Raw genomic sequence first — 144,179 nt, forward strand, 5'->3', positions numbered from 1 at the left:
CTCTGGGGGTACTGGTTAGTTCATATTGTTGTTCCTCCTATAGGGCTGTACCCTCCTCTTAGGGTAATTTCTCTAGCTCCTTCATTGGGGACCCTGTGCTCCATCCAATAGCTGACTGTGAGCATTCACTTCTGTATTTGTCAGGCACTGGCATAGCCTCAGAAGAGAGAGCTATATCAGGATCTTGTCAGCAAAATCTTGCTAGCAAATGCAATAGTGTCTAAGTTTGCTGGTTGTTTATGGGATGGATCCCTGGGAGGAACGGTTTCTGGATGGTCCTTCCTTCTGTCTCAGCTCTGAACTTTGTGTAATTCCTTCCATGGGTATTTTGTTCCCCATTCTAAGAAGGAATGAAGTATCCCCACTTTGGTCTTCCTTTTTCTTGAGTTTCATATTTTTTTGCAAATTGTATCTTGGGTATTGGTTTTCTGGTCTAATATTCGCTTATCAGTGAGTGCATATCATGTGTGTTCTTTTGTGATTGGGTTACTTCACTCAGGATGATGTCCTCCAGATCCATCTCTTTGCCTAAGAATTTCATAAATTCATTGTTTTAAATTGCTGAGTAGTACTCCACTGTGTAAATGTACCACATTTTCTGTATCCACTCCTCTGTTAAGGGACATTTGGTGTCTTTCCAGCTTTTGTCTATTATAAATAGGGCTGCTATGAACATGGTGGAGCATGTGTCCTTATTACAAGTTGGAATATTTTCTGGGAATATACCCAGGAGAGGTATTGTGGGATCCTCTGGTAGTACTATGTCCAAATTTCTAAGGAACTGCCAGACTGATTGCCAGAGTTGTACAAGCTTGCAATCTCACCAGCAATGGAGAAGTGTTCCTCTTTCTCCACATCCTCACCAGCATCTGCTCTCATGTGAATTTTTGATCTTAACTATTCTGACTGGTATGAGGTAGAATCTCAAGGTTGTTTTGATTTGAATTTCCCTGATAATTAAGAAAGTTGAACATTTTTTCAGGTGCTTCTCAGCCATTCAGTATTCCTCATTTGAGAATTCTTTGTTTAGCTTGTACCCCATTTTTTAATAGGGTTGTTTAGTTTTCTGGAGTCCAGCTTCTTGATTTCTTTGTATATATTGGATATTAGTCCCCTATCGTGTTTAGGATAAAAGATCATTTGTCAATCTGTTGGTGGCCTTTTTGTCTTATTGACAGCGTTTTATGTCTTACAGAAGCTTGCAGTTTTATGCGGTCCCATTAGTCGATTCTCGATCTTACAGCACAAGCCATTGCTGTTCTGTTCAGGAATTTTTCCCCTGTGCCCATCTTCTAGGCTTTTACCCACTTTCTCCTCTATAAATTTCAGTGTCTCTGGTTTTATGTGGAGTTCCTTGATCCCTTTGGACTTTAGTTTCCTAAAAGGAGATAAGAATGGATCAATTTGCATTCTTCTACATGATAACTGCCAGTTGTGTCAGCACCATTTGTTAAAACTGCTGTCTTTTATCTACTGGATGGTTTTAGCTCCCTTTTCAAAGATCAAGTGACCATAGGTGTATGGGTTCATTTCTGGTCTTCACTTGTATTCCATTGATCTACCTGCCTTTCTCAGTACCAGTACCATGCAGTTTTTATGAAAATTGCTCTCTTGTATAGCTTGAGGTCAGGCATGGTGATTCCACCAGAGGTTCTTTTATTCTTGAGAATAGTTTTTACTATCCTACATTTTTTGTTATTCCAGATGAATTTGCAAATTGACCTTTCTAACTCTGTGAAGAATTAGTTGGAATTTTGATGGGGATTGCATTGAATCTGTAGATTGCTTTTGGTATGGTAGCCTTTTTTACTATATTAATTCTGCCAATCTATGAGCATGGGAGATCTTTCCATTTTCTGATATCTTCTTCAATTTCTTTCTTCAGAGACTTGAAGTTCTTATCATAAAGACCTTTCCCTCCCTTAGTTAGAGTCACACCAAGGTATTGTATATTACTTGTGACTATTGTAAAGGGTGTTTTTTCCCTAATTTCTTTCTCATCCTGTTTATCCTTTGTGTAGAGAAATGCTACTGATTTGTTTGAGTTAATTTTATATCCAGCTACTTCACTGAAGCTGTTTATCAGGTTTAGGAGATTTCTGGTGGAATTTCAGGGTCATTTATATATACTATCATATCATCTCTAAATAGTGATATATTGACTTCTTCCTTTTCAATTTGTATCCCCTTGATGTTCTTTGTTATAAAATTGCTGTGGGTAGGACTTTGAGTACTATATTGAATAGGTAGATAGAACGTGGGCAGCCTTGTCTAGTTCCTGATTTTAGTGAGATTGCTTCAAGCTTCTCTCATTTAGCTTGATGTTGGCTACTGGTTTTCTGTAGATTGCTTTTATTTTGTTGAGTTATGGGCCTTGAATTCCTGATATTTCCAAGACTTTTTATCATGAATGGGTGTTGGATTTTGTCAAATGCTTTCTCACCATCTAACGAGATGATCCTGTGGTTTTTGTCTTTGAGTTTGTTTATATAGTGGATTGCATTGATGGATTTCCATATATTAAACCATCCCTGCATCCCTGGGATGAAGCCTACTTGATCATGATGGACGGTTATTTTGATGTGTTCTTTGAATAAGTTTGCTAGAATTTTATTGAATATTTTTGCATTGATACTTGCAGGAAGCTGTGCGGCCGCAGGCCCCGTGAAACCCACTTGTTTACTGCCTTGCCCGAGCATGCGCAGTGAGGCTGCATGTGTGGGCTGCCCGCCAGGTTGGACAGTTCCGCCTGATCCAGACCTGACAGCCTATCTGTGAACGAACTAAGCTCATGACTGGAGTGTGTGTGAATTCTGATTGGATGAGGTGGGGTGGAGCTAGAAGGAAGTGAGTAGGAGTGAGTAGTAGTTGTTGTTTAGCCCTTGCCCTAGGAAGAAGCCAGAAGTAGAATAGGAGTAGTTTAGCCCTTGCCCTAAGAAGAAGCTGCTGGGGAAGAGAGCTGTAAAAGAAAAAGCCCAAAGTAAAGTTGCTGCATGAACCTGACCCATGTCTGTGTCATTCGTGTCGCCGCCCACCCAGGGATGCCAACGACAGATATTCATAAGAGAAATTGGTTTGAAGTTCTCTTTATTTGTTGGGTCTTTGTGTGGTTTAGGTATCAGAGTAATTGTGGCTTCATTGGGTAGAGTACCTTCCGTTTCTATTTTGTGGAATACTTTGAGGAGAAATGGAATTAGGTTTTCTTTGAAAGTCTGATAGAACTCTGCACTAAACCCATGTGGTCTTGGGCTTTTTTTGGTTTGGAGACTTTTATGACTGCTTCTATTTCTTTAGGAGATGTGGGAGTGTTAAATCATTAATCTGATCCTATTTAACTTTGGTACCTGGTATCTGTCTATAAGATTGTGCATTTCATCCAGGTTTTCCAGTTTTGTTGAGCATAACATTTTGTATTAGGATCTGATGATGTTTTGGATTTCCTCTGTTATGTCTGTTGTTATGTCTCCCTTTTCTTTTCTTATTTTGTTAATTAGGATACTGTCCCTGTGCCCTCTAGTTAGCTTGGCTAAGTATTTATCTATCTTGTTGATTTTCTCAAAGAACCTGCTCCTGGTTTGGTTGATTCTTTGAATAGTTCTTTGGTTTCCACTTGGTTGATTTCAGCCCCGAGTTTAATTATTTCCTGGCATGTATTTCTCTTGGGTGAATTTGCTTCCTTTTGTTCTAGAACTTCTAGGTGTGCTGTGAAGTTGCTAGTATATGCTCTGTCTAGTTTCTTTTTGGCATCCCTCAGAGCCATGAGTTTTTCTCTTAGAACTGCTTTCATGTGTCCCATAAGTTTGGGTATGTTATGGCTTCCTTTTCATTAAACTCTAAAAAGTCTTTAATTGCTTTTTTGTTTGTTTTTTTCTTTCTTGACCAATGTATTATTGAGGAGAGAGTTGTTCAACTTCCAAGTAAATATTGGCTTTGTATTATTTATGTTATTATTGAAGATCAGCCTTAGTCTGTGGTAATCTGATAGGATGCATGGGATAATTTCAATATTTTTGTATCTGTTGAGGCCTGTTTTGTGAGCAACTAAATGGTCAATTTTGGAGAAGGTACCATGAGGTGCTGAGAAGAAGGTATATCCTTTCCTTTTAGAATAAAATGTTCTGTAGATATCTGTTAAATCCATTTATTTCATAACTTCTGTTGGTTTCAATGTGTCCCTCTTTAGTTTTTGTTTCTATGATCTGTCCATTGATGAGAGTTGAAATCTCCCACTATTACTGTGTGAGGTGCAATGTGTTTTTTGAACTTCACTATAGTTTCTTTAATGAATGTGGATGCCCTTGCATTTGGAACATAGATATTCAGAATTTGAGTTCATCTTGGAAGATTTTACTTTTTATGAGTATTAAGTGCCCCTCCTTGTCTTTTTTGATAACTTTGGGTTGGAAGTTGATTTTGTTTGATATTAAATGGCTACTCTAGCTTGTTTCTTTGGACCATTTGCTGGGAAATTTGTTTCCCTGCCTTTGGCTCTGAGGTAGTATCCGTCCTTTTCCCTGAGGTGGGTTTCCTGTAAGGAGCAAAAATGTTGAATCCTGTTTGTGTAGTCTATGTCTTTTTATTGGGGAATTGAGTCCATTGATATTAAGAGACATTAAGGAAAAGTAATTGTTGCTTCCCGTTATTTTTGTTAGAGTTGGGATTCTGTTATTGCCGCTATCTTCTTTTAGATTTGTTGAAGGATTACTTTCTTGCTTTTACTAGGGCATCATTTCCCTCCTTGTGTTGGTGTTTTCCCTTGATTATCCTTTGAAGGGCTGGATTCATGGAAAGCTATTGTGTGTATTTGATTATGTCATGGAATACTTTGGTTTTTCCATCTATGTTCATTGAGAGTTTTGCTGGGTGTGGCATTTGTGTTCTTTTAGGGTGTGTATAGCATCTGTCTAGGATCTTCTGGCTTTCATAGTCTCTGGTGAGAAGTCTGGTGTAATTCTAGTAGGTCTGCCTCCTTATGTTATTTGACCTCTTTCCCTTACTGCTTTTAATATTCTGTCTTTATTTAATGCATTTGTTGTTCAGATTACTATGTATCAGGAGAAATTTCTTTTCTGGTCCTGTCTATTTGGAGTTCTGTAGGCTTCTTGTATGTTCATGGACATCTCTTTATTTAGGTTGGGGAAGTTTTCTTCTATAACTTTGTTGAAGATATTTACTGGCCCTTTAAGTTGAAAATCTTCATTCTCATCTACTCCTATTATCCATAGGTTTTGTCTTCTCATTGTGTCCTGGATTTCCTGGATATTTTGAGTTAGGATCTTTTTGCATTTTCCATTTTCTTTGATTGATGTGCTGATGTTCTCTAGGGAATCTTTTGCATCTGAGATTCACTCTTCCATCTCTTGTATTCGGTTGCTGATGCTTGCATCTATGGTTCCTGATTTCTTTCCTAGCATTTCTGTTTCCAGAGTTTTCTCCTTTTGGGTTTTATTGTTTCTACTTCAATTTTTAGATCTTGGATGGTTTTGTTTAATTCCATCACCTGTTTGGTTGTGTTTTCCTGTAATTCTTTAAGTGGATTTTGTGTTTCTTCTTTAAGGACTTTTACCTATTTAGCAGTATTTTCCTGTAATTCTTTAAGGACTTCTACCTGTTTAGCAGTGTTCTCCTGTTTTTCTTTAAGTTAGTTATTAATGCCCTTCTGAAAATCCTCTACCAGCATCATGAGATATGATTTTTAAATCTGAATCTTGATTTTTTGGGGTGTAATGGGATATCCAGGACTCACTGTTGGGAGTACTGGTTTCTGATGATGCTGAGTGGTCTTGGTTTCTGTTAGTAAGTTTCTTACATTTGCCTTTCACCATTTGGTAATCTCTGGTGTTAGTTGTTCTAGCTGTCTCTGGCTAGAGCTTGTTCCTCCTGTGATTCTGTTAGCCTCTGTCAGCACTCCTGGTAGTCCAACTCTCTCCTGAGTCTCAGTGGTCAGAACACTCTCTACAGGCAAACTCTCTTCTTGCAGAGAAGGTGCACAGAGGTCTGGGTCTCAGCTCTGTTTCCTGACTGAGTCTCAGGGTCAGAGCCCTCCCTGGAGGCTGATTCTCTTCTGGCAGGGAAGGTGCCCCGAGGTGTGGGTCTCAGCTCTGCCTCCTGGCTGAGGATGAAGGCCAGAAAGGACTTGATAAAAGAAACTCTGTTGCTTCTGTGGCCCATGTGCTCTCCCAAGAGGACTTCTTTCTGAGAGACCCAGGATACAAGATGGCACTCTCACCTGGTCCCGTGGTCAGAGCCCTCCCTGGAGGCCAACTCTCCTCTGGTGGGGAAGGTGCTCAGAGGTCTGGCTCACTTCAAATTCTTATTGTTTGTTGATTACTATGTTTTTTGTATGTTTGGGATAGATGTTCATTATCAGGTATATGTATCTTTTCTTTTTTATATGTTATTTTCTACAAATCAATTCTTAGCTCAATTCTAGATTATCTCTTTTAGCATTCAAATGATGTTAATTGTCCCCATTTGACATTGAAAACTTTATGTGATGAGTATGTACATATGAGCATATTCAGCAACAAATGTCACTGGAAAAATGAAAGGAAGTCACTAAGCTTCTATTAGTTCAGCTAAAATCCAAAGAACTGAACATATCAAATGCTAGTGAGTTCACAGAAACACAGAAACTTTCAGTTGTGTTGGTATGGAAATGACCTTTTGAAGGTGATTCATATTGTCAGGGCTATTTATTTATTTGCTTGCCTATTTTGATTAAGCTTCACAATATCTGTGCATATGACTTCCTCTTGCCTGAGAGTAATTTTGTACCAGCCAAGACCAGCTTTGACCTTGAGGCAATCCTCTTCTTTCATCCTTCCCATTGCTGTGAATATAGGCATGTGCTGACACATCAAGTTGTTTTTATTTCAGCATAATTTTCCATGATTTCTAAGGCTAAATATGCTTTTTTAATACAATACAAAACATCTGTTGGTATTGACTTAAAGACTTTTATTCATGCAAATCCTGCACATTGTATTAATCTGCGTTTCTGCCTGTGAATGTTTATTCATAGCTACCAACATTTAGAAGCAACTAATATTTCTTTAAGTACATGAAAAAATAATCTGTGGCATTTCCAGAAAATTGAATATTATATAACTCAAAGAAAAAATGAGTGGATTGTCATAGCAAAAAGGCACAGAGAGTTCGCAGAATGTGAAGCAGACAACTCTGTCCTACCTTGCTGTCCTTTGGTGTTCGAACTCACTTCATTGCTGGATTTCTGCAGTATGTACCTCAGCCCATCCTGGAGGATTTGATTTCCCAGAACTTCATCTGCCAGTGCTCACCTGTCTACATACATCCAGGCCAAACCTGAGCCACACAGCCTGTGTGCCAATTCATCCTGGTGTGTGACGGAAGCCAACACACATGGATTATATATTTTGTGATTTCAGTTCCAAAACAATCTAAAAAATTATAAGCATGCAGATAGCTACCATGTTGGTAGTTGCTAGGGAATCTAGTAGAAGGAGTAAAGATGAAGAGGTAAAACCAAGAGTTTACTGCAATAAAACTTTTTTTATACAACCCTGAGATTCCACTTCACACCAGATCAAAAACTCAGGTGACAGCAGATGCTGGCAAGGATGTGGAGAAAGCAGAACACTCCTCCATTGCTGGTGGGATTTCAAGCTGGTACAAACACTCTGGCAATCAGTCTGGCGGTTCTTCAGAAATGTGGACATAGTACTACCAGAAGATCCAGCAATACCACTCCTGGGCATACAACCAGAAAATGTTCCAACTTGTAATAAGGACACATACTCCATTATGTTCATAGCAGCCTTATTTATAATAGCCAGAAGCTGGAAAGTACCCAGATGTCCTTCAATAGAGGAATGGGTACAAAAAATGTGGTACATTTACACGATGGAGTACTACTCAGCAATTAAAAACAAGGAATTCATAAAATTCTTAGACAAATGGATGGGCCTGGAGGATATCATCCTAAGTGAGGTATCACAAAAGAACACACATGATATTCACTCACTGATAAGTGGATATTAGCCTAGAAGCTCAAAATACCCAAGATACAATTTGCAAAACACATGAAACTCAAGAAGAACAAAGACCAAACTGTGAATGCTTTGATCTTTCTTAAAAGGAGGGAACAAATACCCATGAATGGAGTTACAGAGACAAAGTTCAGAGCAGGGACTGAAGGAAGAACCATCCAGAGACTGCCCCACCTGGGGATCCATCCCATAAACAACCACCAAACTTAGACAGTATTGCATATGCAAACAAGAGCTTGCTGACAGGAGCCTGATATAGCTATCTACTGTGAAGCTATGCCAGTGCCTGACAAATACAGAAGTTCACGCACACAGTCATCTATTGAATGGAACACAGGGCCCCCAATGGAGAAGCTAGAGAAAGTACCCAAGGAGCTAAAGGGGTCTGAAACCCTATAGGTGGAAGAACAATATGAACTAACCAGTACCCCCGCCCCCGAGCTTGTGTCTGTAGTTGCATATGTAGCAGAGGATGGCCTGGTAGGCCATCATTGGGAGGAAAGACCCTTGTTCTTGCAAAAATTATATGCTTCAGTACAAGAGAATGCCAGGGCCAGGAAGTGGGAGTGGGTGGGTTGGGGAGCAGAGTCAGGGAGGGTATAGGGGATTTTCGGGATAGTATGAAATGTAAATGAAGAAAATATCTAAGAAAAGAAAAAAAATTTAAAAAAAATACAGACTGGAAATCAATGACAAAAATAAGATAGTATAATATTAATTTAATTTAATTAACTGGCTAGGCTTTGTGTGACTTGTATTTAGTGTGTGTGTGTGTGTATGTGTGTTTGTGTGTGTGTTTGTGTGTGTGTGTTTGTGTGTGTGTGTGTTTGTGTGTGTGTGTTTGTGTGTGTGTGTTTGTGTATGTATGTGTGTGGGTGTTAGTGTGTGCTTGTGTGTGTGCAGGACACTAGGTGTTTACTACTGCTCTTCACTTTCTATCTTAAGGATTGTTGGTAGGCTCTCTCAGCTGAAATCTCTAGGATTCAGTGTATGGCTTGAAAGATCTTAAGATCCCTTATTTCTACTCTTCAATGCTGGTGCTATAGGCTTTCCCAGCCACCCCTGGATTTTTATATGAGGTCAAACTCAGGTTCTTATGCTTGCTGAACAAGCTTCCTTGTTCACAAGGAACCATCACTTTCCACCCTAGGAGTCATAGTTTTTAAATTAAAGGTATTTGAAGAGTTAATACTATTTATAAACTCATCATCAGACTCTTCATGATGGTGAAAGCAGAATAGGTAGATATTAAATTGGTCATAAAAGATTCTGTAAGCATCATGCCTACTGATTGTTGTGGCAATTCTTAAACACATTTGTTGTTGTTGTTGTTATTGAGACAGAGGCCAGGTCCAAAAAACTCTGACACAGACAGCACTTGTGCCAATCTTGTTGATAGGTAAAGCTGATCGATGGCTACAGTAAACAAAGTTTCTCTGAATTTTATGAATAATGGGGACTTGGTATAGAGAACTTTCTAGGTTGATATAAACATGATTCTAGAGTTATGTAAAAATAATCTTTTGTGTTATGAAGCCATTTTCTTATTGAAGTATTAACCCCCCCCCCGAAAACTTAAGATTTGCATTTTATGCAAATTTTATCTCAACTGAAAGAAAGGGTTACTTAGTGCTTCACTTTTTACTATTATTTATAAGTTGCACATGTAGTTGCTAGTAACATTTTGTACTCTGCTTTTCTACCAGTTTTTCTCAGTTATGGTTGATGTTTGTCAGTGTGAGAGAGTATGTGTATACAGTTGCCTATTTGTGTGTTGAACAGGTTTAAAACTGAGATTAAAGTATAAGGAATATATTGAGTTTAAAAGACTCAAGATTGTGTTAATATTTCTTGGGTTTATACAATTTGGTTTAACACAATATGTAGAGAGTTAGCAAGAATATTTCAAATGAGTACTAATATTTTAAAACATTTTGGTGTTTGGTTTCATCACACCCCTTGAATTTCTGATTTCTTTCATAGAATTATCTAGCATTGCCCTAATATTAGATAGCCTTACCAAAAAACGTAAAACTAATTAGTGCATATATACATACACATCTAGCGTTCTAGTTAAATATTATTATTATTATTATTATTATTATTATTATTCAATAATTACAGAAGAAATAGAAAAAATACCCAGGCTCTTGCCATTCATAATTGCAAAGGTCCTGTTTTCCTTTGTAAATGGTAATGATCTGCTGAGCTGAATGACTGGTGTTCTCATTTCCCCCACAACTGGCAGAAGATATAGAAAGATAGTTATAATACCTTATGCATTGCGCAAAGCAAGGGGAAAGTTACTAGTTTGATGATGTAATCAGTGATCGATACTAATGTGAGATTCACCAATGTACTTCCATATACAAACTACCATAAAAGGATCTTTAAAATGAGTCCAGCACTCTTATTTCCATCCAGATATATTAAGTAATAATATCCCACAGTAATTTTTATCCCCAATACTGAAACTGTCAAACACTCTCTGCTGCAAATACTATTGAAATGTTATTGGAAACATCAAGGCACTAAGGAGATCAACCTCAAGGAAAGGTGTAGCCCTATTTTAAGTTATTATATCCTCTGACAAAGTGATATAGCTATGCACATACTAATGATCAGGAGTGGAATTTTTCTACTCCCCTTTTACCTTTCCTAGTTAATTCCACTTTTTCATGTCTCAGACCCATGCAAACAATGACATGCCTTCCACTCCCACTGGTTATGACCTTATTAACTCCTTTGCAATATTTTTTAAATTATTTTGATATGGTATGATCCATTTCCACAGAAGATAACACATGGTTGTATATGAGTGGTAATTTGACTAATGTATTTATATATTTTATGTGTTTAAGCATTTATCTACATGCATGCGAGTCTGAAACTAGAGTTACAAATAATTGTGAAGAAGCTTGTGGGTACTTCACTAAGCAAACTTGGGTCCTTGTCAAGAATAGCAAGGATCTTTTAGCTGCTGAGACAACTCTCTAGCTACTAAACAACCTATTATTCAAACAATTGCCTAGGATAGTCACACACAACTTTATTCCCAGTACTTGGAAAGCCAGAGACAGGTAAACTGCTCTATGAAAGACAGAAATGGGTACACAGTGAGACCCTATCTTAGGAGAGCACAAATGAATCAATTTACAATTGACAGTGGTCAGAGCCTGTGTTCATTACTCTCTCACAGTGTTGGGACACCATCTGCCATGAACCTGTACAGGTCTTATGTTTGTTGCCAGTCTCTGTGAGTTTTTATATATGCCTTCCTGCTTTGTATGAAATACACTATTCCTTAGAGCCTTTATTCCCTCTATCTCTTATTCTTTCATATAGATCCATGAATTTTGGGAGGGGTTTAATGACAACATGCCATTTAATAATGAATGCTCCAAAGTCAATATCTGCTCATTGTTCAATTGTGAGTCTCTAGGTTAGCTCCCATCTCTTACAAGAGGAAGCTTCTCTGGTGATGCCTGAGTGAGGTACAGATCTATGCATACATTAATAGTCATTTTATTGCTGTGCTTCATTATCAGAATATGGTTGAGTAAGAATAACTAACTCTTATAAGTTTATACATTTGGATGCTTAATCTTTGAAGAGTGGTGCTATTTGAGAAGGATAAGAAGGCCCAGAAGGTGTGGCCTTTTTGGAATAGATGTGACCTTGTTAGAGTTAGTGTGGAACTGGGGGTGGGCTTCAAAGTTTCAAAAGTACATAGTAGGCCTCTCTTTTCCCCTGCTTATGCTTTAGAATGTAGTTCTCAACTACTGCTCCAGAGCCTGACTGCAGGCAGTCATGCTCTCTGCCAAGATAATAATGACTGCTCCACTGAGATCCTTCTTTTAAATGCTCCCTCTTATAAATGTTCTCTTGGTCATCACATCTTTTTACAGCAATAAAAACGTTACTAAGATAGAGAATTTCTTAGTTAGGGTTTCCATTGCTGCAAAGAAACACCACAACCAAGGCAACTTTTATAAAGGACAGCATTTAATTTTGGGCTGACTTGTTTCAGTTTCAGAGTTTCAGTCCATTATCTTCATGAGAGGAAGCATAACAGCATCCTGGCAGACACAGTGTTAGAGAAGAATCTGAGAGTTCTTCATCTTGGTCCAATAGCCAGAACCATATTCTCCAGCAAGCTAGGAACAGATTGAAATCCCACACTGGGCAGAGCCTGAACATAGGACCCCAGTATCCTGGGAGCCTAGGAGCCTAGGAGCACAGGAGCATAGGAGCATAGGAGGCTTCCTATGCTCCTCCAATACAGCCATACTTTCTTTTTTTTTTCTTTTTTTTTTAATATTTTTATTAGGTATTTTTCTCAATTACATTTCCAATGCTATCCCAAAAGTCCCCCATACCCTACCCCTGAATCCCCTATCCACCCACTCCCACCTTTTGGCCCTGGCGTTCCCCTGTACTGGGGCATATAAAGTTTGCGTGTCCAATGGGCCTCTCTTTCCAGTGATGGCCGACTAGGCCATCTTTTGATACATATGCAGCTAGAGTCAAGAGCTCCGGGGTACTGGTTAGTTCATAATGTTGTTCCACCTATAGGGTTGCAGATCCCTTTAGCTCCTTGGGTACTTTCTCTAGCTCCTCCATTGGGGGCCCTGTGATCCATACTTTCTAATAGTCTCATTTTCCATGGGCCAAGTATATACAAACCATCATAGTTTACTCCCCACTGGCTCATTCAAGAACCTGAGTCTGTGAGAGCCATTCCTATCCAGAGAATAATGCAAAATGCATTTAATTACAACTTTAAAAGTCCTCGTAATCTATCACAACCTCAGCACTGTTTAAAAGTTCAAGGTCTCTTATAAGATTCATGCAATCTCTCTCTCTCTCTCTCTCTCTCTCTCTCTCTCTCTCTCTCTCTCTCTCTCTCTCTCTTTCTCTCTTTCTCTCTCTCTCTGTTGTTCATAAGGTTTTATTGAGTTTTAAAATGCTTTATCATTTTATAAAACATTTGTGTTTCTGAGATTTGGCTATCTCATTTAAAATAATGTTTTTGTTCAGTCCATTTCCTACAAACTTTATTTTTCTTTACAGTTGAATAAAATACTGTTGTGCATATGTATCACGTTTTCATTATCTATTAATAAGTTGGTAGGCAAATAGACTAATCCCATTCCTTAACTACTGTGGTAGAGCATCATTGAAATGTTAAATATAAATTTATGTAGATACAGTAATGAGAGTATATGTCCTAGAGTTATACAGCTGGACTGGGTAGTAACTGTATTTTTAGCTTCTTGAGAAATAACCATACTGATTTCCATAGTGGCTTCAACAGTTGATAATTCTACTAAATATATGAACATGTGTTTCTCTTTTTGCAGATTCTCACTGGCATGTGTTGTCTCTCCTTCCTGGACTCTCTCTCTCTCTCTCTCTCTCTCTCTCTCTCTCTCTCTCTCTCTCTCTCTCTCTCTTTAATGATGGTCATGTTCATTTCAATAATATTGATCAAAGCAGTTTTAATGTTCATGTCCTTTTCCTTGGTAGCAGAGGATGTTGAAAAATCTTAAAAATACTACTAGCCATTTGTAGTTTTCTTTTTGAGAACACTCCAGCTTCATGGCTTACATTTTAAATTGTTGCTTTTATTTTTGAAATATTTTTGAGTTATCTATTATTATAGTGATTAATCACTTATCCGATATTTATATAGAAATTCTTAGATATGCACAGCAACTCAAAATTCTCACAATACTCTAACCCGTATGAGGTCCAAAATTTTCTTAGGAAATAAATGAACCCACATTTATAGCTAAGGACAATAGTGTAATTTGGAAATAAGACCAACAGTGAATTAGACTCAACAGCTTTCATAAATAATAAAACTGTAAAAAGTCCACAAAAGTATTTCAAATGCCCCATCTGTTTAGACTCATTTTGCATAATTTTATCATAGTCTTAATATCTGGCATTAAGGTACACATAATTTACTACGTGATTTTTCTCCTAATATTATTTCAGATTTTAGAATAGGTATTATCCACAAACTATACATATTTGGACTTATTTTTATTTCTTCTGATTAAATGATCATATGTGTAGACATTATTTTCACACAGATACCCACACTCACATACACGCATAAATATACATCTATACATACAGACACACATACAACCATGTTTTTACTATTTACCAGTTGAGAAAAATTGGGAATTAAAAAAATAATGTTTGAGTTAAGGTGGGAATCACAAGTTAATGTCACCATCCAAGTGCTGGGGTTACCACAGCACACAAAACATGCCTGACTTTATTATACATTTCAAGTTTAATTTATAAATGTGTTTAGGAGCTTCTTAAGTATTAAATAATTGGTGATTTAAAATTTTATCCTATAAATATTTCAATTGCTTATATTTATTTTAATTAAATTTTAATAGTGTTCATGTTTGGCTATTTTATCTGACATTTCTTTTGAAACATGAAGTTAGAGAGTTTTAATATCTATAATTACTTATCCCCAAATAGTTTACTCATAAGTCACTCTTGTTAATTTAATCCCAGCCTGAGGGTACACAGGATAAATTTCTTGTTTCAGCTTAAATATAAAATGATACATGTCTTAATCTACTTGTCAGAATTCATCAAACTGTACATTAATGGTAATTATTGTGTATAACACTGTGTGCAATTTCTATTATCAGTAAAGTTGGTTTAAAATATACATAAGATTCTACTGCACACTCACAATGACTGAACATTCAAAATAATTGTTTGAAGTAATGGGTATTTTGGAAACCCTTAAAAATTGGCATAATTACAAGGGTATGTATCTTTGTTGAAACTCATTACCACTGTATTGAAGATGAAACCGTCCAATGAAATAGCATATATATCCCAGCACTATTGATTTTGATTTTTATACAACTTAATAGAACTTTTCTACTCTCTAATTATATTGTTTTCTTCTTCTAGTTTTCAGTTATCTTTTTTTCTAGTTACTTGTTATATAGGATATCATTTAATACCTTGGAGCTTAATATTCTTGTATTTCCTCTGTGTGTGTGTGTGTCTGTGTCTGTGTCTGTGTCTGTGTCTGTGTGTCTGTGTGTCTGCATCTGAGTGTGTGTCTATGTGTGTGTCTGTGTGCGTGTCTCTGTGTGTGTCTGTGTGTGCATGAACTATGAAAATGTGGTTTGATGATGTGTTTGTGTATGTCTGTGAATTTATGTGTGAATGTGGATGCACACATGCTTTGGTACACAGGTGGATAACAAAGGACAACAGTAGCTGTTAGGCATCATTTTCTACCTAGTTTGAGACAGGATGCTTATTGTTCTTTTCTTATTGCATTTATCAGGCTAGCTCACCCCCAAGCTTCTGGGGATTCTTGTTTCTACCCTCCATGTGTCCATAGATGTTCTGGAATTACAAGCACGTAATTATTTCTTTAACATTGATTCTAGAGATTTGAACTCAGATGCTCAATATGTGCCTGGCACTTTTACCTACTGACCTATATCTCAAGCTCAACTTTCAGATTCACATGGGTTTTCTAGTCTGATGCTCCTTGCAATGTTCTAGGGAAGCAGAGACAGGAAGATTCCTGGAACTCTGTCATTAGTAGGTAGGTGAATCAGTAATCTCCAGGTTGAGTGGAAGGCACTGTTGTTGACCTCTGATCTCCATATACAGGTGATGCATGCGCATGCATATGAACTTTAGGTCCATATAGCACAATGCAGATGCACACATATGAACTTCTAGATCCACATAGCACAATGCAAGTGCACACATGTGAACTTCTAGATCCACATAGCACAATGCATGTGCACACATATAACCTTCTAGATCCACATAGTACAATGCATGTGCACACATATAACCTTCTAGATCTACATAGCACAATGCAAGTGCACACGTATGAGCTTCTAGATCCACATAGCACAATGCAAGTGCACACATATGAACTTCTAGATCCACATAGCACAATGCATGTGCACACATATAACCTTCTAGATCCACATAGCACAATGCAGATGCACACATATGAACTTCTAGATCCACATAGCACAATGCAAGTGCACACATATGAACTTCTAAATCCACATAGCACAATGCAAGTGCACACATATGAACTTCTAAATCCACATAGCACAATGCAAGTGCACACATATGAGCTTCTAGATCCACATAGCACAATGCATGTGCACACATATGAACTTCTAAATCCACATAGCACAATGCATGTGCACACATATGAACTTCTAAATCCACATAGCACAATGCAAGTGCACACATATGAGCTTCTAGATCCACATAGCACAATGCATGTGCACACATATGAACTTCTAAATCCACATAGCACAATGCAAGTGCACACATATAACCTTCTAGATCCACATAGCACAATGCATGTGCACACATATAATCTCCTTGATCCACATATCACAATGCATGTGCACACATATAACCTCCTAGATCCACATAGCACAATGCAAGTGCACACGTATGAGCTTCTAGATCCACATAGCACAATGTATGTACACACATATGAACTTCCAGATCCACATAGCACAAAATAGTTGGATGAGTCTTGGCTGGTCAATAATAAGAGTAACACAGGTTTGTGGTCTCATGTAGCTAGACAGATTCTTTTCTTCTCCTCTATCACATAGTACCTTCCTGTGTGTGAGCTGATTCAAACCAGCTAGACAGAGTGGTGTGTGGGATTCTTCAGCATTTTGTTCTTTGAATTAGGCCAGTTACACCTGCTTCACTAATCTCTCACATTCATGCCCCCAACACAATTCAATCAGTCATATGATATATTTAACTATCATACAGGTTTGTGTTCCCTTGTCACAAATGTGATACTGAAAAAATTACTCTACCCTTTTCTTGATGTCATTTCGTTGTCAGGAAATCATTGTTCAGCTTCTGTATCTGTAGGTAAGCAAAAGGCATTGGCGAAACTCATCTGGATCTGATCCTCAAACCAATGAGTTCATCATGCTGCCATGATACAGGTATCCTGCCTACATACTGCTCTGTTATTTAGCCAAGTTATCACTGTTAATACCTCATTATGTAAAGTGTTTTACATGTAAAAGTTAAGGGAGAAAAACACAGCCCACTGATACAACAAGACCAAAACATCATAGTGTTCTAAGGATGGCGATATAAAAGTTAGTGTGTTTAAAACAACTGTGAATCTATCTTTGTGAAGTGGAGCTGTGTTTTAGTTCAGATTTAGATTCAAAATGTAGGGATGAAGAGCAAGCATTTCATCTCTGTAAATGACATAAAACCTGGGAGGAAGTGTGTGACTAAGGCAATTTTAGAGAGTTTACAGATGAAGGTTACTGAACACCGATGATTCAGACATTTGTAGCTAAATAATATGGAGGGACAGAAATGGAGCAGACTGAAGGAAAGGCCGTCTAGTGACCAGCCCTACTTGGAATCCATCCCATGCAAAAGCAGCAAACCCTGACACTATTACTGATAGTTAATATTGTGTTTGCAGACAGGAGCCTAGCATGGCTTTCCTCTGAGAGGCTCTACCAGCAGTTGGCTGAGACAGTTGAAGAACTCCTATGGAAGAAGAGACTGAAAGAAGGGTTGAAACAGCTGAAGGAGATGGTAACCCCATAGGAATACCAACAGTCTCAATTAACTCAGACGGCTGGGAGTTCCCAGGGACTAAGCTATTAACCAAAGAGCATAAATGGGCTGGTCTATTGCTCCTGGCACATCTGTAACAGAGAACTGCCTTGTCCAGCCTCAGTGGGAGAGGATGTACCTAATCCTGTAGAGACTTGATGCCCCAGGGGAGGGGGATGCCAGTGGAGAGGTTAAAGTGGGGGCTGGTGGTGAGTATCCACTAGGAGGCAAAGGGGGAAGGGAATGGGGAGAAAATCTCTTGGAGGGGGGACAGGGAAGGGAATAATATTTATATTGTAAATAAATGAATTTTTAAAAAGTATGTATTAACACACAAATTGCTTTAGTCATTTCATTTTTCAGTTATTGAAGTTATCATTGTCTAACATATTATTTTTCTCAAAGTAAAATATAATTGTACATAGCCCATAGGGTTTTTATCATGATTAAATGACTATATATGAAATCCATGTAAATTTGCTTTGCCTATAAAGGAGGCAAATGAATGAAAATACGAGTCCATGTAATGTTTGTTCCTAAGTTATTAACTATAAAACTTAGAATTACTGAAAAACAGTCTCTAGACATGCCTTCAGAACATATTTTTTTTGTCTAGCTAGAAACTGTTCGTTCTCTGAAGTAGTTGATTAAAGTTTCTAGTTATTGAGTTAAAACATTAAAAAATGTACTAGCTATGTTTTTCCTAATTTATTTCCATGGAATGTTCTTGAAGGAAACTAAAGACAGGCTAGTTTGGGGCATGTTTAATCTTTAGGTTTGGCGATGAGTAAGTAAAGCTTTGTTAAAATAATTAAGTCATTTGGTCTTTGGCAATTCATACTTTAATTAAATATATATCAATAAAGATAATACAGCATAAAATAATATTACAGTGGATTTAACGTTCACTCTCTCCTATGCTATTTAGATTAAAATAATTAAACTTGGCATATTTATTAAAGAAAAAACACATCAATTTAAGATTAGTCTTTAATGAATCCATTTGGTGGTAAAAATCTTTTGCATTAAAAATTTAAAACAGCTTATGAATATATTTTACTCCTGCAAATATACTAATGAATATTTAATACAAAACAAATGTTTAGTTTTAATTCTTCTTAAAGTGTATTTGTGTATGCGGTGTATGTAAATGTGTTAGAACATCATTTAAAACTGTCCTACTGTATGAAATATAATTAAATAAATTTATCCAAATGACTGGATGACATCAAGAGTTTTAAAACTTTTTCCATGTAGGTACAATATGAAATATCATATTCATAAAGTTAAAGAAAAAGTGGGGAAGGTATGAAAAGGTTCTCATATCTTTATGAGGTAAAAGACAGGGAACTTACATCTTCAAATACTCTGGCGTTTTTAGAGAGAAGCCCTTGTGCTATAAGTATTGAATCAGTCATAGAGAATCTTCATTTTTCTTAGATTAACCTAACCTCAAGTTTTAAAATTGCATCGACTTAAAGAGTCCTTAAAGTATTTAGCCAAAACGTAAAACAAAAACAAAAACAACAACAAAAAACACTCTTCAAGAAAACCATGAATGAATGTTTCTGAAAAACTGTTTACATAACATAGACTGGGCTTTCTTGTCTTGGCACACCTAGAAGACCACCCCTGCCCTGCCCCTGCAGGTGTCTGAAGTCTGATCTTCATCATAATCCTTTTCCATGATGGCATTGACTCTGCTTTTCCTCTCTTGTCCCTTGCTTTTGAGCCAAGTAGAGATTAATATATAATTTTCATTTCTATTAGTTATGTCAACACTATGTGAATTTCTTCTCAAATTGCATTTTTCTTTTCCCAGAAGAAAACTATTTCTTCCTTAACTAGGACTCAAAGTCTATTCTACTCACTAAAGATATTGAAAATAAAAAATTGCTCATGGTCACATGGCACACTTGGGATATCCCCAGGTACCCAATCTACTAATGTTTATATTTCTTGTTTTAATCAATCTCTGCCAATTTATCACCTGATAGCTTATTAAATCACACATCTTAATTCATTTTTGAAACTTAATTGTTTTATTTAGAAAATAGAACACCAGTATTTGCCTAGAGAATCACAAGACACTGTGTGTACATTTCCCATTCTATACTGATTCCTGCATAACTTTTGAAAATCTGTGACTTACCTGTTTTAGCAGGTGGAATTTTATAAAGCAAAGAATGAGGCTTCAGATAATGTATAGGCCATATTCTATATTCTGATACAAGAGAATCAATGGGTCCATCAGAGCACACACTTGGCCTTCACATTGACGATTCTTAGGGTTTACCAAAAGACCACATGGGCATTGGCAATAATTATTCACACAGATGTAACAAATACTTGTGTTTAGCCCTCTTTTCATTAACAAAATTAGTAATAAAAATGTACTTAGGTGGAAATAATCTGTATATTTCAGAGACTGTTAATTTGTTCTCTTCTTTTTAGCTGTATACTCCTTCTCTTAACAATTCTCTGAATAGATTTGGCCTTAAAAAACAATTTACAAGTGGGGCAGTCTCTGGATGGTTGTTTCTTCAGTCTCTACTCTGAACTTAGTCTCTGTAACTCCTTCCATGGGTGTTTTGTTCCCCTTCTAAGAAGGATTCTGAGCTTCTGGGCTAATATCCACTTATCAGTTAGTGCATATCATGTGTGTTCTTTTGTGATTGGATTACCTCACTCAAGATGATATCCTGTAGATACATCCATTTGCCTAATAATTTCATAAATTCATTGTTTTCAATAGCTGCATAGTACTCCATTTCGTAAATGTACCACATTTTCTGTATCTATTCCTCTGTTGAGGGACATCTGGGTTCTTTCCAGCTTCTGGCTATTATAAATAAGGCTGCTATGAGCATAGTGGAGCATGTATCCTTAATACCAGTTGGAACATCTTCCGGTAGTACTATGTCTAATTTTCTGAGGAACTGCCAGACTGATTTCCAGAGTGGTTGTACAAGCTTGCAATCTCATCATCAATGGAGGAGTGTTCCTTTTTCTCCACATCCTCATCAGCATCTGCTGTTACCTGAGTTTTTGATCTTAGTCATTCTGACTGGTGTGAGATGGAATCTCAGGGTTGTTTTGATTTGCATTTCCCTGATGATTAAGGAACCAGTACACCCAGAGCTTCTGTCTCTAGCTGTATATGTAGCAGAAGATGCCCTAGTCGTCTATCATTGGGAAGAGAGGGCCCTTGGTCTTGAAAACTTTATATTCCCCAGTACACGGAACTCCAGGTCCAAGAAGTGGGAGTGGATGGGTAGGGGAGCTGGATGGGTAGGGGAGCATGGTAGGGGGAGTATAGGGGACTTTCGGGATAGCATTTGAAATGTAAATGAAGAAAATATCTAATAGAAAATTGAAAAAACTCTTTTTCTCAGGAACTTTCAAACCTTTGCCCAGAAACTACCAACTCTCAACACAATACTTTCCCTGATCTTTACTTATCAGGGTACTATTACCTATTTTTCATTTTTTTCCTGAATACTCAACTTTATTAAGCATACAATCTAATGTTTATACAAATTTAACTAGTTTTTTGTAGTTAAGTATATGCCAGTGGCTTTTTATCCCATTTCTAGAACTTTCTCTCATTTTCTTCTCACCTCATTACTTCCTAGCCTTTGCAGAATAGGCAAGGTAAAAGGGTACTCTCCACACAGAGTTGTAAAACACTTTCTAACATATCAGATGTGGCAATCTTATAATTGTTTCAAGTTGTAATAAAACTATCCACTGAAACTTGCAATAAATGCTCAAAATACTTCTAAGTTTCTTTTTCTACTTTGCTTGATACTATCTCCCTGCCCTTATAAAAGTTATATTATACTACTATAAAAAACAAGCCATATGAATGAAAAATAATTCAAGTTAAATGCTCATTAGAATAAGTTTTCGTGTTTCACACACAGAAAAATACACACACATACATATATGTATACACAAAGCTAGAAATGTAAATAAAGACATTATATTGCTACTTTTCCTGGGGAGACAGGAACATTATCTATTCACCTCAGATATGATATCAGCAGTATCCAAAATAGTTTATTTACTAAGGTTTAGATGATGGGAGCACAGATCACTAAAGAGAGAGTTTCATAACTGCATTTGTATCTCTGGATGTCCCTAAGTAACCTGTAGGATTTCTTTTTCCTTGCTTGAGTTTTTCTTTTTAGGCAAATCATAAAACTTTAGGAGGGGCTGTGATTATCCTGTACAATTTAGGAACTTCCTGAGGCTCATACATTGTTTATTCCTGAATCTAACATATTTTATTTAAGTCCTACATCATAAGGAATAAAAGTGAATTTTTTATTTGGCAGAAATTACTACAAAGCATACTTTGTGCCAATGCTATTATATTTTGTTAAAAAAGAGGCTGATTAGGAAAAAAAAAGTAAAATCCAAGTCTTATATATCAGGCACTACTCTTTCTTTGCAGTAATTTACCTGTCCATGACCACTGTATAAAATATTACCATTATTCTTTTTTTTTTTTTTTTTTTAATATTTTTATTACATAATTTCCTCAATTACATTTCCAATACTATCCCAAAAGTCCCCCATAGCGCCCCCCACTTCCCTACCCACCCATTCCCATTCTTTTGGCCCTGGCATTCCCCTATATTGGGGCATATAAAGTTTGCAAGTCCAATGGGCCTCTCTTTCCATTGATGGCCGACTAGGCCATCTTTCGATACATATGCAGCTAGAGACAAGAGCTCCAGGGTTCCGGTTAGTACATCATGTTGTTCCAACAATAGGGTTGCAGATCCCTTTAGCTCCTTGGGTACTTTCTCTAGCTTCTCCATTGGGAGCCCTGTGATACATCCAATAGCTGACTGTGAACATCCACTCCTGTGTTTGCTAGGCCCCGGCATCGTCTCACAAGAGACAGCTATATTTGGGTCCTTTCAGCAAGATCTTGCTAGTGTATGCAATGGTGTCAGCGTTTAGAAGCTGATTATGGGACGGATCCCTGGATACAGCAGTCTCTAAATGGACCATCCTTTCATCACAGCTACGAACTTTGTCTCTGTAGCTCCTTCCCTGGGTGTTTTGTTCCCAATTCTAAGAAGGTGCACAGTGTCCACACTTTGGTCTTCATTCTTCTTGAGTTTCATGCGTTTAGCAAATTGTATCTTATATCTTGGGTATCCTAAGTTTTGGGCTAATATCCACTTATCAATGAATACATATTGTGTGAGTTCTTTTGTGATTGTGTTACTTCACTCAAGATGATGCCCTCCAGGTCCATCCATTTGGCTAGGAATTTCATAAATTCATTCTTTTTAATAGCTGAGTAGTACTCCATTGTGTAAATGTACCATAATTTCTGTATCCATTCCTCTGTTGAGGGACATCTGGGTTCTTTCCAGCTTCTGGCTATTATAAATAGGGCTGCTATGAACATAGTGGAGCATGTGTCCTTCTTACCGGTTGGGACATCTTCTGGATATATGCCCAGGAGAGGTATTGCTGGATCCTCCGGTAGTACTATGTCCAATTTTCTGAGGAACCGCCAGACTGATTTCCAGAGTGGTTGTACAAGCTTGCAATCCCACCAACAATGGAGGAGTGTTCCTCTTTCTCCACATCCTCGCCAGCATCTGCTGTCACCTGAGTTTTTGATCTTAGCCATTCTGACTGGTGTGAGGTGGAATCTCAGGGTTGTTTTGATTTGCATTTCCCTGATGATTAAGGATGTTGAACATTTTTTCAGGTGCTTCTCTGCCATTCGGTATTCCTCAGGTGAGAATTCTTTGTTCAGTTCTGAGCCCCATTTTTTAATGGGGTTATTTGACTTTCTGGAGTCCACCTTCTTGAGTTCTTTATATATATTGGATATTAGTCCCTTATCTGATTTAGGATAGGTGAAGATCCTTTCCCAATCTGTTGGTGGTTTTTTTGTCTTATTGATGGTGTCTTTAGCCTTGCAGAAGCTTTGTAGTTTCATGAGGTCCCACTTGTCAATTCTCGATCTTACAGCACAAGCCATTACTGTTCTATTCAGGAATTTTTCCCCTGTGCCCATATCTTCAAGGCTTTTCCCCACTTTCTCCTCTATAAGTTTCAGTGTCTCTGGTTTTATGTGAAGTTCCTTGATCCACTTAGACTTGACCTTAGTACAAGGAGATAGGAATGGATCGATTCGCATTCTTCTACATGTTAACAACCAGTTGTGCCAGCACCATTTGTTGAAAATGCTGTCTTTCTTCCACTGGATGTTTTTAGCTCCCTTGTCGAAGATCAAGTGACCGTAGGTGTGTGGGTTCATTTCTGGGTCTTCAATTCTATTCCATTGGTCTATTTGTCTGTCACTATACCAGTACCATGCAGTTTTTATCACAATTGCTCTGTAGTAGAGCTTTAGGTCCGGCATGGTGATTCCACCAGAGGTTCTTTTATCCTTGAGAAGAGTTTTTGCTATCCTAGGTTTTTTGTTATTCCAGATGAATTTGCAGATTGCACTTTCTAATTCGTTGAAGAATTGATTTGGAATTTTGATGGGGATTGCATTGAATCTGTAGATTGCTTTTGGCAAGATAGCCATTTTTACAATGTTGATCCTGCCAATCCATGAGCATGGGAGATCTTTCCATCTTCTGAGATCTTCTATAATTTCTTTCTTCAGAGACTTGAAGTTTTTATTATACAGATCTTTCACTTCCTTAGTTAGAGTCACGCCAAGATATTTTATATTATTTGTGACTATTGAGAAGGGTGTTGTTTCCCTAATTTCTTTCTCAGCCTGTTTATTCTTTGTGTAGAGAAAGGCCATTGATTTGTTTGAGTTAATTTTATATCCAGCTACTTCACCGAAGCTGTTTATCAGGCTTAGGAGTTCTCTGGTGGAATTTTTAGGGTCACTTATATATACTATCATATCATCTGCAAAAAGTGATATTTTGACTTCCTCTTTTCCAATTTGTATCCCTTTGATATCCTTTTGTTGTCGAATTGCTCTGGCTAGGACTTCAAGTACAATGTTGAATAGGTATGGAGAAAGTGGACAGCCTTGTCTAGTCCCTGATTTTAGAGGGATTGCTTCAAGCTTCTCACCATTTACTTTGATGTTGGCTACTGGTTTGCTGTAGATTGCTTTTATCATGTTTAGGTATGGGCCTTGAATTCCTGATCTTTCCAAGACTTTTATCATGAATGGGTGTTGGATCTTGTCAAATGCTTTTTCCGCATCTAAGGAGATGACCATGTGGTTTTTATCTTTGAGTTTGTTTATATACTGGATTACGTTGATGGATTTCCGTATATTGAACCATCCCTGCATCCCTGGGATGAAACCTACTTGGTCAGGATGGATGATTGTTTTGATGTGTTCTTGGATTCGGTTAGCAAGAACTTTATTGAGGATTTTTGCATCAATATTCATAAGGGATATTGGTCTGAAGTTTTCTATCTTTGTTGGGTCTTTTTGTGGTTTAGGTATCAGAGTAATTGTGGCTTCATAGAATGAGTTGGGTAGAGTACCTTCTGTTTCTATTTTGTGGAATAGTTTGTGAAGAACTGGGATTAGATCTTCTTTGAAGGTCTGATAGAACTCTGCACTAAACCCATCTGGTCCTGGGCTTTTTTTAGTTGGGAGACTATTAATGACTGCTTCTATTTCTTTGGGGGATATAGGGCTGTTTAGATCATTAACCTGATCTTGATTCAACTTTGGTACCTGGTATCTGTCTAGGAACTTGTCCATTTCATCCAGGTTCTCCAGTTTTGTTGAGTATAGCCTTTGGTAGAAGGATCTGATGGTGTTTTGGATGTCTTCAGGATCTGTTGTTATGTCTCCTTTTTCATTTCTGATTTTGTTAATAAGGATGCTTTCCCTGTGCCCTCTAGTGAGTCTGGCTAAGGGTTTATCTATCTTGTTGATTTTCTCAAAGAACCAGCTCCTTGATTGGTTGATTCTTTGAATAGTTTTTCTTGTTTCTACTTGGTTGATTTCACCCCTGAGTTTGATTATTTCCTGCCGTCTACTCCTCTTGGGTGAATTTGCTTCCTTTTGTTCTAGTGCTTTTAGGTGTGTTGTCAAGCTGCTAATGTGTGCTCTCTCTAGTTTCCTTTTGGAGGCACTCAGAGCTATGAGTTTTCCTCTTAAAAATGCTTTCATTGCGTCCCATAAGTTTGGGTATGTTGTGGCTTCATTTTCATTGAACTCTAAAAAGTCCTTAATTTCTTTCTTTATTCCTTCCTTGACCAAGGTATCATTGAGAAGAGTGTTGTTCAGTTTCCACGTGAAGGTTGGCTTTCTATTATTTATTTTGTTATTGAAGATCAGCCTTAGTCCATGGTGATCTGATAGGATGCATGGGACAATTTCAATATTTTTATATCTGTTGAGGCCTGTTTTGTGACCAATTATGTGGTCAATTTTGGAGAAGGTACCATGAGGTGCTGAGAAGAAGGTATATCCTTTTGTTTTAGGATAGAATGTTCTGTAGATATCTGCCAGATCCATTTGATTCATAATTTCTCTTAGTTTCACTGTGTCCCTGTTTAGTTTCTGTTTCCATGATCTGTCCATTGGTGAAAGTGGTGTGTTGAAGTCTCCCACTATTATTGTATGAGGTGCAATGTGTGCTTTGAGATTTACTAAAGTTTCTTTAATGAATGTGGCTGCCTTTGTATTTGGAGCATAGATATTCAGGATTGATAGTTCCTCTTGGAGGATTTTACCTTTGATGAGTATGAAGTGTCCCTCCCTGTCTTTTTTAATGACTTTGGGTTGGAAGTCAATCTTATCAGATATTAGAATGGCTACTCCAGCTTGTTTCTTCATGCCATTTGCTTGGAGAATTGTTTTCCAGCCTTTCATTCTGAGGTAGTGTCTATCCTTTTCTCTGAGATGAGTTTCCTGTAAGCAGCAAAATGTTGGGTCTTGTTTGTGTAGCCAGTTTGTTAGTCTATGTCTTTTTATCGGGGAGTTGAGTCCATTGATATTAAGAGATATTAAGGAAAAGAAATTGGTGTTTCCTGTTATTTTTGATGTTAAAGTTGGCATTTTGTTCTTGTGGCTGTCTTCTTTTAGGTTTGTTGAGGGATTACCTTCTTGTTGTTTCTAGGGCGTGGTTCCTGTCCTTGTATTGGTTTTTTTCTGTTATTATCCTTTGAAGGGCTGGATTCGTGGAGAGATAATGTGTGAATTTGGTTTTGTCGTGGAATACTTTGGTTTCTCCATCTATGTTAATTGAGAGTTTGGCTGGGTATAGTAGCCTGGGCTGGAATTTGTGTTCTTTTAGTGTCTGTATAACATCTGTCCAGGATCTTCTGGCTTTCATAGTCTCTGGTGAAAAATCTGGTGTAATTCTGATAGGCTTGCCTTTATATGTTACTTGGCCTTTTTCTCTTACTGCTTTTAGTATTCTATCTTTATTTAGAGCATTTGTTGCTCTGATTATTATGTGTCGGGAGGTATTTCTTTTCTGATCCAGTCTATTTGGAGTTCTGTAGGCTTCTTGTATGTTCATGGGCATCTCTTTCTTTAGATTTGGGAAGTTTTCTTCTATAATTTTGTTGAAGATGTTTGCTGGTCCTTTGAGTTGAAAATCTTCATTCTCATCCACTCCTATTATCCGTAGGTTTGGTCTTCTCATTATGTCCTGTATTTCTTGGATGTTTTGAGTTAGGATCTTTTTGCATTTTCCATTTTCCTTGATTGTTGTGCCGATGTTCTCTATGGAATCTTCTGCACCTGAGATTCTCTCTTCCATCTCTTGTATTCTGTTGCTGATGCTTGCATCTATGGTTCCAGATTTCTTTCCTAGGGTTTCTATCTCCAGTGTTGCCTCATTTTGGGTTTTCTTTATTGTGTCTACTTCCCTTTTTAGGTCTAGTATGGTTTTGTTCATTTCCATCATCTGTTTGGATGTGTTTTCCTGTTTTTCTGTAAGGACTTCTACCTGTTTGATTATGTTATCATGTTTTTCTTTAAGGATTTGTAACTCTTTAGCAGTGTTCTCCTGCAATTCTTTAAGGGATTTTTGTGCTTCCTCTTTATTGTCTTCTTCCTTTTTAGCAGTGTTCTCCTGCATTTCTTTAAGTGTGTTATTAACGTCCTTCTTGAAGTCCTCTATCATCATCAGGAGATATGCTTTTAAATCCGTGTCTAGCTTTTCCGGTGTGTTGGGGTGCCCTGGACTGGGTGAAGTGGGGGTGCTGGGTTCTGATGATGGTGAGTGGTCTTGGTTTCTGTTAGTAAGATTATTACGTTTACCTTTCGCCATCTGGTAATCTCTGGGGTTAGTTGTTATCGTTGTCACTATTTAAAGATTGGAGCAGAAGCTGTGTTCCACTCACCAGCAGTCCCAAAATCCTGCGGTGGGGGTCGTGGGTAGCTGGCGGGTGTCAGGCAACCCTGCGCTCCCGCTACCCTGGCGCTGATCCGGCCGGGTGAGGCCTGTGGCCCTACTCAGGCTGGTTTCTGCTTCCCTAACTAATGCAGTCTCAGGTCCCGCGCAATTGGATTGGAGCAGAAGCTGTGCTCCCCTCACCAGAAGTCTTAAGATCCTGTGGCGGGTGTTGTGGGCAGTTGGCGAGTGTCAGCAGACCCTGCGCCCCAGCTGCTCAGGTGCTTTTCTGACCGGAAGAGGCTTGTGGCCCTGTGTGGGCCGGATTTCTCTCTCCCCAACCAGAGCAGTCTCAGGTCCTGCGTGATTGGACTGGAGCAGAAGCTGTGTTCCACTCACCAGCAGTCCCAAAATCCTGCGGCGGGGGTCGTGGGTAGCTGGCGGGTGTCAGGCAACCCTGCGCTCCCGCTACCCTGGTGCTGATCCGGCCGGGTGAGGCCTGTGGCCCTACTCAGGCCGGTTTCTGCTTCCCTAACTAATGCAGTCTCAGGTCCTGCTCAATTGGATTGGAGCAGAAGCTGTGTTCCACTCACCAGCAGTCCCAAAATCCTGCGGCGGGGGTCGTGGGTAGCTGGCGGGTGTCAGGCAACCCTGCGCTCCCGCTACCCTGGCGCTGATCCAGCCGGATGAGGCCTGTGGTCCTACTCAGGCCGGTTTCTGCTTCCCTAACTAATGCAGTCTCAGGTCCCGCGCAATTGGATTGGAGCAGAAGCTGTGCTCCCCTCACCAGAAGTCTTAAGATCCTGTGGCGGGTGTTGTGGGCAGTTGGCGAGTGTCAGCAGACCCTGCGCCCCAGCTGCTCAGGTGCTTTTCTCTTACCATTATTCTTTTCTCAACAATAACATGAGTCTAATGTGAAGGAATTAAAATGAAAGTTTAAGTTTTACCTTGAAGGAAAGCAGACACAAATAAAATTTAAATAATGCAAACAACATTAAATTAAAGTTTGACTAAAATTGGAAATATTAATGGCAGTTGTATTTAGTGTGTTTATAAATTTCATACTTGGTTCTATGTTCTTGGTTATTCTTCATTTCTATGTTTAGAATTTAATAATTTAAACTTTGTTTAGTAAGTTTTTTTTATTGCAAAACTATATGAACTTTTCTGCTGTAATTTGTCTGTTGCAGATAGCCCTGATGCTAATTATATTAGATGTTAATTCTGTTCTTCTGTGAGGGGTTGTGAACTCAGGTGATTTCCTGTAAACCTGCTTCCCACCTTAATTTGTAAAATAAAGGAGAACTCATGATTGGGTGAAAGATAGGTGAAGGGGAAGGTGGAGCAGAAGGTAGAGGGAGAGAAGAAGGAGAAAATGGAAGAGGGAGAGGATGCAGAGGAGGAGGAAGAAGAAGGAAAGCAGAGCAGAAGCATGTGGCCTGGAGAAACTGCAAGTTCTAAGGGGTCTCATAGATGTGGGAGATGGTAGTGTAGCGGTAGATCTGCCCAGTCTAGGTGCACAGCATGTATTCACATTACCTGTGTTGTGTTTTCATTGCTGGGGCATATTTGGGTTGGAGAGTTTTACACAACATTTGTCCAAGTTTTGCTCATCAAATCTAAGTTTCTTTTTACCCAAAGATATTAACTAGAGGGTGATTGACAAATGACAATCCAGAAATTTAGTAAAATCTAAAATAAAAAGAAATAAAAACCTAGATAAACTTTAATGTGTTAATAATGGCTTCCTCAGTTTCTAAGCACACACCTGGGATAGAGAGATTGGCTGTTCTACCAGCTGGCCTGAGGTCTATTCCCAGAACCCACTTGGCAGATCACAACCATATATAACTCTAATTCCAGGGATCTGATGCATGCTTCTGGCCACCCTTATCCACCTGCTGTATGTGATGCACAGAGATATGTGCCACCACACTACCATACACACAAAATAAATAATATAATTAAAACACATACACAGGCAAAAGCCTAAATTACTTAGTAATGAAAAGCCAAGTCAAGCGATGTTGTGTTTGCCCTCATCTGCATGACATTGTTTGTTTGATTTCCAGGATTTAGAGATCATACTTTTCCACCTAAAACTGTTTGTGTTTGTTTCTCCTGTTTCCTTTTTTATACACTCTCTACTCCTCCCAATTACCAGAAAAAATGAAATTTCTGATCAAATTATCAAACTCTTCACAGTTTCTACTTCTGCTAGCTTCCTGTCACATTCTAGTGAATACGTGAAACAGGACACATTGTGACTTTTATGAAACTTACATACTATTGTCTCTGGGTTTCCTTCTGCAACAAAAATATTGATAGACGCTATCATGATTGCGTTGGGTTAGAATCAAATATATTACTTGCATAAATTTAAACATTTGATATAAAACTTTATTTTATCTTTGAATTTCAAAGAAATTAAAAGTTTCATGTAGTTTAAAAATTATTGTGTGCTTTGGGCATTCTACCTTCTGAATCGGACAGGACATATGATTTGGAAACCCTATTAGGACTCTCCATAGGCTTCAAACTCCTTTCCCACTGAGCCTCTTACTCATTATGCTTTAACTGCTGCTAGACTTTACAAACCTATGTTACATCCAGCGAAAGGGGCTTTGGAACAAAGATATCCTGTGTTTCTCTCTTTCCACAGGCGTCCATGAGCTTACTCTCTTCTCTCATTGCATTTCTGATGACTGTATGTTGTAGTATGGAATTTATCTGGATGGATCCAAAGTTTCTACCCCACTTTTGACCATATAGTTCCTGGATAAAAAACACACACAACTTATATTTTTTACAATAAGCCTTAATCATTACTACAGCTGGGCAGATATCTTCCCTCTATGTATTTAGAATCCACTTTCATATCAATAATCCCCAGTTATTACTATGTTTCATCTGGGCTGCAGTTAATTACAATTGGCTAGCCCTCAGGGCCATGCTTGCTCAATTCCTAATCCATGGCATCTTCCCCCCTTCTCCTCCTCCTCTTCCTCCTCCTCCTCCTTCCCCTCATCCTCTTCCTTCTTTTCTTCCTTCTTCTCCTTTACCTTCTACCTCTCCCTCGAGTTCTCCTCTGACTCCCAAGGCCAGAAACCCTAAACTCAGATGTCTTTATTGTCCAGCTATTCGCTGTCAGTATCCTTATTTACCAATGAAAATTAATTTTGGGGCAAAGTCACACAGCGTCTACTTGTAGACCTTCTCATCTCTGGGGCAACCAGTCTTGAGGAACCAGTATTAGCTTTAGAATGCAAGCAGCACCAGGCCAACCCATTACAACTTTACCTAACAGTTATCCTATCTGACCAGTGTCTCTACCAATGTCCCAAATCCCTAGTCTTTCAGAATTATTCTTCTATTGTCCAATTTTGTGAGTTCAATAATTTAGAGTTCGCATATGAGCAGGGCAGAAGGAATTTGCTTAGGAGTTTTGTGATCCAGTAGAACAATACAAGTAACGATAATGAATGATAGTATGTAGCAATTAAAAAGGATTTTGAATATATTTACCATAGAGAAATAGTACCACTGGATAGAGGAAGTGGAAGAGAAGGAGGAAGTGTTGGAAGGAAGGGGAAGGGAGGTGGAGGAGGGAGCTCCAGGAAAGCAAAGTGTATGTGAAAATACCATAGATACAGATACTAGTTTGTATACTAATTTTTAAAAAAAAGAGAAATATCAATGTTTAAGGTGTGGAATATATTTATGACTCTGATTTTACTGTCTAATTATTACATGAATCAAAATGTCATATTCTTGCTCATAAATAGGATATCTCCTTATATTAAACATAGATTTTCTACTTTCTTCTAAATACTGGTTTGAAATAGCTTCATAGCTTATATTAATTTCTTGAAAAATCCTGATGACTACAATAAGCTATTAGTGTTGGAAAACCAGGGATGATGTATTCAGTAGTATTCACCTCTTCTCCTGGGCTCACTACACCCTTATGTAGTCCCCTTCTTCAATTCACGGAAAATCAGGGATGCTCTAAGGTCGTAGGAAATCACTCTGATTTCTTTTATTTCCTTACTAGAAACAAAACTTTCCTTCTTCCTATTCAAACCACAGAGAAGTAATGGAGAGTAAAATAGATTAACTCCCTATGTGTCAAACAACCACAGGGCCATACTTCACCGCTCTCATAAAGACTGTTCTGGAAGAACCAGCTACAACATTCCAGGACTTCATCTACGACACTTTATTCTAGAAGAGTAAAACAGTAAATGGCCAAAATTATTCTAGAGGTAACATGTTCCCATTACCATTAGACGCCAATGAGTTGTGCTGGGACTTTACAGGATTTCTGATACGTTCAGCAAAGCTTAATCTCTTCTGTTTTGCCATAAAATTGTGTGCCTCCATTACAACATTTTTAAAACTTTTTAAATTTTATTTTAATTAGGTATTTTCTTCATTTACATTTCCAATGCTACCCCAAAAGTCCCCCATACCCTCCCACTCCCCTACCCACCCACTCCCACTTTTTGGTCCTGGCGTTCCCCTGTACTGAGGCATATAAAGTTTGCAAGACCGATAAGAGCAAATACACTATGTGAGTTTGAACAAAATTTGCTTTGGAGATGAGAAACCTGGGAAGCAAAAGGACTGAATTAGATGTAATAATCCAAACCAGTCTGGGTGTGGGAATGGCATCTGTAAGGAGACATGAGTTCTGCTGCACAAACTTGGAAGGTTTTGAGTTTGACTTCATGCACCAGACATCAGTGGAAGAGATGATTCTGTCTAAATTGGATGCACCGTGGAAGTAGGTTGACCTACTAGGAAACTAGTGAAATCACCTGGGCCAAAAATAGAAAGGGTCTGCATGAAGATATAGAAGACATGAAGATGGGTTGTGTTTTCCAGACTGAAGTACACACTCATTCTTTCTTACTTCAGGTGCCATGTTGGTGAGAGCCGACAAAGGTCACATTGAGTCGAGGTACATTGGCTTTCTCTTTTGCAGTCATGAAAGCCAGGAGCTTAATGGAGGGGCTCTAACTTTACTTGCTAAGTAATGATGAATAAGTAATCACATTGTTTAGAATATAACAAGTTACTTTATTTGTAAAGGTCTTACTTTTATTCATATATGTGTGTATATGTATATGGTTATGTATGTAGGTGCCTGTGGAGACCAGAAGAAGCCTCCTGGAGCTGAAATTACAGAGTCAGTAATTAGCAGCCTTATATAGCTTCTAGGAACAGAACTCCAGTCCTCTGGAAGAGCAGCAAGTGCTCTTAACTGTGAGACCATCTCTCTAGTCCCATAGTGTGAGTTTTTGTGAAACATTTATATCAAACATTTAATCTTACTTACTTTATAGTATAAGCAGGGTCTAAATAGGTTCTCATTAAACAGTGGGGATTTAAGGAGTTCTTATGAATAATTGAATAATAATGAAACATTTCCCCCCATTTTTAGATGTAATATTATACTAATCCATAGATTTGACATTAAAAAGGTCATAATACATTAAACCACTGCAAGTGAACATATCACACTGAAAACTTTATTGAAATGATTGTTTGTGATTCTTATTGTCCACATCCTGATCCCTGTATTAACTGCCCTCTGCACCCAGACATTTCCTTTGTTTTATGCATGGGAAGAAAGGCCAGGCTGAGCAGCACATATGTGCCTTAATGGATAGAGGAGGAGCCGCCTACCCTGGTGCCTGGGCACATGAGTGCCTTTTTTTCCCCTTTCCTCCTCGGGTCTTAATTAGCATTGGTGATTCAGGCTGGCTACATTTTTCATCCAAGTTTTTCTTTCAAGTTACGAATCAATAACTCGTTAATGAAGCCAGGAGAGAGAGAGAGAGAGAGAGAGAGAGAGAGAGAGAGAGAGAGAGAGAACGAAGCATTCTTAAACGTCTACTACCACTCCCAGAAGCAAACCAACAAGCCTGGAGCTTCAGAGAAATCATTCAGCTAGCAAAATTGTGTGTTTGCTGGGAGGGAGTGTAATTGATTTAGTGAGGAGGATTGTAAGACCTTTAAGTATTCAGTTCAACACATAGTATATCAAATGTTGCTTTCAGTAGTATTAATATTTGCATTATGATTTTCAATTTCATATTCATGAAATGTCATATAATACAGTCTTAATAAAATGTTTCTAAAGCTATCGTACATCAGAGGAGGCATTAATTCAACTTTCTCTAGATGAAGTTGTTTAGAAAAACATTACGCCTTAGACCTTCCGAAGAAGCTGAGTGGTGGTGGGGGGTGGGGAGGAGGCTGATCATTAGCATTCATGCAGATACCAGAGAAGGTCATTTGCACTTCTGTGCCAGACCTTTCAAAAATAAAGTAAAAAAAAAAAAAAAGGTCAGGTCTCAGCTCACAGTTCAGAGCACTGACCACTAGGTGGCAGAAGCGCTCCTTCTGCTAACTCAGCCTCTCCTGGTGTGGGCTGTAATTAGGTCAGTGTAAGTTAAAGTAGGGCTGAGAGATGAATAAAGTAGATTTTCTCCTCTAGAACACACTGCAGTTTAATTTCACTTCTTTCTACAGTGTGCGATGAAGGTGGACTTAACTTTTAAAGGCAAAGAGACAAACCACTGCCAGGATAAATGAGAAGACGCAGAGGGGGCAGCTGGCACCACACAGGAGAGGAAATGCTTTCTGGCTGGTTCCTAATTTTCATATCCGGGTTATCGTCAGAAATCATTTTCAGAGGTAAGGTAATGAATGCTTTATGTAAGGAAGAGGTGACTCCTGAAGCCCAAAGGGGTGGGCTTGCTGGTGTTCAAAAATCCATTCCCTTTATTGGTGATCCGTGCAATAAAGATATTTTATCTTTGATGATGTTTCATTTATTTATTTATTTTATTTTTCTAATTTTGTCAGCAGCCAGAAACATGTTAATCTGAGGAAAAGCTCCACACCCCTACACAGACTTCCCTTTCCTGCCGACTGACTGAGCCAAGGAGGAAGAGTTGCTGAAGGTGAAAGTTGAAACCTCCTGCTCTTGTCTTGGTGGCTCTGGGGAGGACAGAAAGATCTCAGCACAGGAATCTAGCTCTAGCATTAAAAATGCAGCAGGCCACCATGGAGTGGTGTCCCCCAAAAGCATCTTGCTGCTGTGGTCACTTACATGAGGAACAGCAGAAAATTTGAACAATCACAGGGAAAATTTATCCTTTACCCAGCCCCAGCCGCTGACCATAGCATTAAATGTGTGCAAGGTCGGTTTCTGTTCTTTGTTTTTGTCTTTGAGAAAATAGGGGGAAATAGGATTTAAGTTAGACATACTCTAGGTAGAAATATTTCCTGATTCTAGATTCTCTATAGTTTGAGAGTATCTAGCTGAATGCAGTGTTGTTCCTTTAAATTACAGAATGTGTCACAGGTAGTTCCAAACTCAAAGACAGAGGAAGGGCAGTTGGTGACATAATTAAAAGAAAAAAGAAAAAAAGAAAGAAAAAAGAAAAGGCACACAGTGTAATGGTCAAGGAGAAGATGAGGTGAGCACCACGATGTGTCTCTGACAGATTGAGATTCCCCAGATAATTTCTGGGTTTTCAGATATGATTCTAAGATAGAAGCCAGGTGCTTTTGTAAATTTCCCCAGCATTGTCAGTTGCTAGTGTCAGTGCTACCCCCAATTCTTCTGCCTATTTTTCAATACCTCATGTCTGTACACACTGCTATCTGTACTGCATGTCAGATGATGCCAGAATCTGTGTGCTGTTCTGTGTTCATATGTTTGTCTCCAGAATCACAAGACAGTCATATTAAATCTATATGCAATATGTTATATGACTGAATTCTCTGTTCTGTCAATGATGTCCTCTGCATGGCTCAATATTGTAAAAAAGAAAACAATGAAAGGAGACTGATGGAGAGTCGAGTAAGAAGCAAGTGATGAAAAGATCTGAGAGAAGCATCTTGAAGTGTGGTTTTAAGGTAGAATCAGAAAACTGTAGTTTTCTTTTCCAATTGATTATTCTAACAGTTCCATTTGTTGATAGATATGAGGTAGATATGAGACAAACAGATGTTCTGCTATTGAAGAGAGTAGAGGCAGAAAACAGTCAACAAATTATAATTTACAAAGACACTGGGCTGATGCTTGATCACATATCTCAGTGATCAGCTACAATCTTATCCTGAAATATCATCGCCAGCTAATCAGAGATGTGGACAGAGTGGCAGATAACCAAAGAGTAAAAACAGTTACATAGACAAGGTGAACTAAGGAAAAAATGTTTTATTAAAAACTATTATTTCTTTGTGAAAATGTATCATCTCTACATTTTCATTTTTTTGTTTTACAATGTAATGCCAAGTTGAATTTTAGAAAAGAAACATGTTGATCATTGAGAAGTGAATACTTCTTCAATGCTTTTAAAGCTCTGAGCACATTTTAAACAAGTCTGTGATGCAGAGCTAGAAACAGCATAGGCTGTCATTTTGGATGTAGGATACACAAGAGTTATTGACTTTTTAAGTGGGTTCAGAGATGTTTTGATGGTCTTCTGGTCTCCTAGCATCTTCTCTCTTTTTTTCTATTATCTTATAATATGGAGACTTTGTCCTTATTTCCCTCATGTTCCATTTGTATGCACAGGTCATATGAATGCCATTGTTGCTTATAACTGTAGCTTGCTCCTTGTGGATCCTGAAATGCATTATATTGAGTGATTCTTGCTGCACACTATTTTTTCAGTTTTTGAACTAATTTCAATTTGCTAAGACTAAGATCAGGGATGTTGTGAGCATTCTTTATAAGTGTTCCTTCTAAATTTTATATATATTCACATACAAAAACATCCTGAAGGGCATACTGAATAACATGTATGCTTTATGTTTTTATACATGAAAGTATGAATTGGATGCATAGGCTAACATTTTTAATAGTGTTGCATAAATATCACAATTGCTCTCTGGCCTTGTCATCCTTTAATAATTCTATCCTTTCCACTTTTAACCATTCCATTTTCCCTCCTTTTTTATAGAAATATGAACAGACCATTTAGATTTTCAATCAGATAATACAAATGGTAAACCTAGTTAGTTACTGCAAAATAGCTTACCTGTTTTCTTTTAAAGAATTGATCAGTTTTGTTTTGTCTTAATTTTTATGATGACCCCCTGGCTACAAGAGTATAATAAATTTTATGTTAAAAATTATAAAACTGAAATTGTCAAAGGACAGGCATGGTCTTGTATTCTAGTTTGATTTCCTATTGATTTGAAAAGGTATTCTAACTAAAATAAACTTGAGGAAGGGATTAATTTATTTCATTCATACTTTCAGGTCAAAAGTTATCATCAAGTGAATACCGAGCAAGAATTCCGAACAATAACTTATGTGGAGGTGATGTAAAAATGCTGCTTACTGGCTTGATCATTGACTTATGGTCAGCTAGTTTGCATCTATAGACCTGTCCTCCCTGCGAGGAAATAGTGCCACTCACAATGGAATGAACCCTCCCACATTAGTCATCACTCAACACAGTCTCTCATGAGCATGGCCACAGACACATCAGGTCTGGTAACCTCTCACTGAGAGTCTTTTAGATGACTCTATGGTATGCCAATTTAGCAGCTGAAGTTATCTAGGACTCTTCACAATATTTTGCTATATGAACATCATACTAACGGCCATCATTGGGAAGAGAGGCCCCTTGGTCTTGTAAACTTTATATGCCCCAGTACAGGGGAATGCCAGGGCTAAGAACTGGGAGTAGGTGGGTAGGGGAGCAGGGCGGGTGAGGGTATAGGGAACTTTTGGGATAGCATTTGAAATGTATATAAAGAAAATATCTAATAAAAAAAGGCAAAAGAAAATAGAGTTCACTATGCCTCTACCACTTGTACTAAGTTGGATACTACAAAACAAATGGATCTCATAGAGCAAGAAACTCATTTGTTTTCTTTGTATATCCATATTACATATTCTTTAGAAAGAGTTAAGGGGTATATAAACCGGAAATGTCTGTGCAAAGAAGTATATATTTGATATATATGTTGATTGTATGCATAGAATCATCACCTAATATGTGTACTAAATAATACATAAAGACAAAATCTTTGCCATTTAATCCTACCTTTTTCTGTAAAACTGAGAGTTACGTTGTAGAGTTAGCTATGTCGTTGTTAGTTCAACATAGTTGTCAGGTGTCTTCCATATGATCACTCATGTCTCTGGACAAAAGAGTATTAAGTAGACAAAGACATCACTTATTCTCATTGTAGGTGTCTTGGGACATGCCCATGCATTGGCAGGAAAAAATTACCAGAAAAAAGCATGTGCACTTAACAGTAGGGTGAATTTATTTATCTTTCTATGTCTCTGTACCAACTTATTCAAACTCTTAGAAGATATTAAAGAAAAGGAAAGCTAAATAATTAAAATTAAATTTCTAAGAGAAGTGTTTTGTAAAGTCACCATCAGAACTTGTACTCTCTTTCATGAAGATGATCATCCTAACCTCAAGAAATGCAGAATATTTAATCCAACTTCCTAAAACATCACAATTGAAATTTTGATGCTATAATTTAAAGTATTCTCTTTACTTAGTATTGTGATTAGTATTTCACATGATATTTTTTCTAAATATTCTGATATATAATTTTCATGTTTATTAAGACATTTATTATACTTGGAGTAACTTGATCCTGAATTACATTAGTTATAAATGACCTAAATTAATATTATCTCTTTTAATAACTCACATAGTTGATTGATAACATTTGGGTTTTTATACTATTAAAATAAATATGTAACAGACATGTGAAGGGTTCTAAAAATAAACTATTTGAAATTAAACACACATACATATATGTGGAGAAAAATGATGTTTTATAAAAAGTACATGAACATCTAAGTTGTTCTATTGTATGTTATGCAGAATTGATCAAACATGTGTTTGAGTAATTATTTCTCAAGTATTTTGTGTTTCATAATATCCTGTTTAGTAAGAAGTTATTGATTACTATATACAGTGTTGGCTATATAAGGCATGCACTCTACTGGACCATAACAACAACTACAAGGTATCTGGAATGCACCTGAAACAGTTGGCATCTTAGATGTCAAATAGTCCTTTGTCTACAAGAGAAAATTCAAATACATTGTCTAACTCTTTAAAATATTTAAATATCGAACAAACCGTTTTTATTCAGTTGTGTCATAATCCTTAAAGATTTGACATGTCATTGAAGATTCACAGATAGAGAATGCAGAACTAGAAAGGTGTACTTCAAAGCTATGGAAAAGGACATTATTCTTTTATGGCCTAGAATTCAATAAAGTTTCAAGTACAAGGTGGTATTTTATTAGCCCTTGTAGGTTTAATGAAGGAATCAACAGCAAGTGCTCAGCACAGGACATAGTAATTCAGTATTTTCCTTATTGCTATACCTCAACCCACCACTTAAAAATCATTTTAATATTAAAATTTTCTAAAATTAGATTTATAAAAACCTAATTGAAAATTAAGTAGCATATTGACTTCAAATATTCAAAATATATAAAGAGTGTAAGTGTTTTTACTTTTCTGCCCTTATTTCATTACAGTTTCTATCAGGAAACAAAAGTAATTGTTGCTGAGTGTGCATATTAATGGAAGTTATATAGAAAAAACTAAAATGTTTTAAGTGACAAGAAAGGCTTGACAACTTCTTATCCTTTAAATAGTGTGTGTGTGTGTCAGACATGCATGCACATATGTGTGAGAGAAGGAAGGTGAAAGTTTATGTAATGTTGTTTCTGGGCATAAAAAACAGCTTGTTCTTGAGTATGCTAATAGCTTTAGAAATAGCAACCGTTACCTGCAAGAAAAATATTTTGTTTTCTGCTTCTGTTATTCATTGTCTTTTATCTAATTACTTAGCATTTTCATAAGTAAGACATCACAGCTTAAAATTACTGGTTGAAGGAACATGCTATTGACAACTGGGATTTCCAGAATCTGATTCTCCAATTTTAATGAAATATGATCACTACAACAAACATGTTCTCACATGCAGCCTTCGGCATTCTCTGGAGATTAAAAGGAAGCTTTGACAGATAAACATCAAACTGAAATCTGATATCCAGGCAGTCTGAATCATGTTTGCCTTGTATTCCCATATGGTTATGATAATTGCTGTGGAATAAGGCCATTATTGTTTTACAACAAATGTTTTACTTACAGATGCATATTCAGTGCACCTATACATAGGTTTTATTTTAAACTCTTTACAAGTGACATTTTGCTGTTAGTATATTTTGAGCACTGCTTCTGTCATCAGCCATACCATAAATCTCTTTCTCCTGCTTATCTTCCATCTGCTGGCTCTTCTGCATCAGTAGTAAGTTTGTTGACCATCTCAGTCATTGTGCAAGGGAATGAGTCATGGGTCCATATGCTCTATGCCCTTTTGTTCTTAAAGTGACTAAAATTGTAAGTTTAAGAGTTCAACCCTTTTAATTCAGTATTGTGAAACATTGCTTTTTTTTTTTTAAATGAAAATAAATTTCATGAGGTGCAAAGAATATACAGTATATCTATGTGATGACAACACTTGTTGATATATGCTAATGTGAATGAGGGAACTATTACAGGGTCCCATCCATAGGTAAACTACAGGTAATCCATGAATGCTGAGAAAAATCAGCCTTCTTCATTGATAAGATTCTCTTAGGTTATTGAATTCCATGTAGTCAGTCTGTGTATGCAGATTCCTCTGTAAAAATGATAATTAGGAAGATGTCATTAAGAAAGGGAGGAGATAAAGGATGGGAGGTATAAGGGTGGGAAATATTACATATAATAGAAGTGTTTTAAATCCCCCAAAATAATTAACATTATTTTAAAAGATATTTATAATTTGGATGACAAAGAATACAAAGAGTATAAACAAACAAGGAAGACAAAATGTAATCATAAAATTCACAATGAAAACAGAAGTCAGGAAAACAAAATTGAAACAAATATGCCGAACAAAAACCAGCAAGCCAGCTGGCACATTTTGATCTATGTTCATAATTACTTTAGACGTAAACACATCAATTGGAAAATGGGACACAAAGCAAGACTGAAGTGTGTCCTGTCACAGGAGAGTAAAGATGCATGAAAGCAGAACACAATGTGGTATTTTGGATTCAATCCAGAAGCAGAAAAGAAATATTATTTGTTAAAAATTCTTGCTATCTGAAAAAAAATAATTACAAAATATTTCAGAGGGTTTTTCCTTTCCATTATTAATCTTAAGAGATTTCCATTATATATTCCATTCAAATACATAACTTTGCTTCAAAATTTAACAAATTTAGAAGAAGACTTCAGAAATAGTCTTAAAACTATTTCTCCAAATAGTTATAAAACTGAAAACTTCAATAACTAATAATCAATATACAGCCCTTGACATTGATCAGCAAAATGGAATATGGAGAAAGGTAAGCATCAACCCAGATACAAATTCTTCAGTCTTCAATGATGACCTGCATGCAAGATGTGTTGGTACAACAGTGGCATGAAGCTTATGGCAGAAACCAACCAATCTCTGACTCGTTTTAAGGCCCAATCCATGGGATAGAACCAGTACTTGACTCTGCTTGGGTGGTCAAGAACTGGAGACCAGATAGGCCAAGTAGTTAGAGGAAAGTCAAGTGCTACTAATTTTCTAAAAGAATGACACTTAATGGAACTCTACTATACTCATAAACCAGCCTCTTGCCCAGCCATTGTCAGAGATTCTTCCTCCTGCAGTAGATGGGAAGAAATACAGAGCTGACAGTTGGACAATGGGCAGAGAGTGAGAGAGCCTTGCTGTTCTATTCAGGAAGAAACTTAGAATACCCAATATATAAGATACAATTTGTGAAACACATGAAACTCAAGAAGAATGGCAATCAAAGTGTGGACACTTTGCCCCTTCTTAGAACAGGGAACAAAACACCCATGGAAGGAGTTACATAGACAAAGTTTGGAGCTGAGACAAAAGGATGGACCATCTAGAGACTGCCATATCCAGGGATCTATCTCATAATCAGCTTCCAAACGCTGACACCATTGCATACGCTAGTAAGATTTTGCAGAAAGGACCTTGATATAGCTGTCTCTTGTGAGACTATGCCGGGACCTAGCAAACAGAAGTGGATGCTCACAGTCAGCGATTGGATGTATCACAGGGCTCCCAATGGAGGGGCTAGAGAAACTACCCAAGGAGCTGAAGGGATCTGCAAGCCTATAGGTGGAACAACAATATGAACTAACCAGTACCCCCCGGAGCTCGTGTCTCTAGCTGCATATGTATCAGAAGGTGGACTATTCGGCCATCAGTGGAAAGAGAGGCCCATTGGTCGTGCAAACTTTATATGCCTCAGTACAGGGGAATGCCAGGGCCAAGAAGTGGGTGTGGGTGGGTGGTGGAGTTGGTGGGGGACTTTTGGGATAGCATTGGAAATGCAAATGAAATAAATACCTAATAAAAAAGAAAATATCTAATAAAAAATTGAAAAATAGTTATTTCCCAACTCATTTAGCTTCACAGACCACTTCCCTTTTCCCTTTAGATAGGCAAGTATTTTCCCATTTCTTCCTTTCTTTCTAGGCAGTTACGTCCTTTTTAGTCCCATTGTTCTTACTATATTGTTTTATATACAATTTATTCCCATTTAAATTTTCAACAATCACGAATGCACTTTAAATGTCAAGAAACGAGTTCATTGTATTTATTGAGACGATCATGCAAACATTCTTCTGATGTCTGTCAATGGGAAAACATCAAAGGTTTTGTGATTTACTGCAAGGTTACTTAAGGTAGTTCACAGTTCTGCGCTCTTTTCCTCTTCTACACCACTGGGACAGAGTCTCTCATGTGGGGTTCTCAATTATGTCTGTGAGCCCCTCATCTATGGTTTCCTTTCAGGTAAAATTCTTATGAAAGTACTTTCACTCATGTTACAGTTGGGGGTGGGGTTCATTTCTGCTTCTTTCTTTCTTGTCTTATAAGAAGTTTATTACTTTATTAATAAAGTACAACACCAATCTAAAAAAAAAAAAAAAACAGAAAAGAAATCAGAGGCTAGAGTAGAATTTACAGAGCATGTGTGGCTCTCAGCTAGATAGAGTGCCAGTGCAAAGGGGATACCAGACCCCATCCATAACCCAGATGCCATGTCCAGTTGATAACCATGTGTAAAGGAAAAACCAGTTTCGCCAACAGAGTCTCACTGGACTTACAAAACACTCCTAAGCACAGGCCTATGTCCAATTCAGATGGCTAATATAATGAATTCAATAGCATCACCAGAATTTCTTTGTCTTATAAGGTTTTGACAGGACTTTCTTTTCTTTCTTTCTTTCTTCCTTCCTTCCTTCCTTCCTTCCTTCCTTCCTTCCTTCCTTCCTTCCTTCCTTCCTTCCTTTCTTTCTTTCTTTCTTTCTTTCTTTCTTTCTTTCTTTCTTTTTTTCTTTTTTTCTTTCTTTCTTTCTAATAGTCTCTTTGCATTTACACTATAGCTTCTAGTTTTGTCTATTTGTGGGATTCCTGTGAGAACAAACATGGTCTATGCCTGGAAAAAAAATACTATTAAAATAAGTCTATGTTGAAAAAAAAAAGAGGAAATAGTAAATGTTTGGATGGACATTGTAGCTGTATGATGTAGTAAACTCACTATAAGATACAGTATTTTAGAAAATATTATTTATCTTTATGTGTGTGAATGTTCTGCCGACATGTATGTGTGCCCCATGCATGCCGGAGACCTGCAGATTCCAGAAATGGGTGGAAGATTCCCAAGAGCAGGAGCTACAGGTGGCTGTAATCACCTCCTAGGTGCAAGAATCTGTCCTACCTGGATGGTGGGAAATGAGTTTGTATAGATTCAATGTAGATTTTTGAGTGATTAATAAATGCAAAATTTCAAAGCTTATTTTATTGCATTTTCTATTTTCCTGATTGATTAATCTGTTATCAAGGTGTATTGCCGGTACATAGTACTTTCCCATACACATTTGGCATTTTCATCACCCCTTCATTCTGCAATATAAGCTGTATTTTGGCCTATGACGAATATCCCACTTCTGTCACTGGGGATTTGCAGATATATATTTCCCCCTAGCTAGAAATATATCCATGCTAAATACTTTGCATGTTTAACCATTCATTTTGCTATTCGAATTGCAAGTGAATATTTTTACAGGCTACTACAATAAGCTGATAATTTAGAATAAATGCATAATACTTTATTTAGCTAAAAAATGAGAACCCAAGACTCTTTTAGAATCACAGGGAACATTGTCAATCAGAGTGGCTAGAGACAGAGTTTTACTGAAAAGCCAATGGGAAACTGTCCTTCTAATGTTTGTCGAGAGAACTGCAATAAGTGGTGGTGTACTGCAATAGCTCTCAACACTTAGTAAGACTGCAAACAAGCTCTATTTTTTCTTTGAGCCAATAAAAAGCAATGTAAATAAACTAGTGACATGTGTTTGGAGAACCATATTTTGTGGTAGATTGATGGCTATGGACTTGCTGATTCCTGAGAGAAGAAACAAAATTTTCTTCTCTGAAAATGACTTGAACGCAAGCAGCTCACTGAAGGTGCAGTATAAGGATAGCTTCCAATGAATCCAGATTATTATTAACCATTTCAAATTTTTTCTTAACTTCAATGATATACTGTCTGGTGAAGCCTAGACAAGTTACAAATGAATAGTTATCTGCAGAATCACAACACAATATGGACAGAGGTTTTATATTTTCTAAACTCAGTTAAAATTGTTAGCTACTTAGTTATATGAATTATGAAGATGTATGGTTCTATTAATGAGAGTTTTATGATCAATCAAAATAATGAGACAATGTCTTGTAGTCTGGTAAAGGCTTTGTTAGTTCATGATTTTCATTTACTTTGTAGTGAGAAAACACACTTTCATATGCTAAAATAAAATGATAATGTCGATTTCCCATGGTGTGTGTTGTGTCTATGTGTATGTACGTATGTCTATGTATATGTTTTTGAGTGTGTATCTGTGTTTCCATGCATATACATTTGTGTTTGTGTTCATGTTTGTCTATATGTATGTGTTTTTGTGTTTCTATGTCAATGTGTATGTGTTTTGTGTGTCTATATGTATGTGTTTGTGTTTATGTGTGTGTATTATGCATGTCTTAGTGTGTGTGAGTTTATGTGTATTGTGTCTGTATCTATATGTGTCTTTGTGTATGTTTATGTGTGTCTATGTGTATCTGTACCTCTCTGTGTATGTATGTGTGTAGTATGTATGTCTTTGTGTGTGTGAGTTTATGTGTATTGTGTCTGTATCTATATGTGTCTTTGTGTATGTTTGTGTGTATCTATGTGTATCTGTACCTCTGTGTGTGTGTGTGTGTGTGTGTGCTGTGTGATATATACATGTCTCCACACAGGCTCGGGAGGAGAATGCTGGGATAGTATTTTTTACTCTCTATCTTATTCTCTGGAGAGATGGTCTCTCACTGACCCTTGTCCTCCTGTCCCTTGTCAGGCTGGCTTTCTAGAGGGCTTCTATGAATGTGTTTTCTCTGTTGCTTAATTTCCTCAGCATCAAAGCTACAGGTTCTTATGAACTATGTTGTTGTGGATCTGAACTTAGAATCTCAAGCTTTTCTCTCAGATATTCTCATCCATGAGACATCTCCCCATCTCCAGTGTTCAACGTCCAATATTTCAGCATAATTGCTTACTCGATTTAAAAAGCACGAAAATCATATTATTACCTATTTTTCCTCTTTTATTTATCCTGAAATTATACCATTGTAGAGAAAATAGTATCTTGAGGATTATAAATACATCTATACATATGTGGACAGGATCACATTAAATGAAAAATAGGCAAGTAATATTTAACTTTTTAGAAAACTCATTTATACATAGTTTACTGCTAACTGTATATTATTAATAAACCCATATTAGGAAGCTGAAAAAACGATGGACAAGGAAAGTCGAGAAAGAGGAAGACTTTAAGTGAGCGTCCTGTCCACACAGCTGCCAGGAAGGGTTTCATCATCTTCCTGGCACACAGGAGTAAGTGCCCAAGTCCTATCAGGAGCCATGTGAGTAGATGTCTTTAAAGAGCACATTGGATACAATCTGGCACCTCAGTGTCACGACTATAAAAGTATGACAAGTTTTTCAAAGCCATGATTTGTAATACTAGAATATTGTCTTACAGTGACACATGTAAGCATGCTTTAAAATGCAGACAAGCTTCAGTAAAGACCAAAGCTTTGCTCACACAATAGAAGAAGAGGTCTTACAGCCTGCCTCCACTGCCTTTTGTGTGTACCATGATCAAGTCTTTCTCTTTTTGGAAAATGTGCTCAACATAACTACATTTGCATCATTTAAGAGTGTATACGCTAAATATTTATAATGATTATTTTTAGTGGAAAATATAAACTTAATTTTGTTTCCTTACATTTATTTATAAAGGTAAAGGGACAATTTTCAAGATAGAGGCTTTTGAATACCGAATATAACTTACATTAGAAAATGACAGAATCAGGTTTTATTATTCTTTCCATAGACTTCTATATAGTTAAAAAGACATTGGTCTTCATTTGGATACTTGGTTTTCTTTTTTGACACTGTCTCATGCAGACCAGGTTGCATTCTAGCATACCAGACAGCCAAGAATGACTTTAAAATTCTGATCTATCTACTCTCCCACCTCCTGTGCACCCTCTCACCCAATTTATGCAGTGCTGAGGACAAAATCCAGGGTTTGTGTATGTCAGGAAGTTACTCCTTCAACTCAGCTACAGACACAATTTATTTATTTATTTATTTGTTTGTTAGTTTGTTTATTAATTTATTTAACTTTACATCCCAATGACAGCTGCCCACTCTTCCCAGTTCCATCCTTAAAAATCCCTCCCACCATCACCCACCCCATTCTCAGAAAAGAAGAGTCCCCCTTGGTACCACCCCTCTCTGGGGCATCTAGGCCCAGCATGACTAGGCATATCCTCTTCCACTGAGGCCAAACTGAGCAGTCCAGGTAGGGGAAGAGATTCTAATGGCACGGAACAGAGAATGAAACAGCCCCCACAACATTAATTAAAAATCAAATTAAATGGCAGACTATAGGGACTCTTATCTTATATCTGAATTTTCCTTATAAGTCATGTTCTATTTTGAGAAAGCATATGTCAATCTAGAGGGAAATTTTCAGTATACTGGCAATCAACAGTAACAAGATTCTGAGTAAACATTTTACTAATTATTCTTCAGTAGTTCTCTGACATGAAAGTTAATATGTCTTCCTGAATTATTATATATGAAATCAGTCAAGAGTTTTTTTACTATGCCTAAGCAAATTAAAATGAACAATCATTACACTTGGAGTCATAAAATGAAACTAGTATCTACTTAATACACAACACTGCATAAAATCCTTCTCATACCCACTCAAGTACATACCCACACACATGTGGAAACTAATACTTTGATGTCTTCTGAGAAATGTCTTTTCAACACTTTGTATTGTTGTTGTTGTTGTTGTTTGAGAATTGCATACAATTTAGTTTGCTCATATTCATCTTCTTTATGAACTACTCCCCAGTCCATTACCCTTCACATTGTCCTAATCATGTGTCAAAAAAAAAAAAAAAAAAAAACCTAAAACCTGTCAAGTGTAGTTGCTATTACTCATATACTTCTGGATGTTTGACCATCTACTTACAGAAAACTGAGTACACATCTCCTAGCAGCCATCATTTACCAATAACCCCCCCCCCCCAGGTAGAGGTAGAAGTTTGTGCCTAAACTTACTGGAGTCTCCATCCAGGAATTTCATCTAGTTTGGTTTTACAGAGCTCTTCTGTAGTATATTTGAACTGTCATTAATTCATGTGTGCAGCTGCCCTGCTGTATTCTGCAAACACAAGTTTCTTGTCCTCATCCACTGTTTCTGCCTCTTATGATACATCTGCCCACTCCTACCCAATCCACTGTCATCCTGTTTTACTCAAGACATGTCATACTAATTAAAAAATAGTATTGTAAGTGGTTTGGGGTCCATTTAAATTGGTATTATGTTAGAGTATAAACTCCACAATAGCAAAGGTTTGAAGTGATTTTGCTCACATGAATTTAGGACTGTGCTTGACATATATAGATATTTATAAAATACTTGTAAATTCATGCTAAACAATTAATTCTCAGTTAACAATATGTTTCATACAAAGAAGCAAATTCAGCTATAATGTTTAAATTTCTTCTCATATCTTATATTCTCACAAAAAGCATTTTAAAATTTCAGATTTGATTCAATTCATTATTTTCTCCAGCCAATTTTTTTTTAAGCAAGAATTTCACATAAATTCATTCATGGCAGTGTTGTGGTTTTGTTTTGGTTGTTAGGCTATAGTGGTAAATAAAGGTACTGCTAGTCTATATGCTTAAGAATCCAATGCTGGTATTATTGGTAGCATTGGAAATTGAAATTAATTATATGTAAACATTAAATACTGAATATTGGCATTTAAATGCCAAAGTCATATTAGCTCCAAAATCATCTAATAAAAGTTTTATAATAGCAATACAAAACATGTTACAAAACTCATATATTTGAACAAAGTTGTAAAACCAAATAAAAGACAATAAATTGCCTCATTTTCTCAGAAGAAGATAATTATTTATCGTGTGAGTGAGCATGTCTGAATGATGTGTAATAAATATGTTTCTTTTGGTTACATTACAGAAAAGATTAAGAATCTCTTAGTAGTGGGGACAAATACCACTTAAAAACTTGTAGATTCCATTTGTAACCAAATATTTTACAACACAAATTTCTGTATCACTCAATATAATGTAAGATAGATAGAACTTTGTGAAATTCTCATTTTCAACAGCTATGTTTCTGCTTGAAGCTCCAGACAGGACTAAGATCTACATGGACAACTTTAGACTTTTTAAGGCAAGAAAAATTTCTTCACTTATTTCAAAATATGTCATTATAACCGATATAAAAACAGTTCAAGCCCCGAAGCATGAAATTTGATTGCTAACTCATCTGCTTTCATTGCTCCCCACACAGCTTCACGATAATGTGTCTTCAGATTTTAGTGAGAGATTTATTTCCACTACAGATTAAAAACCAGTCATTCTCTCCAGAAAACACATTTGCCACTCTCCTTTTAGATTAGCAAGAACTTTGTTAATAGCATTTTATGTGTATGCATCTGGATACAAGTTTGTTTATGCATTTTGAAATCAGGACCACTACAGAAATCAGGACTTTCTGGCATTTGTAAAACCCCACAGAATCCAAAGCTGTTTGCAGAGATATGCGGCAACCAGAAGACACTTACGAATATCATATTATGCAACACAAACGGACTTACTGTATTATGTTTGCACAAGCAAATCTACTTGAGGCTCCACCTTTGAAATTTCAGCTTGAAAACTTGAAATTTGTGTCTTAGTGAACAAAACTCATAGCTGCTGCACAAGAAAAAGATATTTTAAGTATAAGAATAAAAGTACATGTGAATGGTGCACATACAGAGAATCCATAGTCACCCGAACTTATAAAGGAAGGGATTAATACAGACATAGAGGAAGAATTAAAGACTAGACATCTTAGCTCCTGGACAGAAACAACATGACTTTTTTTTTTTTTTTTTTAAGAACTCACTTGAAAATGAAACACTTTATAGGCAATGCATATTGAATGCAAAAAAGCAAAGTAAGAATTTTGAAAGAAATATACATTGAAATGTTGTTTTAGTCATCAAACCTGTATGCAAGAGTTTTATAAGTCTTTACTCTAGAAATGATTAACTGGAAAATACAATTAACTGAAAATAGCTCCATTTGTAACTGTAAAGTATAGGAAGTATTTATTTACAAGTCTGATAAAAATGTAAAATATTTTTGTTTAAAAATGACAAATATTATTCATCAAGTTAAAATAAATATGCGTAAAGGCAAAGTCATAGGATGAATATGAATTGGAATGTTCAGTATTATCAATGTATAAGCACTGAAATTTATTAATGATTTCAGTGGTAATTCCAAGGTCAGGGGGTGCTTTCCTTGTTTAAATTGGAAAGTTAATTTTAACTGTATTTGGAAACAAAAGTGACCCTCAAAGTGAAATTTGAAAAATAAAGTGGAAAGTATTATACTTTGTAAATGCAGAACAACTGTCAAACATTTTAAATAACTACAATTTTATATTAACCTAAAGGTTAATGACTAGATTACTTCAACATGTCTCTGTCCTAACATGTATCTACCTGGTGATCATTTTGTGTGGGCTTTGGGGATCTAGAATGAGGTCTGCTGGCTTGAATAACAATTGTTTCATGCACTGAGCTATTTATCTATTACCAAAAGCGGTTACTTTGAATATTTATTTATTTATCTTATTTACATTTATTTATTTATTTATTTATTTATTTATTTATTTATTTATTTATTTTTATGTTTATGATAGGTTCTAGCTCTGCAGGTCAGGTGGCCTAGAGTTCACTAGGTGAAATATTTGCTGAATCATACTGACTAGATTTTTATTGCCATGGTTTTCTCCAAAGACTTACAAGGCACCATGTTGAAAAACTTTTGTCATACTTGTTAGCGATTAGAAAGTCTATGAGGAAAAAGTAGTAAAATATAGATTAAACAGAATAAAAAGAAATTTGAACTTTGAAAGTGATCAGATGTAGCATGTGGCAGTGGATTCTGAATACTACCTACAAAATCAATTCTTTTTTTAAAGGTTTATTTATTTATCTTATGCATAGAAGTACATCACCATTGCTCTCTTCAGACACACCAGAAGTGGGCATCTTAGCCCACTACAGATGGTTGTGAGCCACCATGTGGTTGCTGGGAATTGATCTCAGGACCTCTGGAAGAGTAGTTGGTGCTCTTAACTGCTGAGCCATCTCTCCAGCCCCACAAAGTCAATTCTTAATTTGGACATGTTGAGGTTTGGTCTTTTGCTTAAACTTTAATACTAAATGCTGGCCCCCAAAGTTTGGTTGCCTCAAGGGAGGAAAGACTCTGCTAATACTTAAGTAATGTTCCCAAATGACACTATGAAACTGTGCCCCCCTCCCAAAGTTATTCCTGATTGGTGAATAAAGCTGCCTATAGCCAAGAGCTGGGTAGAAGAGAGGTGGGTAGAGTCTTGTGTTCCTGGGCTTGATGTCTGAGGCAACCTTGATGACTGGAAGAAGGTGAAAGAAAGGAGAAGGTGCCATAGGTAAGAATCTTAAAACACTGGCCATGTGGGTTTGCTAATTGGAGTTAAGAGAAGCCCAGAGGGAACATGGCAAATTATATAATGGGATTATTGGCTGGGAAATAGATATAATAGCATAGATGAAAGATATCAGATCTTTTGATGATTAAGACTTATTATAAATTTTAATATTGTGTGTGTCTTTTATCCAGGAATTTAATGGTCAAAGGCAGTGTAGAAACCCCAGATTGGGCTCAATATTCACAACATGTATACTTTGTACTTTAAAAAAAAATAATTTAAAAATTACACCAGCTTATAGGCTGCTGTTAAATTCTTGATAACGTTCATTACGATTGTGCTTTGGCACTTTGAGTAGTTGTTTTAGTTACATTCAAATATCAATTGCTGCGATAAAACATCATACCAATGTAAAATATAAAAGAAAGTGTTTCATTTGAGGTGTAGAGTTTCATAGGGCTAGAGTCCATGCCTACCTTTGTGAGAAGAATGGCAGCAGGCAGACAGGTATGTCAGTGGGACAGTAGCTGGGGCCTTATATCTTTACCCTAAACAAACAAACAAACAAACAAAGTTGAGAGAGATGACTGGAAATTACATGGGTTATTGAAAATCCCATGGCCACCCCTAGTGAGACACATCCTTTAAGAAGAACCTTTCTTCCTGAACAATAGTTCCACCATTCAAGTATATGAGCCTAAGAGAGCCATTCTCATTTAGGCCACTATGTCCTACTCCTTAATTGCCATAAATCTGTAGCAATATCATAACGGAAAATACATTTAGTTAAACTTCAAAAGTCCTCATAGTCTTTTGCAGTCTCAACACAGTTCCCAAGTCCTGTCTCTTCTGACACTCAAGAAAATCTCTGAGCTGCAACCTTTTGTCAAACAAAAGCAAAAGGCCAATTACATACTTCTAACATACAATGTTTCAAAATATACATTCCATTATAAATGCAGGAAAGGGGACACAGTAAGAAAATACTGGGCCCTAGCAAGACTGATTCCCAAGCAGGAAATTTTCTAAATACTGTAGTTCTATATTCAGTGCCAACGGGCGAACATGACTCTTCCCTTTCAGTTTTGCTAACTGCAACACACTTCTCTCTTTTGGGCTGGTTCCACTCTTCTCCATATGCAGCCCTCCTTGGCAGATATCCCATGACTCTGGCTTCCTCACCATCTTGGGACAGCCAGCAAAGCCCACACATTATTTTGCCAACTTCATGCAATGCCCTCCTTGGACCAGTATGCAGGGACTCCACTGCAACATGTTTGGCATCAGTAACTTTCCTGAGGTGAAGAAGAACTCTCCATGCCCATTTACTCCTGTATCCTTCCTGACTCAAAAGCCAGAATCATGTGAATGAAGCTGCCAGGTTTCCTGCCTGCTTGGGATAGAGCCTGGGCCATCCTTGAATTACATTTGCATAAACTGTGCTTTGCTGTAGCATTTAACTACCAGAAAATCCAACAGGTCTTTTCCATTCACAAGTTGCAGATTATCTGGGTAGGATCTTACCCTGAGGATTCCACTCTCTATTCCATTTTGCATCAGTTTTCTCCTTATCACTTTGAACTCTAGTTTTGACTCTGACACTTTAACAGTAAATATTCTGGTATTCTTTTCTTCTCAAACTGACTATATATATATATATATATATATATATATATATATATATATATATACATATATATATATATATGTGTGTGTGTGTGTATGTATATATATATACATATATACATATATATATACACATATATATATATATATATATATATGTGTGTGTGTGTGTGTGTGTGTGTGTGTGTGTAGGCTGTGTATATATATATTGCTCTGCTTTCTTGTTTTCATTTTAGAGTCCATAAAAGTTGTAGATAATAACCTAACACCTAACTACAGAGTCAAAAATAGACTGCCTTAAAATCTATACCAATGATATAAATCCCAAACTTTTTATTTAACCTCAGACAGATTTTTAGGACAAGGGCAAAAGCGGAGACATTCCCAGCCAAAATATCACAAGGATTGTCTCTAGCCAGTTGCACTATGTTTTCCACTATGAAGCCTCTTGAGGTAGGCCTCCATAATCTATATGGGTATCAGCAATACTGTCTTCTAATTTTCTACTGAGATATCCTATTCAACCCTGCTTTCAACATTCAACCATGTTTACAGTCTAAAGTCACAACATCTTCTATATTCCTTCAAAAAAGCAATGTAAGGTTTGCTGTAACAATAGTCAACTTCCTCATGACAAATTCTACCTTAGTTACTTTTCTATTGCTGTGAAAAAATACCATGGCAAAGGGAATTTATAGAAGAAAGAGTTTATTGAGGTTTAGAGTTTCAGAGAGAGAATCCATGACCATAATGTACCCAGCAGGCAGGTAGGTATTCTGCTAGGGCAGTATACAATTCTGAGAGTTTACAACTTGATTCCTATGTAGACACAGAGATGGGGGTGAAGACTGGGGCTTGTTGGAGCTTTTTAAATATCAGATCCTATTCTTAGTGACATATTTCTCCAATAAGACCCTGCCTCCTAGTCCTTCCCAAATAGTTCCACCAACTTGAAATCAAGCATTTAAAAGTATGCGCCCTTCAGAGCCATTCACATTCAAACTAGCACAGGTGGGGATACAGAAGCATGTAGGACCCTCATTATAAAAACATATTTTTCTCCTTTTCTGAGGTGAGTTCAAGGCACACTCAGAGATTTACTGTGTTAACATTATGGGTACAACCTTAGAAGACAGAGAAAAATGTATGTTAACTAAAGTAGGAAAAATTAGAATACTTTAAACTCCCTGCTGTTTAATAATAATAATAATAATAAATAATAATAATAATAATATGTGATTATGGTCTAAGAAAAGAATACTTTAGGATGAGAATTCCACAAATGGAAAGATGGGGTACATGATCTTCTCTCTATTCTTGCCATATACAGCTAAAATCTAAGCATATACTAAATCCTAGAAAAGAAAACATGGGAAGATATTCAAAAGGAAATGTTCATCAGCATTTCATGATGTAAGAATCAATGTACCAATGGACACCCTACATCATTATTTATAGATTGTATGTATTATAACAGTATTGGAGAAACCAGAGACCTAGAGATGCAAGTATTAGTAAGTTAGAAAAGCCTTTTAAAAAAATCTCAATACCTCCCCTATCACAATCCATTCCTCATTTTCCTTCAGAAAAGGGAAGGCCTGCCAGGATATCAACCAAACATGGTATATCAACTTGCTATAAGGCTAGGCACTTTGACTCATATTAAAGGTAGATGAGGCAACCTATTAAGAGGAGAAATATCCCAAAATCATGCAGAATAGTGAAGGACAGTATTGGGAGGAGAAGAGGGAAGAGAAATTGTGGTCAGGATGTAAAACATGAAGGTAATAAGTGAAAGAAGAATAAATTAAAAATGAATAAATTAATTAATTGATATAAAAAGCAATGGATTTATAGTTTACATGGCAGATACAAGCTTCTTTCCTGTAATCTAATAAAAATGGAAGCCAGGATAAGATATTTTCTATAATCTATTTCTAAAAAGGAAAAGATTTTGAAATTCAGAGGTGTGGCATGTGAAACAGTCGGAGGATGAACTGGGAGGGCAATAAAATCTGGAGTGTAAAAAGAAAAAAGATAAATAAATAAATAATAAAAAATAGAACACCTGAAATGTGCAGTATTCCCTCACCTATATTCTTGTACGCAACCCCGAAGAACTCATTGTCACACACACGCAAATGCACACACACATACATACACACAAATTATACTATGTTTACAAATTTAAAGACAACAATTTTGAAAATACTGATACTTTAAAAAATATTTTCCAGATAAATGCAGCAAAATACCCATGTAAATACTACAGTAATATCCTCTCTACCAGCCAAAGGTCAAGTGGGGAGTTTTCACTTCTACTCTTACAGGTGATGAAGTGAGACACACTGTTTTCAGAATGGTGCCAGAGAAGGAAAATTGTTAGACAGTGATTTCTTCCTCATGACTGTGTGTGACACAGTCTCCTCTGCACTGTGATTGGTACACCAAGCATGGAGTACAAATATCTAAACCCATCAAAAAGTAATCAGCAATTCCTTGTTATTCTCCCTGTCTTGTTTCTGAGTAGGTGTCATGGAGGACCAGCATGTTCATCACCTTTTGTGCATTGATGTCAATGTTGGCCACATGGAGAAAGACAGTGAGATATCCTTTACTCCCATGACACAGGCATACTAGTGAAGCCCTCATGGAATCTATGGGATTGATCACCAATACTGAGGCTCTCTTTACCGCAAAGCAACTATCAACTACAATCAGAGTTGCTAGATTCTGCGTTCCAGTGACCGTAACTAGATATTCTTGACCACTACACCTCAACAAGCCAATTAAAGAGATAAGGTTTTGAAAAGCAATGAAAATGTATTCAATATGCCTGCATTGGGAAGAGGAATGAGGAAGTCCTCATCTAGAGGTCCTGACATGCATTTTAGGATTAAATAGAAAGCAAAAGATATACATAACCAAGCAGTCCTGATCAAGATGTATTTCTCATCACCATTGACTTACCAACATAATGTCAGTTGTTTCTTTTCCAAGGTGCTCTTAACTATGGTAAATCTCTTTCCAGGAAATGTGCTATTTCACTGAGTAGTACCAGAGCTACAACTTTGCCCTCTTTTTGTTTGTTTTAGCATGGACCCATTGGAAAATTATAATTTTTTAAGTTCCATTGCTTCAGTATTCTCATAGTTAATGGGAAAAACATACATATCTAGAATATCTTTCTTCCTTCAAGAACACTTGCTAAAAGAATCCAAATAGCAAACCTGGCCAGAGAAATAATTTGACACCTCCCTTCTCTTGGGGTGGGGGGTAGGTACTGTCACATCACAAAGCCAAGATTCAAAGTCTCACCATAACTGACCTTATCTTCACTGCTTTTTCCTAGGCACTGGTTACATAATGTACCAGTCATATCTCAAATAACCAAGAGAATTAACAGATAATCAGCTGGAGACACAACCTCTGGGTAAGTGGGTTCAATGATAACCATCATAAATGCTTTGGTTTATATAGTTTACAATCAATAATTACAATATATAATACATAAAATATCAACAAAATGAAAAGGAGATGGAAGAATTATATGATAACTGTAACACTGAAAAAAAAAGTCAAAATAAGCCCCAGGGAATAAACTCCATAACAGAACTCAAAAACCATATTCCTGGTTAATTGCAGTAGTCCACCTGGCAGCAAAGGTCAAGGGATAGCTGCAATTTCCATATCATCAATGAACGGACGGTGAAATAGTAAGATGGAAATCCTACAGCCTACATGAGATCAGGATTCAGATTAGTCAGGTTCTTGTTTCAGTGTTTAAATGCCATAACAAAAACAAGTTAAACATGAAAAGATTTTCTATACCTCATAACCCAGGGATGAAGTTAATCATGGCAGGGAATTCATTGTGGGTAAGCTTAAAGCAGCTGGTCATGTGACATCCACAGTGGGAGTGAAGACTGGTGAGATCCAGTTCCCACTTTCCCCTTATTCAGTCCTGGATTCTAATCTTCAGAATGGTGTTAGCTACTGTGAAGGTGATGTAGCCAAGAACATACCTCTCAGGAATGCCAAGAAACTACCTTCTGGATGATGCTAGATTCTGGCAACTTAACCGTCAATATTCAGTATCTTAAGATTACAAATAACACACTGTGGATTTCCTTTTCATATTGATTTCTTAATTTACATGTGAAAGGTGAAGAAAAACAATAAACATATATGAATAGTCAAAAGGTACGCAACTGAAACATTTAAAAACAGAAACAATTCTTCTTTTAACTAAGGAGGGAAAATAAAGGAAAGATATTTTATTACATAAGTTAATAAATAATGAGAACAACAGACTGGTAAGTTTAGTTATATAATGCAATAGCCAAAGCTATTTCTATAAAATGTTATTTCTATAAAGAGCTACTCAGAAAGATATACTAAAATAATATCAGTAATTTATAAAAATTATAAAATGCATTCAATAAGGCCACATGAAGGTAAAAACATAATAGAACAATGAAATAAAAACGGAAGAAATAAAAAGCAAACACACACCACAGGAGATTTTATTCTGGGTCATAAAACAATATACTATATATTTACAGGATTTCAATCCTGTGGAAATGTTCTTTTACCACAACAGATTCAAACTATAAATCAATAACAGAGAGCTTACTTGAAATTCTTCAAACACCTGAAAAGACACTTGTAAATAATCTATGAGCAAAGAGGAAGTCTCCAAGGAAATAAAGAACACATTGTGTTGAATGAAAATGAAAATGTAACATCAAAATTTGTGGGTAGATAAAATAGTACCTTTGTGGAAATGTATAGTGTGAAATGCATATTTTAGTGAAGATTTAAAACAATTGTTCAAATTTGTATCTCATGAAAATAGAGATGGGAAAACAAGAGCAAACCCAAAGCATGCAAATGGAATAATATAGGGAAGGGAGGTGCAGCATGCATGAAACTAATAGGTAAAATCAGGGACTAAGCAGCAAATAAAATCCTTAGGTGGTTTATCCTGAAAATGTTCAAGGTGATTGCAAAATTTCTAGGGATAGAAAGAAAAACATGTAAAGAAATTGATAATCTCACAAGTAACATATAGTCATGACTAGAGACCTGTAACACATAAAATGTTAATAAAAGGGCTTTTAAGTATTCATAAATCTTTAATTTTATCAGTGAGATCAAATGGAAAAATTCTCAGAAGTAGAAAAACACAACTGACCTGCTAAGGAAAGGGGAAGTTATTCTGGGCAGAAGTCCATCATCATAGGCAGGCCTTCCTTTACATTATTTCTGTCATGTATTTTATTACACAACACCATGGGAACTGAGTGTTCTGGCCTTAGTGGTAACAGGACAAAGAGAATAATGGGAAGCATTATTACATCCTGCTTGAAGAACATAATAGAGAAGCATTGGGTCATAATTATATTTAGAATTATTATTGCAGTGGTAGTCAAATCTGTATCTGTGGTAGATTGACATAAAACTATACAGATGTCTCACAGAGAGAAACGGGTGCTGGCTTTCAACCAGCACTATGGGTTTCTCTGGGTCATCTCAAAACAGAGCTAAAGACATCCTCTATGAAATTTGATTTCTACAATTAACAATAATATAAACTCAAGGTTGCAAAGTTGATCAACTTCAAGTGTTTTTTATATTGTGAAATAGCAATGATATTCTACATACACTAACTTTGCAAATACTAAAATATAAAAGATTATAAACCATTTATATATTTTATTTCATTGGTATGTATTCGTCATCCAGGGGAAACATATCAAAATATTTCCAGTAAAATCAGCAAGGAGACAAGGATGTCCACTTTCTTTTATTGTGGAGTTTATAGTCTCAAAGCAGATGATAGGAGAAAGTAGCAAATGGCATACAAATAGGGAATGAAAATGTCACAGTAGCCCTCTTTGAAGATGATATGATTCTATACATAAGAGAGACTGGAGATTCCACCTGAAAACTCTAAAGCTGATGAGTATTTCCAGTAAAGGCAAAGACTTTTATTTATAGTGGTTGGTGGTTGGTAGCTCTTAATATCTTCCACACAATAATTTAATATAATTCTTGGAAGTCATCCTAAGCAGAATTTTGGTACATTTATTCACATATGTTGCTGCACATTTTACAGAAATGTGTGATTTCAGGTCCAAGGATTTCTAAATTCCCATCTTAAAATATATTTAAAATATACAATAAGTGAATGTTCTTAGAACAGAGCTTTAAAAGTTGTTCTTAAATTTACATGAAGACTTGCTACAAAACCAAATTTAAGAAATTTGGGAGTTAACTAATGGATTATTCACATACACATGCAAGTATACACATACACTTGTTTTATCTATTTTTGTGTTAAATTATTAAATTATATCAATTAAATTATATTATTTAATTAATATAATTAAATAATTATTATATTATTTAATACTTTTAAAATTTACTAATACCTTGAGTAATACATATGAGTCAACAGGTTTCCTCTTAAATGCCTTATGATTTTCCAATAATTGGATATATTAAACTTATTTAAGTACTCCACAGTTGGAAATCATTGGGTGTTTTTTGTTGTTGTTTGTTTGTTTGTTTGTTTTTTGCAATTTATATAACAGACTGTGGTGGTTAATATACTGGACCCAAAACCAATGAATACATGTTTCTGGGTGGGTCTATATGAGCTTTTCCTGGAAGGGTTAATTGAAGAAGGAAGTCTCTACCCCAGAATAGATGACACCTTCCTGTTACAACCAATAAGGAAGGTGGTCTGAGGGAAAAGTTATTGCTTTTTTGGCTACTTGATGGTACTTCTTGCTCCTGAGTGTGTCCACTCTGTTGCATGCTCTGTAAGTACTTCTGTTACAGTTGGTTTGTCCCTTTAGTGATACAAACTTATCTTTCTCAGGATGAACTGAGACCAAACGAGTCTCCATAATGTTATAAGCCTTCATCACTATACTGGGACTCCAGGGCCATCTGATCTTAATCACTTACTAGGTTCTTATTCTCTTTAATGTGAAAAAGTCATCATTAGACTACCAAGACTATATTTACTTAAGTCTCTTAAATTTCCTTTTAACATATATTCATTCTCTTTGAAGGGACTCTGGCTAGCTGGAACAAGGCAAGCATGGCTGCAGTAGGCCTTTCTCTCCCATACTCTCTGCTTTGATTAAAACAACAACAACAACAACAAAATCTATTACATTACAGTTCTGAAGCTATTCCTCAAGGCTTACTCCCTATTTGGTCACTTTGTCCCCCTGAGGTCAAGTATCAAGGTTCAGCTATCTACGTATTGAACTCCAGCAATCAAAAACCCCACTTGGCTCACCAAATTGGCATGCCCAATTGAAATGAAACACGTCATCATAACAGGATTTCCTCTTGCCCAGTTGTAAACCACCATTTTCCTATATGCCATGTCTGTCTCCTCTGTAGCCAGAGGTAGTCCTTTCTCCATCAGGGACAAATAACCCTGCTCCCTTCCATTTTCCCTTCTCCATCTCCCTTAAACCCTATCTCCTGCCTTTGTCTTTTATTCCCCATTTTCTGGAATTTTTCCTTTAGAATTCCCCATTCTAAAGGAAAAAAAAACTCTTTTGTGCTGGGAACTTGGTTTTGGGGTGCTGAGCTAATATTTTTTTTCACTATTGCTATAGAACCTTGACAAACACACTGCATGCTAATAAAATTCATACTATATTACCACTACTAATGTATTGTGGTGGAATCCTTAAAAGAGATCTTGAATTTTTATCTACTCAGATTTGCATGTATGAAAATCATAAAGTATCACTTCACAAATGTTATGTGAAAATATGTGAAGCTCACTACCATTTTAAAAACAATTTTGGAACATTTAAATTCAGAGAAAAATGGTATCTTGGGGTTGGGAATACCACAAGAAGACCTACAGAGTCAACGAACCTGGTCTCGTGGGGCCTCACAGGGACTGAACCACAAACCAAAGAGCATGCAGGGGTGGAGTTAGGCCTCCTACACATTTGCAGCTGATGTGCAGATTGGTCTTCTTGAGAGTCCTCTAATAATTGGAGTGGAGGTTGTTTCTGACTCTGTTGTCTGCAATTGGCTCCCTTCCCCTAGCTGGACTGTCTGATCAGACCTCATGGGGGAGGAAATGCGTAGTCCTGCTACAAATTGATGTCCTGGTACCCCAGGGGGCGGTGTCCCTTCTATGAGGAGAAGGGATGTGTGAGGCTGGGACTGGGAGGAAAGGAGGAGGACAACTGTGAATGAGCTGTGAAGAGAATAAATAAATAAACAAAGCCTCTAACAACTACTTTAGAAGAATTATCTCGTCTCATAGTGAATTTACATCAATATAAGAACAAAATATTTAGGTGAAAGGAGAATCCCAAGCATAATATTCATATTTACATAAAGTGTCTTGTGTCCAAAAATCTGTATTATATTTATAAATTATGGTTAAGTTATTTTCTTGGATTTTCAAAATTCTTTTTTACTATAGTGAAAAAGGAATTCCCTAAGGCTCAGGAAGCAAACAAAACATACAAGACCGGGAAGTTTAAGATGGTTATAGGATTCACAGGGCTTTTAAGATAAGCAGTAGGAATTGCTAGACAGAGGAGAGAAGTTGGGATCTCCTGGGATGTCAGCACATTGCTCAGGATGCTGTATGGGTACACATTTCATGTCATCCTTCTATGCTTTTGAATCACTGATGCTTCTGTAAGAAAGTCTTCATCATATAGCATACATGGTCTCACTTCCAGGTTTGAAAATCCAGCAAATTCTACCAATCCCTGAGCTTGAAATCCCATCCATTCATAGGCTTTCCAGGACTGAAATTCCTATCAATCTCCCCACTCTGGAAATCTCCATCCTGAAGAATATCTTCCCAAAGAAACCCTACCTAACTGTCCTACTCAGTTCTCTGTTGTTTCTTGTCTGCAGAAAGACAGGAATTCTCTTGTTTCTTTCCCAATAAATCTTATGTGTAAGGTTTGTTTTTCAGTGTTATATCTTAGTAATTCTGGGTTCCCATCAGCCAGGACACCGTTCCCTTCCAAGATGTGTAACACCTCTACTGAGGGAAATCTTTCCACTCACAGCCACAATATTTCCAATGGGGAAACCTTTCTTCCAAGAGCTGTAAACACCTACACACCCATATGACACTAAGTAACCCCAAAGAACTCACTCTTTCACAAAGCAAGACTTGGTTGAAATATTTTCTTTAGTCTATCTATTTGTGGTGGGTAGATCTTTGTTAACATCTCCTCATGAAAGGTTATAAAGCAATCAGTTCAATAATAAGATTCTACTTTTAGTCACTAGAACATTATGCAAATGTGTTGAGGTATGAGTCAATATCTAGCATTCCAATTTCAGGTATTATTTTCACATGTAAACTGGTAATCACATTAGTAATTTGGCGGATATGAAATGAAATGAATAATCTGTGGAAATGTGACTTTCTTCACACTAAGCCTAGGCATTAAATTAAGACTTGATAGCATTGGTTGTCTGTAAAGTATCCAATGTGATAGCTTGCTCTTACATGATTCACAGTGTAGAGGGCTACAGCAGGACGTATTCTTTGGCAGCTAACATTATGCTGATGTCTAACTTTATGTGTAAAAGTTTAAAATATCTGTGCTTAAGAACTATAAAGCAAAATTAGACCTCTAAAAGTTAATGGCTGTTAAAGCTTAATTTTTACTGCTGTTTCTGCTTCTGCAAATAAGCTTGTTTTGCACACAAGGACCTTCGGTTTGCACTAGAACAAATTATAACTTTGTATTCTTTGCCTTTATTAATCCCTGACTGAGATTGATGGACATGCATTTGGGAATCTGCTATAGATCTGAAAGACAAGTATCTGAATAAAAGCTTCTTCATTTTTTTTTTTGTTTTACTGAAAATAGATTCTTCTTTAATACGTACATCTGACCATAGTTTTTTTCTCCCTCCACACCTGCCTGTTGAGCCAACCCAATCCTCCTCATTCTCAGATACACTCCCCCTGATAATCCTTCAGAAAAGAGCAGCCCTTCAAAAATACAACAAGCAAATATATCAAACAAGACACAATAAGACAATAACCAGAGACTGGATAACCCAGAGACTAAGTATAGAACAAAACCAATTGACTAAAAATGGGGCGGCACTTAGTGAAATGATTACTAGGAATATTGTGCAAAAACCAGTGCCTTACCCACTCACCATCAAAGAGGCTTCTTCCAGAGTGGATAGGAGGGGTAGAGTGTGTGGGGGGGGGGGCGGGGAGGGCAAGGTCAGAGACCCATATCCAATCATTTTGTTTGAGAGAGCATCTCAATCAGTACCCATCGGTCCCCTTTCCTCAGAGATGGAGGATGCTTCAGATGAGGGGCTGGAAAGATTATAGGACTCAGAGAGGAATTAGGGCACCGGGAGAGCATGTACCACCAAAGCAAATAAGCACATAAGGCCTACAAGAGACTGAAGCTATAAGCATGGTATTCGCAGGGATCTGCCCAGGTACTCTGTTTATATATTATGGCTGTTAACCTGGTGGTTTTGTGCTACTGCTAACTCTAGGAAAAGGTGTATTTCTTATACACCTACTCTTGGGACTTTTCCCCCTCCTATTGGGTTGCCTTGCCCAACTATTGATAAAAAATTGATTAATGATCAGACTGCTGAATCTTTCAATGACAGCAGATCTGTAACAGTTCATTCTTAAAATATTCTGTAAAAGATGTGATAATTGAACTATGTTTCTGATAAACAAATACTAATTCTCATTAAATTACTTTTTCATAAGTTAGGTGAAGGGATAGAAAAATTGAAGAAATTTCAGTCTAGTTCAGGTCCTCCACAAGGAAGGAAACAGAGGGAGTGAGAAGAACAAAAACAGCCAAGCAAAAGACAGAGGGATGCTGTTCACACATCTCTCTAAGACAAATGTGATAATATCAACGAAAGTGGAAAATGGCAAAAATCATGTTAAAATGTTGATCATTTATCTGATGTTTCTCTACATCATTGGTTACCTCAGAGTCATGTGCACTGCAGAATTTTACTAGCTAGCAACAATGATTGACATTTCTATGATTTAACATTTATAAGTGGCAAAGGAATTCAAGTATTGCCCTGGATTAGCACCAAAACTATAAATTAAAAGCCATGAGGCATTTTTGTAAGCTCTCATTTGAATAAGTTCACCATTCATTATCTTGTTCACCTGAAAGAATATATTCTAGATATATCATTTTAAAATGGGTTCATTTACATTTATTTTTATCTATTTCATGAAAGTACAATGTTAAACAATAGAGAACAACTAGGGTTATATTAGTAAAGTAAAACATGACAATGGAACTATAATTCTGTGTGTCTGTGTCTCTACTGCTCTCTGTCTCTGTCTGTCTGTCTCTGTCTCTTGTTTCTCTGTCTCTGTTTCTCTGTGTCTGTCTCTATGTCTCTCTATCTCTCTGTCTCTCTCTCTCTCTCTGTCTCTCTCTCTCTCTCTCTCTCTCTCTTTCTTTCTTTCTTTCTTTCTTTCTTTCTTTCTTTCTTTCTTTCTTTCTTTCTTTCTTTCTTTCTTTTCTCTCTTTCTCTTTCTCTCTTTCTCTTTCTCTCTTTCTCTCTTTCTCTCTTTTTCTCTTTCTCTCTTGTTAATATCCACTTATTAATGAGTACATACCAAGCATGTCCTTTTGGGGCTGAGTTACCTATCTCAGGATGGTAGTTTCTAGTTCCATCCATTTGCCTGCAAAACTTGTTCTTAATAGCTGAGTAGTATTCCATTATGTAAATGAACCACATTTATCCATTTTCTGTCATGGGACATCTGGGTTGCTTCCAGCTTAATGAGCAGAAGTTTGTCTTGACAAAAGAGTAGAGAATTCTAGGGACTGTGGCTACTGCTGATGGCCTGCCAATATGACCATACGGCTATTCATTATTGGCAATTAATAAAAGTTCCATGAAAAACACATTGGCTGCACCCTCCCCCCAAGATCAAAGCCATTTATGAAAAGGTTTCTCTTTTTAAATACTTGTTGTGTTCTATACTATAAATATAAGTTTCCAAACATTTTTCTTCATAGCAACAGTAAAAATTTCCATTTTAATTTATAGCAGATGGCAGCAGTCTTTTACAGCCAACTTGAAAATGAATGATCACCCTGTAAATTATTGCTCATTTTTACTCAAAAAAATAAGAAGACAATCATATATACTGGGTTTTATATCAAGAGGAAAGATTATTGGTTTTAATAACAGTATGATGGCTACCCTGGGTTGTCACCTCAACTATGTCTTGAATCAACTAAAACTCAATCAGATGGGCACACATTATTCTTACTCTCAGTGACTCCTTCATTTCTGTTGCTGAGGCAGTCCGTTGATATTAGATACATTTTAGTCATAATTACAAACTAGAATCATGATCTTTTGAATTCCAACACCAGATTGGGACTAGAGACATTCAGTCTTATAGATTGAACACTTTCTGTAATTTTGGCATTTACATTAATGGGCTAGCAGACCACACCCCATAAGGTAAGAATTCCATATATCTACTTTGGTTCTGATTCTTTAGAGTAGCAGTTCTCAACCTGTGAGTTATGAATCCTTTTTTGGGGCAAGGGGGCCAAAGAACCTTTGCACAGGGGTCATATATTATATATCCTGCATAGCAGATATTTACAGTACAACTCACTACAGTAGCAAAATTATAGTTATGAAATAGAAATAGAAATAATTTTGTGGAAGGAGGACACCACAACATGAGGAAGGGTTGCAACAACTAGGAAGGTAAACACTATTGCTTTAAAGAAAACTAATATATAGTAATAATTTATAGGTTAATAGAAGAACAAATACTTTGTCATACTCTACTTATTAAAAAATTACCACTGATTTACATTTCTTGGTATTCCTTGCTTATGTTTGGCATTCTTATTCCTTCTAATCTAGTCTTCATGAAGGTAGTCTAGACACATTACCTTTTAAAAATTATTTATTTATTTATTTTTCTATTTTTATTTAATTAATTTATCTTTTACACTCCATATTTTATACACCCGCCCATGGTCCATACTCCAACTGTTCCACATCCCATACCTCCTCCCCACCACCTGTCTCCATGTGGATGTCCCCAACCCACCACTCCACCTGACCTCTAAAATTCCCTAGGGCCTCCAGTCTCTTGAGGGTTAGGTGTATTATCTCTGAATGAACACAGACCCAATAGTCCTTTAGTGCATGTGTGTTGGTGGCCTCATATCAGCTGGTGTATGCTGTCTGTTTGGTGGTCCAGTTTTGAGAGGTATCGGGAGTCCAGATTAATTGAGACTGCTGGCCCTCCTACAGGATCTCTCTTCTCAACTTCTTTCAGCCTTCCCGAAATCAACAACAGGGGTCAGCTACTTCTGTCCATTGGTTAGGTCTAAACATCTGCATCTGACTCTCAGCTGCTTGTTGGGTCTTTCAGATAGCAGTCATGGTAGATCCCTTTTGGTGAGTGCTCTGTAGCCTCAGTAATAGTGTCAGGCCTTGGGACCACCCCTTGAGCTGGACCCCACTTTGGTTCTGTCACTGGACATTCTTTTCCTCAGGCTCCTCTCCATTTTCATCTTTGTAGTTCTTTCAGACAGGAACAATTATGCGTCAGAATTTTGACTGTGGGATGCCAACTCCCTCCCTCATTTGATGCCCTGTCTTCCTGTTAGGGTTGAGCTCTATAAGTTCCCTTTCCCTACTATAGGGAATTTCATCTAAAGTCCCTCCCTTTGAACTCTGAGACACTTTCACCTCCCAGGTCTCTGGTGCATTCTGGGGGATTCCCCTCACCTCCTACCTCTAGAGGTTGCCTGTTTCCATTCTTTCTCCTGGCCCTTAAAGCTTCAGTCCTCCCCACTAATATCTGATCACCTTTCCCCTTCCCCTTCATGTCCTCTCTCTCTCCCAGGTCTCTTCCTCCCTCTCCCCACTTCAACTGCTATCTTTTCTCTCCCAAGTGGGATTGAGGCATCCTCATTTGGGTCCTTCAGCTATTTAGTAGATATTACCCCCAAAAGTACAGAATACCCAGGTCACAACCCACAGGACTCAAGATTAACATTGACTTGTTTTTAACAGCTGAAACTAGGCCAGTAAAAAAAGATGCTATTTTTTTCATATTAGACCTGTTGAGACTGTGCTGTTGATTTTACAATCATGTGCAATAGTCAGTGTGGAATTAAAATACTTGGCAAAAGACTTAGTGCATCCATTATCATGAAAATACACAGAGATTCCTAGGTCAAGTATGTCCTTGATGATAATTGTCTCCTTGAAATATCAGTCTGGAAAATGTGTTGAATTATCAACTATGACTGTCTTGATCTACATATTCTTTAATCTGTTTTTACCTTACATGATTTGATGATCTCTTGTTAGATACATAAACTTCTTATTTTTTACTAGATATTTTCTTCATTTACATTTCAAATGCTATCCCCTTTCCTAGTTTCCTCTCCAAATGTCCCCTATACCCTCCCCACACCCTGATCCCCAACCCACCCACTCCTGCTTCCTGGCCCTGGCATTCCCTTCTACTGGGTAGTATAATCACTGCAAGACCAAGGGCCTCTCCTCCCATTGATGGCCGGTACTGTTATATCCTTTTAGAAAGTTGATACTGGCTAAAGTTAGCTTTTTCAGAAGAAAGACTGGTCCCATCTTGATCTTGGATTTAGGTTGCCATCATAGTGTGACAATGAACTTGTGTGTTTTAAGACTTTTGGTGCTAGGTATTCATTACATGAGTTACAAGAAAAGAACTGTAGCCTTAAAGATATGTGCTAATATTGATAAATAAAATTTTAAATGATACTCATTTAACATTTCATCATTATTCCTACTTATAAGTTGATTTAGTATTGTCTTTCTAACTTTTAAACTTTGAAAGATTGTATTTCAAATTTATCATGACACTTGATACAGCCTAACTAAAAATTTCACACAAAACATGGTATCTAGTTTTTCTATATTAGTTTTCAAATGAGTTCCTTCTTTTAACTTTTAAAATGTATTATATCTTGGATATTTTGTGGTTGCTTTGCATATTGATCCTGTTAATAATCTTATTTTATATTTACTTTCACTGAAGAATGATCCATATGCAAATACTTCCAATTTTAAAATTTATTTTATTATATAACTATTTGATTATGGTTATATATTCTAATTTTATTCTTTTATTATGATTCAGTTTTTAATCCATGTGGGGTTTTTGTCATTTTCAATATTTTTTATTAATTGCACTGAGATTCTGTAGTGGATTCTTTTGCTAAATGTTTTTAGTCAAAGACTTAAAAAACAAATCAATGAAGATAGGCAAATCACAATCTACCATAAATCACAGTCAATATGTCTTTATCTAATTATTATTTTTAGACCAAATAGGGTTGAAAATTGGAGAAATTTTAGCTCTACAGATTAATACTGAATGAATGTCATGGCTGTCTAAATGCTGGTGTATATTTAACCAGAAAACATAAATACTTTTTCTGGATGTAGAGAAATAAAGACTAGCTTTAATTTTCATCTATATACAAAACATCATTTCAAAGGAGTCCATGTGTGTTTCTTTAATATCCTAGGGATTTTTCCCACAACAGTTTTCAAGATTCTCAAATAATCTCATTACCAAAAGGGTTTTTTAAATAGATTCCAAATTTTTGTAGATTTTTCACTGGATGAAATTTCTTGGTTAAAGATTAAACATGAAATGGGAAAGGAAATAGCAAAATAATATTGTAATTTATATGAGTTTCTCATTTGAAGAAAGTGGCTTTTTAATTTTAAAAACAATTTATTTCATTAAAAAACTGCATTTGCAAAATTTTGGAGTTTGATCCTAATGATAGAGTTGATGAATGCAAATTGGATTCTGAAGTAATTATACTTTCCAGTCCAATAATCATAAACAGCTTTAACAACTTTTCCCTTGCTCTGGATCAAAGTGAGCTATATTTAAGTCAGTTATTTAGGAAAAGCATGCATAAAGAATACATGTAAAGGAAAATAAAGTGGAAATTTTAATTATGAGGCCAAGACAGCTTGTTTCACATGGGCAAAATGTCCAGCTGTCAGGACATTTGTGAAGATATTCCTGTCCTTTTCCTTGATTTTCAATCAACATGCCCTAGAAATTGATTTTAAAGTTGCTACCTAAGTTTCAGGCTAAACACCACATGCTGTCAGCATCATGAAATTATACTACTGTGGGCAATTTCCCAAGATGAGCACCCCAGTAATTATTTCAATAACTGCTTTAAGGTAAATAAAATGGAACGTGTTCACAAATCACGAGCAGAATCCATTTAAATCCTTTATTGTGGTTCTTTCCAATTTAGAAAATAGTTGATACTGTGCCTCATTGGCTGTTAACCTGAGAGACTTTGATAGATTCAGATTGATGGTCCTGTCAACTCAGGATCATAAGAGACCTTCTAGCTATTCTAATGATAAAATATTCCCTCCTTGCTCTAGTTTGTACATATTTATAGAATTTTAAAAATGGTTTAGTCATTACCTTAACCATGCCCGCTTGTAATGAAAGCTGCCCACACAATTTTCCACTGAAAATTGCAAACTTTAATTATATTGAATTAGAATCTACATCATTTACTTTGAGGGCAATTACAGATGCATTTCAACATATGTATGATGCTTTTGCTTAGCTTTAAACATACGAATATTTGTGTTCATTTTAACTTTTTGAATCCCTTAAAGAATATATTAAATTTACAGTGAAAGAACCCATGCAAATACAAAATGCTGTTCAATTTGATTGGATGTAATTTTATGCATCTTGAAGTGAAACTGCTATATGTGTTTCACTAGTTGTTAATGTTATTTTGACATAAAACATACAGATGGAGGCTAATTTAGATTTTCCTTTACATTTGTCTCAGGGCTACTTATTCATAAATCTCTGTGCTCTTTTGTAGGCAATACTGGCATCTGGAGTATAGGAAATTATTTTTTCTCTAGTGAAAGGCACTGAATTCAGAACTTCCTGCACGCTGGTAGTTGGTGTGCTCTGATCCACTGAGCAGCATCCTTAGTGTGCTTAACAAACTCATTTACAGAAACATTAAGACAAATAAGATAAATTCCTTCAATAGTAAAATAAGTGCTATAAATTATGTATTCTAATAATTGGCTTTTTTTAAAAGAAGATAGTCTAAGTCTTCAATCGCAGCTTACATAGTTAGGAAAGTTAACTTAGGAAACTTATATATCAAGGATTATAATGTGAAGGCACTTTTCAATTGTATAAATTATAAAAGAACAAGAGGAAATTCCCATTACCCAAACACACAGCACAACCCTGAACCCTGAGAAGTAAAACTGGTGAAAGACTCCAGGATTCATTGGGAGGGAGATGGAGGTAGACAGAGTTACACACTTATTGAGTTTATTACATCAACACAAGTTCTTTAATTTAATGAGCAAGCTGCATCACTTTTCAAAATACTACGTTTTTGAATATATAAATATATCCTCTGTGTGTGTGTGTGTGTGTGATTTTATTTGTTTCTCTCCATTTAATATTTTTGAGTCATAAAATTCATGTAGGTAGCCATTTGAAGCCTTATCCCTACTGAGTAGCTTTCTTAATGCTGGATGGTGCAGTGTAGACTACCAGAAGAAGGCAGTACCAACCCTACCCAGCTCTGAATCCTGAAAAGTAACAACAAGAGCCAGTTTGTAAGACAGGCCCACTGGTGTAATAGTGGCACAAATTCTTGGTAGCTGCCAAAAACTTTAGGATTGAATTTAAGGCCTACATCACAAGTTGAAATTCATACCTGATACTGTTATCTGGACCAAGAACCTATTGCTAGACATGTCCTAGGTCTTGGGAGAGCATTGTAATACTACTATATTGTTAAATAAGAAAGATGTTAAACCAATTCCTAGTAACATTGTTCTGTTTATCAGCTAGTGCATCTCTTGACATCATAGAAAGCCCTTTTTTTTGTAGTTCGTGCAAAGTCAAATAGACACCCATAATTGGTAATAGTATAGAAAAATATTAGGTTATGAAATACTCAACCCTAGGTGATACAATTATAGCACAACATTTCCTCCCAAGGATCAGGGATCATTGTGTGAAAGAGTACAGAAGTATTATAGGAGCCAGAAGTATGAATGACCAAAGGTAAATGTGATAGCTGACACAGCAGGGCTGTTGCATATGTGAACTCAAAACTTGTGAGAGTACCTGTTCCATCTCAAGGCAGACAAAAATTTTAGAATGAGAGTGGGTATTGATACAAAGGACTACCGCTACTTCTGTAGCTATTGGCAATTGAGAGCTGCTGGGCAAGCCATCTAATAGTATGACAAAGTCAACCACATTCCAGTGGCAGACCACACAGACAAGTATATATAGTCTGCAAAAGTTGTACTTAATACATATATTTTAAGTAGAGGATAAAATGTCGATGATTAGCGAAATGAAGTGGGGTCTTCAAGTAGTTTGAAGAGAGGAAGGGATATGATCAAATATTTTATAAAAATGTCAAAGAACCAATAAAATTCAGAAAACCTAATATATTAGCTTAATAAGTCAAACATAATTTTTCAAAGCTCTCTTGGTAAGTGGGCATTTGACCTGTCCTTTAACAAACAGGGTTTTCCATCTATTCTACTGTCATAATATCTTTTGTTCAGAGGCAAACTACATAACAACTTTACGTTATAATTTTTAAGAAATTTATTCTTTCCATTAGATATTTGGTTAAATATTTTTATAATCTATAAAATTTATTCATGTTAATCCTAAACAGAAATAGTTCAAATATGGTTTTATATACTTTAATCACCCAAGTCTCCTCAGACATCTTTATTGAGCACAGGCTGGACCTAGGCCCCTGGCACATATATAACAGATGTGCAGCTTGGTCTTCATATCAGTTCCACAAAAGTGGAGCAGGAGCTGTCCCTAAACCTGTTGTTTGCCTACCTGCAGAACGTGTTCCCCTAACTGGGGAATCCTGTTTGGCTTCAGTGGAAGAGGATTCACCTAGTACTGGAGTGACCTGATGTGCTGTGGAGGTGGGGAGAGGAGTGTGGTGTGGGAACGGATTAGGAGAAAAGAATTGGGGAAGAATCTATGTCAGAGGGTATTGAGAGAAGAGAGGAACTGATATTGGGATGTAAAATGAATAAATAAAAACATAAATTAAAAAGGGTATATTATATGAAAAATATTTTCAAAAACAAAAAATAAAAATAATAAAAATATTCTTTACGGAAGGTTGATGTTAGGAAGTTTATCTTAACTGTTCATAAATCTTCATCTGTAAACTGCTAAAACAGTGTTACAGATAACCTAATAGTAAATCTCATAGAGGGTTACTAAGAGAAAAAGTCTTACGAAGAACAGCATGACCCATACGGATTTAGTTTTTTAAACTTATGGATAAAGTTTACCTGAAAATAAAATGGATGATATTGAAAAAAATATTACCCAATGAGTACAATTTTCACTTCCTGTATACTAATGGAATGGAAACATCCATTAGCACTTGCTAATCTACTAGATGCCCTCACTGAAGAAACTAATTCTTCATCCCTCAAAAGCTCATAACTGTTCCCCAGAAAGAGGAGTTAGGGCCCCGTCTCTTCTCTACACTAGAGTTTTGACTGGCTCAGCTTCTGAGTGTCTAGAGCTGGCAGGAGAAATTCTAGCACATTCAGAAGATATGGTTTCACTTGGAGTGTCCCTGACCTCTGGATTTAACAGCCTTTTTATTTCTCCTTGAATTATAATCCCTGATCTTTGGGGTGACAATGCGGTATAGATGTCTTATACAGCTATTGAATTTTAAACATTCTTTCTTTCCTACATAATAAATGTGTAACTTTTCTGTTGTAAGTACTTCTACATTAGTTGTTTATTTTGTGTTTTAACGTGTGCTTTAATTTTAATTATGCATATATGTGCTTGTCTGAGGGCTGTGCACATGATTTCAGATCCAGTGGAGGTCAGAGATGCTAGATGCCCCTAGAGAATCTCAGTGGTTGTGAACAACCTGGAATTCTGGGAACTAAACTCAGTGCTCTGCAAAATCACCAGTTTCTTAATCACTAGGAAACATTTTTCCAGGCCTTTGCTGCTTGTTTCATCAGGGAAATGCTAGTCAAAACAACCCTGAGATTCAACCTCACAAGGTTTCCAAGAGGGGAGGAAACCTGAAAAGGGGATAACATTTTAAATGTAAATAAAGAAAACATTAAAAAAACAAAACAAAACAAAACAAAAAACCCTCAGGTGACAGCAAATGTTGACAAGGATGTGGAGAAAGAGGAACACTCCTCCATTGGTGGTGGGATTGCAAGCTTGTACAACACCTCTGGAAATCAGTTTGGTGGCTCCTCAGAAAATTAGACATAGTACTACCTGAGGATCCCGCAATACCTCTCCTGGGCATATACCCAGAAGATGCTCCAACATGTAATAAAGACACATGTTCCACTATGTTCATAGCAGTCTTATTTATAATAGCCAGAAGCTGAAAAGAGCCCAGATGTTCCTCAACAGAGGAATAGATACAGAAAATGTGGTACATTTACACAATGGAGGACTACTCAGCTATCAAAAACATTGGCTTCATGAAATTCTTAGGCAAATGGAAGGAACTAGAAAATATCATCCTGAGTGAGGTAACCCAATCACAAAAGAATACATATGATATGCACTCACTGATAAGTGGATATTAGCCCAGAAGCTCAGAACACCCAAGATACAATTCATAGACCACATGAAGCTCGAGAAAAAGGAAGACCAAAGTATGAATAATTTGGTCCTTCTTAGAAGGTCAAACAAAATACCCATGGGAGGAGATACAGAGACAAAGTGTGGAGCAGAGACTGAAGGAAAGGCCATCCAGAGACTGCCCAACCTGGGGACCTATCCCATATAGAGTTACCAAACCCAGACACTCTTGTGGATGCCAACAGGTGCTTGCTGAGAGGAGCCTGATATAGCTATCTCCTGAGAGGCTCTGCCAATGCCTAACAAATACAGAGGTGGATGCTCTCAGTCAACCAATGAACTGAGCACAGGGTTCCCAATGGAGGAGCTAGAGAAAGGCCCCAAGGGGCTGATAGGGTTTGCAGCCCCATAGGAGGAACAACAATATGAACCAACCAGTACCCCCAGAGCTCCGGGACTAAATCAGCAACCAAAGAGTACACTTGTAGGGACCCATGGCTCCAGCCGCATCTATAGCAGAGGCTGGCCTTGTAGGACATCAATGGGAGGAGAGGCCCTTGTTCCTGTGAAGGCTTTATGTGCCAGTGTAGGGGAATGCCAGGACAGCGAAGAGGGGGAGGGAGGATGGGATAGGGTGTTTTTGGTGGGGAAACCAGGAAAGGGGATAACATTTGAAATGTAAATAGAGAATATATCTAATGAAAAAAAAGAAATATTTAGTTCTATGAAAAATGTCTTTTGTACAAATTAGTAAAAGAGGTTTTTGTTTGTTTTTTGTGTGTTTTGCTTTAAGTAAGACTGACAATGAATTTTTCCATAGTACTAATGAAAAATATGTACCCAATTAAGTATGTACATATTAATTGTAGTTAACAATAGTTCAAAGAGGATGCTAATATTATTGACATATGCTTTTCTGGGTTAAAAATGTATAGTAGTGCTTACTAGATACAATTAAATTAAAAATTAGTAATAATTTTCATTTCCTGGATTTTAACGTGCCATATCATATTAAAATAAATGGGTGTGAGAGAAAAATGAGGTGAGAGGTCAGGACTTGGAGGAGTGGAGAGAGGGGAACTGTGGTTGGGGTGTAGTGTATGAGAGAAAGAAATATGATACATACACTTATGATACAAGTAGAGCTTCAGGCTGTTCTCAGAATTTTAAAGTATTTTTATTCACATCATGAGAATTTGGCTTCAATAATTTTTTCCTATAAGATACTTTCAATGCTTAAGTTTTCCTTTGACCTTTTGTATTATCTTGTGTAATATTACACATGTCTTTCCATTACAAAGTGTATTTCTTTTTCTAGAGTGTTATATTTAATCGCTAATATTCAGACATGCAAAGTGTTTTATAATTAATTAATTAATTAATTAACTCCAGATTTTCTCAATCTACCCTTTGACTTATCCACATCCCATACCTTCTCCCTGTGCCCCTATCTCCATGAGGATGTCCCCATGCCCCACCCTTACCCCATCTGACTTCAAAACTCCCTGGGGCCTCCAGTCTCTTGAGAGTTAGGTGCATCTTCTCTGACTAAACCCACACCCAAAAGTCCTCTGCTGTATATGTGTTTGGGGGTTCATATGAGCTGGTGTATGCTGCCTGGTTGGTGTTCCATTATCTATGAGATCTCAGGGGTTCCAGGTTAATTGAGATTGCTGGTCCTCCAACAGGATCACCCTCCTCCTCAACTTCTTCCAACTTTTCCCTAATTCAACAACAGGGGTCAGCTTCTTCTGTCCATTGGTTGGGTGCAAATATGTACATCTGACTCTTTCAGCTTTTATGGGTCTTTCAGAGGGTGGTCATGATAGGTCCTTTTTGGTGAGTGCTCCATAGCCTCAGTAATAGTGTCAGGCCTTGGGGCCTCCCCTTGAGCTGGATCCCACTTTGGGCAAGTCACTGGATCTTCTTTCCCTCAGACTCCTCTCCATTTCCATCCCCACAGTTCTTTCAGAGAGGAACAATTATGGGTGAGAGTTTTGACTGTGGGGTGGCAACCCTACCCCTCACTTAATTCCCTGTCTTTCTGTTGGAGGTGGGCTCAAAGAGTTCCCTCTCCCCAATGTAGAGCATTTCATCTAAGTTCCCTCTGTTTGAATTCTGAGAGTGTCTCACCACCCAGGTCTCTGGTACATTCTCCTACCTCCTGTTTTCATTCTTTCTGCTGGCCCTTGGGGATTTCAGTCTTTTCCTCCCACCCAATATCAGATCATGTTCCCCTCTCTGCACCCCTCCATTCCCTTTTCCTCCTATGTCCCTCCCTTCCCCCTTGTGGTTGCTTTCTTCTTCCTCCTGAGTGGTACTGAGACATCCTCACTTGGGTCCTTCAGCTTGTTGACCTTTTGAGATTCAGTGGGCTGTATCTTGGGTATTTGGCACTTTATTATTATGATTTTTGCCTAATGTTCACTTATTTGTGAGTACATACCATACATGTCCTTTTGGGTCTGAGTTACCTCACTCAGGATTATATTTCTAGTTCCATCCATTTTCCTGCAAAATTCAGGATAGCCTCATTCTTAATAGCTGAGTAGTATTCAGCATCTGTATAGTATGTGTTTTGGTCAAATCTACTCTCCTTCATTTCCTTCAAATTTCTTTGTGATTCTACACCATATCATGCTTCCCTTGATACCTCCTGTACTCTCTCTTTTTAAAAATAAATCTAGAGAATTAATTAGTGTTGCTTGCATATAAATGACTGTGAGATCGTTAATGAGAGTATGGAGAGTCTCTCAGGGGCTCCATCTCTGTAGAGGACTGGCTTTCCCTCCCCCACTATGGATCACTTGTCAATAACTACTCAGTTCAGGGTGGGGCTTCATAAGCCTCTTGCCTGCTCATATTGGAATTTTGTATGGCTAAATTTTGTGCAGGTCTCGTGCATGTTGTCACAGCTGCTATGAGTATGCAAGCATTTGACATGTTACATCTACCAAATGTTGTTTTACTGAGGCCATCTATTATTCTCAGACTCTCAGTAATGTGTTTTGTTTTTTGATTTTCTTTCTTTCTTTCTTTCTCTCTTTCTTTCTCTCTCTCTTTCTTTCTTTCTTTCTTTCTTTCTTGCTTGCTTGCTTGCTTGCTTGCTTGCTTGCTTGCTTGCTTGCTTGTTTGCTTGCTTGCTTGCTTTCTATCTTTTTTTTTCAAACTGATAATCCGTCAGCCTATGGAACAGGGGAAGTAATACTGCTGTTTCATTTAGCACTGTTATCCACAGTCTTATGTGCTCTTCATGCTGACATCATTATTGTGTGGTGCACTGATTTATGAGCATGAAAATAATATAGTATAGATTTTCTATGTCCTATAGTCAAGCCAGCCAGAGGTATCTGGTCCAGGTAACAGTAGCAGGCATGGCTTCTATTTTGCCATATGTCCAGCAGTATATTAGGCTGGGTAGTTTCCATCTTTCCATATTAATCAATTTTGGATTTAAAAAGGAGTCGTTTTTCTTTATTTTATGAGTACATTTAAAAATATTTCCTGAAACAAAAATTATCTAAAAGTTGAATTGAATATTTTTTATCAGTGCTTCCTTAAGATGTTACATAATCTAAAGAGTATGTGAAGCATATTTCAAGGAGATCATGATACTTGGTTAAAATTAAATGTAACTCCAGTTCCCTACAAAGGTCCATTTCCAGTCAAATAGTAACTTATGTGTATTGTATTAATATTAGTCTATGAAGAATGGTTTCTCAGATACACATTTCATGTGATTAGATCATGTCTCCAAGGAGTTTGATGCTATTTTTCTCTTAATAGCCTTCAGAACAGAGTAGCCATAACTTCAGACTAAGTCTATGAGGCATTACAGTATAATCTTCTGGAACTGAAATTCATCTGGGACCTCAGGGTCACTAAAGCCACCATCTTGTTGCTAACATTGTGATGACACTGTTAAACAATCTACTTACTTAAATAAACTTATCTTTCTTGTCATTTAGCTTTATTTGGAGATTTAAGTAAGCATTGACTTGTAATTTATTTCAAGTAGAGAAATAAATTGGAATGAAGCTTTCATTTACAAATCTTTTTTAGACTGGCGATCCATATTTCTTCTCTCCTCTTTCCTCTCCCCTCATTCTTCTCTCTTCTCTCCTCCTCTGTCCTCTCCACTCATTTCATCTCCTTTATCATTTTCTTTTATTTCCCCTTTCAGAGCTGTAGATAGTTATAGAGAGCTGCAAATTAGATAGGCAATTGCTCTATCATTGAGCAACAGTAGGGTGTGTATACAGATTCCTGTATCACTTGTTCTATTTTGCTATTCTAAATTGATCGTGACTAATGAATTTTTATCAGCAATGCCACTTCTCAGAGGTAGTTTGATATAGGGATGGTATTACAAAGAGATGGGAGATGCTGAAAAACTTTAGGGAGTAGATCCAAAATTGCTGTCAGTGTGGCTGACAGATAATGAAGAGTTTGACTCACAAATATGGAAAACAAACAAAGCAATGTGGGTTAGAGACGAGTAAATGGCAGCCTAGACCTTTGAGGAGTCACAGGTATGTATGATAAAAATAATTGAAGAGAAGCATGCACATATAATTAATCCTCAAGACATATCAGTCTGTTAGATTTCTCAATGTCATTATCCTTTTAGAATCTCAAGCTTATTATAAAAAAGAAATCTCTCCCTTATAGACAAAAGCCTACATTTCCAAACCAGCAATCTATCCTTAAAAATCATATTTCCATTATGTTACCTTCACTATTTCAGAATTATCTATGTACAGCAAACAAGAATATCATCCTTGACAAGACCTCATACTTGATAAGCAACTTCTCTATCTCTGATCTGTGTCTCCAGTCCTTTATAATAATTATCTGGTGCTAAATATTCTGTCCTTAAACTTACTTTAATCCAAGCAGAGCTTAAGTGGATCCTGCTTCACTCTCTCAAGAAACTGTGTCTACCTTCCTTGTTCAAGTATGACTGACACAATTTTGAGCATTTTTAATATAAATCAGGCTCCTTATAATATCTTCAAACCATGAACTCTTTGTTCTTACATTATTTACTCTAACATCTATGTGCCCATCACTTGTGAACTAGAACACATCTTGTGTTATTCAATGCCCAGTTCACATGCAGTCCTTGGACACACTGAATAATTGATACACTTTAACTCTGCAGGAGAGAGATATTCTTATATTACTGTCAGCAGCATTATTTAAGGTGAGCCTACATGAAAGGTTCAGAACACTATTTATTTAGCTGCCAACATAAATCTTAATGCTCTTACCTAGAATGCTGATAACTGAATAAAATTATTAGCATTTTTAATCATATAGTAATTTTATATGTTTTCCTATATCAATTTGTATGAGCACTACTCTAGATAAAGTCTGAAAAATCCCCATGAAAATAAAATATGACAATAGTACATTATTATTTTGTAATACATACTTGAAGAAGCTTGAGGGATGAGTTCTTAATATTTCATTCTTTCTGCCACATATTTATCTCTTCACCAGACTACTAGTCTTCAATTTCTCCTGTATGTGCTTAACACCTAAAAAGACTTACTAAGAAAGAACATAAATAATGTCACATGCACAGACAATCATAACCTAATAACTGAACTCCAAACTTACATAATATTTATAAAATTAAATTTGATTTGCCTGGAATGACAGGTATAAAAGTTAGGGTTTGGCCTAGGAAGACTACCAGTAAGAGAAATATGAAAGAGGTAGTTCAATATAGGGATGGTATTACAAAGAGATGGGGGATGCTGAAAAACTTCAGGGAGTAGATCAAAACTTGCTGTCACTGTGGCGAACAGATAATGAAGAGTTTGACTCACAAATATGGCAAACAAGAAAGCAATGTGGGTTAGAGAGGAGTAAATGGGAGCCTAGACCTTTGAGGAGTCACAGGTATGTGTGATAAAAATAATTGAAGATAAGTATGCACACACACACACACACACACACACACACACTCACACATACACACACACACATATAATACTGGGTTCAAACATACATTTCTACTCCTAATTGCACAAGACTGTATGTATAACTAAGTCAGGACTGGAGAAGGTGATACAGAAAGTTCAAGTGGAGCTAAAATAGCTGAAGGCTCAGGTAAAGTGTTAGCTACTGAGCTCAGAGCACTGACTGAAGCTAAGAAGAGGCTGAGGCTGGTCTTCGGTATTATTCTTTCCTTGCTTCATAGAAATTGAAAACACTCTGCTGCGACCAACTTGATTCCAGAAGTACAGAGAGAAATGAACTCTGCTAATATAGCTAATATATCCTAGTTGATCCTATGTAGCTATATCCACATTGTTACTGTAGCCTCTTTGATTTAACCTATTTCCAGTTTTTTGTATTTATTATACTTGATATTTGTTATGACAAGGATTTGAATATTCAGCAAATATTTTAAAGCAAGCTACATCAAAGAAATGTTTCAAAAGAGCTTAAATTTTCTTTGTGTTATAATATCTCTGTAATTTTATCATAGCAACTGCAAATAAAGCTTTGTTTCTCTATTAAGAATCCTGTCTGATTCTTCTGTAACAAATTCTTTGTTAGGGATTTTATAACTAGACATCTGGAAAGCATAGCTTGAGGAAACAGAGCGACTACCGTTTAAAATCTGTATGGTGGCTTTGATATAGTCAGAGGTTAATTCATATTTAATGCCATGTTAAGTCTGGTATCAAAGTCCATTGTCATGCTCTCTAATATCAAATACGCAAAAGCACCACAAATGTTTATGTGACAAACAGGGAGATGTATATGTACTGGAGTTACAAATACTATATAATTTAAGAATAGAGATGACAAGGTGTAATCTAACCATGGTTTTCTTCTAAGAATGGCTGGTGTAAAAGATAACTTTGAGTAAAGAAAAAGAAATCCAGTTGTGATATCTTTTGTCACATTCTGGAAACTGTTTACTGTGCTATCAGGATAAATTAGTTGCTGAGTTACTTCAAGTCGTAAACTCCTTAAGAATGACTTGTTGCCCAGCAGCAGATGTCCAACAGAAAAGGAACTCAGACATCTTTGTCTCCTAAAGTTCTGTCAGGGGCCCTTCCTTCTCTCTCTCCTTCTCTCCCTCCCTGCTTTCTCCATCTGTCTTCATACCTTTTTCCTTCCTTTCTTCAATTTTTATTGTTTATTATTTACTTTTAATTTCTCTCTCTCTCTCTCTCTCTCTCTCTCTCTCTCTCTCTCTCTCTCTCTCTCTCTCTCTCTGTATCTAACCTACAGTGCTGTTGTTTCCATATTATGTCTTCTACTTTTGTGACTTTCTGGGATTCCAGAATGTGAAAGGAATCTGCTTCCATGTCTATAGCTCTTTCTTTTCGATTTTTCTTGGACCATTTCCTTTGGTTTATTTGTTTAGTCCTATTCCAAAGTCTTTGTTTTTGTTTATATTATTTTATTTTTATTCCTTAGAAGGCTGTTTTGTTTCTTTTTCTTAAATAATTTATTTATTCACTTTGTATTTCAGTCACAACTCTTCCTATTTCCACCCTTACAAATCCCTTCTCCAGTTACTCCATCTCCTTCTCAGGAAGAGTGAACCCACCCTGGGGTACCACCCTGCCTTGAGACATCTAATCCCAGCAGGACTAAGCACATCCTCCTCCAATGAGGCTCAACCAGGCAATCCAATTAGAAGGGGATTCAAAAGCAGGCAACAGAGTCAGAAACATCCCCTGTTCCAATTGTTAGGGGACTCTTAGGAAGGCCAAGCTGAAAATCTGCTACAAATTTGTAGTGAGTCTAGGGCCAGCTCCTGCATGCTTCCTGGATTATAGCCCAAGGCTCCATGTGTCCCTATGGTCCCAGGTTAGTTGACTCTGTAGGTTTTCTTGTGGTGTCCTTGATCCCTATGACTCACACAGTTCAGTCCCCCACTCTTCCACAAGACACTGTGAACTTCACCTGATGTTTGGCTGTGAGTCTCTGCATCCATTTCCATCAGCTGCTGGATGAAGCCTCTCAGGAGACAGTTATGCTAGGTTTCTATGCCTGAAAGCATAGCAAAGTATCGTTAATAGTGCCAGGGACTAGCTGTTTTCTAATGAGAGGCAGAAAGGGACCTAGATAGGAGGGGATATGAGGAGAAAATTAAAGCAGTAAAGCGAGGTGAAAGCATGATCAGAATACATTTTTTTATACATGAAAATCTATTTTTAATAAATAAAAATTAAATCAAGCCATGAAATGCAATTTAATGTTTCTCAATATTATACATTATTAACAGCTTTGATAATCAGAGAGATCAATTCATTGCCATGCTTTTTCAATCTATTTGTAATTATTAATATAATTTTTCTTTATTATTTTAAAACATTCTGTGGGAATGCAGTCTACTGATTTCCACAAAAAAATTTCAAAATTTGTTTCCTATTTTAGCTAGAAGAAACAACATTATAAAAATAAATAAACCACAATGGTTCTAGCTTAAAAATACATTTGACATAAATTTATATTTGATGCAATAAACTCAAACTACTAAAAAAATAGACAGCTAGATTCCTCTATTACCATAATCATTCCAAAATTTAGATTTAGACAATTATTGCAGTAACAATATTTTACCATATATATGTACACACACACACACACACATACACACACACACACACATTCACATATTCAGTACCAGACTGGAGGTCTCTACAGTTTTCATTTTTCAAAGGAAATATTTCAATAAAGAGAAAATTTAAGCCCAGTTTAATTGAGCAAAGCAGAAGAGAAACAGTAATGTAGAATTCCTGTTGCAGGCTTCCCCAAACAGACATGAATGTATTGGGGTTTGGTGTCTTTATGAATATTTTTATGAACATCAGTGAGCAGTTCATGGGAGTAAGATAACCTTTTGTTTCTTCCCAAGTCTTTTTTTTTTTAATATTTTTATTACATATTTTCCTCAATTACATTTCCAATACTATCCCAAAAGTCCCCCATAGCGCCCCCCACTTCCCTACCCACCCATTCCCATTCTTTTGGCCCTGGCATTCCCCTATATTGGGGCATATAAAGTTTGCAAGTCCAATGGGCCTCTCTTTCCATTGATGGCCGACTAGGCCATCTTTCGATACATATGCAGCTAGAGACAAGAGCTCCAGGGTTCTGGTTAGTACATCATGTTGTTCCAACAATAGGGTTGCAGATCCCTTTAGCTCCTTGGGTACTTTCTCTAGCTTCTCCATTGGGAGCCCTGTGATACATCCAATAGCTGACTGTGAACATCCACTCCTATGTTTGCTAGGCCCCGGCATCGTCTCACAAGAGACAGCTATATTTGGGTCCTTTCAGCAAGATCTTACTAGTGTATGCAATGGTGTCAGCGTTTAGAAGCTGATTATGGGACGAATCCCTGGATACAGCAGTCTCTAAATGGTCCATCCTTTCATCACAGCTACGAACTTTGTCTCTGTAACTCCTTCCCTGGGTGTTTTGTTCCCAATTCTAAGAAGGTGCACAGTGTCCACACTTTGGTCTTCATTCTTCTTGAGTTTCATGCATTTATCAAATTGTATCTTATATCTTGGGTATCCTAAGTTTTGGGCTAATATCCACTTATCAATGAATACATATTGTGTGAGTTCTTTTGTGATTGTGTTACTTCACTCAAGATGATGCCCTCCAGGTCCATCCATTTGGCTAGGAATTTCATAAATTCATTCTTTTTAATAGCTGAGTAGTACTCCATTGTGTAAATGTACCATAATTTCTGTATCCATTCCTCTGTTGAGGGACATCTGGGTTCTTTCCAGCTTCTGGCTATTATAAATAGGGCTGCTATGAACATAGTGGAGCATGTGTCCTTTTTACCAGTTGGGACATCTTCTGGATATATGCCTAGGAGAAGTATTGCTGGATCCTCCGGTAGTACTATGTCCAATTTTCTGAGGAACCGCCAGACTGATTTCCAGAGTGGTTGTACAAGCTTGCAATCCCACCAACAATGGAGGAGTGTTCCACTTTCTCCACATCCTCGCCAGCATCTGCTGTCACCTGAATTTTTGATCTTAGCCATTCTGACTGGTGTGAGGTGGAATCTCAGGGTTGTTTTGATTTGCATTTCCCTGATGATTAAGGATGTTGAACATTTTTTCAGGTGCTTCTCTGCCATTCGGTATTCCTCAGGTGAGAATTCTTTGTTCAGTTCTGAGCCCCATTTTTTAATGGGGTTATTTGACTTTCTGGAGTCCACCTTCTTGAGTTCTTTATATATATTGGATATTAGTCCCTTATCTGATTTAGGATAGGTGAAGATTCTTTCCCAATCTGTTGGTGGTTTTTTTGTCTTATTGATGGTGTCTTTAGCCTTGCAGAAGCTTTGTAGTTTCATGAGGTCCCACTTGTCAATTCTCGATCTTACAGCACAAGCCATTACTGTTCTATTCAGGAATTTTTCCCCTGTGCCCATATCTTCAAGGCTTTTCCCCACTTTCTCCTCTATAAGTTTCAGTGTCTCTGGTTTTATGTGAAGTTCCTTGATCCACTTAGACTTGACCTTAGTACAAGGAGATAGGAATGGATCGATTCGCATTCTTCTACATGTTAACAACCAGTTGTGCCAGCACCATTTGTTGAAAATGCTGTCTTTCTTCCACTGGATGTTTTTAGCTCCCTTGTCGAAGATCAAGTGACCATAGGTATGTGGGTTCATTTCTGGGTCTTCAATTCTATTCCATTGGTCTATTTGTCTGTCACTATACCAGTACCATGCAGTTTTTATCACAATTGCTCTGTAGTAGAGCTTTAGGTCCGGCATGGTGATTCCACCAGAGGTTCTTTTATCCTTGAGAAGAGTTTTTGCTATCCTAGGTTTTTTGTTATTCCAGATGAATTTGCAGATTGCACTTTCTAATTCGTTGAAGAATTGATTTGGAATTTTGATGGGGATTGCATTGAATCTGTAGATTGCTTTTGGCAAGATAGCCATTTTTACAATGTTGATCCTGCCAATCCATGAGCATGGGAGATCTTTCCATCTTCTGAGATCTTCTATAATTTCTTTCTTCAGAGACTTGAAGTTTTTATTATACAGATCTTTCACTTCCTTAGTTAGAGTCACGCCAAGATATTTTATATTATTTGTGACTATTGAGAAGGGTGTTGTTTCCCTAATTTCTTTCTCAGCCTGTTTATTCTTTGTGTAGAGAAAGGCCATTGATTTGTTTGAGTTAATTTTATATCCAGCTACTTCACCGAAGCTGTTTATCAGGCTTAGGAGTTCTCTGGTGGAATTTTTAGGGTCACTTATATATACTATCATATCATCTGCAAAAAGTGATATTTTGACTTCATCTTTTCCAATTTGTATCCCTTTGATCTCCTTTTGTTGTCGAATTGCTCTGGCTAGGACTTCAAGTACAATGTTGAATAGGTTTGGAGAAAGTGGACAGCCTTGTCTAGTCCCTGATTTTAGAGGGATTGCTTCAAGCTTCTCACCATTTACTTTGATGTTGGCTACTGGTTTGCTGTAGATTGCTTTTATCATGTTTAGGTATGGTCCTTGAATTCCTGATCTTTCCAAGACTTTTATCATGAATGGGTGTTGGATCTTGTCAAATGCTTTTTCCGCATCTAACGAGATGACCATGTGGTTTTTGTCTTTGAGTTTGTTTATATACTGGATTACGTTGATGGATTTCCGTATATTGAACCATCCCTGCATCTCTGGGATGAAACCTACTTGGTCAGGATGGATGATTGTTTTGATGTGTTCTTGGATTCGGTTAGCAAGAACTTTATTGAGGATTTTTGCATCAATATTCATAAGGGATATTGGTCTGAAGTTTTCTATCTTTGTTGGGTCTTTTTGTGGTTTAGGTATCAGAGTAATTGTGGCTTCATAGAATGAGTTGGGTAGAGTACCTTCTGTTTCTATTTTGTGGAATAGTTTGTGAAGAACTGGGATTAGATCTTCTTTGAAGGTCTGATAGAACTCTGCACTAAACCCATCTGGTCCTGGGCTTTTTTTAGTTGGGAGACTATTAATGACTGCTTCTATTTCTTTGGGGGATATAGGGCTGTTTAGATCATTAACCTGATCTTGATTCAACTTTGGTACCTGGTATCTGTCTAGGAACTTCTCCATTTCATCCAGGTTCTCCAGTTTTGTTGAGTATAGCCTTTGGTAGAAGGATCTGATGGTGTTTTGGATGTCTTCAGGATCTGTTGTTATGTCTCCTTTTTCATTTCTGATTTTGTTAATTAGGATGCTTTCCCTGTGCCCTCTAGTGAGTCTGGCTAAGGGTTTATCTATCTTGTTGATTTTCTCAAAGAACCAGCTCCTTGATTGGTTGATTCTTTGAATAGTTTTTCTTGTTTCCACTTGGTTGATTTCACCCCTGAGTTTGATTATTTCCTGCCGTCTACTCCTCTTGGGTGAATTTGCTTCCTTTTGTTCTAGTGCTTTTAGGTGTGTTGTCAAGCTGCTAATGTGTGCTCTCTCTAGTTTCCTTTTGGAGGCACTCAGAGCTATGAGTTTTCCTCTTAAAAATGCTTTCATTGCGTCCCATAAGTTTGGGTATGTTGTGGCTTCATTTTCATTGAACTCTAAAAAGTCCTTAATTTCTTTCTTTATTCCTTCCTTGACCAAGGTATCATTGAGAAGAGTGTTGTTCAGTTTCCACGTGAAGGTTGGCTTTCTATTATTTATTTTGTTATTGAAGATCAGCCTTAGTCCATGGTGATCTGATAGGATGCATGGGACAATTTCAATATTTTTATATCTGTTGAGGCCTGTTTTGTGACCAATTATGTGGTCAATTTTGGAGAAGGTACCATGAGGTGCTGAGAAGAAGGTATATCCTTTTGTTTTAGGATAGAATGTTCTGTAGATATCTGCCAGATCCATTTGATTCATAATTTCTGTTAGTTTCACTGTGTCCCTGTTTAGTTTCTGTTTCCATGATCTGTCCATTGGTGAAAGTGGTGTGTTGAAGTCTCCCACTATTATTGTATGAGGTGCAATGTGTGCTTTGAGCTTTACTAAAGTTTCTTTAATGAATGTGGCTGCCTTTGTATTTGGAGCATAGATATTCAGGATTGATAGTTCCTCTTGGAGGATTTTACCTTTGATGAGTATGAAGTGTCCCTCCCTGTCTTTTTTAATGACTTTGGGTTGGAAGTCAATCTTATCAGATATTAGAATGGCTACTCCAGCTTGTTTCTTCATGCCATTTGCTTGGAAAATTGTTTTCCAGCCTTTCATTCTGAGGTAGTGTCTATCCTTTTCTCTGAGATGAGTTTCGTGTAAGCAGCAAAATGTTGGGTCTTGTTTGTGTAGCCAGTTTGTTAGTCTATGTCTTTTTATCGGGGAGTTGAGTCCATTGATATTAAGAGATATTAAGGAAAAGTAATTGTTGTTTCCTGTTATTTTTGATGTTAAAGTTGGCATTTTGTTCTTGTGGCTGTCTTCTTTTAGGTTTGTTGAGGGATTACCTTCTTGTTGTTTCTAGGGCGTGGTTCCTGTCCTTGTATTGGTTTTTTTCTGTTATTATCCTTTGAAGGGCTGGATTCGTGGAGAGATAATGTGTGAATTTGGTTTTGTCATGGAATACTTTGGTTTCTCCATCTATGTTAATTGAGAGTTTGGCTGGGTATAGTAGCCTGGGCTGGAATTTGTGTTCTTTTAGTGTCTGTATAACATCCATCCAGGATCTTCTGGCTTTCATAGTCTCTGGTGAAAAGTCTGGTGTAATTCTGATAGGCTTGCCTTTATATGTTACTTGGCCTTTTTCTCTTACTGCTTTTAGTATTCTATCTTTATTTAGAGCATTTGTTGCTCTGATTATTATGTGTCGGGAGGTATTTCTTTTCTGGTCCAGTCTATTTGGAGTTCTGTAGGCTTCTTGTATGTTCATGGGCATCTCTTTCTTTAGATTTGGGAAGTTTTCTTCTATAATTTTGTTGAAGATGTTTGCTGGTCCTTTGAGTTGAAAATCTTCATTCTCATCCACTCCTATTATCCGTAGGTTTGGTCTTCTCATTATGTCCTGTATTTCTTGGATGTTTTGAGTTAGGATCTTTTTGCATTTTACATTTTCCTTGATTGTTGTGCCGATGTTCTCTATGGAATCTTCTGCACCTGAGATTCTCTCTTCCATCTCTTGTATTCTGTTGCTGATGCTCGTATCTATGGTTCCAGATTTCTTTCCTAGGGTTTCTATCTCCAGTGTTGCCTCATTTTGGGTTTTCTTTATTGTGTCTACTTCCCTTTTTAGGTCTAGTATGGTTTTGTTCATTTCCATCATCTGTTTGGATGTGTTTTCCTGTTTTTCTGTAAGGACTTCTACCTGTTTGATTATGTTATCATGTTTTTCTTTAAGGATTTGTAACTCTTTAGCAGTGTTCTCCTGCAATTCTTTAAGGGATTTTTGTGCTTCCTCTTTATTGTCTTCTGCCTTTTTAGCAGTGTTCTCCTGCATTTCTTTAAGTGTGTTATTAAAGTCCTTCTTGAAGTCCTCTATCATCATCAGGAGATATGCTTTTAAATCCGTGTCTAGCTTTTCCGGTGTGTTGGGGTGCCCTGGACTGGGCTAAGTGGGGGTGCTGGGTTCTGATGATGGTGAGTGGTCTTGGTTTCTGTTAGTAAGATTATTACGTTTACCTTTCGCCATCTGGTAATCTCTGGGGTTAGTTGTTATCGTTGTCACTATTTAAAGATTGGAGCAGAAGCTGTGTTCCACTCACCAGCAGTCTCTAAATCCTGCGGTGGGGGTCGTGGGTAGCTGAAGGTACCCAGGTGCTGGTCCAGCCGGAAGAGGCCTGTGGTCCTACTCAGGCCGTTTTTCTGCTTCCCTAACTAATGCAGTCTCTGGTCCCGCGTGCAATTGGATTGGAGCAGAAGCTGTGTTCCACTCTCCAGAAGTCTTAAGATCCTGTGGGTGTTGTGGGTAGCTGGTGAGTGTCAGCGTACCCTGCGCCCCAGCTGCCCCGGTGCTTTTCTGACCGGAATAGTGTTGTGGCCCTATGTAGGCCGGATTTCTCTCTCCCCAACCAGAGCAGTCTCAGGTCCCGCGTGATTGGACTGGAGCAGAAGCTGTGTTCCACTCACCAGCAGTCCCAAAATCCTGCGGCGGGGGTCGTGGGTAGCTGGCAGGTGTCAGGCAACCCTGCGCTCCGCTACCCTGATCTGGCCGGGTGAGGCCTGTGGCCCTACTCAGGCCGGTTTCTGCTTCCCTAACTAATGCAGTCTCTGGTCCCGCGTGCAATTGGATTGGAGCAGAAGCTGTGCTCCACTCACCAGAAGTCTTAAGATCCTGTGGCGGGTGTTGTGGGTAGCTGGCGAGTGTCAGCAGACCCTGCGCCCCAGCTGCCCCGGTGCTTTTCTGACGGGAAGAGGGTTGTGGCCCTATGTAGGCCTGATTTCTCTCTCCCCAACCAGAGCAGTCTCAGGTCCCGCATGATTGGACTGGAGCAGAAGCTGTGTTCCACTCACCAGCAGTCCCAAAATCCTGCGGCGGGGGTCGTGGGTAGCTGGCGGGTGTCAGGCAACCCTGCGCTCCCGCTACCCCGGCGCTGATCCGGCCGGATGAGCTCTTCCCAAGTCTTAGTGGACAAGGTCTTTCTTTTAGGGCATGTCTTCCCGAGATACATTTGAAAGCAAGAAAAAGAACAAACCCAGAAAACAATTAATATTATAATAAAGCTTGGATATTTGAAAGATATTTTAAATACACATGAACCCCATTTGAGAAAGTGCCCTGTTCCATTCACATCTGATGCAGCAGAGAGAACATGACTAGATTTGAGGATGCTTATGCACAAGAGATTTGTTAAGATCGTAACCACAGTTCCCAAGATACAGCTACTCTTTCCTTGGTTACCTTATATCCAACTCCCTGTATACTGAGCTAAGATAAGCTTTAAATGCTGCATGTCCATTATTTTCCTTTGATGTTTCTTGGATATTCTTTTCAGACTGAGATGGATTCCCCTTTAATATCTGAGTCAATGACTGGATACTGAAGAAATGATGGCAAGTTGGGTTAACACAGACAAAGTAGTTTTCATTCAATCCTACTGAGATAACATTTCTTAAAGTTGAAGCACCATGTTTCCAAACAGAATGGTGTGCTGGGAAGCCCATATAAACCATAGGTTTATGTACACTTCTAAAGAATGCATGCCTCTTAAAATACACATCCATGTGTGTGTGCATGCACAATGGTCTCTGGATGAACTCACATACTGTACCCAGTGCTAAGGTAATAGCCATGTGAGTGAGCCATGCTGACATAACCCAATAGGATCCTCATCAGGCTACCTCAAAAAAAGCCACACCAAAGCACATGAATCCACTTTACTCAGCACAAGTTTTGATTTTTCAACAAGTCATATAAAAAAAATCAGATTATGGTAATTTATGTTTATTATTTTTGTTTTTTTTTCTTTTATTAGATATTTGATTTATTTACATTTCAAATGCTTTTCCCTTTCCCAGTTTCACCTCCAGTAACCCCCTATCCCATCCCCCTCCCTCTGCTTCTATGAGGGTGCTCCCCTACTCATCCACCCACTCTTGCCTGATGTTTCTTATTATGTCATGGTTTGGATATCATTGTATTTCATAGGTTCAGGTGTTTGGAAGTTTAATGCCAGCTTGTGTTCCTTAAGGAAGTGATTAAATATTAACTCTTTTGACACAATAAATTGGTGAATCCTTGGGCATATTTATAATTAATGTAACATCATTGATATCTTTGTGATTGAAAAGTAAAAGGCATGGTATAGTTTGGGGAAATAAGTTTCTGTGATCAGATTCTAAAATGATGCATCTTGTTCTCTGTTCTGTCTCTGTTTCCTGCCTGTCATGAGATAAGTTGCTTAGCTGCACTTAATTCTTTCACCATGACCTTCACCATCACCCTAGCCCATGGATGGGTCTTGAGAGTAATAGCCTGGCCCTGCCTCTGGCAGAGTTCTCTTTGCTTTGTGATCTAGAGAAATCCACAAACTTCTACTGCTATGGACTGAGTCCCTCCAGCCACTATGCCTTCCCTGTTAGGACACTCCTATTTCCTCTGAATTGTGACCTAAATAAAGCTCTCTTCCCTTTATGAGAGAGAGAGAGAGAGAGAGAGAGAGAGAGAGAGAGAGAGAGAGAGAGAGAGAGAGAGAGAGAGAGAGAGAGAGACATGGACTGCATCTGATCTATTGAATTTACAGTGATTCAATGTATTTCTTCTTTTCTTTTAAATTATTACTATCAAACCAATGTAAGAAACTTTTCAGCACATTCTTTGGAACATTTAACTTCAAACCTCTGAATATCATGCAAAAAATGCAAAATCTTCATGATATTATGATGCTCACTCTATGTAGAGATCCTGAATATATGTAACAGAGAGTTATTTATCAGCTACTTGTCATTAGAGATATCTACTAAGAATGAGGACCATCTAACATGCATATAGATATGGAAGTCTCCAGATATTCTTTACCTAGAATATCCAGTGTCTATTCGCAACTCCTTCGCACAGAATTTTTAATTACTAGGGAATAGAAAGAAACCATTCCCAGGATACCTATCTTGAATTATTTTTTTTCACAGTAAGTGAATTCAATGAAAGAGTTAGTTAAGTCATTAACTTCTAGAGTTATTTGCTACACAATTGCATATTAGTGGTAAAGTGGTATGACATCCTGTACAAAGTATAAAATGTGTTGTAATAGGTTGGTTGGTTGGTCAGACACAGAGGCAAGAGCCTTGAGGAGACTGCTACTCAAAGCATAGAATATGTAAAAGACAGTATTAATGAAACAATACTTTAGAGACATGGCTATAAGTGGGGAAATAAGAGGAGTTGGAAAGAAAGACAATTTGTAGGAAGAAGCAAAGTATAAACTGACAACTTTGAGAACAAGAAAATGGACATATAATGAACTAAATAATACAGCTAAGGATGTTTCTAAGCAACATTTTGAATGCACATTTTATCAGCTTCTAGCTGTGAATATAAAATGAAAGGAAAACTTTAGCTATAACTGGTCCCTGGTTTGCTGAGTTTGTGCAGGAAAATTGTCTCTTTTCTTAGTTCCACTAGAGGAAAAATGTTAGAGCCAGTGATAGCCATAGGTTATGGTCACTCTGGGCTGCTGTAAGAAAAATTTCCCATGGCTAAAAAGGAAACGAAGCACAAAAATTTAAAACCATTTATTAAATAACTCAAAGAAATCACAGAGCTTTTAATGTCCCCAAAGGCCCTCAAAGAATCTTAATTGCAAGCTCCTTGAGTCTTGAATACTCTTCAAATGCTTTCTCCCAAGTGGAAAGGCTTTTCAAAGTGAGCCTCCAATGAAAGTGTTTTCTGGTTGTGGCTCTTATTTAATGCGTAAGATTCCAATTTATACCAATCAAGATCACTTCTTTAGAAAGATATTATCTTGAATTGAAAGTAAGGGAGAAAAAATATATACACATACATGTGTATATGAAATATATCAAAAATATTATATAACTATATAAATATATATTTATTTAAAATTTTATATTTTTGTAAGTAAATATAAATATATTATACAAACAATATGAATTTTACACAATATAAAACAATAAAATGATATAAATATAAATAATCATATATATGTATGAAAATAAAGGGCCTTTTATAACTTTTTGCAAGAAATAAGCAAAAATCAACCAGAGACATGCACCAAGTTGCAAGAACAATTTTAGAGATATCAGAGTTCCAAACTCAGAGCTCAAGGAAAGGACATCACATCTAGTTTGATTTGCTTGTCAGAAAGATTTTCATCCAAATGTGAACTGGTCCCATGCGTACTTATAATTTCTGAAGTTCTATTAACTACTAACTGTTGAAAGGAGCTTTTTTTGTGTCGGAGTGTCTACTTTTGTTAATTTATGGCTGTCCCATTATTGTGTTCTGTGGGGGGAGGAAGGATAAATCATTTTTATTTGTTTTCAAATTTGAATTACATCAATGAAATTCTATGCAAGTATCAATAGCTATGGGGCAACATGCAGAGCTAAACCTGATTTACTTAATGCACTCTTACACTACAAGGACCCAATGGCATAAAGGATAAACCAACAATAGGAAACAAGTACTTCAATGTTGTGTATATGTGAAGAAAATCTACAAATTAAATTACAACAAAGATGCCCATAATAAAATTTTCTAGTAGCATGAAGTCTTTTGAATCATATAAATTTATACCTCTTTAATCAAGAGTGGAGTGCATTTGCTCCAGGACATTTGTATGTCCAAATATCTGTCATAGAAGGCAGTATGGCTCCTGTCAGGTTATCTTTGAAAACATATGCTGGCAGAACAGAACAACCATATAATGTACTTGACATGCCCATGCTCTGACAAGCCATGGCCCATAGACAGTGAACATGTTTTGGTCCATTGGAGGTAAGACTGATTTGAATCACTTTGCATATATGTTAATCACAGCTCCATTAATATTTTATCTCATGTTCATTACATTCTTTCTTTTTGTCATTCTCAGAAGCAAATTTTTCTTCTGCTGGTTTGAACATATTACATACTTTGTTTTTAGTACTGTGATTATCTGTCAGCTACACTAATCTATGCAAGGTTTCCCTTAAAGATTTCAGTCATTAATGGTTTTTCTCTTGACCAGATACTACTTTAGAATTCCCTTGTACCTTTTAGGCCCTTTACCTTAAAATATTGATATCTATTGCTATTATACTTTGTAATTATGTGGACATATTTTCTATTTTTTCTGTTTTATTGTTTGTAGGTGACAGTATTTTTATAAATTTATTACTCATCCAAATTTTACATATTTCCTTGAATACATATCAATTAATTTTTATGTAGTGTGTACTTTATGTATACTTAATAGTTTTACATATAAAACTCTCAATGTATTTTAATAATTTGATTTTAAATTGTCATAGTTGCTATATTAACTATGGTTTCATGTATTTCTTCACTTTTTGCTCTTGGAAAACGTTGTCCCATCATCTTCCTGCCACTTTTTGTTGTGAAGGAGAGCCTACAGAAGGGGTACCATTAGCCACCCAGAAGGCAGCTTGTGTGGTGTTGAGTGTTCTGTGAACTGAATGGCCCTCTATAGGAAGACACAAGTGTGAGCATTCTGAGGTTTGTGTTTCCTAATTTCTTTCCTGGCACAGTGGTGCATGCTGTGGCTGTCTGCATTCACTCAAATTTATCTTCCTATCATAATTCTTCACAATCCATGAAACTTCTTTGCTGCCCTTCCCTGAATCCTTAATAAAAAACATCATGTTCTACCCTACAAAGACATGTCCTGAAGTCCACCGGATTCTGTAACCTAAAAGTGAAATTTTAAGAATAAAATAAGAGTCTGTTGCTGTTGTTTTGTTTTGCTTTTTACCAATCAGAGGACCTAAGCCACACTGCTCTTCCAAATGCTGCCCAAAGTTCACAGACTGATTTGATTTGATTGGCTCATTATTCTGAAAATCCCTGTTTAGGTTGTGGCTTTTTTTTTTTTTTTTTTTTTAAGAATCTGCCTTAATGCTATGAGAATTTCTAACATGAATTTTTCTTTTTGGTCTCTTTAGCATTTGGGCCTGTTAGATCTTTATAGCATTTGAATTCCATCTCCACTCACTCTATGTATTTTTACTCTTTCCAGGACTCCTATTTAAGGCAATTGCATATCTATTTCTGATTTTTTTTGACACCACAAGTTCTAATCCTTACTGCATATATTTTAACTCTGTTGATAATTTCTCAAAGATTTTTGAAGCTCTGTATTCCTGTTCAATAAAATACAATTTTGGGTTGAATTATTGTGCTGTAAAATCTTCTTCCTGAAGTTTATACATTCAATATGATTTTATTTTTTCTAAAGACTAATTTTTGATTCTTCTTTACAATTTTATCATGTTATTTTATCCCACCAAAATGTTTTATAGTGCTTTTTTCCCCCAGTTATTACTTGGTTCCTTTCTCAGTATACTAATAATTTATAATTTGTAGGGGATTATTAATCAGGGAGTATAAAATAGGTTCCAGATATAAACACTAAAGCTAAAACTGCCTGATACAGGGAATTTGATGCTGAGTTGAAAGTAGATAAATACAGATCTACTGCACTGAGAATTTTCTACTCCATATTTTTAACACCCTCACATGGTGTTTGTTTATATTTTAACTAGAGAAATGGTATCTACCCCTAGGCACTAGATTTCTACTGTGTTTAGTACTCTTCCAACTCTTGATAAATATGTCAAAGAAGACACTGTAGGCACCTAGTAATTTTTTGAACCATCTTGATTTAACTTCACCATGATTATTCTCAGAACCAGATTCTAGTAGGTATTTGGCATTCTCTACTTTAAAGTTAACTTATACCAAGCATTACTATATATTGGTACAATATGTCAGATGTATCATTTTTGTAGATAATTCCATTATTTAAAATAAGGGATTTAACAGCATTTTTTGTTTTCATATGTGTTACTATTTTTTCTTACAAATTATGGGCTATATGTAGAAGAGGCTATAAAAACATCAATACCTTGTGATATCCTGAGGTTCTGCAGTAGATGAACTAATTCTTCAAGAGTTTTGAAAATTGCTAATTTTAATTTTTAAAAATCAATTCCCATAGTTCTGTTATTGTGATTTTTTTTTCTTTTCTTTCATTAGGTAGAGTCTTGTTGCCCAACTTCATTTCGCAGGTTGAATTTATTGTGTTCTAATGAATGGAGCTCATTGAAAGCAAAAATGCATGTCTTTAGATTGTAAAATTCATAAAGCAATCCACAAACAACTTGAGGGAAATCAGACTTATTCATGTAATAGAAGCCTACTCTGTTTAATCAACTAAAGAGATGTTGATTAAATGATATCTTCTACATGTAGACTGAGGACTGGTAACAACTCTACAATATTCAATTGCTGAAAAGACAATTCAAACACTGAAAGAACAAATGTTTTGGGTTTTTTTTTAAATATTTTCATGAATTAAGACATTAAATATAAAATCTAAATATATGATGATCTATAATAGATCCTGAAACAATCCTCTGGTATAAAAGCTCTTAAACACATTAGAAAAATTTCTCATAAAATTATATAATGGACTCATTAAAATATCTGTATTCTTTCACTCCAAGGAGAAAAAGTGGGTTGATCTTCTTCGTTTTTTTTTTTTTTTTTTTTTTTTTTGTTTTTTGTTTTTGTTTTTTTTTTTTTTTTTTTTTGACAGGGTTTCTCTGTATAGCCCTGACTGTCGACTGTCCTGGAACTCACCCTTGAACTCAGAAATCTGCCTGCCTCTGCCTCCAAAGTTCTGGGATTAAAGGTGTGTGCCACCATGCCCAGATGTCCCTCAACAGAGGAATGGATACAGGAAATGTGGTACATTTACACAATGGAGCATTACTTAAAAGTACTTAAAAGTAGTACTCCTTTAAAACATTAAAAACTCATTAAAAACAGTAGTACTCATTAAAAACAATGAATTTATGAAATTCCTGGGGAAATGGATGTATCTGGAGGCCATCATCCTGAGTGAGGTAATTCAATCACAAAAGAACTCACTTGATATGCACTCACTGATAAGTGGATATTAGCCCAGAAACCTACAATATCCAAGATACAATTTCCAAAGCACAAGAAAATCAAGAAGGAAGACCAACGCATGGATACTTCATTCCTTCTTAGAATAGGGAACAGAATACCCAGGGAAGGAGTTACAGAGAAAAATTTTGGAGCTGAGAAGAAAGGATCCAGAGACTGCCCCACCCGGAATTCATCCCATAATCAGCCACCAAACGCAGACACTATTGCATATGCCATCAAGATTTTGCTGAAAGGACCCTGATATAGCTGTCTCTTGTGAGGCTATGCCGGGGCCTGGCAAACACAGAAGTGGATGCTCACAATCATCTATAGGATGGAACACGGGCCCCCAGTGGAGGAGCTAGAGAAATTACCCAAGAAGTTGAAGGGGTCTGCAACCCTATAGGTGGAACAACAATATGAACTAACCAGTACCCCTAGAGCTTGTGTCTCTAGCTGCGTATGTAACAGAAGATGGCCTAGTTGTCCATCATTGGGAAGAGAGGCCCCTTGGTCTTGCAAACTTTATATGCCTCAGTACAGGGGAACGCCAGGGTCAAGAAGTGGGAGTGGGTGGGTGGGGTAGTGGGTGGGGGAGGGAGTGGGGGACTTTTGGGATAGCATTGGAAATGTAAATGAAGAAAATATCTAATAAAAAATTGAAAAAAAAAGGAGATAGAGCAGATCAGATTTACTAATATTTAATAAGGGTACTCTGCCTCAGCCATCTCACTAAAAATTCAAATTTAATATAACAATATATTAAGTGATTTGATCTAGAATTCAAATTTTTGACCTTCTAAAACTTTCCATTATCATAAAAAGCAAAAGGAAAATAAGACAAACTTGTTTAGTGAGAAATATCTCATAGTAGAATTTATAAATCTTTGCCCTTAATAAATCTCATTTCCCATTTAAACTTTCAATTTCCTTAATTTTAAATAATGAGTATATTTTGGGTTCAGCATAGTCAATCAGGCAGTTAGAAGAATTTAACTTCATTTTTAGAAAAAGAAAATGAGACATATACATATAAATGTGCATTCATTCACACATTTACACACACACACACACACACACACACAAATGGAGAGAGAGAGGGACGAGAGAGAAAAAGAGAGAGGTGAGGGACAAGAAATAATGAATTATCAAGACTATACTTAGGAATCAAATACGTTTTGAACCTATCAAGAATGTATTTTAATTTCTTGTGGTTAGTGTGTTCAAATCTACAACAGAAAAACAGGTCACTTGAAAGATCGTATAGATAAATGTAAGATCAAAATGGAAAGCATTGAACATAGTCAAAATATTTTAAAAATTCTAGAAGATTGAAGATCTGTATGTACTTTTTACTTTCCTATGGAGAAATTATAAAATAACCAGCTTGTGTCAACACAGGAAGTTCCCAAAGTTTGAGAAATCCAGATGTAAGTGAGAGGCAAGAAACAACAAAGAAATATCTGAGTCCTACATGTCTTTCCTAAATCCCTAGACAATTAAGACAAAATGAGTAAGAATAAATAATACACCTTAAAAAATCAAGGTCAATATTTAACATTGGAGACTCACACAGAGGTTCTCAGAGACTAAAAAGAAAAGTAAAAAAAATTACATAATACAAGGAAGGAAACTAAAATACTGTACTCTTATTCAATTCAATGATGCAAATTACAAAATAAAAATTAAATAGAAAGTAGGTGGATTTTTCAAATGAAACTATGCTGACAATAAAGCTGAGTTCTCTGTTATAGCCTGTGAAAAAAGCCATAATGAAATGAGGGAACCAATGTGTAGAATGAAATAAAAAATAATCACAGCTTCTACTTAAGCTAGCCTAGAAATGAGTTTTTAATTTTTTCATACTTAAAAATCTCTTAATTTTAAAACAATTATTTTAATGAAAATTTACAAACATAAAGAAAATGCAAAAAGCTCATATTTCTAATCTACCATAAAGCTAAATTAATTACCAGTTCTTAGAAGGTTGGCAAATTATTCTCAAAACACACACACACACACATAGAGAGAGAGAGACAAAGACAGAGACACAGAGACAGAGATACAAAGAGAGACAGACACTATGTAATTATCTATAGAAACTTTATTTTTCATTGGATCTGTAGGATAAACGAAGGTTCCTTAGTATATATTTAAGTTTATGTGGTTTTTGTATGATCCCAAAATATTCATGTGTTACAAATTTGTCTTTACATGTTTTCCAATGTGACATAATTAAGGATGGTGGAAATTTGATAGGATAGACCCAGTAGAATATCATTAAGTCATTGTGACCATTACCCTTGAAATAGATTGATATTAGATATGGAGTATTAGACACTGGTATTAGATATTGAGTTATTAGTTATTACTTTTAAAAGTGGATTGTTATTTTAAAAGAACAATAGCCCTTTCTCTCGCATTTTTGCCTTTTAATCTCTTTCAACATGATTCTTCTGTAGCCATATCCACAGTCATGGGAAAAATTAAATTAAATTAAATTAAAATTGCTGGAAATATTAAAAAGATGAACTGGCATGTTCCCATGCTTGAGCTGGTAACTCTCAGCCCCTGGTGGTCTGACCAGCCATGTAGTAGTGGGCAATAGCAAACCTGTTTTTATCTCAAGGAGGCTCTAACTCAGAAATCAGCAATCTCTCCACCCAGATTGCTAAATTTCCACTCATGGGTCACTACCACCCTGTGCTTCAAATCGTCCACAGCATTTGTGGTGCACATCAGGCAAACTCACACTTTGCTGCTGTACCTTTCTTTCTTGAACCTGAACCTAGGCATGAAGGAAAACGCAACACAAACTTCGTTCAGAAACAATGGTAACTCAGTCTCTGGGCGCAACAACTAAAACCTAGTCTTGTAAGCCTTATTAAAATCTGATTCCACTGGTGGCGGTCATCCCTCGTGGATCCACATCAGCAGCTCGTTTGGGTTCAAGACAGAAAAGTACTGCAGCAAAGCTTGAGTTTGCCTGCTGTGCACACAAAGGCTGTGGAGGATTTGAAGCACAGGACTGTCATGGCAGCACCCCATGAGTGGAAACTTAGCGAGCTGGGTGGAGAGATTGTGCAGTTGAGTCAGGGCCTCCTTAAGATAAAAACAGGTTGCTCTTTGCCTGCCAGTGCATGGCCGGCCAGAACACCAGTGGCTGAAAGTTGTGGGCTCCAGCACGGGAATGTGCTGGGTTCTTTCTAAAATTTCCTGCAACAGGAGGCAAACCAATGTGTTGGGCAAGAATCCACAAGAATAAGGTTATTAGCCTGAGGTATAGACTTTTATTTCTTTTCTTTTCTTTTTCTTTTTCTTTTTCTTTTTCTTTTCTTTTTCTTTTCTTTTTCTTGTTCTTATTCTTTTTCTTTTTCTTTTTCTTTTTCTTTTTCTTTTCTTTTTCTTTTTCTTTTCTTTTTCTTTTTCTTTTCTTTTTCTTTTCTTTTTCTTTTTCTTTGTCTTTTCTTTTTCTTTTTCTTTTTCTTTTTCTTTGCTTTTTCTTTTTTTTTTCTTTTTTTTTTATTACATATTTTCCTCAATTACATTTCCAATGCTATCCCAAAAGTCCCCCATACCGCCCCCTACTTCCCTACCCTCCCATTCCCATTCTTTTGGCCCTGGCATTCCCCTATATTGGGGCATATAAAGTTTGCAAGTCCAATGGGCCTCTCTTTCCAGTGATGGCCGACTAGGCCATCTTTCGATACATATGCAGCTAGTGACAAGAGCTCTGGGGTACTGGTTAGTTCATCATGTTGTTCCAACTATAGGGTTGCAGATCCCTTTAGCTCCTTGGGTACTTTCTCTAGCTTCTCCATTGGGAGCCCTGTGATACATCCAATAGCTGACTGTGAGCATCCACTCCTGTGTTTGCTAGGCCCCTGCATAGTCTCACAAGAGACAGCTATCTTTGGGTCCTTTCAGCAAAATCTTGCTAGTGTATGCAATGGTGTCAGCGTTTAGAAGCTGATTATGGGATGGATCCATGGATACGGCAGTCTCTAGATGGTCCATCCTTTCATCACAGCTCCAAACTTTGTCTCTGTAACTCCTTCCATGGGTGTTTTGTTCCCAATTCTAAGAAGGGGCACAGTGTCCACATTTTGGTCTTCATTCTTCTTGAGTTTCATGTGTTTAGCAAATGGTATCTTATATCTTGGGTATCCTAAGTTTTGGGCTAATATCCACTTATCAGTGAATACATATTGTGTGAGTTCCTTTGTGATTGTGTTACCTCACTCAAGATGATGCCCTCCAGGTCCATCCATTTGGCTAGGAATTTCATAAATTCATTCTTTTTAATAGCTGAGTAGTACTCCATTGTGTAAATGTACCATAATTTCTGTATCCATTCCTCTGTTGAGGGACATCTGGGTTCTTTCCAGCTTCTGGCTATTATAAATAGGGCTGCTATGAACATAGTGGAGCATGTCTCCTTCTTACCGGTTGGGACATCTTCTGGATATATGCCCAGAAGAGGTATTGCTGGATCCTCCGGTAGTACTATGTCCAATTTTCTGAGGAACCGCCAGACTGATTTCCAGAGTGGTTGTACAAGCTTGCAATCCCACCAACAATGGAGGAGTGTTCCTCTTTCTCCACATCCTCTCCAGCATCTGCTGTCACCTGAATTTTTGATCTTAGCCATTCTGACTGCTGTGAGGTGGAATCTCAGGGTTGTTTTGATTTGCATTTCCCTGATGATTAAGGATGTTGAACATTTTTTCAGGTGCTTCTCTGCCATTTTGTATTCTTCAGGTGAGAATTCTTTGTTCAATTCTGAGCCCCATTTTTTAATGGGGTTATTTGACTTTCTGGAGTCCACCTTCTTGAGTTCCTTATATATATTGGATATTAGACCCTTATCTGATTTAGGATAGGTAAAGATCCTTTCCCAATCTGTTGGTGGTTTTTTTGTCTTATTGATGGTGTCTTTTGCCTTGCAGAAGCTTTGCAGTTTCATGAGGTCCCACTTGTCAATTCTCGATCTTACAGCACAAGCCATTGCTGTTCTATTCAAGAATTTTTCCCCTGTGCCCATATCTTCAAGGCTTTTGCCCACTTTCTCCTCTATAAGTTTCAGTGTCTCTGGTTTTATGTGAAGTTCCTTGATCCACTTAGACTTGACCTTAGTACAAGGAGATAGGAATGGATCGATTCGCATTCTTCTACATGATAACAACCAGTTGTGCCAGCACCATTTGTTGAAAAAGCTGTCTTTCTTCCACTGGATGGTTTTAGCTCCCTTGTCGAAGATCAAGTGACCGTAGGTGTGTGGGTTCATTTCTGGGTCTTCAATTCTATTCCATTGGTCTATTTGTCTGTCACTATACCAGTACCACGCAGTTTTTATCACAATTGCTCTGTAGTAAAGCTTTAGGTCTGGCATGGTGATTCCACCAGAGGTTCTTTTATCCTTGAGAAGAGTTTTTGCTATCCTAGGTTTTTTGTTATTCCAGATGAATTTGCAGATTGCACTTTCTAATTTGTTGAAGAATTGAGTTGGAATTTTGATGGGGATTGCATTGAATCTGTAGATTGCTTTTGGCAAGATAGCCATTTTTAAAATGTTGATCCTGCCAATCCATGAGCATGGAAGATCTTTCCATCTTCTGAGATCTTCTAGAATTTCTTTCTTCAGAGACTTGAAGTTCTTATTATACAGATCTTTCACTTCCTTAGTTAGAGTCACGCCAAGATATTTTATATTATTTGTGACTATTGAGAAGGGTGTTGTTTCCCTAATTTCTTTCTCAGCCTGTTTATTCTTTGTGTAGAGAAAGGCCATTGATTTGTTTGAGTTAATTTTATATCCAGCTACTTCACCGAAGCTGTTTATCAGGTTTAGGAGTTCTCTGGTAGAATTTTTAGGGTCACTTATATATACTATCATATCATCTGCAAAAAGTGATATTTTGACTTCATCTTTTCCAATTTGTATCCCTTTGATCTCCTTTTGTTGTCGAATTGCTCTGGCTAGGACTTCAAGTACTATGTTGAATAGGTATGGAGAAAGTGGACAGCCTTGTCTAGTCCCTGATTTTAGAGGGATTGCTTCAAGCTTCTCACCATTTACTTTGATGTTGGCTACTGGTTTGCTGTAGATTGCTTTTATCATGTTTAGGTATGGTCCTTGAATTCCTGATCTTTCCAAGACTTTTATCATGAATGGGTGTTGGATTTTGTCAAATGCTTTTTCTGCATCTAACGAGATGATCATGTGATTTTTGTCTTTGAGTTTGTTTATATACTGGATTACGTTGATGACTTTCCGTATATTGAACCATCCCTGCATCCCTGCATCCCTAGGATGAAACCTACTTGGTCAGGATGGATGATTGTTTTAATGTGTTCTTGGATTCGGTTAGCAAGAACTTTATTATTTTTGCATCAATATTCATAAGGGATATTGGTCTGAAGTTTTCTATCTTTGTTGGGTCTTTTTGTGGTTTAGGTATCAGAGTAATTGTGGCTTCATAGAATGAGTTGGGTAGAGTACCTTCTGTTTCTATTTTGTGGAATAGTTTGTGAAGAACTGGGATTAGATCTTCTTTGAAGGTCTGATAGAACTCTGCACTAAACCCATCTGGTCCTGTGCTTTTTTTGGTTGGGAGACTATTAATGACTGCTTCTATTTCTTTGGGGGATATAGGGCTGTTTAGATCATTAACCTGATCTTGGTTCAACTTTGGTACCTGGTATCTGTCTAGAAACTTGTCCATTTCATCCAGGTTCTCCAGTTTTGTTGAGTATAGCCTTTGGTAGAAGGATCTGATGGTGTTTTGGATGTCTTCAGGATCTGTTGTTATGTCTCCTTTTTCATTTCTGATTTTGTTAATTAGAATGCTTTCCCTGTGCCCTCTAGTGAGTCTGGCTAAGGGTTTATCTATCTTGTTGATTTTCTCAAAGAACCAGCTCCTTGATTGGTTGTTTCTTTGAATAGTTCTTTTTGTTTCCACTTGATTGATTTCGCCCCTGAATTTGATTATTTCCTGCTTTCTACTCCTCTTGGGTGAATTTGCTTCCTTTTGTTCTAGTGCTTTTAGGTGTGTTGTCAAGCTGCTAATGTGTGCTCTTTCTAGTTTCTTTTTGGAGGCACTCAGAGCTATGAGTTTTCCTCTTAGAAATGCTTTCATTGCGTCCCATAAGTTTGGGTATGTTGTGGCTTCATTTTCATTGAACTCTAAAAAGTCCTTGATTTCTTTCTTTATTCCTTCCTTGACCAAGGTATCATTGAGAAGAGTGTTGTTCAGTTTCCACGTGAATGTTGGCTTTCTATTATTTATTTTGTTATTGAAGATCAGCCTTAGTCCATGGTGATCTGATAGGATGCATGGGACAATTTCAATATTTTTGTATCTGTTGAGTCCTGTTTTGTGCCCAATTACGTGGTCATTCTTTGCTTTTTCTTTTTCTTTTTCTTTTTCTTTTTCTTTTTCTTTTTCTTTTTCTTTTTCTTTTTCTTTTTCTTTTTCTTTTTCTTTTTCTTTTTCTTTTTCTTTTTCTTTTCTTTTTCTTTTCTTTTTCTTTTTCTTTTTCTTTTCTTTTTCTTTTTCTTTTTCCTTTTCTTTTTCTTTTTCTTTTTCTATTTCTTTCTTTTTCTTTTCCTCCTCCTCCTCTTCCTCCTCCTTCTCCTCCTCTTTCTTTCTTTCTTTCTTTCTTTCTTTCTTTCTTTCTTTCTTTCTTTCTTTCTTTCTTTCTTTCTTTCTTTCTTGATTATCTGGGTAGCACTGAGATGAGTCATGTGGACTCAAGCGCGGGAATTGAAACATAGAAAGCAGGCTCCGCGGTCCCATGTTGTGGGAAATGAAGGCTGCTCTGAGTCAGAGAGCTGTAGAATGGAAATTGCCTGCTTCTTGTGTCAGAGATTGATTGAACTGTGAATTTATAAAACTGGGATTATTTGGTTTTAGGATAGATTTATATAGAGATTTTGTCTGAATCACATGCAGAATTTCGCCTGCAGTTCAGATAGTCACTGAATTCAAGTAGAGAGGTCAGTGAATAGGCATTAATAAAATAAATATCTGTGACTCCAGGCAGAGAGCTGAAAACATACATGGTATATCAAGTTGGCTGCTCTAGGCAGAGACCTTAACAAGTAAAAACTACCTGCTTCCTATAGGCAGATATTAGTAAAAGTTTGAATTAATTGCTTTAAGGATGGTATAGAGATATACTGCTCTAATAATTCTTACAGGATACTAAATTCTGCTTAACTTGGGCTCCATTGGAATTCTGAGTTTAAACCCTGCTTTGTCTAGATGCCTGCTTATAAGTAGGCATAGATAGAAGTATGAATCAATTGTGTTAATGTGATATAAAGATATATTGCTCTAATACTCCTCACACGATATTCAAATTCTGTCTAACGTGAGCTCCATGGGAATTCTGGGTTACTATCCTGCATGGCAATTTAGAAAAGGCCTAAGAATAGGCACATACTATAATTTAGTTTATTTCACTTGTTTTGGAGTTTTGGGTATTTTGGAACTTTCAAAATGATTGTGATGTTGAGCTTTGTGGTTATATTATTCCTCTGGGAGAGAGGTCAAAATAAAGGTTTTTCTGGCCACTGACTCAAGGATATGCTGATTTGGGAGAAATGTTTTGTCTTTGCATTTATAGAAAAGGTGATTAGGACTTATACACCTTCCAGAATAATGTGGTTCAGATTTGATAGAGGGAGACACCCTGAAGAACTAGATTCCAGAGAATCAAACAAAACAGTTATCTTGATGATACTAAAACTTTGCTATGAGATTTGTATATTACAGAATATACAGCCTTGGTGAGTCTCCTCTTCAGACATGCTGAACTAACTTGCTTGAACTCCTGATGACTTAGACTTTCAGCCAGATCCAGTCTGGACACAGAAATCAGAGACTAATACAATTGTTAGTGTGGCCTTCTAAGGCCAACCAACTGCGATTTTCCCTACATTTCCCCCAATTCAAAATATCTCAACGTCCACATTCATCTTGAAGAAGTTATAAAGAAGCATCACTCATGTTCCCTGGGCTTTGGGGCTGGAGGTGGTTATTATAGGTTGTCTTTCTAGGGAATGCAGAAATGGACTTTTATCTTTGAGTTTGCTTATATAGTGGACTATGTTGATGGATTTCCATATATTGAACCACCAATGCATCCCTGGGATGAAGCCTACTTGATCATGATGGATGATTGCTTTGATGTGTTCTTGAATTCAGTTTGCAAGGATTTTATTGAGTATTTTTGCAATGATATTCATAGGGGAAATTGATCTGTAGTTCTCTTTCTTTGTTGGGTCTTTGTGTGGCTTAGGTAATTGTGGCTTCGTAGAATGAATTGGGTAGTGTTCCTTCTGTTTCTATTTTGTGGAATAGTTAGAAGGGTATTGGTACTAGATCTTTGAAGGTCTGATAGAACTCTGCCAGAAACCCATTTAGTCCTGGGCTTTTTTATTTTATTTTATTTATTTTTTTGGCTGAGAGACTATTAATGACTGCTTCTATTTTTTATAGGTTATGACACTGTTTAGATCACTTATATGATCCTAATTTAAATTTGGCACCTGGTATCTGTCTAGAAAATTATCCATCTTATCCAGACTTTCCAGTTTTGTTGAGTATAGGCTTTTGTAGTAGGATCTGATGATTTTTTTAAAATTTCCTTGGTTTCTGTTATTATTTCCCTTTTCATTTCTGATTTTGTTGATTTGGATACTGGCTCTGTGCCCTCTGGTTAGTCTGCCTAAGGGTTTATCTATCTTGTTGATTTTCTCAAAGAACCAGCTCCTCATAAAATAGCAAAACTTCTGTAAGCAAAGGACACTGTCAATAGGACAAAATGGCAACCAAGAGATTGGGGAAAGATATATACCAATACTACATCCAATACAGGGCTAATATTCAATATATACAAAGTACTCAAGAAGTTAGACTCCAGAGAACCAAATAACCCTATTAAAAATGGGGTACAGAGCTAAACAAATAATTTTCAACTTAAGAATATCGAATGGCCAAGAAGGACCTAAAGAGATTTTCAACATCCTTAGTCATCAGGGAAATGCAAATCAAAATAACACGGAGATTCCACCTCATACCAGTCAGAATGGCTAAGATAAAAAACTCATGTGACAGCAAATGCTGGTGAGGATGTAGACAAAGAGGAACACTCCTCCATTGCTGGTGGGATTGAAAGCTGGTACAACAACTCTAGAAATCAGTTTGGCAGTTCCTCAGAAAATTATACATAATACTACCTGAGGACCCAGCTATACCACTCTTGGGCATATACCTAGAAGATGCTCCAACATGGAATAAGGACACATGCTCCACTATGTTCAGAGCAGCCTTATTTATAATAGCCAGAAGCTGGAAAGAACCCAGAAGTCCCTCAACAGAGGAATGGATACAGAAAATGTGGTACATTTACACAATAAAGTACTAGCAGTTATTAAAAACAATGAATTCATGAAATTCTTAGACAAATAGATGGATCTGGAGGATACCATCCTCAGTGTGGTAACCCAATCACAAATGAACACACATGATATGCACTCACTGATTGGATATTAGACCAGAAGTTCAGATTACCCAAGATACAATTTGTAAAACACATGAAACTCAAGAAGAAGAAAGACCAATGTGTGAATACTTCGATCCTTCTAAGAAGGGGGAACAAAATACCCATGGAAGGAGTTATAGAGACATAGTTTGGAGCAGAGTCTGAAGGAATGACCATCCAGAAACTGCCCCACCTGGGGATCCATCCCATAAACAACCACCAAACCTAGACACTATTGTAGATGCCAACAAAAGCTTGCTTACAGAAGCCTGATATAGCTTTCTCCTGAGAGACTCTGCCAGTGTCTGATAAATACAGAAATGGATGCTCACAGCCATCCATGGGACTGAGCACAGGGTGCCCAATGAAGGAGCTAGAGAATGGTGAAAGGGTTTGCAGTCCCCTAGGAGGAAAAAAATATAAACTAACCAGTAAGCCCATAGCTCCCTGGGACTAAACCACCAATCAAAGAAAATACATGGTGGGACTCATGGCTCTAGCTGCATATGTATCAGAGGATGGTCTAGTTAGTCATCAATGGGAGGAGAGGCCCTTGGTCCTGTGAATGTTATATGCCCCAGTATAGTGGAATGCCTGGGCTAGAAAGCGAGAGTTGGTGGGTTGGGGTGCAGGGAGGGGGGAAGAGGATAGGGGATTTTCAGAGGGGAAACTAGGAAAGGGGATAACATTTGAAATGTAAATTTAAAAAATATCTAATAAAAAGAATAAATAAAGGAAATATATAAGAACAAATATAAGGAAAACAAAGAGAGAGAGAGATTTACAGAACATTTCACCATGAAACAAAAAAAAATCTACCATCTCATGGTAGCTTCTCAAAAATAAACTAAATAATCAGACAAAATAAACAAGCCTTGAAAGATACAAGAAGATTGAAATATCTCATACATTCTATCAGATCACCACAGATGCAGGTTTGTCTTTAATAACAAAACAACAGAATGTCCACATATTGTATAATTCTCTACTTAATGATAACTTGATGAGGGAAGAGACAGAGAAAGAAATTGAAGACTTTTTAGTATTTAAGGAAAATGAAGACACAACATATCCAAACTTAAGGAACACAATGAAAGCAGTGCTAAGAGGAAAATTCATAGACTGAGTAGCTTCATAAAGAAATTGGTGAGATCCTACACAAGCAACTTAACCAGCACATCTGAAATTTCCAGAACAAGAAGAAACATACACATGCAAGAGGAGTAGATGACAGGAAATAATCTCAGTGCTGAAATCAACCAATTAGAAACAAAGGGCACTATACAAAGAATCCACAAAAATAACAGCTGGCTCTTTCAGAACATAAAGAAGATAAACTCTTAGCCAAACTAACTAAAGGGCACAGAGATGGTAACACATTAACAAAATCAGAAATGAAAAGGGAGACATAATAACAGAAACTCAGAAAAACAAAACAAAACAAAACAAAAACAAACAAACAAAAAAACCCCAGATCCTACTACTTAACAAAACTGGAAAATCTGGATGAAATGGATGATTTTCTAGACAGATACCAGATACCAACATTATATCAGGACCAGACAAACTAAGCAGTTCCATATCCCATAATGAAGTAGAAGCGGTCATTAAAATCTCCAAACCACAAAAGCCCAGGACCGGATGGTTTTAGTGCAGAATTCTATCAGACATTCAAAGAAGACCTAATACCAATATGTCTGAAACTATCCCACAAAATAGAAACAATCAATATTATATAATTCATTCTATGAAGCAGCATTTACACTGATACAAAGACACAACAACAAAGAGAACTTCAGACCAATGCTGCTTATGAATATTGATGCAAAAATATTAAATAAAATTTTCATAAAACAAATTCAAGAGTACATCAAAATTATCATTCACCATGAATAAGTAGGCTTCATCCCTGGGATGCGGGGATGATTCAATATACAGAAATCCTTCAATGTAATCTACTATATAAACAAACTCAAAGGAAAAAAATCACAGGATCATCTCATTAGTGCTGAAAAAGCCTTAAACAAAATCAATATCCCCTCATCTTAAAAGTCTTGAGAAGATCAAGAATTCATGGCACATACCTTCTATCAGATATAGAAGCAATATACAGCAAACCAACAGTGAACATCAAATTAAATGGAGAGAAATTTGAAGCAATTTCAGTAAAATCAGGGAAAAGACAGGCTGCCTACTCTTTCCCTATCTATTCAATATAGTACTTGAATTTCTATCTAGAGCAATTACACAACAAGAGGAGGTCAGAGGGCTACAAATTAAAAAAGAAGTCAAGATACTGCTTTGAAGATGATATGATAATATACATTTCCAACCCCAAAAATTCTACCAGTGAATTCATACAGCTAATAAACAACTTCAGCAAAGTGGTGGGATATAAAATTAACTCAAATAAATCAGTAGCCTTTCTTTTCACAAAGCATAAATAGGCTGAAAAAGAAATTGAAGCAACAACACCCTTCACAATAGTAACAAATTATATACAATAACTTGATGTAACTCTAAACAAGCAAGTGAAAGTTCTGTATAACAAGAACTTCAAGTCTCTGAAAACAGAAATCAAAGAAGACCTCAGAAGATGGAAAGATCTCCTAAGCTAATGGATCAGCAGGATTAACATTGTAAAAATGGCGATCTTACCAAAAGCAATCTACAGATGCAATGCAATCCCCATAAAAAATTCCAACTCAACTCTTCAGAGATAGACTTTTCATCTGGAATAACAAAACAAAAAACAAAACAACAAGAACAGCAACAACAACAACATAAAAAACAGGAGAGTGAAGAAAATTCTCAACAATAAAAGCACTTCTGGGTGAATCACCATCATTGACTTCAAGCTGTACTACTGAGCAATAGTGATAGTAACTGTATGGTATTGGTACAGAGACAGACAGGTAAGGCAAAGGACACTGTTTATAAACTGGGAAAAATCTTTACCAATCTTACATGTGATAGAGGGCTAATATCCAAAATATACAAAGAACTGAAGAAGGTACACTCCAGAAAACCAAATAGCCCAATTTGAAAATTGGGTACAGAGCTAAACAAAGCATTTGCACCCCAGGGATCTTGAATAGTTAGAAGAACCTAGAGAAATGTTTAACATCCTTAGCCATCAGGGAAATGCACATCAAAAGGACCATGAGATTCCACCTTACATCAATCAGAGTGGCTAAAATCAAAACTCAGGTGATAGGAGATGCTGGTGAGGATGTAGAGAAAGAGGAATACTTCTTCATTGCTGATGAGATTGCGTGCTGGTACAACTAGTTTGGAAATCAACCTGGTGATTCCTCAGAAAATTGGAAATAGCTCTACCTGAAAACTCTGATATACCACTCCTGGGCATATATCCAAATAATGTTCCAACATACTATGGTCATAGCAGACTTATTCTTAAGCCAGAAGCTAGAAACAATCCAGATGTCCCTTACCTAAGAATGGATACAGAAAATGTGGTACATGTACACAATTTAATACTACCCAGCTATTAAATATGAAGACTTTATGAACTTTGTAGTCAAATGGATGGAACTAGAAAATATTATCCTGAGTGAGGTAACCCAGACTCAAAAGGACATGCATGGTATGTACTCGCTTATAAGTGGCTATTAGTCCAAATTTTCAGAATATCCACAATACAACTTAAAGACCATATGAAGCTTAACAAGAAGGAAGGCCACAGTATGGATGCTTCAAACTCAGTTAGAAGGGTTTACAAAATAGTCATGGGAGCAGAGGGAGGGAGGATCCTGGGTGAGAAAGGGATAGAAGAAGAGGGGGAGAGACAGGAAAGATGTCCCGAGGGCAAGGAGAATGAATAGAAATATGCAGCAATTGGAGGTGGTGAACTTGTGGAACCATTAGAAAGTCCCAGACTACAGGGATGCAAGAGGCTTTCAGGATGAGATTGGATGACATTAGCTGAAATACCCAGGAGATAGAACCTGAAGAGACCACCTCCAGTAGACAGACATGGCCCACAGTGGAGGGGTGGGGCAACCCATCCATCTAAATATTTCTAACCCAGAAGTGCCCATGTCTGAAGGAAAGAAAGGCAATCCAGAGACTGCCCCACCATTCCATCTGTAGACACCAATCACTGACACTCTTTTCGATGACAAGATTCGCTTATAGACAGGAGCCTGGTATAGCTGTTCTCTGAAAGGCTCTGCCAACACCTGACTAAGATAGATAGATACCATTGGCAACCATTGGACTGAGTCTGGAGACCCCAATGGAAGTGTTAAGGGAAGGACTGAAGGAGCTGAAGGGGATTACAACCCCATAGAAAGAACAACAGTATCAATTAACCGGACCTCTCAGAGCTCTTGGGGATTAAACCACCAACAAAAGAGTATACATGGAAGGGTCCATGGCTCTAGTTACATATATAGAAGAGATATGCCTTATCTGGCATTAGTGGGAGGTGAGGCACTTGCTCCTGTAGAAGCTTGATGCCCCAGAGAAGGAGGATGCTAGCAGGATGAGAAAGGAGTGGGTAGGTTGGTGAGTACCCTCTTAGAGGCAAAGGGGAGGAGGGTTGGGTGGGGGTTTGTGGAGGGACAACCATGAAAGTGGATAACAATTGAAATAGAAACAAATAAAATGATTAATAAAAAAAGTCAGTTATTCACTGATGATGTCCTTATATAGAAAAACCCAAAGACAAACAAATATTACCTTTAGTTTACGTGTCTTTAATGCATTTAAAATACATTTCTATTAGATGTGCTGTTTTCAGGTTCAGAGAGGATTCGTTGTATCATTATTGCATTTCTCTTTAAGCCTAAATTAATTTTAAAAAATTAAAAGCTAAAGTGTGATACTTTTTTTCAACAGATTGTATTTGTATTTTCATGCATCTTCAGAAGAGAGAACATTCAAAATGTGAATTTGTTCAGTGATTTGCTCCTTAAATTTGGTGAGTCCTCTATAATTAAATCTAAAGTACACACAGTAATATAATATACTTCTTACCATGGCCCAGATTTTCAAGTAAGCAAAGAAAAATATTTGGTTCATAGATATACCATATCATGTAAAAATTTGGCACTAAAAATATCTAAATTCTACTTGGAGATTCTAAAAGTCCTATATTTTTGAATAATAACAAACCGAATTTTGACAATGTACATTTATCAAAAGAATACTGACTTTAAGTTTTTTCTCACTAGAACATATGTTTTCATTTTATTTGAGAGGATTTAATTGTTTTTCTTTTCTATACATAATTAGCCAACATACACAGAGACAATAAACACAGAGTAAATAAAGGACTCTGGAAATGAAAGGGATGTAAACTAATAGACTATGGAGAACAAGAAGCACCTCTGCCAAATAGGGGGAAAGGTCAACTTAGAGAACATAAAAAGCAAAATGAAATTAAGTTTATGTGAAGACAGTCAACACTCCCTCAGGCCACCATACTTTCCAGAGATAAATTGCTAGAAAGTTTAAACATTCATCAAATGCAAATATTGGTAAAATTTTAAGCTACTAGATTTGTTTGTTGCAAAACTCTCTTTGAACAGCACCATCTTAATATGGTGTTATTTAACAATGCTTTATAAAGTTGACTATGCAGCCTTACCCAACTGATTGTGTACTTGTAGGTTGGTACCTTATAGAAACTCTTATATGTAGTACATGTACTTTTGGTAGAAGTGGTTGATAATCAGCCATGAATCACTTCCTACTCTTCTACTTCTCTGGTCTGCTTCCAGAACAGAGCCTCATTTTCTAGGATCCTTATTTCCAGGAAAAAAAAAAAAAAAGAGAAACAAAAATTCTTGGAAAAGTGAGAGAGAAATGAAGGTCACAGAAACAATCATGAGCCCCTCTGTTAACAATGGAATAACTCTCATCTAAAGTAACTGGCCTACAGTTCTAGTGTTCAACACTCCTATTAATCTTTATCATTATTATTATTATTATAATTGGGTATTTATTTCATTTACATTTCCAATGCTATCCCAAAAGTCCCACACATCCTCCCACACCCACTCCCCCACCCACCCACTCTCACTTCTTGGCCCTGGCGTTCCCCTGTACTGAGGCATATAAAGTCTGCACGAACAATGGGCCTCTCTTTCCACTGATGGCCTACCAGGCCATCTTCTGATACATATGCAGTTAGAGATACGAGCTCTGGGGGGGTACTGGTTAGTTCATATTGTTGTTCCACCTATAGGGTTGCAGATCCCCCCAGCTCCCTGGGTACTTCCTCCAGCTCCTCCATTGGGGGTCCTGTGATCCATCCAATAGCTGACTGTGAGCATCCACTTCAGTGTTTGCTAGGACCCGGCATAGTCTCACTAGAGACAGCTATATCAGGGTCCTTTCAGCAAAATCTTGCTAGTGTATGCAATGGTGTCAGCGTTTGGAGGCTGATTATGGGATGGATCTCTGGGTATGGCAGCCTCTAGATGGTCCATCCTTTCGTTTCAGCTCCAAACTCTGTCTCTGTAGCTCTTCCATGGGTGTCTTGCTCCCAATTCCAAGAAGGGACAAAGTATCCACTCCTATTAATCTTATGGAACAAACCTGAGTTTCGTTCCACAGCATCCCCAGAGGATAACCTTCCACACTGCTCAGGTGTACTGGAGTTGACCAAGGCACAAATTTGTGCCTGTTTCTCTTCCTCTCCTTTCCATTTGTAGTGCTGGAATCACCTCCAAAATAAACTGAGGGTCTCCAAGCTATCGACTCACTTGAATTTGGCAGAAGTACTCAAACTAAACAAAATTTGCACAAGATCTTTCCAGGAAGATGTGCATAGTGAACCTACCCCAAACTCACATGGCTTCATTTTATTATGTTTTGTATTTCATCAAAGAACTCAATAGTTAAGTTTTATTCCTAGAACTCACAGTGTGAATTGGATGAAAATAAAATTTTCTAGTGGAGATTCCAAACATAATGTGTCACTATTTGGCATAAATATATAGTATAAAATCAAATGACAACCATGGAATGAGATTAAACACATGCTTGAAAACACATATATCAAGATCTGAAGAAGGGACCGCAATATCCATTCCCAATTCCAACAGACCAACTATAAATTACTATATTAGCATTGTGAACCAACAATTCTATTTTATTATATTCTTTATTAGAATTTTCAAACAGTCATAAAAATATCATAGGGTTGGTAGCTTAAACAAGGAAATACTTCTCACGGTTTAAGAGAATGCATGCCCAACATGAAGCTGACATTTGAATTGTTGTGTCATATGGACCTGCTGCTTTTGTTTCTTAAGGCTGTGCACTTATTTATTTTTTCATCCCATCTTTTATTGGTTAAATGAAATAAATTGAGGTAGTTGAATCACAATAGAAATTGTACATGACTACATACATATACAAACACAGATATACACACAGAGTGCACATACATGCATGTAAGTAATCTCACCTTAGTCCACTTTTTTCAAAATTTCTAGCCTGATTTAATATTGATTGCTTCCTAAAAGTACAGTATCCATATATAGCTCTATTAGACAGTACAGGTTTAATAAATTCTCAGAAAAAATGAATAAATTTTGAATTCTTAATCTTCATATTCTATATTCAACTCTATATTAGAATAAATTGTCCAAAACCTGTCACCTACTAATTATTAAAGAGTTTTGAAAACAATATGCAAATAAATTTTCTTCATCTGAATCCTTTTAAAGCTTTATATGACAAGTTTCCTAATCATAGCTTATGAGCTTTGGATTATTAATTGGAACTACACAGGACTGATAGTTTTATTTGTTTCTTAGCAATGTTTGAAAATTTGTACTCTACTTTCAGGTATAGTAAATTATAAATTAAATCTACTTAAATAATTCAGAATGTCTTCCTAAAATTAACCCAAGGTATATCTTAATGAAGATCCAATGGTGATTTGAATGAGAAATGTCCCTCTTTTGCTCTGGATTTGAACACGTAGTCACCAGTTGGTACTGTATGGAGAGGTTATGGCAGTGTTCAGGTTTCCTAGAGGATGTATGTCACTGGGGTGAACTTTAAGATTTCATAGCCTTGACCTACTTCCAGTTTGCTTCATCTTCTTCACATTTGTAGTTAAATATCTGATCACTCAACTTCTTGCTCCTGCCACCATGTCTGCTACTTCCTTCCTTACCTCTGGCCTCATTAAGTTGCCTTTGCTTATGGTGTATTATCATAGAAATAAAAATAAGTAATACATGAGCACATACATGATCTACCATCTGGAAAATGAAGAGTATGTGTGTTCTGATGCCAAATAACCAAATAACAAATATTTTCCTAATAACTAAACCCTAGAAAGTCTCAATTTCTCAAATAAGCATTGACATAGGTATTTGTTTAATAATTTAATCCAATTTATTTAAAATTATACTTACCAAACATGTTAGCATAACATAGACTCCTTTTTTAAATTTATGTCACATCAAACATACTTACATTTCAGAATTGAATATGTTGTTATTGTTAAGTATAGAAAGATGAAAAAAAGCAATCATATGATATTGTTTTCCACAATTCCACTGAATTTTATTGATGCTGATATGGATAGTTGATAAAATGTATAAGATATATATATATATATATATATATATATATATATATATATATATGTATATATATGACAATTCAGTTATTGTTATACTGGGTTTATGACTTTTAGGAGTGAATTCTTGTTATACTCAAATGTGGTATATTCCTTGTTGCAGTGTTTTGAACCCTAACTTGCTCAATTATTTTCTAATCCACAGGGACATAAAGACTTGAAAATACACATTTTTGTTCCTATTATTAATGTTCAATATATCTCAGTGGAGGAAAGGTAACTGTAAAAGCCAAACCTCACTATTCTCTGAGGGTAAGCATGCAGGTCCTGATGCAGGAAGACATGGGAATTTGTTCAGTTGGTTTGTGGAATTCTTTTTATAACCATCTTCATTGTTACAGGTTGCTGAAATCACGGTTAATAACTTATTAAGTTTTTTCATAACATTTTAACAGTAGACTTTCTGACATTCATTTAACAGTTTGGCATTGCTCCTACTTCCCAGAAATTATATTTGTTTGTAGTGCTTGGCAGTAGGCTTCTAAGATGTGCAATCTAAATGTCTCCTTCAGTTTCAAGGACTGAGCTCTGAACTATTCACTAGTGGATATGCACTACTTATTCATGTTTTACTTAAATGTTTCTGGTTTCTTTGGTGATGTGAGAAAAAATCATTTCTTTAAACTTTGGTCCAATCAAATTAGCTGTTGCTTTATTCACTGTTCCATTGCTGTGAAGAGGCATTATGGCCAAGGAACCTCTTATAAAGAAAAATATTCAACTGGGGGCTTGCTTATGTTTTCGGGGCCCTAAGTCCATCGTCATGGCAGGAAGCAAGGTGGAGAGAAGGCCTGGTGCTGGAGAAATAGTTAAGAGTTCTATCCTGATCCATAGCCCAAGAGACAGATTGGGAATCACAGGAGCTTTTGAAACCTCAGTCTTACTTCCAGTGACATTCTTCCTCCAGAAGGGACACTCTTACTTCAACAAGGCCAAAGTTCCCAACCCTCATATAATGTCACTCCCTGATGATAAAGCATTCAAATATACGAGCCTATGGGACCATTTTTATTCAAACCACCACAGATATGTACTTTATCATTTTTAAACAGAGTTTCAATTGTTCTTTCTGATTAATACAAAACTATTCATTATTTAAAAGCTCAATAGGAATATCAATATAATTGAGGCTGGGAAGATGTTGAAGCAAATGTCGGGGGTCTGAGCAAGTTCAGAGCACTTAGTACTTCAACTAGGATTCTATTTCTATTCCCAGCACCAACATGGTGTTGAACCAACTTATTTAGCTCTAGTTACAGTGGATCTCATTCCCTTCTCTAAGGTCTGTGTCCACTGTACACACATGATATGCAAACATGTAGGCAATGCAGCCATATACATAAAATAATAATAGTTAAAATTTACAAAAGCTTGCACTGTGTTAGAATTTCATTTCAATATTGTATTGTGTGACTTCCTATACTCTATAAAACACAAAACTAAAAGAGATAGACAATAGAAAAATTTTAAAATGTTTTAGAAGTAAAACTTTAAGTCAGCTATTCTTAGTACAGTTTAAATGAACAGACATTTATTACAAAATTTTTGAGGGTATGTGTGGAGTTTCTGATGGAATTTTCTGAAGTGCTGTAAGAGATCTTGGTTTTTTAACACAATCAGGAAGTTTATGTGGAAAGGAAGAGGAAGGGAAGTATAGAAGTTTGATTGAGTACACCTTGGAGTTTGCTTATTTGGATGTGATCTGATCAAATGGCAGCATGAAGTAGGATGAAACTTGGCTATAGTGATTAGTTGAGATCCATAAATCAAAGGTTACAAAGCACACACAGAGCTGGGTGGGATGTCCTAAAGTCCAAGCCATCAGGAGGTGAAGGCAAAAGGTGGTGAAGATTAAAATTATCCAGAGTTATGTAGTGAGGTCCAGGACAACCTGGGCTACATGACATTATTATGACAAACCAATTGTCTAGCAAACTAAAATGGAAAGCAAACTAAGCTAAATGTCTTAATTAAGCTTTACTTGGTTCATACAATCATATTGAATATTTTTCACAACGTAACCATTGGAAATACTGAGGCAGGCTTAAGCCAAACTTACCTTAATTCAATAATTGCCAATATAAAGTTCTTGTTGATAGAAATATCAAAGTACAATACGATATAGAACACTCTTGATTTTCCAAAGAAAATAACACATTTAAAACCACACAAATTTGACTAAAGAACTACAAGGACTAGTGATATTATCAGACTAGAGAATTTTCCATGGTCAAACAGGTATGTGTCTCAAACATTGCAAACATTCAATAAATAACAACAAAAATTTCAACCCTTACTGGTAGAGCTCAGACTTTCAGTGTCAAATGGTTATTTTTAAGTTGTGACACTGGGAAAATATATAGTTATTTGACATTTTCTCTGTAAATTTAAGTAGAATTTTATTAACATTTCTGATTTTATATAAATTACAGGAAAGATTAATCAGCACTTCTAAACTCTGAAGGCCACAGCTGAACTGTTTCGAGAATGCTCTTACTAACCACAAGTTCTAAAGAAGTCCCACGGGCGTGTTTCACATTTCTGGCTTCATTTTAAAACTGAAATTATGTTGGAGGAAATTCTGAAGAGTTAGGAGAGGCATCCAAATTTTCAATTGCTTCTCTGAATCCTTGGAATCCTGCCTGTTAATAATCCTCATGCTCTTTGCTTAGAATTTACCCACAGAATCAACTGACAGGAAACTGCCCATCACCCTCCACCCTTCCAACAAGCCTGTGCCAAAACTCTCATCAGAAACCACAGCGACAAAAATAGATGCAATTGAAGACTATACAGTGACTTAGAAACGGATTTATGGGATATCTTTATTATTTTTCATTGTTTTGATGTCATGATTTAAAATGAAGAGAAAGCTTTGTAATAGCATCTGGCCAAACAACATGCACAGCCACTCCAGCCTTGTGTAATTTAAAATATTCCAGGTCTTATAACATGCATGAAAAACATGGCTCTTAATCCAAACACTATCAACACACAGTGGAGTCTCAAACTCTGGTTAGTCATACTGCTGGGCAAAGCTCATAGCATAGCAACAATAATAAAAGAAAATTCCCTTTGAACAGCTGAATGGCTGCACTAGAATTTTTCTGTGTTCAGATGTAATTAAAAAACAGCTGTGAAGGAAAATCAATTGTTCCTGGTAGTCAATGGCTAATTTTCCACAATCAAAATAAAGAATGCAATATGACATGTTTGTAATGAGCCAGTAATTGTTTCTCTTTTGCTTATTGTTTTAACATTTTTCCCTTCATTTGCAGGAGCTGTCAGTTGCTTGCTTCAGAACTATATTTCACAGTCTTGTCCTCTCCTCCTGTCCACAGGGCGATACTAGCAACTGCTGAGGATGCTGTGTGTCTCTGATTCATTTACTCAAGACAGATTTATAATGATAATTTGTAGAGCAGTGTGGAAATGTTGTCCTTGCTGTTATGAATTAAGAAAGCTTCCATAAATGGAATTATTAACAGACACCCGCATTATTTTCTGGAATTTAATGTTGATTCATTCTAAAAAGGTCTCATGTGTCAAAAAGATGAAGTTGATAGAATTTGTTGACCTGGGGTCTGTGAACTGCTGTGTATGCTTTTCAAAACAAAACACAACAGCAGCCACCACAAAGCCTTTTCCCTTACATCCTCCTTTCATTAGCATGGATAAGAAGATGTTAGTGCAGCTGACAGAAAAGAAAACTTTTACACTGAACATTTGGAGTTTAGCGGATGGAAATTGAGTAGACAAATGAGATAAAATTGGTTTATCTTAGCCACACTTGATCTGGCCAATACAGAAGTGGATGCTTACAGTCATCTATAGGATGGAACACAGGGCCCCCAATGGAGGAGCTAGAGAAAGTACACAAGGAGCTGAAGGGGTGTGCAACAATATAAATGGAACAATATGAACTAACCAGTACCCCCAGAGCTCATGTCTCTAGCTGCATATGTAGCAGAAGATGGCCTAGTCAGCCATCAAAGGGAAGAGAGGCCCCTTGGTCTTGCAAACTTTATATGCCCCAATACAGGGGAATGCCAGGACCAAGAAGTGGGAGTGGGTGGGTTAGGGGAGCAGGGCAGGGGGAGGGTATAGTTAACTTTCGGGATAGCATTTGAAATGCAAATAAAGAAAATATCTAATAAAATAAAGAAATGAGTTTTAAAAAAAGAGAATGTCATAATAATAAATACCTGAATAAAATTGAAAAAAAAGGTTTATCATGCTCATGCTTATTTTAATATATTTACATATACAGAGACAGACATAGAGAGAGACACACAGAGAGAATATTTTTATATTTTTGAATGTCAACATAAAGAAAAGAGAAATAAATAATAAATAAATATTGACTCTCAATTGTTTTGTAGATTTGTGCCATTTTTAATCTTAATTGCCCTCAGGTTGTTAAGAAAAATGATAACATATAAGAAAACTGGGAATTTCTGGTAGTTATTACAAGCATATTAATGCAGTAATATGTATTTCCAGAAATTTAAATTTCCTAAGGAAAGATATTATTTAAACTCAAAGTGTTATCTAGTCACTAGCACCCAGTACATGATGTTTTGCCTTGTTTTGAAAAGCATACACAGCAGTTCACAGACCGCACGTCAACAAATTCTAGCAACTCCATCTTTTCACACAGGAGCTTCCTACGTACCATACACTACAAATGTCTCATAGTTCTTAACTCTCCACTATTCTATCAGAAAGGTGCATATTCCTGAAGAGTTATGGCATTTGTTAAATTAATTATATATTTATGATGCTGAGAAACACACTAAGACTGAAGTAGCAGGACATAAGGAAATGCCATATTGTCATAAAATATAAAAAAATTAAGAAATAGATTTTAAAATAATATTTGATTGCCATTGAGATAAGTAAATATCTTTGATGAATGGGGATTCTAAATTTTAAACTGAAATCTGTACTTCAAATTTTTAATGTACTATTTAAATAGAGTGAGTAGATCTTTAGAGCTATTATTCTGTGATTATACATCTACATGTCTACTTTTTATTTTTCTCATTTGGTATAGATTATTATGAACAAGTTGTTAAGCACATTTCTCCTTAAGCACTTATATCTCCATATTTTTTTTTATCTTTGACAATTCTTGTATCCTAAGTGTCAGGCCCTTTATCGTGAATGACTTCATGGCTATCTGGATGGGAGGTGGGCATCAATGTCTGCTGCTGGTCTTCCACTGCCTCGCTTTCCTCTTGCTCTTCTCAGGGGTAGCTATTATTTGACAGCACTTTCTTTAATTTTACAATGCACTCAAATGTTTTTCAAATGTGTCTTTTACCCCCAGTTCCCATTTACTTCTTTTCTCTATGCATCCAGGTCTTCACACAAGTTAAAGGAATACATAAACCAAAGCAACATGAAATTCAGCATTGGTGAACAGCTTGCCCATAGCTTCTCCAAAATAGAAATCATTCAACAGGATAAGGAGGATGATTAAGAAAAGAGTCATCGAACAATAAAGCAATAGCCACATTTGACAATGGTAAAATATTCACTCTTAATGTCAATGTTCCCATTGACTTAGCCTCTAAGGAAAATGTAGCTACTTCCATAGACAATTCATGGCCAATATACAATGACAGAACAAGAGAGCAAAGTAATTGCTGAGAAAACATTGGGTTATTTAACATATTGAATAAAGAATTCTGGACTTGAAATTCTTACATTAATAACCAACATATGTCAGACTTTAAGTAGATTTCAAAAACAAATGGCAGATTTTTTTCATGAAATAAGAGTAACAAGAAACAGATGCCAAAGTGAAAACCTTACTGAATTTGGTTGAAATGTTGCAGACGTTGACCCAGAACATTATTCAAAAAGAACTGTTGGGTTTAAGGTGTAGATTACAAACACTAATGAGCCACCTGTGCTGGAGACATCAGCATAGATAGGCAATTGGGGGAAGTTCTTCACCTGACAAATTCTACTTCCAATGAGGATGTTTCTATTTTTATCACCTTTGGTAACAGAACATAATTCCATGGAAAGGGGCAACAAGAGTTCTCTGGACACAGTATTAATTTGGGGAAGGAATTACATACAGAAGTAGCTGTTGGAATTTGGTAGTAATGTCAGCCAAAACCAGATGAGACCATGCCCAGTGAGAATAAATAAATTTTAGACAAAGTTCTGTTTTTATTGTGTGTAGCCACTCAATGAATAAATATGCATTTGTTTGGGAAACCATGTAGCTAAAAACAAACTTTAATTAAGATTCATCTACACTATGCTACATATTTAAAAATTCAAAACTCTCCAGGAACATAGAGAAAAGACGATAATGAGTGACCTTGGGAAATAAGATGTTGAATTAATTCTGTCTTCCACATATCCTGTTTGGTGTGTATCCAATTCCTGCATCTATACCCACATGCTTTCTCTTCACTTCTCATCTGTATGCTGAAATGTCTCCAGTACTTTGAGTACACTCTAAATGAATCCATTCACCCCAAGATGCAGAAAGGATCCATCCTTGCTCCTTCATCACTGAGATTCTACAACTCCTGATCCTGAAATTAAGCCTGGATTCTTAATCATCTTCAGCTAAGATAGTATTGAGTTACATTATCTTTCCTACCTCCTCTCTTTTTCTCTTTTTTAGGCTCTTCTATTCAGATTGTGTTCTCATATTTCAATATCAACACATTTTTTTAAACTCATACCAATGATTGCACAATGTAAAATGGCCACTTCATTTAATCTAGTAGCTTAATAAATGCACAGGGATGTCTGATTGCAGCTCCATTCTTGAACCATTTCAGGTTGCTTTAGGACACCACTCTTTCTGGTAGTATTATTTCTTTTTAGTCATATTTATGAGTGTGGATTTAAGAATTCCACAATTAAAAAAAATGAATTCCACAATTTAGTCCTTTGGCTATCTTCTCTACAAAAACTTCATTTCCAGATAATTTTGTAAAGTCCCATAAGTTAGTAGCATATGAATAGTAACTACATCTAGGAAGATTGATTTTTGAAAATTGTTTTCTGAATTTCACTGTTCTATTCCAAATACATATTTGTGTAAATGTAGGTGTCCAGTATAAGTAATAAAGTTATCATACAAAACCCAAATGCCAGATTTGTATTTTTTGGATCTTTTCTAAAATCTTTTGCAAGAGTTAATTTTCTCTTGGCAATATGCAAATTTGTCAATATAATACATTTGTGTACCAGTTCCATTATTGGTAGACATTATTTTTTGCTGGTTGAAGTTTATATCCATATGGATAACATGAAATATATGTATTGTTAGCTATGCAACTTGAGGTAGATTTTTTTTGGCAGTTAAGTAAATTTTAGCAGATGAGGGCCAAATATCCCTAAATGGCACATAGATTGACAATGCACAAAGCTCTTATTGGAAAAGGCATATCCTGACAAATAGTTGCTGTTTGTACACTTTTCCATATATATGTGTTTGTGTGTGTGTATATATATATATTGTGATATAATACCTCCCTAAGCACTAACTTATGTCATCTGCTATATTTTTATATGGCTGATAGTTACTTTATGAATTTAAAATGTACATTTTCTTCATGAGTCCCTTATCAGATTTATAACTGTAATTTCAATTTTTCTCATTATATAGCTTCTGCTACTCTTAATTTTAACAGGTAATATTAACAAATTACATTTTTCTTTTTTGCTACTAATACTTACATACTATCTAAAATTTTTACTTATGCCTTAAATCATAAATTTTTTTACTACTAGACTTTTCCTGGGACTCCACTAACTTTATAAAACACTTTTAGAACAATTGCAGTATTATCATCAAATCTTTGAGTCCTTGGGTTTATTCTTTCTTTGTAGGACATGTAATTATGTATAATAATATTTTTCAATTTCTTAATTTTAATGTAGCTATTGGTTAATATTTTACCAATTTTATTGCTAGCTATTTTTTTATTTTCTTTTTTTAATTTTTTATTAGGTATTTTCCTCATTTACATTTCCAATGCTATCCCAAAAGTCCCCCATACCTTCCCCCCCCCACCCCCTACCCACCCACTCCCCCTTTTTGGCCCTGGCATTCCCCTGTACTGGGGCATATAAAGTTTGCAAGTCCAATGGGCCTCTCTTTCCAGTGATGGCTGACTAGGCCATCTTTTGATTCATATACAGCTAGAGACAAGAGCTCCGGCGTAGTGGTTAGTTCATATTGTTGTTCCACCTATAGGGTTGCATTTCCCTTTAGCTCCTTGGGTACTTTCTCTAGCTCCTCCATTGGGGGCCCTGTGATCCATCCATCTAGCTGACTGTGAGCATCCACTTCTGTGTTTGCTAGGCCCTGGCATAGTCTCACTAGAGACAGCTATATCTGGGTCCTTTCAGCAAAATCTTGCTAGTGTATGCAATGGTGTCAGCGTTTGGAAGCTGATTATGGGATGGATCCCTGGATATGGCAATCACTAGATGGTCCATCCTTTTGTCACAGCTTCATATTTTGTCTCTGTAACTCCTTCCATGGGTGTTTTGTTCCCAATTCTAAGAAGGGGCAAAGTGTCCACACTTTGGTCTTCGTTCTTCTTGAGTTTCATGTGTTTAGCAAATTGTATCTTATATCGTAGGTGTCCTAAGTTTCTGGGCTAAGATCCACTTATCAGTGAGTACATAACTATTTTATGATGGCAGAGCCTTTATAAACTTATAAATTTACATTTAAATTAATTCTTTGATTTGCTGTTATAATTTTATGCATTTTTTATCAATACACTTAATTTAATGTACTAAAATAATTTGAAAAATCTTCCGATATTTTGTACTTAGACATATCTGTTTGAAATTTAGTTTTGTTCTTCCTTTTCTAACTTTTATACATTCTAGTTATTAATTCTGTTTGTTTACTGTGCTGAGAAGGCCTTTCAATCCAATGTTATCTGACTATAGTGACTGGCTGCATCCCTTGGCATTTCCAACCACAACGATAACTTTAACTTATCATTATAAAACTTTCCATCAGAAAATATAGTGTTTCATGGGAGATTTTTTTCTCTACATTATGAAAGAAAACTTTTAAGTAATCCTGTTATTGCATGATTGCTGTTTTAAATTTAGTTCATGTTGAATTACATAAAACTCTCTTTGTGCAGTTACTGAGGGACAAGTAAAGCTTAATCTTTTAAAAAGAGAAGATGCACTCAATTTTAATTTTTATGAGTATGATATTATTAAGCTATAACTTATTACTTTAATTTGTATAGAAGCTATTTGATTTCTTATTTGCTCCAGATTATTTACATCCACATTTACACTTATCTGTGATTTTTATGTAATATTTCTATCACAATTCATCGACAAAGTTACCCAACTTCAAATAATAATCTGTACAATCTATCATTTTTCTAATCTTAACAGTTTAAGAGTTCTGCTATTTCCTTCTTAAAATATAAAAGCAGTAACATTAAGTGGTTTTTGTGGATGACATTGTGAGTGATTTGAAAGGCGTAGTTTTCTTAATAGATAATGTCTTCTAATTTTCTTTTTGTCAAGTTACACAATTTGTATTTTCTAGGGATGGAGTTATGTAAATTTTACAGCTTTACCAAACTTCTTTGCAAATCACTTATATGCGATTTTTTTCAATTTTCTTGATTGTTCTTGTTATATAATTTAAAAAATATTTAAGTCAGTCATTGTTGTTTTTGAGATGGAACACTATCTTTTTTTTCCTTTTTTTATTTATTATATGTAAGTACACTGTAGCTGTCCTCAGACACTCCAGAAGAGAGAGTCAGATCTCCTTACGGATGGTTGTGAGCCACCATGTGTTTTCTGGGATTTGAACTCCTGACCTTCGGAAGAGCAGTCGGGTGCTCTTACCCACTGAGCCATCTCACCAGCCCAATGGAACACTATCTTAAGTGAAGACAGTTTTTTTGTCTATAGGAAGGAGGCTTGAATTAACTTCCTGTTTGACTATAGACATTTAAATGTGACATGTTCCCATAGACTTGTTTTGAATACTTGGTCCCCAGATGGCAGTACTGGTTTAAAAGAGTACAGAACGTTTTGTTTGTTTGTTTGTTTTTTGTTTTTTTTGTTTGTTTGCTTTTGTTTTCTAATCTTTTTTCCTCTATTTTTGCACTCCAGATTTTATCCCTCCCCCCATCCACCCTCTGACTATTCCAAATCCTATACCTCCTCCCTGCCCCTATCTCCATGAAGATGTCCCCAGCTCCCCATCCCCCAACACCACCTGTCCTCTAAACTCCATGGAACCTCCAGTCTCTTGAGAGTTAGATGCATCTTCTCTGACTGAACCCAGACCCATCAGTTCTCTGCTTGCATATGTGTTGGAGACCTCTTATCAGCTGGTGTGTGCTGCCTGGTTGGTGGTAGGTATATGAGAGATCTTGTGGGTCCAGGTTAATTGAGACTACTGACCTTCCTACAGTGTCATCCTCCTCCTAAGCTTCTTCCAGCTTTTCCCTAATTCAACCACAAGAGTCAGTCCCTCTGTCCATTGGTTGGGTGCAAATATCTGCATCTGACTCAGTTGCTTGTTGGGTCTTTCAGAGGGCAGTCATGATAGGTCCCTTTTTGTGTGTGCTCCATAGCTTCAGTAATAGAAGAGTACAGAATCTCAAAGAGAGAAAAACAGTAGCAGAAAAAGTGGCTCATTTGAAGCAATCTTTCGGGTTCTATAATTTAGTCCCAAATTTTGTCTGCTCTCTGATCTGTGCTTCTCCACTCTGTAAGAAAGTGACAAATCTCAGCTGTTTACTATTCCATAATACCTTCTTCATCAAACGTACCCTGAAACTAAACAAAAATAAACCGTTTATTACGTGTTTTTTGTCATATCAATAAGAAAAGTAGCTGTTGGCCTTCTTCATTTCTGTGCTATGTCCTTTAGTGTCTGGTTTGAGGAACTGCCTGTCATGCTGATGGACCGTATGTTACAGCTTCACTGAAGATAAAATGTCCTTGGTATTCACATCGTATTTGCTGTGTCAATGCTTATTCTGACATTTGTCATCAGTCTTTTTCAAGTTAAGTGGAAGATTTGCAGAGTTCAGGGCTCAGCCCACTTATTGTTGCCTTTTCCTTCCTCAGTATTTGACTTGTTTTCACATCTTGGCTTTACTGGAGACTCTACTTTCTGTTTTTCTTATTTGAACCCGTAAGATGTCCAGATAATATTCTTGCTTGAAAACTTTGTCCTTGGCCCTCTGTAACAGATTCACCTAAAATCATCAAATCTTGTGAGAGGAGAAACAAGGGTTGGATCCAGGTCAAGTCTCTTTCACTGTTGTAGCCTTATCTTTTCAGTATCTTTTGTTTTTTGTTTTTTAAATTTTGTTGAACTTTTCTTACATTTGCTGGAATGTCCTGGGGAAACCATTTTATTTCAGAGGGATAATGTGTTGGTGTAATCATTGAAAAAATACATCCGGTCATAAAATTCCAGTGCTAGCAAGAGTCATATCATACCTGAATTACAATCAAAGTCATATGAACAAACTCAGGAATACAATATGAGTACAGTGTGCTTTGACTACAAAGCTGATGGTCTAGCTCCATTCCATTCAGCTTTTGATGAGCTTCAACTATTTAGGTATGTTTTTTAGGTATATATATATATATATATATATATATATATATATATATATATATATATGTATGTATAGTGTATATATATATATGCTCTTTCTGAAAATACAATGTATTTTTAATCAAATATAATCCCCATTCACTCTTTTCAAATTCTTTTATTATTTCTCTAACAACTTTACATTTATTTTCATGTACTCATTTTATTTTAAACTCAAGGGATATGCTGCCTCTTTGTATAAGGACCACCTATTTGGTCATGAGTGGTCTCTCCTGAATAATGTCTCTGAAGAAAACTTAGTCCCTTTCTTTTATTCAGAAGTCATTAATTACTAATAGTTCCAGAGCCAGGGTCAGAATTTCATGCTTCCCTCCAGCATTTATGTTGGTATTTTGACTGGCTTAATCTTGTTCAGGTTTTGTGAACAAAAAAATCAACGCAAACAAACAGACAGACAGACTGGCAAAAACAAAAACAAAAACAAAACAAAACAAAACAAAAAAACAACAGAAAAAAACAAAAAACAAACAAAAAACAAACAAAAAAAACAAAACAAAAACAAAAACAAAACTTGCAAACCAAATCTGAGAAGTCATAAAAGAGAGTGTCCACTATAATCAAGTAGGCTTCATCCTAGAGCTAATGGGATGATTCAGCATATATTAAAACAATAAACATAATCCACCAAATAAACAGATTGAAAAACAAAAAGTGACACAATCTACCCATCAAATACAGAAAAGGACTTTGACAAAATCCAGCATTTACTCAAGATAAAAATCGTGGAGATAATAAGGATGCAAGGGACATGCCTAAAAATAGAAAAGGCAGTTTATAGCAAGCTCACAGCCAACATCAACCTAAGTAAAATGAAAATCAAAGCAATTCCACTAAAACCAGTAACTTGACAAGGTTGTCCACTCTCTTCATACCTATTCAATATAGTACTTGAAGTCTAAGCTACAGTAATATGACAATTGAAGGAAATCATGGGGGTGAAACTAAATAGAAGCCCAAGTATCTTTATTGTAGATCATTTGTCCATAAATGACCCTTAAATGCTACCAAGAAATCTCTGCATCGGATAACAAAGTAGCAGGATATAAAATTACTATATGAAAATCAATTACCTTCCTATATACAAATGGCAAATGGACTGAGAAAGAAATCTGGTAGATAATACAGGTACAATAGGCAACAAATATTATCTTGGGATAACATTGTCTAAGTTTGGGTTACTTTCACTATGACAAACACCATAATGCAAAGCAATTTATGAAGCAAAGGATTTTCTTGGTTTGCACTTTCCACATTCATAGTGTGTCACTGAATGAAGACAGAAGAGGAAATTAAGCCGGGTTGGAACCTGAAGGCAGGAGTGGATGCAGAGACAATGGAAGGATGATACTTACTGGATTGCCCTTCACAGAATACACAGCCATGTTTCTTACAGAGCTTCTTATAGAACCAATTGCCCAGAAATGGACACAGGCACAGTGGCTGGGCCCCCTGTCAATCAGGAATTAAGGAAGGGCTTTAAGGCTTTCCTACAGCCCAGCATTGTGATGGCATTTACTCAGTTGGAGTTCTTTCCTTTCACATGACTGTAGCCTGTGTCACGGTGACACAAAGTTAACCCGCCAAAACACTAATCAAGCAAATAAAAGATTTGTAATAAAAATGTCAGGCTTTAAAGAAAATAATTGAAGAAGATATTAAAAGATGAAAATATCTGCTATGCTCATGGATTAGTAGGATTAATATTGCAAAAGTAAGGCTGTTTCTAAGAAAGGTTCCAACACTAATCTATCTTCTTATTCTTATGCTGTTTTATTTTTCTTAATTGCCCTTATAACCAACTTTCCTATTACATTTTTATTTGTTCTGTCCTAATGTCTCCCACTCTTAAATAGATTACTTTCTGCATGGAAACTGATGTCTTGCATAATTAGAACCCTCATCAATATCCAGCACTCTGTATATTTAAAAAAAAAACCCTCCCTAATTAACAGCTATGGATTGTGTCCTCCCACACTTTCATCTTCCTTTGGTTTGTTTTGATCCTCAAATTCTTGTCTTTTCATCTAAGACCAGTATGAAGTTTCAGCTCTGAAAATCTTGAAAACATTTTCAACATAATAATTAAACACCAACATAACAGAAAGAAAGTATTAACCCTAAAACTAGTGCAGAAACAAATGCACTTTACAGTGTATCTCAGAGAGATGTTGCAACAGAGACTGACATTAAATTGTAAGGTTTTGAAGAAAATAGTATCAGTATATCTGATAAATACCATTTATCACAGTAGGTAATAATTTGTGCTCTCAGGGGGAAAAGGCATTAAAAAGCAAGACATAAGGATTTGAAAAAAAAGCAAGCAGAACTTTAAAGAAAATAAACAACATTTTATGTAATTAAAAGGAAAAGAAAAATGTGTGAACTCTAATGAAACAAACTATTAGCACCTAATTATACAGATAAAAAAGATAATGTTGCTGCGGTTTCAAATCTGTTTTCTCAATAGAAGCTTATTTACAATGAATTCTGAAATAAAGGAGTGCATTACAGGCAGAGTAAAAGCAAATTTCTCCCATCCACTTCTCTTCAGAGAAGAGAATTATGCAATATCCTTCTGGAGGAAGAGGGGTGGGAAACTCAATGGATAATTTGGGTTAGGTCCAATTTCTAGGTGTGTATAAAATATGCAAATATAATTCTCTAGAATTCAGATGTTGAATTATTTATCTCCACTGCAGTAAACTGTGATTGCATTTGTAGCCAAGGTCTACAAAGTGTTAATTAAAGTTACATAGCATCATTGGAATGGGCTTTCTTCTCATATAACTTGTGTTCTTTTAAAATAAAAAGATTATGAACACTTGCTATTAGAGAAATGCATGCAGATAATAGTTATGTACAAGGCAAAGAGAGTCCCACTGAAGAATGTGTTGACCTCCAGATCTTAAATTCTGTAACTGTAATTGAAAGGTATTATAGTTCTGCTGTTTCAATCAACCCTATCAGTGATATGCTGTAGAAATCTAAGTATAAGAATGCAGTCTCCTTCTTGAACTAAAGAAAAAATTGTGAAGAATCCAAAAGAATGGAAGTACGCAAACTGAAGGCAATATTCAAAGCAATGGTGGTGGGGGACAAAGCATGGAATATCGTGTATGTAGTAGTGTGATGGTGAAGTTGAAATTGAGAATATTTTTTATAATCTTACTTAGGAAAATTTACCATGAAAGAAATGTATATTGCCATCTTCAAGTTCTACATATTCACCTAGAATCATTAAGAGAAATTTCAACTTTGGATTCTCAACATTATATGGATAGATTTGAGTAGGAAATATTAAAAATATACTGATAGACATTTTGACAGTTACATGTATCTTTCAGATAAGAAAATATATGAGAAAATAAAATAACTAAGTGAAATACTTAAATTAGGTAATATTTGTGTATAGGAAGGCCAGTGATTTAGTTTTTGAGTTAATCTGGTATAGGACTGTCAAAAAGCAATATAATGATTTTTAATGGTGTTTTACTACATTCATAGATTGATGTCTAGTCTAATTGTCATTAGAAAGGCACCCTGCAACAGATGCAGAGAAACAAATGCAGAGATCCACAGTCAAAAAACACAAGGGTAGGAAAAGCCAGGGGAACCTGGAAGAAGAGGGTGAAGAAGGATTCTGGAAGCCTGAAGGCCTCTAAGACACCTAGAATGTGACCTACAGAATCAACTAAGCAGGGCTTATAGTGGGTCATAAAGACTGAAGTGACAGTCTTAGGTCTTGTACAGGTCTGAGCTAGGTCCTCTGCATCTGTCATATGTAGCTTGGTGGTTTTTTTTTTGGGGGGGGGGGCATTAACGGTGGGACTGGGTGTATGTCTGACATTTTTGCTTGAGCTTGGGACCCTTTTTGCCTTGCTGTGTTGCCTTGCCCAGCCTTGGTATGAGGGTATTTGCCTAGACTTATTGTAATTTGTTATGCCATGTTTAGTTGATATCCCTCCCTCGGGGTGGCTGCATCCATCCTTCCATCCTTCCTTCCTTCCTTCCTTCCTTCCTTCCTTCCTTCCTTCCTTCCTCCCTCCCTCCCTCCTTTTCTATTCTCTCTCTTTCTTTCTCTCCCTCTCTCTTTCTTTTTTCTTTTTCTTTCTTTCTTGACTGGAAGCAAAGTGGAAGTAGTCTAGGGAAGAGTTCAGGTTGCAGGGAGAAACTGGGAAGAATAGACTTAGAGAAAACTTTGAATGGATATAATGTATATAAAGAATAAAAATAAAAAAATTTAAAGTAGGTAATATGTAAAATTTTAGCAGAATTTTGAAAAGCCAAAGTGAGACAGATATGGCAAATAATTTGTAAATTTGGTTATTGCTTTCCATATATATCCAGATAGAGATAAATAGATATTGGTATTATAGCCTTGTACTTCATTAGAAAATGAACATAAAATTTCAGACTATAATTTGGGCTACTATAATATGTCCAGAAATTTCATCCTCACTATCTACTTATACTTATTGCAACTAAAACTGTACTTTGAGTCCTTTCATTTATTTTAGCCTTATGGATTAGTCAAAAGTTCTTAGTTATGGGTTAAGAGATTCTTGAACCAATTCTTTATTCAAATTGCTACATGTAACACAAAGACTTCATTTTTCTTTTATTTACTTTCCTGGTCACTGATTAATGGTATTGACATATAGCAAGAATACTGTCAATGAATCCTGAAAAATTCCTTCTGCAGAGAAAATGACCTTATTTTTATAGAAATGTTTGAAATATATTTTTAGCATTTCTAATGCTAGCTACAAGTATCAATCAACCAGGGATTTCAAGTTCAGTGTCCTGCAACTTCTTCTGTGTTTTCTTAAAGCGGTTTGACCTCTGTCTTGCAGGAGAGGATATTTAGATTACAGAATGCTCAGAGGGCATTGTAATTCTCTGCAGGCAGTGAATCTCCAGCCATTGATCCGAGTGTCACTTCTCAAGCTCCCTGGGCAGAGCAGCCAGCACTGCCATCTAGAAACATGTCCTAAATGCAGAAAATAGTCTCTTACCCTGATTATTATCATAAGAAAATAAATTCATCCTAATTGTTTGCTTTGTGTTAGAGATTGTTTGCGGTTGAACATACTTGAAAATCAACAGAAGAATTAAGCTTATTCCAGCATATATATATATATATATATATATATATATATATATATATATATGTATGTATGTAAAATTAAAAGATGGAAACTGCATCACAAAATGAACACTGAAATAAGAAATAAAGGAATAAATAAAATAAAGAAAGCACGGGTGGGGAGCATAAATAGACACTTGAGAAAATTTCAAGCATGATTCTTTGTCTTCTTGAACTCTGATTTAAAGGTTGCCTAGCAACAGTGGCAGTAACAGCTGGGACACCCTTGATCTTGTTGTGTAAACTATTAAAAATAGGTGATGGAAAGTGGCACCATGGAAACAATGGCTCCATGAAGCAGGTGTTTGTAGTGCTGCTTTGCAGGCGGATGTTAGAGGTGTAAATTACAGAAAGACAAGATAACAAAATAACTTGAGCCTTCATCCTTTTAATCTTTGCTACATCAAAAAAAAAATCTTATTCTTCCCTTTTGAAATCTCTTCAAAAATTTCCGGCATGTTGATAAAATAAATTAACAATAATCACAACTGAGTAGCACTATCAAAAATGGATTGCTGAGTTTCCAAAATAAAATTTACATATAAGTGAACAAGAATTGAACAGTCTTGAGAACACATATTTACTTACAGAAGAATCAATGTGTAGAGGATTGTATAAATCACATTGTAAAGGCATTTTTTTATATTTTCTTCATGTATTAGCATTATTTTCCCAAAGATCATCTTGTACATATTTATTTTTCATATAATAGATTTTAATCAAATATTAACTCAGACAAACTTTTAAAAGTATTCCTTGTGTTTTGTTTCATAGGTACATGTATTTTAATTAAATTTTTGCTTATTTCTTGTGTAAATCTTTACTATATCATTTTCAGTTTATGTCGTTACCTGAATTCCTCATATATACCCTCCATACGTCCCTAATTTATGACTTCTCTTATATTGTCAGACGCACAAACACTCATGCACAAGCATGTGTATATATAGCTACAATTTGCTGAATCCATTAGTGTTTTCCGTATGTCTATGCCACTTGGGTTTGGATCATCTGTTACAAACTCAGCCATTGGATGACTGCTAATTGTACTTTTCCGGCAGTCATTTCTAGGCCACTCTGTACCTAGGAGGTGGGGCCTTATAAGATTTCCTCTGCTCACGTGCCTTCTTAACTAGTGTTTTCATTAAACTCCTTCTTTTTTTGGTGAGTTTGTTGTTGAGATTTCATGAATGCAGCTTATATGTCACACCCAGAAGTCACTTTTGTACAGTTGAAGACCTGGTCCACTGGTTCTAAAATATTTCTACCCTTTTCCCAAAATGTTCCCTCAGTCTAGGAGTTGGCTTGAAGATGCATAACATAAGGCTGGCTACCACTTGTTTTTTTCACTTCATCTAGATATAAATTTCTTTAAAAGTCTCTGTCTATTGATACAAGAAACCACTTTTATGAGGGCTGAGAGCTACTCTTAACTACAAAAAATATAAACATTTAACATAAAATTAGGAATTGGTCTGTTTACAGAAAGTAGCTGAAGTAGATTTTCTTCAAGGGTGAACACATCAGTTGCAAGGAGTTGGTTAGTTTTACAGTACCAGACATGGTTTGTCTTTTATTGAGTGTGTCTTAAATCCAATTAGACAGCTACTGGTGAGCTCAAGATATAAATAAATGCTGCTATTGTACCCTTGTGAAATCTTGCCATGCTGATAACTATTGTGGTTCATATGTTTTAGAGTGTGACTTTAGTTGAGTGTGACTGTTTCCTGCTCTTCACCCTGGGCAACTTGATAACATTTTCTGACATAGAAAGTACTAATCCTCAGGGAGAAGGCTTCTATAGAGTTCCAAGTTAATTCTTCCTAACCTTGGGTCTAAACTCTTCAGTGTGTGGCTTTTCCCTCCAGTTCTTGGGACTTCTGTGGTGTGTGTGTCTGTGTGTGTGTGTGTGTGTGTGTGTGTGTGTGTTTATGGCATGGTTAGTATGTGGATGTCAGAGGCACTTTATAGTGTCTGGCCTTTCCTTCTACTTGTCGGTAATTCCAGAGATAGGGATAGACCTTTGGTCATGAGCGTTCTCTAGGAAGACTTTAAATGATTGTTCATTTTGTGGGACCTGCCCCCTTCTTTTAACACTGTCCTGCAGTGGTTTTAGATTTGCCAAGTAGTTTAAGCTGGTTAGCCAATGAGAATCAGCACATAATCTGTCTCAACCTTCCTAACACTTGCACTAAGAGATTAAAAACATGTGTTAACATACAAGGTCTTTTCATTTAAAGATGGGTATTAGGCAATTGAACATAGCGCCTTATTGCAAAGCAAGCATTTGACCTGTTGTGCTATCATTTTAATGCTATAATCAAAGCTTTAAATTATAATCACAAAATTATATTTTATTTAAAGATGGGTATTAGGTAATTGAACATAGCACCTTATTGCAAAGCAAGCATTTGACCTGTTGTGCTACCATATTAACGCTATAATCAAAACTTTAAATTATAATCACAAAATTATATTTTACTATACAAAATTATATTTTACTATTTCCTACTTTTCATAGACTGTTGTATTTAATGCACAACAGTGAAACTATTCTTCAATTTATTTAAACATATATATATATATATATACATATATATATGTATATATATATATATATATATATATATATATTTACAATGTTGCTTAAATCAAACTTTTTCTGCCCTTATAGTGAATTTTTTTCATAAATTCAACTTATACCTTATTATTGGAATAAAATAATGTTGGGATATTTAAATCATTTAAGTATACAAAAACTAGAAGGGTCTTATTCTTTCTCCCTTCCTTCCTTCTTTCCTTTCTTTCTCTTTTCTTTGTATCTTTCTTCCTCTCTCGCTCCCATCCCTTCCTTCCTTTCTTTCTTTTTCTTCTTTCTTTCTTTCTTTCTTTCTTTCTTTCTTTCTTTCTTTCTTTCTTTCTTTCTTTCTTTCTTCCTTCCTTCCTTCCTTCCTTCCTTCCTTCCTTCCTTCCTTCCTCCCTCCCTCCCTCCCTCCCTTTCTTCCTTCCTTCCTTCCTTTCCCTCACTCCCTCCTTTTCTCTCTCTTTCTTTATTTTTCTTTCTTTCTTCCTTCCTCCCTCCTCTCTCCCTTCCTTCGTTCCCCCTTTCCTTTCTTTCTTTTATCTTTGTATCCTCCTTCCTCTCTCCCTTCCTACTCTTTCTTTCTTTCTTTCTTTCTTTCTTCCTTCCTTTCTTTCTTTCTCTCTTTCTTTCCCACAAACACACTTTCTCCTCCCTTCTCTCCTTCCAGTCACTCTCCCCCACCTCTCTCTTCCCCCCACCGACTGTTTCTTTTTATCTCTTCAGAAAAAAGGCAGTTCTCCCATGGATATCAACCATCTAGGTTATATCAACCTGCAACAAGACTACACACCTCCTCCCTTAGTAGGCTGGATGAAGCAACCTATTAGAAGGAAAGGGTTCCAAAAGCAGACAACAGTGTCAGAGAGTCCTCCTCCCATCATTAGTAGTTAAAACAACTAAGCTTCACAACCAAAGCATATATACCTAGGCCAGACACATGCAGGCTCTCTGACTGGAGGTTCAGTCTCTTTGAGGCCAGGTTAATTGATTCTGTTGTTTTCCTTGTGATGTCTGGTCTTCTGAACTCTAGGAATAGAAGGAATAAATTAGAGCTGAAGTCTTGGATAATATAGAACATTTTGAATGCAATTCTGTACTCAAAGGCATTTGAAGTCAAGTTCCTGTTTGAGTCTAGACATGAAGAGAACCTCCCCACAAGAAACACCTTACAAATCTTATAGCCATGACACATACACAGATATGTATTAACGATGTCAACAGAAACATTTGATGTAATATATTAGATGAAATTTTAATTAGATGATTTATATATGTTTCATCTCTGAAAAAATAGAATAAGTGAATTGTATATTTTTCATCAGGTTTTTTTTTTTTTCAAATAATGACTTTCTTCACTGTTGTTTAATTCACTGAGCCATTTCGTCAGTGAGCAATGTTTGTTCATAAGTGGCCTGAGAGTTGTTTACTTCAAGTCCTAGATCTATACCTTCAATTTCCTCAACAGCAGTAAGAATATAATTACAGTATTATATGATGTGGTTCTGCGAGCCTCACCGAACAATATGTGGTGCAATTCAGACCCTCGGGGTTAGCTCAGAAGTTGCTGCCTGTTAATACAGTGCTAACAAAACCCAGGTGTCGTAGGCATTGTGTTCAGAAGCTCCTGAGAGTTTGAGAGCAAATGATTGAAGCAAAATAGAAAAAAATCAGAACTTCTCTGTGGGTAAACTCTTGAGTTTTTCTGTAAAATGAAATGATGGCTACTCTTGAAATATTTATTATACATGAATTGATTTGATATTATACATGAATTGATGCCATTTAAACATTCAGCATTTTAACTTTTATTTCTCTAAAATTCAATCAATTTAGACACACTACTCATTGATAGAAAAATCTTTATTAATAAATGTTAGCAAGATATAAACAAGTTTGTAAATTAGGTGTGTAAATTTATAATCATGCTGCCAATACAGCACAATACATACAAAATGAGGACAGATATATAAAAAATGCATACAAATAAATACAAATTACATACAAATGCAACATTTGGTAAATGCATACTGGTGAGGATATATATATATACTGGTGAGGATATGTGGCAAAGAAAAATATTATCTGTAAATTATAAAATTTTCTTTCCATTTATTTTAAATTTAGGGAAATCTTGGAAGGATAATTTTCATATAACAGTGATGTAGTTTCTTCAATATTTCTTTAAACCATATTTTATTTGTTGGAATAAAATTGAGCAACATTAGACATCAGTGAAATAATATTCACAAAACAGCTCAGTTACCATTTTAATAGCTTTTCAGATAGGGCTCTGATTTGGACACCACAATTCCAATGCTGTGTAACATGATCCAGGCTGGTAATGTGATTTTGAGAAGCTGTGTAAGTTCAGGAAAGACGAAGAGTTGTCAGACGCGGGTACTGAGGACTAACATTAGGGCTACAGCTCTTTCTTCTTCCTACCCTAATGTCATATGAGTAGCCTTTACCATACATTCATCATGACTACCTTGCCTTGAATGAAAATCATCCAAAAACAGGAGACAAAGTATTTTCTCTCTGAGTCGTCATTATTCACGGGAATTTGTTTGACCATGGTTGCAAAACAGCTAATACAAGAGTTCTCTGTTTATAAACTGAGTGAAGCTACTCATATTGAGTAGCCACATTTGTTATGCAATGTCCTTTGCTAGGTACTTAATTAATTTTTGCTTTTTATAAAACTAAAATTTGGGGGACTGGAGAGATGGCCTATCTGTTATTAACATTTGGCTTTCCTTCAGAAAGACCCAGGTTAAAGTCTCAGTTTCTACATGGAAGATCACTGCTGTGATTTCAATTCCAGAGAATCTGACATCTTTTTCTGGCTTCTATGTGCACTGCATACATGTACTGTACAGAAATGCATGCTGACATGCATTTCACCTATATGCATAAAATAAATCTTATAAATGATCGTGAAATTTGGAAAAGGCTGGCCAACACTAGTGCTTATATGTATATTTTTAATCATTCAGTCTAGTATCTATCACAAATCCTTTATAAGTGCTGCAAAAAAGAGTGAAATGGGGGGAGAAAGATGTCTTCTAAATTTTCTTTCCTTATCAACTTAGAAAAAGTAAAAATTGTACTATTAAATCAATAGTACTATTGACAAACTGTACTATTAAAATCAATAAAGTACAACAAAGAATACCATGGGCCTGAAATTACCAAAGAATAAAAACATGTCTACCAGGTTCATTTAACAAAATAAAAGTCATATTTAACAACATTTGGAATCCTAAAATCAGGTCGTAAAACCTTGCACACTGTAAGTTAGAAAGATCCAAGTTGAACCTGGTCCTCTACTGCACTTCCACAGTGCACCACTATATGTTTCCAAATTCAGAATCATAATGGATGTATCTATTATTGGACATTTCAAATATATGGTCCTTGTCTTTTCAACAGCAAGATTTCACCTGTGGTCTAAAAAGATACTTATCAGTGCTCAGATAAATGACAAAACTTTCTGAAGTAGTTCCAATGTCAGAGAAAGAAATAATAATGAGCCATTTGTCCCCAGTAGCATAGACTACAGTACGGGATCGTCATTAAGTATTCACAAAAACAAACAAACAAACAAACAAACAAACAAAAAAGCTATTTCCCAAATTATACAGGGTTCTAATTCAGATTCTGGTTAGATAATAGTGAACAAATTCCCTCTTCACTGAGAACATGAGCCAACACGCTGGTATAAAAAGTGAATGTTAAAGAGCTGAGGCCTCACATGTGAGATGTGATAAATGAAGAGCAACATTAAGGTCCTGTGCAGGAAGGCGATCTGAATTTATTCATATTTAAATTAAGTTATCTGAAAAGATATCTTAAGTAATGACTTTAGCTGACATTTGAAGAGTGGTGACATTTTCAAAGATGAGAAACACAATAACTCCTAAAAATAAATTAAGAGAAATTTGACTAGCAAAGGGGAGTTACAAAACGTATTTGTGTAAAGAATGGGTGGTATATACTGCTAAATAACTGTGGGAATGTGGAGCATGTCAGAGATTACTGAGAGCCTGGGAGTGTAAATGAAATTAGATCTTAATCCTTTCAGTAGAATGAGATAATATATTAGCTTTAAAGAAAGCAACATTCATAATAACTACTTGTCAGTATCTAATGGTTATAGAAAATGTGCTCATTTAAAGGAAATAAGTATTTTTTTAAATAAAACTTTATAATGCCCAGTATCAACTAGACCTTCACCTACAGCATCATGTAGAATTAGAAATGTTTTATGCATATCTGTGATATTATAATTATTAAAATAGTAGGCAAACCATAATATAAAATAGTAGCATTAAAATATTATTGTACCTTAAAGCATTCTATCTAAACACAAAGCACTCAAGTATGGACTGTTTATCATATAATCTATTTATCTATTAAACTATTTTTTATTAGGTATTTTCTTCATTTACATTTCTTTCATTTACATTTCCAATGCTATACCAAAAGTCCCCCATACCCTCTCCTCCTTTCAACAAAATCTTGCTAGTGTATGCAATGGTGTCAGCCAGCGCTTGGAGGATGATTATGGGATGGATCCCCGGTTATGGCAGTCTCTAGATGGTCCATCCTTTCGTCTCAGCTCCAAACTTTGTCTCTGTAACTCCTTCCATGGGTGTTTTGTTCCCAATTCTAAGAAGGGGCAAAGTGTCCACACTTTGGTCTTCATTCTTCTTGAGTTTCATGTGTTTTGCAAATTGTATCTTGTATCTTGGGTATTCTAAGTTTCTGTGATAATATCCACTTATCAGTGAGTCAATATCATGTGAGTTCTTTTGTGATTGGGTTACCTCACTCAGGATGATGCCCTCCAGGTCCATCCATTTGCCTAGGAATTTCATAAATTCAATCTTTTTAATAGCTGAATAGTACTCCATTGTGTAAATGTACCACATACTATTTATATAGTCTTTCGTTAGTATGGACTCTGAAGATTGGTTAGAAAAAGAAATGCTGGATTCAAAGCATTTCAAGAAGAAACACTTCCAAAAATGCCATTGATTTTGCTTTGTCTTGCCCAAACTCTATGCTTGGCATAGTCTGGCCTTCAGAATACCTTGTACACACAAAAAGACTTTGTTGGAAACAACCCAATTTTACATTTGTGACAGGTTATCAACTGGCTATAGCTTCTGGATTAGGAGAAGTTCATTTCCCCTCTCAGTTCTGGATCCCATCAGGCCCAGATCTCTGTAGGCTCTACACCTGCTACCCCAGTCCCTGTGAATTCATATGCACATTGGTCCTAATGTGTTTATAGGAACATTTTCCTTTGATTTCTCCATGCCCTCCACTTTGTAATCTACCTTCTTTCTTTTCAGTAGGGTCTTCTGAGAGCATGGATTATATAAAGATTCCCATATAGGATCAATTGTTCCAAGGTCTGTCATTCTTTGCACATTTTCCAGCACATTGGTCTCTTCATTTAATTCTCACTGACACCAGTAGGTAATTTCTTTGATGAGGGTTTAACATGACCCTGACCTGTGAGTTTAGCAGAAGGTCTTTAGGAGCCATTTTATTACTACATTTATTTATTTATTTATTTATTCATTTATTTATTTTAGCAGAGCAGCATATTTGGTTTTTCTACTTCACAAAGTTAACTAGTCTCAGGTACGTGATCAAGATCTTTTTGATAGAGAAATAATGATGATTTGGGGGAGTTGAGGACAGAAAAACCATAATTACATATATTGTCTTTCTTTCTTTCTTTCTTTCTTTCTTTCTTTCTTTCTTTCTTTCTTTCTTTCTCTCTCTCTTTCTTTTTTCAAACAGAGTGTCTCTGTGTAGCCCTGGCTGTCCTGGAACTCACTCTGTAGACCAAGCTGGCCTCGAACTCAGAAATTCACCTGCTTCTGCCTCCCAAGTGTTGGGATTAAAGATGTGTGCCACCATGCCTGGCTCATATATTGCGTTTTTAGAAATCTGTTTTGTATCAAAAAGGGAAAAGAAATGTTCATTTCTGCACATTAGACATACTCATTTGAAATAGCTCCTGTACATTTCCACTTAAGTTTCTTTTAAAGCATTATTTAGATGAATGTTGAATATTCCAATTCTTTCATAGAACACAAGTTCCAATACTATAACTTTCTCCAGTATTGTTAATATGACATTATGGATATTTACTAAGTCAATGAAAGAAAACATGACTTTTAAAGAATTCTATTGGTTTAGTAATAGATTTTTACAAGTCAAACATAATTAAAGTCCACATTGGAAACTTCAGTGAAACTCCAATTTAAGAATAATGTGAAGAAATTGTGTTACTTTGACCCCAGGATTGAGGTTTTAGTTACCCTGAATATTGTTAAGAAAGTGGAATTTGAACAATTTCTTAAGGACATTTATATTGATTTAACAATATTTACAGAGATGCTGAGTGATCTGATATAGGTAAGTGTGATAATTCATATATGATTTACATTTATTCTGAGAGTTGAGTGATGTAGGTTGTATCATGGTAATTTCATCAACATACTCAAGAGCCTTATACATGTGTTTCACTTTTTTCCCATCTCTACCCTTTTCAGTTCATCAGGTCACTGCTTCTTTGATTCATAATTATTAAGGGAATTCTTGTAATTTAACTGTCTTTGTGTTACCTGGATGACTTACTTAATAAACATAGCATAATCATCTGTATAGCCTGGCTGTCTTGGAACTCACTTTGTAGACCAGGCTGGCCTCAAACTCAGAAATCCACCTGCCTCAATTTTTAGACTCTTGTAATCTTAGAATGTTGACAATATTATTTGTTTTTTATTTTTAATTATTTTAGTTTATGTGCATGGGTATTTTTCTTGTACACATGTCTGTGTACATCTGTATGTATTTGGTGCCCAATAAAGCCAGTAGAGTACAATGGACCACCTCGAGCTGGAAGCACATATGGTTGTGAGCCACTATTTGGATAATGGGAATAGAAACTGGGTCATCAGGAAAGCAACCAGTGCTCTTAACCAGTGGGACATTTCTCCAGCCTCCATTTGCAATGTTGTTTCTTTTCTTTGATTTGTGTGATCCTTACAGCTAGTAAATTATTTAGCTCATAGAAAATATCCAGTCTGTGAGTATTGAGTGAATGAAAGAATGGATATACATATTTAGTAATATCCTAAAATTGTACCTCATCCTTATTCAGTGTTATTAATGATCAATTGATGCTATACAAAAATCAATTTTTTGTTCCCTATACTTGATTTAATGCCATTTTAATTTTTGATTTATTTCTAAATTAGAGGATAGATAATTTTGATGATTTGAAATGTCTGAACTAGAAATATGCACACATATTTTTCACTCTAGAATTTAGGTTCAAATGGAATTATGCAAGTGTATGAACAAAAGTAATATCACTTTTCTTGTTTATATATTATTATAACAAGCTTAGTTGATGGTGAATCTAATCTTAAGAGTTAAAGAGGGTACCACAAGTTAATCACATGGATAATTAGTGACTTATAGAAAGAAACTTAAGTTTTAGAGTTGAAACAGGGAAATTTATATTGCTTTTCTTAGTTTTGTTTGCAGATAAATACTTTAGGTGAAGTAATAAGTTGAGCCAGTTCTTAACAGACTGCTCAAAATAACCTTCTTTTGCAGCAGGTGGAAATCCTCACAGGCATGCTCTACTTTGAGAATCTAAAAATAATTTAAATAATATATCTTATCATAGTCAGGTGTTAATAGCTTATACTAATTAAACAACAGTAAATACACATTTCCCTTAAGGTGAAAAATTTAATACTTTATAATTAAACCTAACTGCCCGTATAATGTTAAATACAGTTGAACTCCAACATGTTTCAAGGTTTCCTTGTGATATTTTTAAATGAGTCTTTGTTTTAGAAACCCCTTAATGGAGGTCAGTAAAAAGTGTCAGGAGGAAAATCTCTCATTTACAAGCCAAGTGAGTTGAGCTTCATCTTTTGACCCTACATAAAGTTTTCAGGAAAGAATTACTCATAAAAAGATGTTTTCTAACCTCAAGCATCATAGCCAGAATGCGCCTATATCCACATGCATCATATACACATACACATACAGAAACATGGCAAAATAGCATAAAACATGTTTTAACACGCAAAATATACTCATACACATATAGAAACATGGTAAAATAGCATAAGACATGTTTTAACATGCATCATATACACATACACATACAGAAACATGGTAAAATAGCATAAAACATGTTTTAACATGCAAAATATACTCATACACATACAGAAACATGGCAAAATAGCATAAAACATGTTTTAACACGCAAAATATACTCATACACATATAGAAACATGGTAAAATAGCATAAAACATGTTTTAACATGCATCATATACACATACAGAAACATGATAAAATAGCGTAAAACATGTTTTAAAATACATAGATCCACAATTATGTATGTGACCTTAGGGTTGAATTCTGTAGTACATTTTTTATACAAATTTCTAAAAATTACAATGAAAAACAAAGTATTTTTTATTTAAATTTACTTACTGTTATCTTTAATTTTCTAAACATAAGTAACAGATATCTTTCAGATATAACTATTATAGTTCAGCAGTCATCCAACAAAAAAAGTCTATAAAACAGTTTGCGATTTCCTAATGTGAGGGCAAAAATAGTATACTATCAAACCTACAGTCTCATTAACTCTCTACTACATAATTGCCTACAAAGAACATTTGTCATTAGAAGAACTATAACTGGTAAACTTAACATACTATCAATGTTTTCTTTAAATTAAAATTTTCAAGTGTTTATAGCTTTACCTGACATTTTTCAATCTCTCAGGAGACATATAGTTACCATTTGTTTGACTTATTCCTGTGTAAAATAAACAGTGTTGGTTTTTCATTTAATTTGGTAATATAACATTGTTAAAAGCAGAGGTCCAACACTAACATATATAAAAATATCTCTACAATTATTTTACATAGCATCTGATTTCCCTTACATGTGAAACTGAAAATTTTGATCCAATAGAGATTGAGAAGGAGAAAGAAGTGAGACAAAAACTCCGCTTTAGCTTCTTCCAGCCTTTCCCTAATTCAACCACAGGGTTTTCAGACAGAAGACCAGCAGTCTCAACTAACCCAGACTCTTGAGATCTCTCAAACACTGAGCCACCAACCAGGCAGCATATACTAGCTGATATGAGGTCTCCAACACATATAAAGCAGGGGACTGCCTGGTCTGGCCTCAGTGAGAAAAGATGCACCTAACCCTCAAGAGAATTTAAGGTCCAGGGGTTGGGGAGGCCTGGTGGAGTGGCTAGGTGGAGGTCAGGACATCCTCTTGGAGACAAGGTGCAGGAAGAATAGGATGAGGAGCTGTGGGAGGGCAGACCGGGAGAGGGCTAACTACTCGACTGTAAAATAATAA

At 36.4% G+C, this 144,179-nt stretch overlaps 1 long non-coding RNA gene across 3 annotated transcripts; it reads left to right on the forward strand.

Moving 5' to 3' along the window:
• The first annotated feature begins 34,489 nt into the window (after window positions 1–34,489).
• Window positions 34,490–111,662, forward strand: LOC115032121 (uncharacterized). Of its 3 annotated transcripts, none has more exons than XR_015048510.1 (4): window positions 34,490–34,702; window positions 34,874–34,971; window positions 56,201–56,281; window positions 111,580–111,662. It is a non-coding gene; the product is annotated as an uncharacterized LOC115032121 (long non-coding RNA). The 3 variants fall into 3 exon arrangements; XR_003837755.2 differs by lacking the exon at window positions 111,580–111,662 and adding an exon at window positions 93,596–93,693; XR_003837754.2 differs by lacking the exons at window positions 56,201–56,281; window positions 111,580–111,662 and adding an exon at window positions 37,287–37,709.
• Window positions 111,663–144,179: the final 32,517 nt, after the last annotated feature.

The sequence above is a fragment of the Mus caroli genome, unplaced genomic scaffold (assembly GCF_978045245.1).
Source record: "Mus caroli unplaced genomic scaffold, Mus_caroli_1 scaffold_9, whole genome shotgun sequence".
In the NCBI taxonomy this organism is placed as follows: Eukaryota; Metazoa; Chordata; class Mammalia; order Rodentia; family Muridae; genus Mus; species Mus caroli.